General features: G+C 43.2%; 19 protein-coding genes across 28 annotated transcripts; 11 read left to right on the forward strand and 8 right to left on the reverse strand.

Moving 5' to 3' along the window:
* The first annotated feature begins 996 nt into the window (after positions 1 to 996).
* LOC107304923 (protein ROOT PRIMORDIUM DEFECTIVE 1) lies at positions 997 to 6,293 on the forward strand. Of its 4 annotated transcripts, none has more exons than XM_040527273.1 (5): positions 997 to 2,788; positions 3,530 to 3,699; positions 4,339 to 4,539; positions 4,717 to 4,850; positions 5,861 to 6,293. In XM_040527273.1, exon 1 carries the CDS (start codon positions 1,010 to 1,012, stop codon positions 2,369 to 2,371), a length of 1,362 nt encoding a protein of 453 aa, XP_040383207.1. In that variant the 5' UTR covers positions 997 to 1,009; the 3' UTR covers positions 2,372 to 2,788; positions 3,530 to 3,699; positions 4,339 to 4,539; positions 4,717 to 4,850; positions 5,861 to 6,293. The 4 variants fall into 4 exon arrangements, with proteins under 4 accessions (XP_040383207.1, XP_040383210.1, XP_040383209.1 ...); XM_040527276.1 differs by having other exon boundaries at positions 6,149 to 6,293; XM_040527275.1 differs by having other exon boundaries at positions 4,727 to 4,850.
* A 6,074-nt stretch (positions 6,294 to 12,367) lies between these two features.
* On the reverse strand, positions 12,368 to 19,291 carry LOC102716345 (homeobox-leucine zipper protein ROC6). The gene is made up of 9 exons (XM_015841316.2): positions 18,504 to 19,291; positions 18,146 to 18,399; positions 17,939 to 18,056; positions 17,116 to 17,838; positions 16,924 to 17,025; positions 16,584 to 16,826; positions 15,274 to 15,448; positions 14,773 to 15,173; positions 12,368 to 13,460 (listed from the first exon to the last, which is right to left on the reverse strand). The coding sequence occupies exons 1-9, from the start codon at positions 18,675 to 18,677 to the stop codon at positions 13,035 to 13,037; spliced, it is 2,616 nt and encodes an 871-aa protein (XP_015696802.2). The 5' UTR covers positions 18,678 to 19,291; the 3' UTR covers positions 12,368 to 13,034.
* A 3,792-nt stretch (positions 19,292 to 23,083) lies between these two features.
* LOC107304958 lies at positions 23,084 to 27,258 on the forward strand. Its single transcript, XM_015841148.1, has 4 exons — positions 23,084 to 23,327; positions 23,941 to 23,975; positions 26,246 to 26,361; positions 26,771 to 27,258. The coding sequence occupies exons 1-4, from the start codon at positions 23,318 to 23,320 to the stop codon at positions 26,919 to 26,921; spliced, it is 312 nt and encodes a 103-aa protein (XP_015696634.1). The 5' UTR covers positions 23,084 to 23,317; the 3' UTR covers positions 26,922 to 27,258.
* Positions 27,259 to 27,680: 422 nt separating this feature from the next.
* Positions 27,681 to 28,736, reverse strand: LOC102706967 (BON1-associated protein 2). Its single transcript, XM_040527842.1, has one exon. It carries the CDS (start codon positions 28,483 to 28,485, stop codon positions 27,904 to 27,906), a length of 582 nt encoding a protein of 193 aa, XP_040383776.1. The 5' UTR covers positions 28,486 to 28,736; the 3' UTR covers positions 27,681 to 27,903.
* A 1,087-nt stretch (positions 28,737 to 29,823) lies between these two features.
* LOC107305018 (heat stress transcription factor B-2c-like) lies at positions 29,824 to 36,370 on the reverse strand. 5 transcript variants are annotated; one of them, XR_005812476.1, is made up of 4 exons: positions 35,598 to 36,370; positions 34,544 to 35,478; positions 32,895 to 33,050; positions 29,824 to 30,199 (listed from the first exon to the last, which is right to left on the reverse strand). XR_005812476.1 is itself a non-coding variant. In XM_040527679.1 (3 exons), exons 1-3 carry the CDS (start codon positions 35,883 to 35,885, stop codon positions 33,026 to 33,028), a joined length of 1,248 nt encoding a protein of 415 aa, XP_040383613.1. In that variant the 5' UTR covers positions 35,886 to 36,370; the 3' UTR covers positions 32,587 to 33,025. The 5 variants fall into 5 exon arrangements, 3 of the variants coding, with proteins under 3 accessions (XP_040383613.1, XP_040383612.1, XP_040383614.1); XR_005812477.1 differs by lacking the exon at positions 29,824 to 30,199 and adding an exon at positions 31,499 to 32,223; XM_040527679.1 differs by lacking the exon at positions 29,824 to 30,199 and having other exon boundaries at positions 32,587 to 33,050.
* Positions 36,371 to 39,465: 3,095 nt separating this feature from the next.
* LOC102707243 (UDP-glucose 4-epimerase 3) lies at positions 39,466 to 41,910 on the reverse strand. The gene is made up of 9 exons (XM_006661397.3): positions 41,643 to 41,910; positions 41,459 to 41,508; positions 41,222 to 41,357; positions 41,027 to 41,128; positions 40,589 to 40,816; positions 40,412 to 40,493; positions 40,214 to 40,296; positions 40,009 to 40,100; positions 39,466 to 39,866 (listed from the first exon to the last, which is right to left on the reverse strand). The coding sequence occupies exons 1-9, from the start codon at positions 41,877 to 41,879 to the stop codon at positions 39,770 to 39,772; spliced, it is 1,107 nt and encodes a 368-aa protein (XP_006661460.1). The 5' UTR covers positions 41,880 to 41,910; the 3' UTR covers positions 39,466 to 39,769.
* A 3,261-nt stretch (positions 41,911 to 45,171) lies between these two features.
* Positions 45,172 to 48,003, reverse strand: LOC102716623 (NC domain-containing protein). Its single transcript, XM_006660803.3, has 2 exons — positions 47,766 to 48,003; positions 45,172 to 46,110 (listed from the first exon to the last, which is right to left on the reverse strand). The coding sequence occupies exons 1-2, from the start codon at positions 47,857 to 47,859 to the stop codon at positions 45,395 to 45,397; spliced, it is 810 nt and encodes a 269-aa protein (XP_006660866.1). The 5' UTR covers positions 47,860 to 48,003; the 3' UTR covers positions 45,172 to 45,394.
* A 7,312-nt stretch (positions 48,004 to 55,315) lies between these two features.
* On the forward strand, positions 55,316 to 58,895 carry LOC102707521 (RNA-binding protein 2). Its single transcript, XM_006661398.3, has 6 exons — positions 55,316 to 55,758; positions 56,902 to 56,990; positions 57,101 to 57,308; positions 57,576 to 57,637; positions 57,722 to 57,800; positions 57,901 to 58,895. The coding sequence occupies exons 1-6, from the start codon at positions 55,530 to 55,532 to the stop codon at positions 57,999 to 58,001; spliced, it is 768 nt and encodes a 255-aa protein (XP_006661461.2). The 5' UTR covers positions 55,316 to 55,529; the 3' UTR covers positions 58,002 to 58,895.
* Positions 58,896 to 62,322: 3,427 nt separating this feature from the next.
* LOC102707803 (ras-related protein RABA3) lies at positions 62,323 to 64,723 on the forward strand. Its single transcript, XM_015840988.2, has 2 exons — positions 62,323 to 62,950; positions 63,972 to 64,723. Exons 1-2 carry the CDS (start codon positions 62,679 to 62,681, stop codon positions 64,444 to 64,446), a joined length of 747 nt encoding a protein of 248 aa, XP_015696474.1. The 5' UTR covers positions 62,323 to 62,678; the 3' UTR covers positions 64,447 to 64,723.
* A 740-nt stretch (positions 64,724 to 65,463) lies between these two features.
* Positions 65,464 to 66,643, forward strand: LOC102708089. Its single transcript, XM_040527816.1, has 3 exons — positions 65,464 to 65,493; positions 65,598 to 65,803; positions 65,949 to 66,643. The coding sequence occupies exons 2-3, from the start codon at positions 65,601 to 65,603 to the stop codon at positions 66,073 to 66,075; spliced, it is 330 nt and encodes a 109-aa protein (XP_040383750.1). The 5' UTR covers positions 65,464 to 65,493; positions 65,598 to 65,600; the 3' UTR covers positions 66,076 to 66,643.
* A 953-nt stretch (positions 66,644 to 67,596) lies between these two features.
* Positions 67,597 to 69,990, reverse strand: LOC102716899 (rhodanese-like domain-containing protein 14, chloroplastic). Of its 2 annotated transcripts, XM_006660805.3 has the most exons (6): positions 69,653 to 69,990; positions 69,513 to 69,559; positions 69,172 to 69,264; positions 68,637 to 68,775; positions 68,442 to 68,544; positions 67,597 to 67,892 (listed from the first exon to the last, which is right to left on the reverse strand). In XM_006660805.3, exons 1-6 carry the CDS (start codon positions 69,840 to 69,842, stop codon positions 67,775 to 67,777), a joined length of 690 nt encoding a protein of 229 aa, XP_006660868.1. In that variant the 5' UTR covers positions 69,843 to 69,990; the 3' UTR covers positions 67,597 to 67,774. The 2 variants fall into 2 exon arrangements, with proteins under 2 accessions (XP_006660868.1, XP_006660867.1); XM_006660804.3 differs by having other exon boundaries at positions 69,513 to 69,943.
* A 101-nt stretch (positions 69,991 to 70,091) lies between these two features.
* On the reverse strand, positions 70,092 to 71,592 carry LOC102708367 (4-hydroxy-2-oxovalerate aldolase). Its single transcript, XM_015840944.2, has one exon. It carries the CDS (start codon positions 71,542 to 71,544, stop codon positions 70,501 to 70,503), a length of 1,044 nt encoding a protein of 347 aa, XP_015696430.2. The 5' UTR covers positions 71,545 to 71,592; the 3' UTR covers positions 70,092 to 70,500.
* A 150-nt stretch (positions 71,593 to 71,742) lies between these two features.
* On the forward strand, positions 71,743 to 74,691 carry LOC102717369 (vacuolar protein sorting-associated protein 22 homolog 1). 2 transcript variants are annotated; one of them, XM_015841209.2, is made up of 8 exons: positions 71,743 to 72,121; positions 72,274 to 72,350; positions 72,432 to 72,542; positions 73,067 to 73,202; positions 73,289 to 73,443; positions 73,573 to 73,680; positions 73,970 to 74,059; positions 74,392 to 74,691. In XM_015841209.2, exons 2-8 carry the CDS (start codon positions 72,300 to 72,302, stop codon positions 74,497 to 74,499), a joined length of 759 nt encoding a protein of 252 aa, XP_015696695.1. In that variant the 5' UTR covers positions 71,743 to 72,121; positions 72,274 to 72,299; the 3' UTR covers positions 74,500 to 74,691. The 2 variants fall into 2 exon arrangements, with proteins under 2 accessions (XP_015696695.1, XP_006660869.1); XM_006660806.3 differs by having other exon boundaries at positions 71,744 to 72,116.
* Positions 74,692 to 74,764: 73 nt separating this feature from the next.
* LOC102717647 lies at positions 74,765 to 76,386 on the forward strand. The gene has a single exon (XM_006660807.3). It carries the CDS (start codon positions 74,936 to 74,938, stop codon positions 76,073 to 76,075), a length of 1,140 nt encoding a protein of 379 aa, XP_006660870.1. The 5' UTR covers positions 74,765 to 74,935; the 3' UTR covers positions 76,076 to 76,386.
* Positions 76,387 to 79,467: 3,081 nt separating this feature from the next.
* LOC102708648 lies at positions 79,468 to 81,976 on the forward strand. Its single transcript, XM_015841278.2, has 3 exons — positions 79,468 to 79,885; positions 81,259 to 81,619; positions 81,708 to 81,976. Exons 1-3 carry the CDS (start codon positions 79,526 to 79,528, stop codon positions 81,887 to 81,889), a joined length of 903 nt encoding a protein of 300 aa, XP_015696764.2. The 5' UTR covers positions 79,468 to 79,525; the 3' UTR covers positions 81,890 to 81,976.
* A 79-nt stretch (positions 81,977 to 82,055) lies between these two features.
* LOC102717925 (protein TILLER ANGLE CONTROL 1) lies at positions 82,056 to 87,893 on the forward strand. Its single transcript, XM_015841279.2, has 7 exons — positions 82,056 to 82,421; positions 82,555 to 82,769; positions 83,624 to 84,427; positions 84,595 to 84,661; positions 84,762 to 85,375; positions 85,601 to 85,690; positions 87,598 to 87,893. Exons 3-6 carry the CDS (start codon positions 84,320 to 84,322, stop codon positions 85,682 to 85,684), a joined length of 873 nt encoding a protein of 290 aa, XP_015696765.1. The 5' UTR covers positions 82,056 to 82,421; positions 82,555 to 82,769; positions 83,624 to 84,319; the 3' UTR covers positions 85,685 to 85,690; positions 87,598 to 87,893.
* A 3,045-nt stretch (positions 87,894 to 90,938) lies between these two features.
* Positions 90,939 to 93,014, forward strand: LOC102718387 (probable 6-phosphogluconolactonase 4, chloroplastic). Its single transcript, XM_006660810.3, has 3 exons — positions 90,939 to 91,299; positions 91,388 to 91,523; positions 92,205 to 93,014. Exons 1-3 carry the CDS (start codon positions 90,950 to 90,952, stop codon positions 92,682 to 92,684), a joined length of 966 nt encoding a protein of 321 aa, XP_006660873.3. The 5' UTR covers positions 90,939 to 90,949; the 3' UTR covers positions 92,685 to 93,014.
* A 4,708-nt stretch (positions 93,015 to 97,722) lies between these two features.
* Positions 97,723 to 103,367, forward strand: LOC102718673 (rab GTPase-activating protein 22-like). The gene is made up of 5 exons (XM_006660811.3): positions 97,723 to 98,053; positions 99,753 to 99,888; positions 100,050 to 100,099; positions 101,056 to 101,109; positions 101,758 to 103,367. Exons 1-5 carry the CDS (start codon positions 97,791 to 97,793, stop codon positions 102,992 to 102,994), a joined length of 1,740 nt encoding a protein of 579 aa, XP_006660874.2. The 5' UTR covers positions 97,723 to 97,790; the 3' UTR covers positions 102,995 to 103,367.
* A 7,305-nt stretch (positions 103,368 to 110,672) lies between these two features.
* LOC102718949 (cytochrome P450 78A9-like) lies at positions 110,673 to 112,958 on the reverse strand. The gene is made up of 2 exons (XM_006660812.3): positions 111,808 to 112,958; positions 110,673 to 111,729 (listed from the first exon to the last, which is right to left on the reverse strand). The coding sequence occupies exons 1-2, from the start codon at positions 112,828 to 112,830 to the stop codon at positions 111,112 to 111,114; spliced, it is 1,641 nt and encodes a 546-aa protein (XP_006660875.2). The 5' UTR covers positions 112,831 to 112,958; the 3' UTR covers positions 110,673 to 111,111.
* Positions 112,959 to 118,050: the final 5,092 nt, after the last annotated feature.

The raw sequence follows: 118,050 nt of genomic DNA on the forward strand, positions 1-118,050 counted from the left end.
TTCGTACCGTTTTCACCCAACCTAACCCAAGTGGAGTGGCTAGCTAGCTTCCATAAGGCAGATCGCAATTCCTCTGCCTTACTTTTTTTCTTTCAAAAATAAAAAATGCATGACGCAATTGTAAAAAGCTTCCACGCAAGTTAAGTGGCCAAAGTAGAATAGAAGCTGTGGAGTGACGTTGTCTCGATGGCACACAATTATTTTGTTCGTCCGGGCAGCTGTACTGACCCCAGTCTGTTGCCTCTCTCAGCCCTAGCGGTGGTACCGGCTACCGACGGCGAAACAGCATTTGCTGCTGGAAATCATTGGGTTGTCAGGTTTAGTAGTAACAGTAGTATAATTTTTGTCCTAACAAGAGGGATTATGCTACCTGGTTATCTAAAGAGTTCACTCCTAAACAATCTGAGCTCAGTTCCTACACGCCAAAGATAAGTAGATAGATTATGGTTGAGATTGGATTACACAAAGCTAAACAATGTTGGATCACGCAAAGCTGAACTATGCTAATCTTTTTATTTCCCTGACAGGACTGAAAACTATGCTGATATAAGAGCGTTGCATACTTGCATTGTTCATCACTCCATCATTTTTTTTTTCTAAGCAAGGTGTGATCCATTTGCTGCCATTTGATTTTGGGTTGGGGTGGTAATGTAACTACCAGTTTTGCCAATAAAACGTAAGGGTTCAGTTCAAAATAGGATGGATTAAAATTATCTAGATTTTTTTACCTAAAAATTGTTAAAGTTAAATAAGGCAGTAAAAGGACACAAGTGCCTTGGCCCATTAGTACCCCTACATTTAGGCCATGATCTGAATATCTGTAAAACGTAAGTTTCTTAATAGGCCTGGTTGAAGTGGGCTTTCTGCGGCAGGGAGCCCACTTAGAACGGGCCGTGAGGCCCAGCCCATCAGAGCAAAAGATTCTCATGGCACTTCGGCCCATACAAACAATTCGATCCAACCGAAGAAGAGAGACATCACGCCCTCTCCAAACCTCCCCCAAACCTCGATGCTCCGCCGTGTCGCCGCGCTCCGGCCGGCGCCGCCACCTTGGCTGGCGGCGGCGGCGGGATATGCATCCAAGTCCACCTCCCTCCCGCAGAAGCAGCAGCGGGTGCGGGACCACGCGTTCGACGGCATCATGGAGGTGCAGAAGCGGGTGCGCCGCTTCGTCGCCCTCCACTCCCTCATCCTCTACGCGGCCTCCCCAACCGCGCTCGCCGGCGGAGGGGCCGGGGCCGTGTCCGTGCCGTTCTCCCGCCTCGGCGCGCTCGCGCGGCGCCAGCTCCGCCTCGCGCCCCTCGACGCCGGGCGGTTCCTCCTGCGCCACCCGCACGCGTTCCACCTCTTCCTCCACCCCGTCCACCGCGTCCTCCACGCCCGCCTCACCCCGCGCGCCGCCTCGGCGCTCCGCCTCGAGGCCGACGCCATCGCCGCCTCGCTGCCGGGTTCCGTCCTCCGCCTCCGCAAGCTGCTGCTCCTCGCGCCCCCGGACCACCGCCTCCGCCTCGAGCACATCCGCCTCCTCCGCCGGGATCTCGGCCTTCCCGACGACTTCGCTGAATCGATCATCCAATCCCATCCTGACCTCTTCCGCCTCACCCCCGACCACTTCGTCGAGTTCGTTCCCTCCCCCTCCGACCCACCCGACCTGTCCGTCGCCGCCGTCGAGCGCGCGCGGGAGCAGCACTACCGCGAGCACCGCAACCCTGGCGCCGGGGAGGAGGACGCGCGCTTCGCGTTCCCCACTCGCTTCCCGCCAGGTTTCAAGATCGGCAAGTACTTCCGCATCGCGGTCTGGAAATGGCAGCGACTTCCGTACGCGTCGCCGTATGCTGACGTCTCCGGCCACGACCTGCGTTCGCTTGAGGCGCGGCACCGCATGGAGAAGCGCGCTGTCGCCGCAGTCCATGAGCTGCTATCCCTTACCGTTGAGAAGCGAACCACACTGGAGCGTCTCGCATTGTTCCGTGATGCTCTCGGCGTGCCCAAGAAGATCAAAGAGTTTTTGCTGAAGTATCAGGGCATATTTTACATATCCACGAGGGGGAACCAAGGGAAGCTGCACACCGTGTTCCTCCGGGAGGCGTACTACAAAGGCGAACTCGTGGATCCTAATGAGATATATGTCGCAAGGCGGAGACTGGAAGAGCTGCTTATGTTGAATCCACAGAAGGCAAATTTGGACCGGATGTTCACCAGCATGGGCCGTGGATGGGATGAGCTTGGTGGTGGTCGCCGCGGTGGAGCAGAATTGAGGGAGGAGTTCCTTGGTGATGCAGGTGGCAGGAGAGGAAATGCTAAGACTGATGGTGATTATGGTGGAGATAGTGGCGATGACTCAGGAGTTGAGTCACTCTATATTGAGTGAGGAGCAGAATTATACTGACCGTACATCAGCTAGGGAAGCTTTTTCTAGAGTAAGCATCAGCACCATCTGTAAGCTCACTTTCTTCTGCTGGTCACTTAACATTGGGGTGTAGTAATGTTGATTTATGGGGAGATATTACATCCTGAGGTTAAATTTAGAGATATGTCTTCTGCTAAAACTGTTGATATTGTCAAATGAAGACTCTGGGTGCTATCATGCAACTAACTGTTGATATCTTCAAATGAAGACTCTGGGTGCAATCATGCAACTAACTGTTGATATCTTCAAATGAAGACTCTGGGTGCTATCATGCAACTGCACTGCAATGGTTGGATGGCTTCTTTGTTTGTAATCCGTTGTATGAAAAAGGAACAAAGAGAGATGCGTGGGAGCTGAAACCCCCTTTTATTATTTTGAGTACGTATTCTTTGGACTACTTTTTACTGAGTGTTGTGAGTACTCTCACTATGAGGATTGAGCTTATATCTCCACTTTATAGTTTATTTTCTCAGACATTGACATTACCATATCAAAATTCTGTGACTATGTTACTTATTATTTCTTATATGTTGTACAGACACGATTGGACTTTTGTTTGAGTGTGATAAATGTTACACACAAGGTCCAGCTAAAACTGAATTGAACATCAGTATTATTGTTACCTTTCATTGAACTGGTATTTGTTAACATCAAATTTAATCCTATTGATTGTTTGATGTCTGCCTTGCTATTTCTTGACTGAGAAATATGGACATACAATGGTCCAACAGAATTTATTTGCAGTGTTGATGTCAAAGAAAATTAAGACTGGCCTTCTGGTTCGTTTTGTCTTATCTACTCATGGGCTGCTTGGCTTTTGAGGGACTGTGCTGGGAATTTAGTCTAGGCACTAATCTTACCCTTGCTACTTAGTCAACTAAGGCCATTTCATCTGAGTTTTGACTTCTGATACGCCTTCAATCTTTATGAACTTGTATACATTGCAGACATGTTGTGTTCTCTTGGGTTAACTGCACTAATCTGCTTGACTGTTCTTCCAAACATTGTTCAAGTTCGGAACTTCTGCAATCCCTTGATTTATAACGATCCTACTATGCAACACAACGATTGTTGTCATGTGATAATGTAGTCTAACTGGCTTTCACGTCTGCAATGAAGGAAGGCGGTACAGATTGAAAGGGCAATCAATGTACAGTGCAAAAGATAGTGATGAAAATTCAGAAAACAAATACTACAGGAGAAGTCCATTCATTTTGGAACAGAATGATGAAGGTTCATGTAGCACTGCAGCTTGCTCGTTGTTGGTATGCTTTCCGGAGGGTATGCTGGTATGTCCTGTAGTCCTGTATTGTGGCTGTTGTGTTCTGTTCCATTTTCTCTCGATATGCACTGAAATGATGAACACAATGAATTGGCAGCTTATATTATTTGAAATCCTTTTATGCCAAGTTAACACTATTTTCAAGCCACTAGTTTGCAAATAATGTTGTGTATGGTTAATTGGTTATAATGTTTGATGTTATCTAACAAAGATGCTGCCATCATTGTTTACTCCTTTTTCCTGCTGTGCAGACGGCTTGACTTTCTAGTGGCATTCTGTTTTGGCCTCTTTTGTCATTCACAGAGCGTACACTTGAATTTTGCTTATTTGTTAACGAAACCCAGTTAGGCTTTAGTTTGATCTGAATTGTCAGCTGGTTTCTTGTCATCTTGCCACCTAAAAATTGCAAGCTCTCCCTTCAAAACAGTAATGCTGTGACTCTCAAGTAATAATAATGCCATTATCTGCCCATACCAGATAACCGTTTTTGTCATTTTTCTTTTGGCCTTCTTATGTGATGAAACTTTGTTCTGATTGTGCTTTGCTACTATCTAACTCTATCCTTTTCTGAAAATCTGTATGCTTGACAGTATCATTAGATGCTTGTAGTAAATGATCTATTTCTTGTAACATGTATTGATGACAGCATGGGTTAAAGGACAGTGTCTTATTCATTAATCGAGCAGAAACGTCATGCATGATGTTAACTGCTGCTGAAGATTGAAATGTACAAAAACAAGCTACGCTGTCCTCAATCCTACAGACATATTAAGCAAGTCGCTCTCGCTCGATTTAAATCCCTTGATAGTAAGATTTTCTCAGTTTTTTGCTACTCCGTCATTTTCAGGTATCTCTTTTGTTCTCTATGTTCTTTTGCGCCTTGTTTACTTCTTTTGAGGATGATATCCATGATTGTTTCTGTGCGCCGATTCCATATTTCCTATTACTTAATACAATCGTGCAGAGTGCCGTTATTTGTACTCTACAGCCTGGTAGGCCCGGAATGAGCTAACTATTTTTCTAGGATAATCCAGAGCAAAGAGGAAGTGATATATGCTCTACAATCTACATTGCACTTGTTATATATGGACTTCTGGAGATATCATCATGTATCATTTATCTCGCCTACATAATAGCTGGATTCTTTTTGGCCCCCAGGTATGTTGACATCACATAAACTTCTTATTCGTAATTAATTGTGCAGATTGGAATTAAGAGCGTATGGACGTTTTAGGTAAGTTCGTTTGGTATGACGAGATTAATTGCCATTGTTGTCAAGCCTTTCCAGTTAGGTGTGTTGGGTTGATCCATGGCCGTATTTGGATCATTACTAAATTGCCATCGCCGCCGCGCACGCTGTACCCATTCACTCATCGGCCGCGTTTTTTCAAGCCGGTTAACTTCCCTCGTTTTCGCGCGTACGCTTCCCAAACTATTAAACGGCGTATTTTTTACAAAAAATTTTTATAGAAAAATTGTTTTAAAAATTCATATTAATCTATTTTATATTTTTTAATAATTAATTAATCATGTATTAATCTATTACTACGTTTTCCGTACGAGGATAAGTTAACTTACACTCGCACCAACCGAACGCGGACATGGTCAGATGAGAGTTTTAGCCTACGGCCTTCCCTTTTCAGCGTTCAGCCCACAGAAAAAGGGCCGTACTACTAGTTACAAACAGTTTTTCTGACTAATCAGTGAAGGAATAATCATGAGGGTAATAGTAACAGTTCTGGGAACAACTCCACGTGAAAATTACTATTGCCCAGCTTTGTAGCCACAGCTAACACATGCTGACATGCATGCTACTGCTGCTGCTGCTTCTCTCCCTCTCTCTCCTTGGGTTAAACAGGACGTACACATATAAAGTCAATTAGTATATCTGCACTGAACTCAGTAAAACATGCTATATATATGTTCGTGCCAAATGCCATAGGTCAGGTAGGCTGTTTCAACCAACATTCACTGTACGATTACCAAAATGCAGCAGACGGTGAACCCCCTTTTTTATCTCCCATGATATCCATGCATGAACATGATCTCTGTACTCAACTGAAAACGCTGCAGTATAACCACCACCGAGCCTCGTGATTCAGACGAGCCGGTATGACTGTCAGCAGCCTTTTCACCGGCTAACCTTTCTTGCTCTTCGAGAGCTGCAGATGGACGGAAGATGTGACGAGCCTGAAAAGCCCTGGTCGTTGGAGCCAATTATTAGCTTCAATTTATTTATTTATAGTCAATCTAATAGCCAATTCATACAATAGTCAATTCATACAATAGTTACTTATAAAATATTAATACATGGTCTCACATATCATACACATTGTGCCTTGGAGTCCATATTGTAGCTGCTATAAATTAGTAGTATATCTCTATTTCTCTTATCTTTTTAAAATGTGCTTGTAGCTAGCTTATAGCCTGCTGTTGTATCTGTGCTGCACAAACAGCTAGTTGCAGGAAATATTTGGATGCTACAGTAACTACCAATCAATCAATCTAATCTTTGCAAGGAGGACTAGAGGTATCAACTCAAGTTCTTTACAGAGAACTGGACTGGTTGCACAGCTAGAACTATTTGCAATGACGACCGTGTTTGCAATACCTATCGAAACCGCCTGTGTTTTACTATTAGGGTAATTCGTCTTTTTGGAAAAAACGAGTTTTTTTTTCATACTGAGTTAACCAATAGTTGTCGGATTTACATGGTTTCACTTTAATGTAAAAACTTGATAAAAAAGTTATTTTTATTGCTCTCCCGTTTCATATTATAAGTCTTTCTGAATTTTTCTATATTTATACATGTATTAATATATATATTTCATACTTGTCTAGATTTAAATGTAAAAGGAACGGAGAGAATACAACAGCAAAACCTCTCTCTCCCAAACCAACGGGAAAAGCTGTCCATTTTTCTTCCCAAAAACTTTTACCCAAAAACATCACATCGAATCTTTAAGCATCCAAATAGAGTATTAAATATAGATGAAACGAAAAAATAATTGCACAGTTATATGAAAAATCGTGAGACGAATCTTTTTTAAGCCTAATTACTCGATGATTAATCATAAGTGCTATAGTAATCTATATACGTTAATGGTGGATTAATTAGACGCAGAAGATTCGTCTCGTGATTTGTAGGTAAGCCATGAAATTTGTTTTTTCATTCGTATTCAAAAATACTTTTCAGATGTAAAACCAACACCCCAAAACCAACGGGTACGGGTTCTCCACGTCGAAAAATGATATTTAAGCCCTGCTGGTGACGCCGTCCGGGTCGCTCCCAGTGTCACATCAGTGGCTGACATCCCCGTCGCTAGAGGGCAGCCTGTTTGCAGCATCTTCGGGGCGAACCCAAACAGTCAACAGTGGCCGCCGTACCGTACGTATAACAAGTTGGAAAGAAAAGATGGTATGCGTGTGCTCGCCGTCGCACATGCCGTCTTTGCTGCTACAAAAGTCGCTAGATCCACCGCGAAATCTTTCCGCTATGGCCAGCGCAGCGTTAGGCGCTTTTTTGGCACCGGCGTTGAAACAGGAGAACACTCTTTAGAGCCAGTTTAATAATATAGTCAACTACTAGCTTCAATTAATCTATAGTTAATCTAATAATCAATTTATATAATAATTACCTATAAAACATTAATATATAATCCCACATGTCATACACACATTTTGTGTTATAGCTCGTGGGCAGCTTGCTACAAATTAGTAGCCCTACTTTTCTTCTCTCTTTTCTTGTCTCTTTAAAATATGTTTATAGTTGGCTTATAGCCTGCTATTGTACCTACTCTTAGATAACTCTACGAACTGTACATGTCAGCATGTCTATTGGCTCGTTCGCATTACGATCATCATAGGATAGTACGATAATGATTGTTTGATTTTGTATAAACAATAAAATTAAGAGTAGTTCTACGGTCCTTAAAGAAGGTACTATCCAAATTTTAGTGTAAAATTTAGTAACTCTACTAAAATTTTAGTATCTCTCAGTATCTACTCAATGACTGTAAAATTGCTCTAAAATTAATCATGGTAAAGTTAAAATTAACTGATAAACTTTTATATAATCTTTTTTAATAAAAAAAAGCACACCATTGAGCAGCTTTGGAGAATATGTTTTTAAAAGCCAAGAAAAAATTAATAAAAATTATAGGGGACGAACACATCCTAAGAATAGGAAGTGTGGGGTTCTGGCTTGGAAGAAGAGAGAAGTAGTATTGGGGACTTCGACTAAATGATGTTCTCTGAGCACCGGTTTCTTTGGTAGTACATGGCAATTAGTTTTGTTTACTTGTTAATGGCATTGTCTTGAACAAAGTTTTATCTCTATGGGGAGAACTTATGGTCTAGTCTTTACTAATTTGGATCATGGCAATGGCAGCGCGCATACATGCCGTTCCTATTTTGAGGCATTATTTTACGATACTTTTGTAAAGTTTGAGGGTTGTTCGGGTGGAGTTTTTGAGGATAGTGATCACTTTGGTTATAGTTTGATGTGATATGATACATGTTGTGATATGGCCCTTTTTTATATAATAATGATAGTTATGTGTGCATTATAGCTATGTAGATATTGACATTAGTCATAAAGTAATTGTATTATCTTGATGTATCGTATAACATTAATAAACCTTATCATCTTAGAAAATAATATTTATGTGCTTTTTGAAATTTTTTCTTGGTTGTTTGCCATATGTAACCTCCCTAGGTTATTTGTCAATGGCAGGAATCGTGTATTGCAAAAATTTTGGTCGGAGGGCATGTTTGACTGCTGCCAAAGTTTTGGGAAAAATGGTTGGGCTATTATTTGGTATGCTATCTTGAGTGTTCTCCATGGGTTTGGTAAAACCAGCTGCGCTAAATTTTTTGATACAAAGTAAATAAGTTACTTCTTTTATTCCAAAACATGTTCATCTTTCCAATTTAAATTGAACTAAAAAGTTTGAGCTAAACTACAAATATAAACTTATTTTGGTACATAGGAAATATACAAAATTTGGTACCATCAATGACAATATGGCATGGTATAGTTGAGTTTGGCAAACAACAAAGGGCGGAGATAGAAAATTAGTTCATCGGAGTCACCAAGATCAGAATACACTAATCTTACTTAATTTTTACTATTATCTTAGCTGGCTAAACAATATAACAATGGATTTCATCGAAGGTCATCAGGGTCGGCTGACCCCAATGGTTATACTGTAGCTCCGCCCCTGAAACAACTAAACATACGCTAAATCTCATATAATCCTGTTATGCATGGTACTGTTTTTTTTCTTTTTAAGGCTCTCATTGTATACTCGTAGACTTACTCATCATAGCCAAAATTAATTTAAAAATTATTTTATAATTTGATTTTGGATTCCTTATCATGGTTTATTTTCTAGTATTGACAACTAGTAAAAATTTTACTCATGAATTACTTTCGATTGCCGCATCATTTTGTTGAGGGGCAGGAGGCAGCAGCAGATCTGGGGTGGGGTTAGGTTGGGGGTTGGGTTGTGGGGGTGCGTTGCAAGGCAAAGGATATGAATCCTGTTACCTTGTTGATCACAAGTTCACAACTAGCAGTGGCCGTCTGTGAGCTTGCGCAGGATGGGCAGCAAAGCACAATTTATTGCCTGGTCCGGGCCGGCACAGAGGGACCCTCCTCTCACCGATGCAGTTAACCGATGCGGATGCATTGGTAGCAGCTGGTAGGGCACGCCGAGAGGAGTCATCTGCTACATCAGGCTACCGGCCAAATTGAAGATCAATCCCAATGTGTCCATTGCTGTTGCTGCCTCATGAAAATTTATAGTAGTATTTGAAACCGGAAGGCGCAAATGATATGCAGGTATAAGGTATTACTTTGGTGTATATACCACTAGCAAAATATTAGTACTTACCAGACAAACTAGCACATAATTTTGAGAAAATCTCATAAGGCTACACACCTTCGACCAAACTATCATAAAATTATAGAGTGTCAAAAACCTATTGATTTACCATCCATTTTACTAAGAAAATGTATATTTATTACATAGTATCGCAAAATTACAAGTTTAATATTCAAATTTTTCACAAAAGTTTTAGGTCCTTAGGATTACCATTGTACTTCATTCCTGGAAGTGTTTACAGATTATTTAGCAAACACTAAGGTTTAGACAAAATATTTTCTCTCAATCTCTTCAGTGATCAAAATTTGAATTTTAAATTGCATAAATTCCCTTTCCATATAACTGATTTTTTGTAGAATCATTGGAATAAGAAGAATCGTAGAAGTCAGCACTAGAATGTTTGTATTATGATATACAATTTAAATGCTAGAAATGATCATATATTAGAACTAATGTAGTATTATATTATGGTTATAAACACATTGTGGTAATTCTATTTCGACAAACATGTAGATTGGGGATAATTATATTACTAACCTATAGTTTTTGTGATAGCCTATCTTAAATCTAGTGCTAGTTTCGTGATACACCGTACATTGATATGTTGTTTTACATGAGCTTTAGTGAAAGTATTTCGATTTTACTCTTTAGTTTTGTTCAGAAGGCATAATTAAATATAACAATGCGGAGAGTATGATATGGCAGTCATGCTAGAGAGTAGAGGCCAGGAGTGGTTGTTTAGTGTTAGAAAAAAAACTCTAACAGCCTTGTAAAATGGCTCTTTATACCAGATCTTGGTAAACTTGACGAATAATAAGCCTCCTATCCTATTTTATCAAACGGACTAGCTTATCAAAATCTTCTCTCCTCCCTTGCCAAACTTAGCATCTCCAAAAACATGGCTAAAATTTCTCTCTCTAGATCTCAACTTAGTCATTTATCTAAAAAGTTCTATCATCAAATTGATGTACATTCTAACAGATTCTTCATCCTCACTCTCCAAATCCTAACCGCTAGTTACCACAATTAAAATTTTAGAAACTCCAACACCTCCAGTAGACTCTTCATATCCATTCATTCTTCATATCCACTCTCTATTAAGTGTGGGTCCATCCTTGTGAGATACACGGATAGCCATCAAGCTTTGTGGGAAGGAGACTTGTCAAATTTGATCATTGAGGAACTAGTTTAGCCACTTAGATAACATGATAAGTCATATGAGTAGTTTCTTAGTGCATCTCTAAGAGAATGGTTAATTTTGACTCTTCAAATCGAAATTTAGCCATTTATTTTAGTTTTGTCAACTCGAATTCTGAGAGCATCTCCAAGAGACTCTCCATCCCCACTCTCCAAATCATGGCAATATGAGGATGACAAGGGGATCCCACCCATGTGGGACCCACAGATAGCAATTTTGCTAGTGGAGGAATGAGTTGCCAAATTTGGTAATTGAGGACTCAAGTTTAGCCATTGAAATGATATGGAAAGTTAAATAGCCACTCTCTTGGAGGACACTTTTTATGCAAAATTGCTAAATTTAAATATGAAAAGTGAAATGGTCATTCACTTGGAGATGTTCTTAGAGGTTATTTTTTCAACATATATTACTAGAGTTTAGTGTAGAAAGTCATTTGATCATTTTCTTGAAGATGTTCTTAGTAGACCAAACCCAGTTACCAATTGTGGGACCCACACCCTCTCTCCTCGGTCAACCTAAAGCACCGCCTATCGCGTCATGTGCTTTAACAATATAGCGACAGTCACTCCCCTTGGCGTCGCCGGTCCCTTTGGCCCAACACCGTGACTTCTCCGCTTCAACATTGTTCACTCCTCACAATGACATCCTCTCCTCCTGGCGGCATCCGCTCTTCTACTCGATATCCTCCCTACATGACCACCATCACCCATCGCTAACGTGTCCTTGTGCTCCTCCCTGTGTAGCCACCATCACACCGTCCAACTCCTTGCACCATTGTCAACACGACCGAGAAAGGATATTGGTTCCTCCACGCGAGTGTTGTCGATGGGAGAGGATAGTGGTGGAGAGACGGTGACACTAGTGGGTCCCACTACCGGTCTTTTAGACTGTACAAATTGATATACTATTGGAGTAAATAAAAAATATGGAGAGGAAATTTCTTGATAGCTTGCCAAATGGACAAATAGAGTGCAATCTGCTACGGCGGTTGGAGTTGCTCTTATCAAAAAAAAAAGATAGGGATGAACGATCGAACAACAAAGTAACTGTCACACCAAATGTGGGTACCTAAGTACTATGTTTCTGTCACGAACAATGGACAAACTGTTGACACTAACTGTGGATACACACGTAGCTCGATCGACATCATTAATGTCAGTGTACATAAAGAGCCATATGGGACAACCGATCTACATTAATCAGCTTGACACTACAAAGTACGCAAAACCACAGTACTTAACTGACGGAGAAATATACAACAATAGGCATTACGGCATGTCTATTAACTTATGTTTATCGTACAAATATATATGCTTAGAGAGGAAAAGTGATGCTACAATTAATTAACCTGCTCCAACAAAGAAGTAGCTAAATAACCAGAAATTTACGGTTGTACCCATCTTATGCTTTCAGCATAGCATTTTATTAGATCCATTAAGATATGAGGTGTCAAAGTAAATTTTATTAGTTACTTTAAAAACAAGACCAAGTGGTCGTAAGTATAATATAAATTGATCAGATCAATACAGAAAAAAATGCTTTCAAACACAGCATAAACAAAAAAGGAGAAAATTTTAAATATACCTGCAAGCTTTTGCTGATATTCTAAATTAATCCCATCCAGAGCATTATGATTAGACATATGTTACAAAAAAAACCGTTTATAGGATTGTCACTTCAGAACACAACATGTTTATAGATCAATTAACTCATTCCATAATTATGCAAACTAGACAAACACCAACGATCTTGGGGTTCTGATCAGTATTGTTTCTCTATATTTCCCCCATTTTGGAGAATTAAAAAACCTTCACAAAATGGTTAAAGCAAACTGCTAGATATATAGGAGATCAAAGCCCTAGGGGTTTCCTTTTACCAGAGACTAAGTCAATACCCGAACCACCACATCAGCTTAGCAGCAGAAGATGTTCTTGCTCAGCCAAGCCTAGCGCAAGGTTCGTTCTTGACTTGATCCCTCTGCAACTCACCCCATTTGCTCATCTATGCAAATATACTCCACACACTATATATATAACTTAATTTTATTTTTTAATCCTCGCTCGCATCCCGTCACCTCGCAAACGCCTACCTCCGATGATTGAGTTGTCTGCACCAACCAGTTTCTATGTTTCCGCTGCCGCATGCACCACGAAAAATTTCCTGATATCTAGCCTCTCAAGTTAGACATTTGAGGTGGCATCCGAATCGACCCTTTTGTGACGGGTCGACTCGGAATCCACGTCAAATGTCCACTATCTATGGCGAGATGATGTTGGCCTGCAGAGCGGACTTGATCTTCTGGATGGTGCAAGAGAGGAGGTTGCTGACGGTGTCGACCGACTCGACGGTGAGCTTCGCGGTGGGCAGATTGTTGACGAGGATCTGGAACGCCACCGTCACCAGCGAGCCGGTGTTGTTGCTGCCGCCGCCGGTGGCTCCGGCGCCCGCGGTGGAGCTCGGCGAGGCGCTGCCGACATCGACCGGGGACGGCGAGGCGCTGTTGTGGCCGTCCGGGAGGATGGCGAAGCCGGACGGCAGGAGGGAGACGTAGGCGGAGTCGCCGCCGTTCATGACGACGTGCATGGATTGCACGTCCACCGGTGCGTAGACGACGAGGGAGCCCGATGAATCGGTGCACGTCTCCTGGAGGATCAGCATGTTGTTCTGGTTCCCGCTCGTAGCCTGAAAGAGAGACATTGTGATTTTCGTACATCTATATACTCCTATAAATATAAAGATGAGTAGTATTGGTGGACGGGAGTAAATCTGTCACATACCCCAACAATAACTTCTTCCTATTTTTTAAAAGAAAAAATAACTAAGAGATATATATCAAACATTTTTTATTAGTTCTACTCTAATAACATGCTAATGATATTTTTTTAATATAATACTGTTGCAACACAAGGACGGTATGATAGTAAAAAAAGGATTGAAAGAGGAAAACAGGGGTGTGTGTAAAAGAAAATTGAAATTACTAGACAATGAAAAATGACTGAAAATACAAAGTTGAAAATGATTTAAAACATAGTATTGGCTTCTTAGATGTGACCAGAATTTAAATTTACAAGTTAATTTCAAGGTTGAATTTAGGGTTTTTCATAGTCCATTTTTTGATATTGGCTTTAACCACTAATAAAACAGATATAAAAAATGCATGTACCAATAAACTATTTGTGGTTCCTTTATTAATTTGTCAATGGCTTTTCAGACATAGCCCAAACAACCTCTGTAAAAAAAAACAGTTCTGGAGACAAATTTGTACCAACAACTGCCATTGTGCTTTCAACAACTAGCAGAATCAATCCAGTCAGCAATCAGGAGTTTCAAGTAACAGAATAAAAAGATGTCATCCTCCAAAGTAAAAAGGAAAAAAGAAAAAGAGAGTGAGGGTAAAAGACTGGCAGGCTTTCTGAACCAGGACAAGGGCAGCAACTCTGCAAGGCTAGGCTGCAAGCAAGCTTCCAAAACATGGAGAAAGTTAACAGCTAGCTTTCTCTCACAAATGTCAACCCTACCCCCCAGTTTCCAGCCCGGTGTTTTTATCATTTTCCCAATTGTCTTCTTCCTTCTGTCACTCACTCTGAGCTCATCAGGATGAGACCCATGCATTACATACCCATACAGCCAGCACCATGGTAGTACAGTACTAGGGACTAATTGAAATGTTGAAAAGCTGTAGCAACAACTGCCAAGTGCTGTACTGATCATACCTCCTAGGCTGGCCTCATTCAGTGTAATGTTAATTAGGTGAATGTTTTCTGGTTAATTACAGTGTCTCAGATCTCTTTTAGCATCTAGCTAGGGTTCATCACTTTTGCAGGGCCCTGTTCAACAAGCTTTTATTTTTATGTTGATATCCTTGAAGAATTAAACAATTGCAGCCCAAAGAATATAATGACTAGTTTACTAAAAATTTGGATATAATTTCTGCTGGTTTATGTGTACTGATTTCATTGTCGTAGAAGTATTTTTATGTGTAAAAAAACCTTACATTTGGACGGAGGAGGGAGACGGCATTGCCGTGATGCTGGCCCTTGGCGATGTGGTCCATCTCCTGCATGGCCTCGCCGTTGGCCAGGATGTCCCAGTCGCCGCGCCGCTGCTCGTCGCGGAGGTAGTCGAACACGCGCTGCGGGAGCGTGCCGGGGAGGCGCACCGACGTGGTGGCGCTCAGCACGACGCCGGGGGGCTCCCCGGGCGCGCCCACGCTGTGCCGCGCCATCATGCGCACCTTGTCCTCCCCGTCGCCGGCGCCGCCGCCCCCCTCGCCGCCGCGCCACTCGTCCAGGCGCCGCCACTTCTGCGCCGCCGACGCGCACACCCCGGCGCAGAAGTTGTCCGTCATCCGCTGCGCCAACTTCAGCATGCTCCTCCTCCCCACCGGCGTTATCGCTGCAAATTCAAACCAAGAACCACCATTAGTAATTAACCAGCTAACAACTCCGGCCACCGGCCACAGGCCACAGCTAGCGCGGGGGGGCGAGGAGCTCACCGGCGTGGTCGCGGGCGGGGAGGGAGTTGGAACAGAGGATGGCCAGGTACTGGCACTGGCGCTGGAGCGAGGCGAGCCAGCGGCGGGCGCCGAGGGCCTGGCCGGAGCGGAGCAGCGGCCGGTAGAGCTGGTGCACCGCCGTCTCGTCGTACGCCGCGTGAACCACCCACGTGACCTGCTCCGAACACGAACACACACACACACACACACACACACATCAAATTAGCTACCGGCAGGTGAATCAGTTACTGCCGTCACGGCCGGCCGGCCACCACAACTTGCCAGCCTCGACAATGCAGTAATGGCGGAGCCAGGTGAAAAGGCTGCTCATCACGTAGTAATAATACGTAGACTTGCAGCTGCAAAATGCAGGCATGCAAAGAAACCCCAAGAACAAAATGACCATGGTAAAACTGGGGCTGGAACCAGCCATCACACAAGAGGACGACAGACTACTGTGTTATATTATCAGTTGATGAATACTCCAACTTGCATAGTGGAATCTCACCAGAAATTCAGGATACTCCCAGAAGAAACCCCCAGTGGTAGCATGATCAGTTGACCACTGCAAAAACCCTAGCTAGCCCTACTGCACTAAAGTAGCATCGCAGAGAAGAGAAATAAAAATGTGCCAAAGAAACAAAAGATAAACAACAGTAACACAGTACAGTAGTAGGAGTACTACACCAAGATGGGGGGTCGTATAATACAGTGACGAACACCCTATGAGAGCACAAAGAAACACTAAAAAACTGGATCTTGGCGCGCACGGGGCAGCAGCGCATGCACGGCGCGATAATATGGGGGTAGCGGAAGCATCGAAACATTTTCAAAAAAATCGGTGCGACGACCTAGGTCAAGCTCGATCTGGGTCGTCGCCGGCGCGGTCGTCGCCGGCGAAGCCGCGGGCGTTCGGCACGGAAACCGGGCTCGTCGTTGTTTTACGCACGCCTCGGCGCGCGCGCGGCCGCGCGTACGTACGCACGCATTGACTTGGCGACGCCACGCCGCAGCATCGGTTGGCGCGCGCGTCCGTCGTCGCGGCGCGCGGCTGCTTTGGATCCATTCGGGATTCATTCGTCCGCGCGCGCGCGCACTGCGTCGCGTCGTCGTACGTACGTACGTACGCACTCACCACGCGCTTGCACGTCGTAGTAGTAGCTTAGCAGCATAAAATACTGAGCTGTACACGCACTTAATGGCGGTGTCTCTCTCTGGCCAGGCCACCACTGTAGCCGCCACATGCCTGCTGCTCCGTGCAACCAATCGATGGAAGGAAGGAGAGGATCGGTTTCGCTTGCTTGGTTTACCTTGGAGTAGCCATTGTTCATGTCCTGCACGATGCAGCCGGTGGGGAGGAGGCGGCAGCCCATGTACGACGACGAGGAGGAAACGCCGCCGCCGCCGCCGCCGTTCTGGTCGGGGCGGAGGACGGCGTCGACCGACACGTCGACGACGGCCCAGAGGCCCTCGGCGTGCTGCTTGCAGAAACGGAGGAAGACCACCTCCCGGATCGGCACCAGCGGCGACAGCACCTGCAGCTCCGCGTGCATCTGCACGAGCGCCGGGAGTATTAGCAATGGACGCCATGGACGAACACCACGCACGCGCACCGTGCAAGTGTGTGTACGAGTGAGAGAGATGGCTCACCAGTTGAATTGACCCGCTGCGCGTGCCGCCCATGCCGCTGGAGATGATGTCCGTCGTGCTCGCCCTCGCCACGATGCACGGGAACATCTCCGACCAGCGAGGCTGCCATGGATTGCATTGCGTCAGTACAGTGGTTAAAAAAATGCATAACTTTCGGCGTCATGGTTGTGGAAACCGTGCGTGCGTACGTACCGCGTCCATGAGGCTGTCGACGAGGTCGACGCTGCTGATGATGGCGATGCCGGACTCGCGGGTGGCCTCGGAGACGTAGCTGCCGGGGCTCTGGCCGAGCACCCTGGCGAACGCGCGGTGGTACTCGTCGTAGTTTAGCGCCTCGAACCCGCCGTCGAGGCTGGGGAGCCAGAGCGGCTCGTCCATCTGCGCAACCTTGACGAGCTCGTCCATGGCCGCGAGGGCGAGCTCGAGGAGCACGGCGCGGTCGATGGCGCCGCCGTCGGCCGCCGCGGCGTGCATGGCGCCGTCGAGGCCGCCAATGCCCGCGGGGAGGCGCATGGCAGCAGAGCCCACGGGCAGGCCGGCGGAGCCACCCATCAGGTCGGGGATGGACTGCAACCCCGAGGCCCCGAGGGCGCCGAGCCCGAACCCATTGCTTCCGACGCCGAGCTCGAGGCCGGAGCACGCCTGCAGCGACGGCGGACTGGGCGAGGAGATGCTCGAGATTGGCCGGCCGAGGAACTTGCCTGCGAGCGCGCAGACGCGGTCGAGCTCGTCCTTCAGCCGTGCGTTCTCGATGCGCAGGTGCTGCTCCTCCAGCGACACCTCGCCGAGCACCGCCGCGCCGCCGCAGCTGGCGCACATGGGGTTCCGCATCGCCTCGCGGATCGTCATGTTCTCCGCCCTCAGCTTGTCGTTCTCCTGCCGCAGCAGCGCGTTCTCGTGCCGCTCGATCTGCGTCTGCTCGTCGCCACCACACATCGAACATAAATCGAAATCATGATCAGACCAACACGGAAAGTAGTAAATTTCATGGATTAATTGATCTGTGCAAGCGAACCTTCATCTGGGTGCGGCGATTCTGGAACCAGAACTTGACCTGCCGGCTCTCGAGGTTGAGCCGCCGGCTGAGCTCCATCCTTTGCTTCTCGTCGGGGTGGGGGCACTCCTTGAACACACTGCTCGCACGTAGAAAACTCGTAAAAGGTTTAGATTTTTCTTTGTTTTTATTCCACTGAGAGTAATTCGTAGTATCATTGAGGCTTACGCTTCGAGTTCTTGGATTTGCTGCGGGGTGTGGCGGTGATAACGCTTCTTCTTCTTGCGTGGGTTGCTGTTGTCCGGGTCGAGGTCGTCGCCGGAGGCGCCGTCCAAGTTGTCGCTGCCGGAGCGGCTGTCGTTCTCGTCCTCCCGGCCGCGGCCCAGCGAGTCACCGTCGCCGCCGCTGCCGCTGCCGCCGTTACCCATCATGGCGAGGGACCGGTTCATGTCGCCGAGGTGGCCGCCGTCCATGTTGGTTTGCTAAACCGACAAGATAAAAGAAAAAAAAAATCAAAAGTTGAGCATGTCAAGGAATCGTAATAAACAAGTGGAAAGCTCGCACGAACGGCTGGAGGAGAATCTACCAGGCCGAGAGAGAGGCCGGGAGCGGCGTAGCCACCGCCGGGTTTGGGGACAGGCGGCGCGGGGAGGAGGCGAGAGTTGTGAACTCCTCCTCCTCCTCCTCCTCCTCCGCCGCCGCCGGCGTCGTAGGAGAAGACGCCGGAGCCGGCGCCATCGAACATGCCACCGAAGCTCATCAAGAGCCCACTACAAATGACAAACAAACAACAATCTTTTCCCTCTTCCTCCGGCCAAAATCACTCCCCGTGACCGATCCTACCAACTCCAGCGGATCCCCTCAGATCCCAACAATTTAATAATTTTTATGAGCCGGATAGAGAGGATTGGGCGTGCATTAAAATAGCAGCGCCGCAGCAACGGAGCTATACAAGGCATAGCGGCAGCAAATATGGAAGCGAATTACACCGCCCCCACACCGCGAACATGGAAAGCGAAGCCGGCCACGCCGGAGCCGGACAGAACAGCTCCTCCCAACCCCGAACCCTACAATTATAACGCACACCAAGCTCCGCTGCCGCCGGCGATGGCCGACCGCCGCCGCCGATCCCTACCTAAAACCAAGAAGCTGCTGCTACTGCCGCTTCCGCCGCACCAAGCACGCGCGGCGGCGACCAGCTAGCCAGCAGCATGAGCTGAGAGAGGAGGCGAGTAACAGTATGAACGGGAGGAGGAGGAATGGGAGATGAGGGAGGCGAGAGGGTGGCTGGCGATGGCTAGATAAAGCGGGACGGACATGTGGAGAGTCTACGAGCGCGCACATAAAACAGAGGCCGCTACCGCTGCTGCTGCTGCTGCTGCTTTGCTGATGCTGTTATTACGGCCCAAAGAAAAGAAAAAACTGCAGCCATCGCCATGCATCGTTCATGCATGCGGTGAAATCGGAGGAGGTGAAAAGAAAAAACGATCACAGGTGGGGCTGACTCGCACGCGTCGTCGACGGATAACGAGAGTCAAATGGCCTGGCCCCCCCACACCTCGATGATGAACCACGGGGCAACGTAAGCAGACGCAGCTCCATGCATATTACTCCTATTTTATACTACCTCCGTTACATAATAATATTATTTTTCATATTTTATACTACCTCCGTTCCATAATAATATTATTTTTCGTTTTTCCGTGTTCGACGTTTGACTATTTATGATTAATATTTTTATTATTACTAGATGATAAAATATAAATAATACTTTATACTGACTAATTTTTTTAAATTTTAGTATAAATTTTTTAAATAAGACGAGGTATTACTACCCTAGTCTCAGAGGATCCCGGCGAATAACGACGATGGATTATCATCTCAGCTTCGGATTTCGTGTGCAGAGTAGCAGTGTAGTACTACCACCAGACGGTAGCGGGCGGTGAAAAGTTGTTACCGCGACCACCTTGATTGGTGGCGACACCGCGCGGCTCGCTGTCAACCGTGCTAGCTGTGGTGGGGAAGACGGTGACTTCTCACGGGCGCGGCTTTGAAAAACCCGGCGCCCCGCCCCGCGTACGTACGGGCAGAGGCAGGCGGAGCGCGCGTGCACGGTCCCCCTCCCCTCCCCTCCCCTCCCTTCTCCACCCACACCGAATTGGCCCAAACGAACGCCCCCCCGCGCCGGGCAGAGATAACGAGCGGAAGCCGTGCGATCGATCGCGCGCGCGGAGTAAATGGGCGCGCGGTGCGGCGCGGCGCGGCGCGGGGTGGGGGTGGGGTTGCACTGGTGTAACGTCCGCGGGAGGGAGGCAGAGGCGGCGCGGTTGGGGTTGGGTTGGGTTCGTGGGCTAGTCTGGCGGTGGTGCTGGCAACCGGGGGGGTGGCCGTGGCGTGGTGTTTAATGCCCGCGCGCGGGAGCCGGCAGCAGCACGGTCACGCGGCCCCGCGCGCGCCGCGTTGGCGTTGGCGTTGCGCTTGCGGCCACCAACCAACCACCGTGCCGATGCGGACGACGACGGGGTGTGCGATCGGTCGATCCAACGAGCGAGGTGGTGGTGGCACGGCACGGGCAGCGCTCCGCTCACACGGCTTAGCTTGGCTTGGCTGGAGGTGGCAACAGTAGTACGCAGGAGTACTACGGGCGCGTTCGTTCGATCGGTGCGTCGCGCGGTTGCTGGAGTTTCACGGGACGCGGTGTTATACGGCGTGTGTATGCGTTGCTTCCACGTTCACTTCCAACTCTTTTTATTCATGGAGCTCAGACAAACAGGGCTACATAAAAAGGACAGGACCGACTAAAGTGGTCTGAGAAAATGAAATAGAGGAGTGAAATGTTGTTTTGACCGCTCCACGATTTTATTTCACTGGTATATATTGGGAGTTGGAGAACTATGATGTTCTTTTGTCAGACAAAGAAAATACTATCTAGTTTTTCTGATAGCTATTTTACAGTATAAATAATAAAAATAGTTATTATAAAGTTAAAAATCTATTATAAAAATAATTTATTAATTTTATATAAATTATTTTATAAAAAATATATCATTTAGCCCGTTTAGAAACGTACTTACGGAATCCGGACTCAAGAAGAACGCCCTATCTAACCCGGTGCGTGCCGAGCCCGAGCAACGTAACATGGGCCGCCGGATTAATGCTAGGATGCTATTTTCTTAACTTTTCTCCCAATCAAGCTAGCTAGCATGGCATGTACGTCGTCTCTATATATGCGTCGACGTCATGCACATAGTGTGTTTTATGTAGTCAGAGTGAGACGTATAGTAGTAATACAAGAGACGGACGACGGTGATGATGTATGGACGTGATGCACACAGTGTGTTTTATGCAGTCAGAGCGACACGAGCGTGCGTATGAAGCAGCTGACGACTGTTCCCACCTAGAGTACTCCAGCTATTATATCAGGCGTTGATTGTATCGTTACATTTTAAAGATTCTTTCTCCATTATCGTGACTAAATTTTCCACTCCTATTTCAAAGTTATTTCATAACTACGAAGACTAAACGACATTCATATTTTTTTTCAAATTTCAACGCAATTTTTTCTACTTTTTTGAACCACAAGGGCATATGTCCCACATTTTATTAAACTATTATATAATAATTATTGAAAAATAAAGTATTTGTATGGCAAATAACAGATAAAAATAAAGTCGTGAGACGAAAGGAGTATTGCAATTCATACTAGACGATTATGTACGAGCAACACGCACATCATCCTTAATTTGATCGCCTTGTCTCGTCCCAATTAATCAACGGTATTGGCCCTTTCAATGGAGCTTTACAACGGTGAAGACTGAAGAGACCGGTAGCAAGTACAAGTTGGTTCGCCCTGTGAACGCAGATATCAATATGTTTTTAATTATAAGATGACCATATTGTTTGGAGTGGATCCTTTACAGGACTGTATGAGCAATATTACGGAAGATCTCAATTAACTATTTTTTTAGAAAATAAAACTCACGATGATCACTAAAGTAGATTTAGGGCTCCTTTGGTTCGATGATTTTTGAGGGATTTTTGGATGATGCAAGGTTCAAGTTCCTTGGAAAATTTCCCTGCGAGGCCCTTTGGAAAATAAAATAGTGCCAAAATTCGTATGGATTGGTCTCAATTTCCCATAATTTTATAAAAAAAATAAACATAAACACAAACCAAATATCTTATTTTCCTTCGAAGTCCAATACACTTTCCCCGTATCTATCTCTACGCATAAAAGCAAGCTAATGAAATCATGTGAATTTGTGGTTATCAATTAATTTGTACATCATCCCCATCGTTTCTATTTGAACAGATCGATGAACCTGGCAAGCTAACGAGATCATGTGGCCTGGCCTGCGAGTTAAACGGCCCCTTTTTTCCTGCGTGATGCTATTATGCCTTTGCAAAGTTGCCGCGTTTATTTCATGGTTTTCTATATATTTATTTCATGGCGGTAATGACTGAAGCAGCAACATATATGCCGTACAGTAGTACTGAGGTCACTTTGCTTTGAACAACTGAACAAACAGTGTGCACAGATGAGTCTCTGATCGATGCTAGCAATAACTAACTATAAGTTTGATAACAATTTACTGCAAGCATCTACCGCATATTAAGTGTGCAGCACTGCTGAAATTGACCCTACGTGTGTATTTATGCACCATGTAGCTGAAATTGATATTGCAGTCACTCGATCCTGTGTTCTTCAATGACTAGTAACTCTAAGGCATTTTTTTTCAGAGAATCAATGCGTGTGATCTCACGTTCTGACCGTAGATCAATGATCCAACGACTTTCATCCGTTTTTTTTTTTTGCTTATTTATGTTTTATAAGCTAAAATCTGAGTTTTTAATCTTAAATTTAGAGTTGATGTTAGAGTTTTTTTATTAAAGTTTATTTTAGATCGCTAAAAATATATTTATAAAAAATATGTAGTTTGGCACGGCCACCATCTTTGTTGGTTTTGGCATAGAGATTGTCGCCGACGGCTGATTCCTATCAGAGCATCCGAATTCAGCAGCCGATCACGTACACACACCATAGCCTCCACTTTTCTCGGCCGCAGCCGGCGGCGGCGGCGGCGCCCGCCCGACCGCGCTGTCGATCGACTTTCTCGGCGCGACCGGCACCGCTGAATTGGTCAGGGAGATCCGTCGCTGAATGCATCGGTCGACGCGTGATGCGCGTGCTCATCACGCGGCGCCTGTGCATGGTCGAGGACGAACGAACGAAGCGACGTCGGCGGCGGCGGCGGTGGCGGTTGCGCCATAATAATGGGCATGGGCAACGGTGAGCGGACGCGCCGCCGCCTAGCTATATGAGTACTTGGCTACTTGCGTCGATGCTAAACCCGACCACGAACTAGCTTGATCGTCGCCGTGCTGCATGCCCATGGACTGATGGACCGACGTAATGTTCCTCGTCTTTTGGATTCTGATTAGATTTTCAAGTTAAAATTTAAAATTTCAGTTTTAAACATGAAGTTGATTTTAGGATATTTTTATCATAGTTTATTTTTAACTTTTATTTTTAGATCTTTAATAGCATATTTTTATTTATAAATATGTTGTTTTATTTTTTCTCCAATGTGGGATGAGATTTAGAGGGACCTACTTCGAATCGGATGGGTTATTTATTTACTCGGATGGAGGGTTGTAAACTGTTAACTAGTGAGCGTCTTCGAGCTACAGCTTTCAGTTAGGATTTAACTTTGCTACTGAGAGTGCAAGATTTTAACCCACAATGGTACAACTTTTTTGAAATCTTGATAAATTCTGATCAAAATTTACTATTTTGAATTCGGGTTCTCTAAAACCATTTGGAACCTACTTTCATCCTCCATTGAAACCCCATAATTTTACAGTATTTTAATTTTATTTTTATAAACGTAAATTCAGCGTACAAGACTATTCAACTCAACTCCTAGAAAGGAGCAAGACCTGTCATAAAAATGGAAGTACATTTAAGGTAAATTTTGCTATAAGACATTGCCCACTATATAATAGTTTTAGCTCCTGGACAGGGCGGATGTTGATCGCGACGGTAGCTCGGTTACAGGTATTTTTGACCATCCACATTGTTTTACTCTCCTGCTCTACCAACAACCATAATTTGAGAGTGTCTTACTGAAAGATTGGTTTTTGCCATGCGAGGAGCTAAAACCACACCATGCCGTGATGTCCTGTAGCGAAATTTGCCTATATTTAAAGTTGTAACGGATTTGGTTGGCCACCATGAATGTTTGTTTCCGATTTTGCCAGCTACTGCATCACCCGATTCATGCGTGTTGGAGTGCGGAAACTCACATTTATGCCACATTGCCAAGCAACGCAACGCAAAGCAAAGCATGCCGGTTCGTTGCAGGCTTGGCAGTCGGCACAGCCACAGCCAGCGCTGGCACATCTTTTTCCTTTCCTTCGTCGCAACCGTTTCTGCAGTTTTCGCCTAGGTCAGTGTGTGTATGTATGTACATGGCACATATTGCTAGTCAAATTGGGTGACCAAAATGGGGGCAATGAACAGAATTTCTGTACAGACAAAACGCCTATTTAGAGGAGCTTCTTTTCTCAAAAACTGTTTTTTTCAGAAGCTAACTTAAATGGTCCATAGCTTTTGATAATCCGTAACTATAGATTCTGAAAAATGAACTATGAAGCCATAAGCTGGAGAAGCTAGTTTTTAAAATTTTTTCAAATTCTCAGAAACTGATTAACAAATAGTGGTTTCTCAGAATTAAAGTTTCCTCCGGATAGACCAAGTCCCAAACGATTCCCATGTCGTTTCGTCAGAGTGTGTGGACTGCAAAGATTATTGGCAGCTCGTGGTGGCACGCAGTCAAGACTGAAGGAAACAAGCCTGCGTCTGAAAGCGAAATTAGCCTATGGCAATCAGTCAGCTGACCATGACTACAATTCTCTCCCGTCCTTGGGTGATAGGAGTACGCATAGAGGGCACATGGCTCGGCCCCCCTAGAACTCGGAAGAACAGGAACGAGACCAGAGTACCTGACTTGGGCGAAGCTAAAGCACAGAAGAGCAGAATAGGCTTCTGTCCCCGGCGTGTACTTGTGCACATTTCAGCACGGGTTTTTGATCATTGGTGAGAGAGCACTCAGTGAGAAGTGTAATCTTCAGTATTTGCCTCTGCTTATGACACTGATATGTGACAGCTACTACGGTGAGGGCTGTTTGGAAGGGCTCCATGACCCCTCAGAGCGCAGGTGAGGAGCAATAGAAATGTTGCTCCATCTTCTCAATGTATTTTTTCAGAGTGATTTGGAAGCTTCACTCTCTGTTATTACCTTCATTTCAGGTTACACTATGTTTTAATTTTTTTCTAGATTCATATGAATTCAAATATATCTTTATATATATATACAAAAGATATATATTAGTATAGATAAATCAAGAGAACCAAAACATCATGTAAGATGAAAAAGAGGGAGTATCTGGGAACTGAAAGTGTTTGGTACAACTTCAGCTCCACATGGATTGAGGGAAGATCTCGGAGAAGAAGGTGTGTCAAACGGGGCGGACATGTCATGGTAGGTTTAGCGTGACTGGCAGCATGCCGGACAGTGTTAAAATGTTGGAGTTCACCGCGCGAGTGATCCCAGGAAAGGCAGCTGCTTTCTGCCTCGTACAGTCGTACTAGGCACCGCCGCCGATCGGCTCCGTCGGCGTCAGGCACGATGCCGCCGGTGTCGGTGGCGCGGCGGAGTTCGAAGCCCGCCGTCGCCAAACCACGGCAATCCTCTGGAACGCGGCGCCGTCGCCTGCGCGCCGACGCCGCTCTGGAAGGCGACGACGACGACGACGCTGCGATCAGGTAGGGTAGTTGTTCTTGAATCTTTGATCCATCTGCTGTCAAAGTTGATTTCTCTCAATCTAGATCGCAGCAAAGACCGATTCTTTGTGATCTCAATCTCCTGATAAGTGCATTGCTGTCAACTTGTGACTGGCCTTCTGCATCTTGTAGTCTTGCGTTATAAGGGGGTGTTTAGTTTGCAAAATTTTTTTCAAAAACATCACATCAAATTTTTTAACACATATTTAAAGTGTTAAACGTTGTCTAATTACAAAATAAATTTCAGATTCTGTCTGAAAACTGCGAGACGAATCTTTTGAGTCTAATTAATCATGCACTAATTAGTCTTAAAAAATTCGTCTCGCGATTTCTTACATAACTGTGCAATTAGTTTTTTAATTCATCTATATTTAATGCTTTATTTAGATGTCCAAAGATTCGATATGATGTTTTTAAAGAAATTTTTGGGGACTAAACCAAGCCTAAGCTCTTCCGTCCCTTGCTTTTACCTTCATCATCAGCTTAACAGATCGTCTGGACTCTGGAGCCTGCTACATTTCTATGGTGGATCATTGGATTCTACAGGGTCATTGTTGAAGGTTAAGGTTTCCTTAAAAGATGACCCACATATCTACTGGTAATGTTCCTGGTGCATATCACATAGCTTTATGCTCAAACGGAATTACTTCTTCTGTTCCATATTATCTACTGCCACAGCCATGACTTTTTGAGTTTGCCTAGATTCATCCATATATCAACATATATGTTTTGTATATATGCCTAGATTCATTAGCACATAAATAAATCTAGGTAATACTAGAAAATCTTATAATATAAAATGGGGGCAGTCACAGGCGTCGCAAAGTCCTGCTGGATTTTGAGTTCCTTGCTGCGGTTGTTCTGCATCGTTACTTCTGGCCTGTATACGGTGTGCTGAATCATGGCAATTCTGAGTGCTTTGCAGGATCAAGGAAAAGAAATCTTCTGAATTTCTGTATTTTTACCCTGCTAAGACCGTGACAACTATGACGTTGAATTAATTTCAGGAACATAGCATCTGACGAAGGCATTCTCCTGCTCCCAAAGCACAAAAATATCATGAGCATCTGCACTCAAATCGATCTCTGCGTCGGTGCCTGCACAGAGCGCGAAACCGACCGGTTTCATGACTTTCATCCGAAATGCATTGCTGTCTGAATATTGAACACCCGGAACCTTCAGAGTTCAGACTTCAGCATCCATTATTCATTGATTCTTTCCCAAAAACAACAAGCGTTTTACATGCTTCAGTTCAGGTTTGAATAACGAGGACGAACTGAAGCAGAGCTGTGGCCTGTGTGAGCTTTCCCTGCAGACACCATTTCACTAAACCTGAAATCTACAGAGAGCAGTTGTGAAATGTGTGATCGGACAGAGAGAGACGAGATCTTCATGTAGAAGTTCTTGCTGCAACGCAACTCACCGCGTTGTGGCTTGTAAACGCGTTTGTTTGGACTCTGCTATGCTGGAGATGAAGCGTTTGCTTGGAGTCTGCTGTGCTGGAGATGTCTTGATCTTTACCAAGCAATCTTATGTACCTACAAGAGAAATTTCAGGCCAATTTTTCTGATCTGACTATAGTAGAAGACTAATAACACGGTTCTAATAAGACTAACGTGTGTTTGTCATTGACTTGGATTTAGGTGTTGAACTGTTGACATAAAGAGTTCAACGAAAAACTGGTCAGAGTCTAACAGAGTAACAGGAGGGAACAACGAAACCACTGAATAACTTTCTACTCAATTTAAAAGGTTCTCAGACCGGTCAAACGGGATAATTTAAACAATGAAATCACAGGTCAATTTCTATGTCAAACCACACGTGGTTTAAACTTAAAACAATCAAACAAATGAAATACTAGTAGGAAAAAAATTGCCACGTTATCCTTGTTACATTTTTTTTCAAGCACATGGAGCATAAGAAAAACATTAACAAAACATAATATTTCCTTTCATGGATTTTTACAATTTGCTCGCCCATTCGTTTATTTCTTATATACCACTAAAACAGCAACAAAATAATTATAAAAAAATCATGATGAATTGGATGAATCAGGATGATTATATTTACAGCCTTTATCAAGAATATATGAAAAATGCAATGTGCCAATGTGGAGACAAAAATCAATGACATCATCATCCTATACGCAGGCCCTGCCATCGGCCGGGAATCCGACAGGGTAGCCCATGGCCGCGCCCGCCGGCGGCACGCCGTAGCAGGAGCCACCGCTCGCGCTGGCCCGGGCGTTCGTGGCCTTTACCGGCGGCGGCGGCGGCGGCGCGGTGTGCTTGACGTCCGTCCTCCTGACGGTGATGTTCACGATGCCGTTGCGGCGGCTCGACCTGCCCCCGGCGGCGTCGAACAGGCGGTAGCTGAGGCAATGCAGGTGCCCCGGCGGGCCGACCATGAAGTCGTCGGCGGGGACGCGCGCCGCCGCCACCGTCTCCACCCGGCCGTTCGACCTCCTCCGGCAGATCTCGACGGCCAGGCCGCCCGCCCCGGCCGGCACGGCCACCCGCACCGCCTCGCTCCAGTACGGGTACCCGTTGCAGTCGCCGTACGAGTCCTCGTCGACGTGGGTGCACGCGGCCGCCGACGCCGTGCGCACCACGGCGTACGCGCCGCCGCCCAGCGCCCGCCCCGTCGGGAGCACCACCTCCTCCGCGGACACCACCGTCACCTCCAGCGCCATCATCCCCGCCGCCGTTGCGCGAGCCATCATCGATGAGGCCGGCGAGATGCGTCCACCGCGATCCAGCTCAGCTCGTGATCGGTGACACAACAACACGGCGTGTTTATATCGAGCTCGAGATCTCTCAAAAAAAACTCAGCAAGCCTTCTTCTTCATCGTCGGGGTGGCAATAAAATCGGCGTTAATTCGCGATTCGTTTCATGGAAGCTTCGCCATGGTGGTTTGGAAATTGTTGGAGCGCGCATTTCTCGGGTAAAAACGTGCAAGGAAGCAGCACCACGCACGAGTTATTCGGATTCGGTCGTGTAAATTATAAATATAAACAAACACGGGTGAAATTTGGGGGGAATTTGAAGGGAAGATGCGTTGATGCGGCGCACGCGCTGGAGTCGCCGGTTTTCGGCATATCCGATGACCGAGGTCGCTACGACGTTCTTTGCCTGTCTTTTTACGTTACGAAGCGGTGGGTCAACGTTCTACCCGTCTTCACCGGCATGTATTATGTCCCTTTCACCTGTTGGATCATACTCCCTCCCTAACTTAATAAACCAAAACTTTCGGTATCTTGTCCCACGTTTACCATTCGTTTTATTTAAAAAAATTTAAAAAATTCTTAAAAATTAGTCACACGTAAAGTATTATTCATGATTTATTATCTAATAAAAACAAAAATGTTAATTGTAAAAAAATTTAAATTAGATGAAGAGTCAAATATTATAGGTAAAAGTGAAAGATTGGTTTATTTTGGAACGGTGTGGTAGGTTTTAGGGGTTTTACCATCGATCTACGTAGGGTATTAGTGACAGAAATAGTTTACGAAAAAGTTGATGTATATGTATCGATTTAAAAAGGATCACATGATGCGTTCGGTCAACATTCATTAGACGCGGTTTATATTGGACTTAGAGAAACTGAAATAGCTAAACCAATCAAACAGAGGCTTTAAGCTGACGAGGCCCAAGGCCCAAGGCCCAACTTATATTTTGGATGTGGTGATTTTGTTTGCTCGAAACGATGATATGATTGACGAGTTTAGGATGGTATTGTTTTAAAGCATTTTTCTCAAAAAGTTATCATGAGATAGGTCTATGTAAAATTTATGTAAAATTTAGTACATCACAGTATCTAAGATACCAAAAGATATCAAATTCTACATACAAAACAATGATATCTCCTTACCTTCTTGAGAATAGCAAAATTGCTCATTATTTTAACGCCTAAGGAAAAACAACTAAGGTTACCATAAACGTTGTCTTCCATGGTTATTGCCACTGGATTTCAGAACTGAAACTGGTGATGCAGTCTACCATCGAGTATCCAGCTGTTGTTTGCAAAAATTTATCGATGATGCACAAAACCAAACACCACTAATTAAAATACCAAAGTTTTTTTTCTCATTACAAAGAAACCGCAAATGTGTACACATCATCATACACTGCCCAACTCCGCATGCACACATAACAAGTGCAGAGTGGAGTTTACACCACCACACAACGAAAGTCCCCTTAATCTAACCATACATATTTGGTTAAATACACACACCAAAATTTGAATTTGTTTGTTGATGATATACTGGGTAGTACAAGGATGGTTTTATAAATGGCCTAATGGGCCGTTTCCTACGGTTCTCCACTTCTCCTGTTTACTTTGTGTGAATTTCTTGATGTTTCCTTAAAAGAATGCCAAACAAATTATTTTCTCTCGTCATTTCAGAACAGGCCATTCTCTATTTCATCACACTTATCTGTGCACAGACCAATAGGCTATCAGCAAAGGGAATTGTTAACTTACAAATTACAATCCATTTTTAGAATATTCAACAACTTTGATTTTTGCTGTGAAAACGTTGACTGCTATCAACAAAAATGTAAATAAATAGCAAAAGCATATATTTGGAGATTATCAACGATAAAAAAATTTGAATAGAAAGGTTTAATTTTAAGCTAATGAAACAGGGGAGGAATCTTATAAGTGCTCAATTTGATACAAGCAGCATGCCAAAATGGTTTCTGTGGACGAGGTTGACGTAAGTTCTCGGCTCCTACGTCTATTGGGGATACACTCAACCATTGCAGATTATTAGCTAAACTAAAAAAATTCGGTTTGAAGGAACAACGAAATATTTGGTTCTGTCAAAATTTATTCTAACAAGATACTTAAGTAGTAAAGAAATATATAAATACCAAACAAAAATTTCCTTCATATAAGCTATACTAGAGAGCAAGCACAGCTTTGCCGCGCATAAATATGTGAACTATGTTCGATCCATATATATAGATCCAGTGTATTAAACCTGACTTTTTTTTCTAGTTCGTATCCTTGCCACGGATGCTCTCATTTGACTATAATTGATTATTTAGAGTAAATGCTAAGACTTTGTATATACCATTAGATATATTAGAGCATCTTGAACAGTTCATCTATCTTATTTATTATTATAAAAATAGAGGATAAAAAATAAAGATTGAACTATAGTATAATTGTTTATTAGTGTGATTGTTTGTTACGACTTGTATATCTATATATTATAAATCTGTAAAACAATGTCGATGGTACCCTATTACTAAAATGAGAAATTATGAGAAAAAGTAAATGACGCCGTTGAGGGGTTAATGACAAAACCAACGCAATTAATCACGCTCGTGAACCGAGTACGGAGTTCGCGACTCACACGTGGAGGGTGGAAAACCGGAAACCGAACCGTCTCGGCCTCTCTGGACTCATCGGCGACTCGTCTTCCTCCTCGGCGAGCTAACCGACGACACCAGCTGGCGGATCGGGAAACGGTGGCTGAGCAGCGCCCGGCGCCCAGCGGACCGCGGCGCGGACGACAGCATAGCCCAGCAGGCCAACTGGGCAGGGCGGCAGTGGGCACCAGCCGGCAAGCGCCAGGCAGAGGTGGCAGACGCAGACGCAGACCGACAGTCCGCTTTCTGTGCCGCGCGACATCGCCGCTGGCAGGCACCCGATCGCCGCGCCGTCGTGTCTGTGCGACGGCGCGAGTCACGACCACGCTCGCCACGCGCCGGCCGGCAGCCCGGCCACCTGATGCCGTCCGGTCGTCATCACTCGTTGGTGATCTACATGCATGCTACCTGCCTACCAGTCCGGCCGTCCAAGATCCGCCACTGGCCGGCCCTGGTAATAGGGTGAAGAATCTCCGGTGACCGGTGGTCCTTGCATGAGCAGGCAGACATCACATTCGTCGCAGCGAATAATCCACTCCATGTTGGCCATCATGTCCCTGCTGCCAGAGATTCCACGGCGGACCATCTCGCCGGCGTCGCTAGGAGCTGCCACCAGGCGTAGGGGCACCATGACGCTGGCGAGCATTTCTTCGTTGTCGGCGACAAGCTTCCGAGGAGACGCAGGCCAGCCGCGGCCACGTCTTGCAAAAAATCGAATACAGTGTCCTTGTCATCGCCGGGGGCCCGAACCAGCGAGGCGACGCAGGGGAACAGGTCGCTCCCATGCGGGAGCTGGAGCTGCTCCGGCGGAGGTCGCCGGCGAGGTGCGCTATGACCCACACGCCGTACGTATATCCCGGGCACCCACGCCCGGGATCAGACAGCTTCACTGGCTTCCGGAGTAGGTACGGCGACTGGATCAGCTGCTCCTTGATGAGCGTGTGTTGTTTCACGAGCTCCGGGTTCGCCAGGAGTGCGTCCAGGATGCTCGCCCCGTGGTTCACAATCCGGTGGATGTGGGAAGGCAGTGAATGAATGATGGATTTTGGCTGCGCCACGTGGCAGTTTCTCTGGCCGAGAACTTGCACGAAATTCATATATAGAGATAAAGAAAACATGAAATTTTTGCATACGCTAAAAACTATTAGAAAATAAAAAATTATTGACTTACGTGTGCATCTATGCATCTATTTCTTCTCCTTATCTGTTTCTGTTCGTTGAATTTTTTTCAAACCAACAAGTTCTATAGAAAAGAATTCTCTGTGTTACCATTCCTAACAACTGAATCCTCAAACCTAACCGGACCTAATCAAGCGTCATAGGAACCCACAACAAGTTCTGTGATTTTCTTAAAAAAAAAAGTTAAACGACATATCTACGAAAAAAAATAATTTATAAATAACAATTTTATATACGCGCTTATAACGATTTAAAAGAAAATACTGAAAACTAAACTTCCATAAGATAAAAAAATAAAAAAAAAAGATATGAGAGGTAGGCTAGGTGGCAACGGACAGCTTAGAACAGAACAAGTTTCGTGCTGGGATGTGCTGAGCCACATGGAAGACAAGGCAAACGTGATGTGGGCAAACCCCCCAAAAGAATTCAACCAGTTAACGCAACATCTGTGAAGACCTCGACGTGGGCATATTGTCGTCGACAAAAATTATACCGACTACTAGTGCTACTCATCGAAAAAACGCAGCAAGAAAAAGAGGAAGAAGAAAACGAGGCCGTGCAAACCATGCTTACCTGACCCACTGCAGCCATTCGACGACGCGTCGCTGTCTGATGCCATGTCGCGTACGAGTGGAAAAAATACGAGTAGCTTGGGAGAAGAAAAATTCGGGAACAAAAAGGGCACCGTCGGCGTCCAGTGCCTTCTAGCGGCGATGACGTCTGGGCCAACTTCGCCAAGAAAAAGAAGAGAAAAAACAAAGACAAATGCTGAGTAATCGCCTACTGAATTGACCACCTCGGAGCGACGTATAAGAATGGCATAGATGGGTCTCCAAATATTGCTTTTAGCACATAATCATTAAATGAACTAGAGTCGAACGTCACAAACTCACAATGGTGTATATATGAGACCATATCCTCTAACACGTAAAACAAAACATATATTAATATATGATGATTAATTAAATATAACTAAAATAAATAAAAAACAACTAATATATAAATGTTATTAAAAAATCATCATTTAATAATTTACAAAACGTAAACTCTGAAAATGTGGCTGAAAATGAGGATAAAGATGGCTCCAACGTGTAAACCATGCTCGTCGTTCGACGATCTGGGATCGATGAACGTGTCAAACCGTAGGGATTGACTCAACTTCCACACGCGGCATTGCATAAGATATCTTATAAGCATATATTGTTTTATTTTAATTTGTGTAAATATGTAAAATAGGAGTATAAGTAATGATTAAGTTTCATTAATAATAAAATAAACTGCAATAAATAAATAAAACATGTAATTCTTTTAAAAAGATTAAGACCTAAGAGTCAAGCATCAAACTAGAAAAATCATAGTAAAAGAGGATAGCATGAATAAGGAATCTACGAGAACCACCCATAGAAATCATAGCAGGAATTTAACCTTTTAGCACCCAACTAGTTTAATCCTTCTCACAACATCTACCCTCTTTGGATTCTCCAACGTAGTGATTAAACACCAAATCAGAGAAAAATTATATCAGAGCCTAAACATTCGGTCTTTTAATCAAGCTTTCCAGGAGACATTTTTATATACGATTTTCTATAAAACTATTATAGATTCAATTGAAACTTAACCTGTTTATAACATTAAACAACCATCACAAACTCATCACGCCATTCAGCAGTTTTAAAGAGGAAAACATGCCAATACAACCATACAACATGCCAGCGCCTTCCGCCCCCAGCATTCCTCACTTTTTTTTAAATTTTTTTGGGCATCAACACCTACCGGTTGAAAGCTCACCAAATCGTGCACCTACAAAACAAGAGTTTGAGATGGGGAGCAGCTTAACACCATCATCCAGCGAAAACTGCACTTGGTTCATTTCCGCAGCCAATACGCTGATAAAACCAGGTGCAACTACCGGCATCCTGATGGTCTTACGCTGTTGATTACAGACAAGCATGAGCTGGGCAAAACAAAAGAGGAAGATCGGATTACAAGGCGATCGAGAGAGGATGAGCTCTGATCTGTGTTGCCCCACAACAAGCAAGCAAGCAAACCCAAAAGGGCATCATTCATTCATTCATCTAAGTACTAAGTATTATTATAATTATTATTTCGCCGCTAATTACGTACTAATCGTCATAATTAGTAGTTGCTTAGAATATAGTGTAGGGGGGTGATTAAGAAATAGGTGCTAGAAGCTTCTACAGGTTTTGGTGGGGCCCACTCACCTGGAGCTGGATCCGTCTTGGTCGGACCCGGCCCTGTCACAGGCGGGCCTAACGGAGTGGTACACGGGGGTGGGCCGGTATATGGGCCACGTGTTCTGGTCCGGCGACGCCTCCTTGCTGCTGCTGCCGCCGCCGGGATGCGGATCCGCCGCCTCCGGCTTCACGTCCGCGCCGTGCTCGGGCCAATCCTCGCCGCCGCCGCCGCCGCCGCCTGCGGCAGGGCCGCTGTCGTCGTCGGCGTCGTCTCGCGCCCGCTTCAGGCCGATGGAGACGCCGAACAGCCGCGCGCTCGCGTCGGGATCGACGTCTATGGCGAGGCCCGCGGCGGCGGCGGTGGCGGCTAGACCAGGGCAGGAGGGCATTAGGTCGAGTATCGCGGGGGGGAGAGGCGGGGGCGGGGGGACGGCCTCCGACGACTCGCCGGAGCAGTTCACGACGGAGGATATCCCGGCGGAGCCATCCTGATGCTGGGTGGCGGCGTACTTGGACATGAGGAGGAGGATGTTGTTGCAGAGCTTCTTCATGTGGCCGAGCTCCCGCGTCAGCCGCGCATTCTCCCGGCGGAGCCGCTCGTTCTCCTCGCCCATATCGCCGGACGCCGAGACAGCGCCGCCGCCTCCGACGCCAGGGGCAGAGCCAGACCCGGACGCCTGCCGGTGCTCCTCCCCTGACCCGGAGTTGGACGAGAGCACCTGCTCCTCCGAGGAGTGCGCCGGCGAGCCCTGCCGCGTCACCGGCAGCGCCATAGGTATCGGCGCCGCGGCGACTGTCACAGCTCCGGACGCCACCGCGGCAGCTGCCGTCGCCATCCCCGGCGACGGCGGCGCCGCCGCCACCACCTTCCGGCGGTGTATATCACATAACAGACGCTTCTCCCCTCGCCGGAAGCAGTCGTTGGCGAACTCCCACCGGTCCGGCACGATCTTCCTAAATCCCTACGTCCACAGCAAGCAAATCCAGACACATCACCGACATGGGCAACGCAAACCAAGCCCCAACCCCAACCCCCAAATCCCCAACCAAACGAGGAATCCCGGCGGGGCGGGTCGCGTACATAGGTGTTGAGCTGCCGCACGAAGCTCGAGAAGTTGTTGTGCTTGAAATACTTGGGGAGGAGGTCCCGCGCGAACTCCGCCGGCCGCCACACCACGAACGTCGACCCGTCCTCGTTCCACGAGATCACGTCGTCCACCGCCGGGTCGTCCACCAGCTGGTACGTCTTCGTCAGGAACGGCGTCGGCAGCGACCTCTGCCCAGCCAACGCCTCCGCCGCCGCCGTCACAGGCGGCGGAGGCTCTCCGCCGCCGGCAGCATCCGCCTCGGCCGCCCCCTGCTCCGCCATCCCCCCGGGCCCCCCCGCCCGGCCGGATCTGATCCGGTGCGGCAGACCACCGTAGTAGTAGCTTCCAGACACCGGAAAGGCAGTTTCGCGTGTGAACGAGAAGGTACGGACGGAAGTCTTCTGGAAACTTCGTTTGCGGATTAGGAAATTTATACTCAAACGGGAGGAGGAGAACCAAAGCAAGACAGATTATTAAAAACAAAACGAGAAATTTCTCCAAAAAACAAAAAGAAAAATCAGAAATCAGGAAAGAAAAGACGCACTGTGCGAATTCGAATGCGACGCACCACTTGTACCGAGAAAAGAAGAATTCGAAAGCCGATCCAAGCTGGCGCGGGGGGGCGCAGGTGGGGCCCAGCCGCTAGCGATATCTCCACGGCGGCGGGCCCATCGCCGTCCGTCGGATCAGAACCCGGCGCGGCATCCAATGGCCAGGGCGACGGGGATGGGTCCGAAGGCGCGAGAAGGTTCGATCCTTTTTCCGCGGCTTCGGCCTTCTGGAAGGTTCTGGTAGAGAGCGGGTTGGGGGTGGATTGGATGGAGAGCCAGGGCGGACGAGACACGTGTCGACCGCAATGGCCACGGAGCGGCCGAGTGGGATAAGATTTTATTTCGTCTACGACTGCAGTACGACGTGGATTTATACGCTTGGAATAATATATACTACTCTTTTTCTTCTTTTCTTTTCTGTTCCAAAAGACTAATTTTATTTATTTTTAACTACTGTATATATCACCGTAAGCTATGCTTTTAGTCTTTTCGAACCCAGTATACTTATTCTTTATCTTAATTCTCAATGTATTTGTCATCTGCTTACCAAACTGAAACACAAATATAATAATCACTAAAAATAAAGTTTTCTAGGAAATGCTAAAAAAAAGTAGTGCTTTGGTATTTGTGCCTTCTCTTTTCTTTTTTTTTCTTTCTTCCTGTTATCCTATTGGAAGGTTCTTTCAGTCGGCTTCTAGAGAGTAAATGCATATCTGTCATAAAATTGTCCGGTTTTCCATTTCTTTTTCTTTTCTTGGAGAAGGTTCTTGAGATGCACAAGGCTTGATGGGAATGGACTTCAAGAAGTGGGGACCAGTGCTGACTAAACTGAAGGGATTATTTAACTCAGGTCAGGCGAAGTACTAGTTAAGCATAATCGTGGACGCAAATTATTGAGTGGGAGCTGGAGCTCGTTTTTGGTTCAACGAAAGCTCCTACTGAATCGAAGTATATAGTGCTGAATTACCTACTCTTGTGTTCCAAGAATAAGATATACAAGATATACATATGTTTAGATTTACAGTACTCTCATATCTTATATCCAATACTACTTTGCTATACAAAGTATTTTAGAATAAGATTAATTTATGTTTAAATCTGGTTTGAGCATATAAAACATCAGAGTGTTTTCTTTTTCCTTAAAACCACGTCGGATGCAAAACAACTGGGAGCAAATAATTGCAACACTGTAGATGTGCGTGTCCAAATAAGCCGGTAGTTCAGGATAAAAACGGTGCCGAAATCCCAAACCACCTACCACCATTTTCACTTTTTACTAGCCGTTTTACTCCAAAATACTGTATTTATTTGAAATGGGAGGGAAACTATCCTTATGTGTATAGCTATAACTGGGTTGTATGTATGTTGACAATTTTATATACGATATTTTAGATGTTTCGATTTTTTAATTATTATTATCTCTTTTAACTATACTATTCGGATATCATATAATAATGGCAAAGTTTTCGATAAGTTACCATATAATACCAGCAACCCATTAAATTATAGAAAACATAATAAAATCCTTATGTATATCTATAACTTACTTGTATGCATGATACGTTGTTTTTGAGGTTCTATGCCGATAATTTTGTATCCGATATTTTTAGATGTTCGAATTATACAATTATCATTATCTTTTTAACTATACTACTGTGGTCCTGTTTTAAGAAAATAATAGAGTACACAATGTAAAACTATAGTTAATTTGATCCAACTATTTCAAAATTATATATTTAAGACCGTCTATCATAAACGATTTAGTGGCAAAATTATCCAATAAATACAGAATTGAGATTGAGTATTGCAAAACTACATATTTACTAGTAAAACTATCATAAAATCATATGCTTGGTGGTAGCTTAATCACAAAACCACAATATTTATAACTCCAACATAATAGTAGCGTTAGTGAATTAAAGTTCTATGATAACCTCATTATTTAATATGTAGATTTATGATAAATTTAGTGTTAAATCGGTAGGTTTGTGATACAACGCCTTAAATATGTTATTTTGTGATAGTTTAGTCAAAATACTTGCATATTTGTGAATTTTACTATGAGAAAAGTAACCGAATATTTTAAGCAATTTCCATCATTTCATTACAACTAAACCAGTGGTAATGGCAAAAGTAATGATTTAGTTTTTTTTTTAGACATGAGGGCTTTAGTCCTGATATGTTTTTTTTATTTAGTCTTGATTTTGTTTTTTTAGTGAGGCGGGGGGACTGTACCATAAAAAGTACTAGGGGCCCTGTTAAGAAAGGAGAAAGTTGTCCAGAGGGAAAGCAAGCGAGCTGGTGTTTTCCAAAATAGTGCCCCCCAATACACGAGTTAATTTTCGTAAAGCACCTTATCTTTTGCGTCTCACTTGTGTATGAATGATACTACTCCTTAATTAAGACACTAATATTCTATGTTTGTGTAATTTTGTATATGTGGTGACATTAGGGGTCAGTTATAGCTGTAGTACCGAGAGGAGGTGTAGTAACAATGAATGGTGATGTTGGTAGAAAAAGTCTTAGAGAGAATCATCAACAAATATGTGTCGATGGGTTCTGTGGTGAAAATAACATAGTGTTAATATGCTAGGTATGCTAAGGAAGTAGCATAGTGGCCATGCATTGTGCTAGCTAGTGTTTAAAGACAAAAATGTTGTTGGAAAATAGGAGTAGCGTAGAGACAAAATGCCCCCTCGAGAGATCGATGACAAAAGTTGTTTGGTTGCTTATATCCATTCCGCCCTTTTTTTAGATACATCTACATCTATTTCCTAAAGAAGCTGCAAGTGATCTGTGGGTAGAAAACTAACAATGGAGGAACAACGTTTCCCGTTTATTAGTACTCTTTTGATTGTTTGCCAGTGATGCCTACATTAGTGGCTGAGATTGTCTTTGTTAATACACACTAACCAAATGTTGTATGAGAACCATATTCCTTTGCGCTGGTTGAATGGATTGGCGTGAGGTCAATACTGTACTTTTATTTTAAAAAATCTATACGAGAGGTGCTTTAAAAATTGTATTGATTTAGTTTTTAATTTTTTTAGCTAATACTTGGTCATTAGGTGCTAATCCACCACTCTGATTTGTATGCAGTAGGGAGAAGTTTCTTAACCCCTATAGCCTAGGTGATTACATTAGGCTGCATAAATTTTGTAGAATAGATATAGCACCCCATTGTTAACTTTAAAACTTTATAGTTACCAACTTATAAACCATAGCCATATTAGTCGAAAAGTTGCTTAAAAGCTTATGCCAATAAGTCTAAAAGCCTAAATAAAGCGAGCCTCCAACATATCGTGACCCATGGGCCAAACTCATTAAACAGCCCAGCTTGAGGGTGCATGCAATCCAACCAGAACCAAAAAAATAAGCCAGTGGAGGATATTGTTCTATTCATTTGCTAGTATATCTTTCGCTAAAAGAGATTAATATTCGCTAATATCTGAAATTACAGGTATGATGACTCGACCAGAAACAATGATGTAATAGTATACTAAACTTAGGAAGCACACGTCTTATTGAGATCTTCTAGCCACATCTCATGCGACCATGGACAATTTGATACTCTATAAGTTATATGTATAAGTTGTGTAATATGATCAATCATCCTAATTCTTCTCATCAGCATCGCCGCTGTATCCGTACGGATTTTTCCTGGCCCAATTCCACTGGTCCCTGCACATGTCCTCTATCCCAAACCGAGCACTGCAACCAGAACAATTCAGCATAAAACAATCGGAATAAATTTCCATCACACGCACAATCTTTGAAGTGTCAGTTAAAGAGTGAGCTGAAAAAAAAGGGTCGAACAGATTTTGTGATGGTTCTGTAGCGAATCATAGATTACCTCCATCCGAGCTCTTTCTTGGCCTTCTCAGTGGAAGCATAGACCTCAGTGCAATCTCCAGGCCTTCTGGGGCAAATCTTGATAGGAATTTTCTGTGGTTTCACAGCCAGAAACGTCAGTTTCGAGCGCATTTCAGATTGGGATTTCAGATGAGGCAAATATCATCCATGCACGCATGGATTTAATGCAATATAAAAATTATCACCTTTCCGGATGCCTCCTCGAACGCCTTCACCACCTCGAGCACGGTTGTTCCACATCCTGTGCCTAGATTGTAAGCCACACAACCTGACAGAAAAATCAATCAAGATTAAAACAGAGATAAAATATTGATTCGATAAACATCGACCGGTTTATGGAGTAAAGAACATTCATATAAGTTTGGGGGCATCGATTGATGTACCAATGTCAGGAGTAGCGAAGAGCTTCTCTAGTGCAGCAATGTGGCCATCAGCAAGGTCCACTACATGTATGTAATCCCTGATCTGGGGATGATAGATATCAAACTGTTAAAATTTTGCTTCACTCCATTGATGCCGGAAAGAAGATTCATCCGTAGTGTTGGGATCATGGTGCTCACCGCGGTGCCATCCCTGGTGGGGTAGTCGTCGCCGTAGACGTTAAGCTCGGGGCGCCGGCCGACGGCGACCTGCTGGATGTACGGCAGCAGGTTGTTGGGGATGCCCCTGGGGTCCTCGCCGATGTCGCCGCTCCGGTGAGCGCCGATGGGGTTGAAGTACCTGAGCAGGATCACCCTCAGCTCCGGGTCGGCGGCCTGCACCTGCCGGAAGTAGTTCTCGAGGACGAGCTGGTGGCACGCGCGCGCGCGCGCGAGAGAGAGAATCAATGCCGTTAGAAAGGAAAGCTGCGACGGCAAAAGCAATGGTGTCCAGGCCATCGCTCGATCGCCGTCGCCCTTGGGCATCGGAATCACCGAATCGGCCCAGCGAATCGTGCGTGACGACGGGAGCAATGCTTGCTTATCACAATGGATATGGCATATGCAATATTGTATTACCTTGGTGGTGCCGTATGGGTTGAGAGCGCTCAGCTTGGAGTCCTCGACGCAGGGGGTCTTCTCCGGCTGGCCGTACACCGTCGCCGACGACGAGAACACAATCTGCGTAGCAGCATGTCCATGTAAGTTTTTGAGTGATGGAAACACGCATTTGGAACCAATCACTCAATCAGGCGGGCATGTAGAGTACAGTACCTTGTTGCATCCGTACTTGGTCATGGCGGCGTAGAGGTTCATGGTGCCGGCGACGTTGTTCTCGTAGTACATCTGCGGGTGCGCCACGCTCTCCCCCACCGCCTTCAGCCCGGCGAAGTGGATGACGGCGTCGTACCTGAACGTACAAAACCGTAGCGATCAATGGAGTGATGGACGACGACGCGTTCGATTACGTGCGGAAATGAAATCGAGGAACAAAGACGATCCAGTCCCAACCTCTTGGCGGCGAACACCTTCTCCATGTCGTCCTTGCTCTTGAGATCCCCCTGAACCAAAAAAAAAAAAAACGAACACGAACAGAAGCAATCTCAATCTCAACCTCGCTCAGGATGGGCGCGCGGGTGCACAAGTCCAAGGCACACGTCGTGGGTTGAGCGAGCTAGCGCGCGAGTACACGTACGGGGATGAAGACGAGGCGGGCGGAGAGGGCGGGGCCGGCGATGAGGCGGACGCGGTCGAGCGCCTCCGGGACGGAGTTGTGGAAGTTGTCGACGACGGCGACGGCGTACCCCTTCTCCAGCAGCCGCAGCACCGTGTGCGTCCCGATGTACCCGGCTCCCCCGGTCACCAGCACGCTCGCCCCGGCACCCGCCTTCCTCGCCTCCCCGTTCCCCGCTCCCCCGCCGCCGTTCGCCATCGCCGGTGGTGGTGGTGGTGCTGCTGCTGGTGGTGATCCCGTGCGGCGGACGCGCGGGTTTGCCGAGATTTTATATGGCGGGGAGGGGGGAGGGTCACGCGCGGCACGCCGTGCGGTGCGGTGCGGTGGCGGCGTCCGTTTTCTCGTGTGTGTGTGTGTCGCCGGGTCGATCGCGTGCTTGTTGGAAAAGAGAACGGCGGGGATCGCGGCGAGTTCTCGTGTCATATGCAGTCGTGCCGTTTTCTTGTTTTGACCCGTATCAACGCCGGTGGAATATCCTTCGACGAAAACGGTTGGAAGCGATATCATATCATTTTTGCGTCATAAATGGTTTTTGATATGGTTTGTAATTTTTCACATTTATATAGTTTTCGGTTTCTGCATACGCGTATTAGTACATGATTAATTAATTAATTATAATTATAAATAAATTATAAAATAGATTAATATGATTTTTAAAACAATTTTTGAAAGAAAATTTTTATAAAAATATAATGTTTAGCAGTTTAGAAAGCGCACGCGTAAAAACGAAAATCTCGTTTAGTAATGAAGTTAGAACGCAGCCTAACCGATGAGTTTTTATAAAACATTTTATTATATAAAAGTTTATCATCTCAACTTAACCACGTATCCAACCACGGTCCTAATGAACATGTAAAAATGGGATAAGTGAGAATCCACGGCCTAACCGGTGATGAGCTAACAAATCTCTTTATATCTCGTGTGTGCTCACGGAAACGCCATTCTGCTAGTTATCCTGGAGGCGGAATCATGGAAGGCCAGGATAACTGCGTGTGCATGTCAATATCATGTGTTTGGATAAGTTATTTATCCATCCATGGTATAGTACGTAGCATGATGACGTCATTGGGGTTTAGGATACGTGTTCCGATTGGTCTGCTCGCTTATCTAAGCTGTGGGCTCAAACGGGAACCAAAAATTTTTATCGTACAATTTGACTATCCAATTTATTTTTGGACAAACTTCTATCGCTTTCGATACCCAGCTTTAGGCCGGTTTGAAACTATTTCGGTCACGCGCCTATAAGCAAGGTTATCGAGACTGATGCAAGCTGGTTCAAACTTCCCGGATTAGTCCGATATTACTCGGATGGTGATCATTTGGCGTTTTCACAACATATTTGTAAATATAAAATAATTTATAAGTAAAACCTTTATACATGTATTCTTAACAATCTAAAATAGAGCTAAAAATAAAACACGATAAAAAACTCTAAATTTAACGTTAAAATTTAATTTTATTTTATAAATGTAAGTAGAAGCGAAAAGATGAGGGCATGGATTTTCCCGGTGAATCTTTTTTAAAAAAGGTCCCATCGGTTTACTAGTGGTTTTTATGCGTTATTCCCTCCATTAAAAAAACCAATTTTTTGGTTTTCGTGTTCAGCGTTTGACCATCTGTATTATTTAAAAAATTTCAATTTTTTTTAAAAAATTAGTCACACCTAATTTATCACCTAATAAAAAATATTAATCATAATTTTTTCAAATAAAACGGAGAGTCAAACATATTTTGGAATGAAGGGAGTACATGAATCCTGGAGCAAAAGGAAGACGGGCTTTACTCCGCACTACCGCAGAATTCAGAAAGCAGTGGAGTAGAAGAAACAACCACGGCGGATAGTTTAATGCTTGGCATCACATTCTTAGCTTCTTTTCCTCTCATCCTCTATAATGGCTGGCTACTTGTTGACCATTCCAAGACTTAATCACAGAGAAGCAACGGTACGACGAAAGCTACCCAACCAAATTCAAGGTGACGGTTTCTGTTGTCCTGCAATAATTGGATAGACATGAAAACCGATTCTCTTTGATTGCAGAAAGATATGCAAAATCGGAACAAATTAAGAACGAACTCGATGCCTTTAACGGGGATAATTCTCTCTGATGCTGAATGGGCCGTGAGATCTATCTCCGGTGAGATGATGTGGGCCGTCATGACAACTTACACACGTTAGCCTATTATTGTTTGGCCCATTTCGTAGCCGTCCGTTACGCCTGCGTAGTGACCGGCACACCAGACTACCGGAGGCTAGCTAGGGAGTACAAGTTTTATCCACTGCTGAGTACTGTAAAAATCACAGCAAATTGAGCTTAGCTCGACTAGTTAGGTTTCTTACGGTGAAACAAGCCTACCCGAGTTAAATTCAGATTTAGGATGAGTGGCTCGTATTTACGCCTATTTATTCTTTTGATAATAGGCATACCTTACAGACTGTACAGCGGTGACTTTATCGATCTTAAAGATATGGGCTGGTCCAATCTTTAAAATTACTTATAAGTTATGATATGCATGTGTAAGTTCATGGGACAAGTATACACGTGTTATACTGTGTTTTTTGTTTAAAAAAAAAGGCCTACAAACGGTTTCATTAGCCTCATAAATTTCCGGCCGATCAAGCATTGTCGTCAAATCTGTTATTTCTTATGATCTCTATTTTATGAAACAGTATCGCCTAGATTTATATGGATGTTAATGAATCTATACACACATATATAAATAATATATATTGATCAATAGATAAATCTAATCATAGCCAAAAAAATCTTATAATATGAATTAAAGATAATACTGTTTACAATTCTGGCCATATATAGGATTCAAATTTGTTCTAGTTTTCAGTATCGTATTGGAATGGTAGCTCAGTTCAGCTGTTTTCAGATGATGACGTACCAGAAATTAAGCTATTACAAGAACGGTCCCAGCACTGGCCACGTCTCAGTCCATACCACAGATCTGAATACACAATGTGGCCAGCCTCTTTTCAATCAATCCAGCCATCCAGGACAATGTCAAATGGAAAACAAAGGGGAAAAGTAACTGATCAGGGGGGGTCTACCAGATCAATCGAATGATTAAAGGCTAGGCACAAAGAGAATGGTAAAGGCTATGAAGGTGTGGTAATTCCCATAGGAAAAAAGCAGGCATCTTTGCCCTGTTCTTGTAGATCTCCCCAACATGCAGAAAGTACTGAAGTTTCCTATGTGGTGGAGTCATGACAAGCTGTCATTTTACAATGATCAGGTCTGGGGAAAAGATATACTGGTACATAATACCTGATGAAAGTGAAAGCAAACAATGTCATGCTTCCATTGTTTGCCTTCTCTGTCTGGACTCTTTAGTGCTTGAATTTTATCTAGTTAACATAACCCCATACAATGAGTCCTCAACAATACTTTTAACTATATTAGTATATTACTCCCATGCCAGGTAAGAAAAAATTCTGTTAAATAGCAGAACATGAAAAGCCCCAGAATGTGAGTTGCATATTCATAGAACGGTAAATAACTCCTTTTACTTCAATGATTCAACTGTCCAATTTCCATCACATGTTCTGTTTCGAATGTAGTTTCAATTGATCATGTGAAGTGTGGCTTTTAACTGAACCACTTCACAGGTACATATCTATATCGAACTTATTATAGCGAATAATAAATTTTGAAATATGCACAGTTCTGCACCAATTATGAACGATAGGCAGTATATAGTCATCATCACCTCTCACGTTTTCTCTTCATAGGCAGCAGAGTTTTTGGTTTCTCTGACCGTATGTTCACTGATCCTTCATCCTCAATCAGGTGTCTACCAAGGTGTGATGATAAATTTTCCACTTCAATTTTTGCCACATCCTTTCTCACTCCTATGTCAGTGATGTATCTACCAGCACAGTACATCCCAGCTGTGACAGTGGCCATTCCAAGTGGACCAGCAGCAAAAAGCTTAAGTGGAGTGGACAGAAGAGCTGCCAATGGCACACCAATCGCCGAAGATGCTTGCCCACTTGTCCCAATGCCAGGTTCCTCAGCAGGTAGAAGCCCAGTTTTGCAGTAGAGTGCGAAGTCCTCACAATTATTCTCAAATATGTCATAATTTCCAAAGCCATTCTGAAGTAAGTACATGGCTCTGTGTACGACAACCTCTGGCGGGTCTGACTGTGCAATTGTACAGGTTCCTCCACGCAGCTTAGCAAGGAAAACGGCTGATGGCACTCCGTATTCGAAGCAGTATAGAGAGCCATTCCGAAGGAAGCAATCCAAGCAGGTGAGGACGACACCACTATCAGGCAGCTGAAACCCACAATCTGGGAATGTTGGGCACTCTGATGAAGACTCTAATAATAGGCTGGAGGTCGAATTGGATGAATCTGAGCCAGATTCTGCTTCTTTCTTTCGAGTAAAATGAACCACTTTGCTTCCTCCAACATAAATACCTGTTGTGCCAGTTGAACAAGAACATGGCCAGAGTAAGTTCTTGAAAAATATCTTAAGAAATATACAACTAAGGAACATTTGAGGCTATAAAACTGAGGGTGAGAACTTAGTTTCAGTGGATAGTTATCATTCCAACAGAAACACACACACTAGCTGATGGCTGAAGGAATCGGCATGTTGGTAACATGTCTATCCCTTTGCCAATACAAATATACCCTTGACAGTCAAAATATTTCTTAAAGAGCAGAATGCAGGCAAAACAGTTTTTTGCATATATTGCAGGCCTTTCATCCAGGTTGTCATGTGTAAAAGCAGCAAAACCCACACCATGTCCTCTCTAGATGTGGCCTTGATTAAATGTGCATAAAGGTCCACTACAATAGAAAAAGCACTACATCCGCCAATGAAATGCACTTGATGCAGAACAGTCTCCATTTAGGGGAACAATGTAGCGCATAGTGTCACAATGTAGAACTGTAGAAGCGTCCTTACGCTTCGTAAATGGAGAAGAAAATACTATGCTGTGTAAATTCAAGAGATGCACAGCAAAACAGCTCCGGTAAATACACAGGTAAGGATCGAAGATCAACATGGTAACATGACATCAAGATCTCAATTAATCAAAGTAGCCATCATAGGATACTAAGGTGACTTGAGTTTTCGGCTACGAAATCACTGGTACTAGTACTATTAAACAAGTCACCTGTCAGGTTCAGTACAGTATAGGGCCAGCCTTAAGGTATTTTTTTTGTTGCCAGCAACCTCGAATTAACAAGAAGAAGGTTTACCCTAAAAAAAAGAAGGCTATTTTCCACACAGAGAAGCGAAGCACAGATGCAGACAGACAAGTTGGTCAGCAGTAGGTGAGCAGCCACAAGTGTCATTTGTTCTATATGGGAAGCACCAGACACAGCATGTGGCATCCGATCCATCTGGAAGGATTTACGATAGAGTTTGGGCAATTCAGTTGAACCCTCAATTCTACGCATAACAAGCACAAAAAAGAAGCAGAAACATGGCATCAACCCTACACAATGATTGGTGCGCCACTATTGAGAGTTCTACGAATTTGCAAGCAGTAACTGTGCCTTGCAAGCCTGGACAATCAGAGACTTGGATCGCTGACGCAATTCTCCTACCAACCACGTGATCGGGTGCTTCAAGCAGAGGGGTTTGCTCGAGAGTTGTACATCACGCAGGAAGCATGAGGCGAAAGAAACCCCAAATTTGACAGGACGGCAACACCGGGACGAAGATATGCTCTTCAGTTACCGATGAACTACGCAAGAGACAGCCGCAACCCGAAAATTTCAGATCGCAAAATATTGAGCCCTTCTGATGGCCGACACTAGCGCCCACCAAGTGATAGCGCCGGAAAAGCAGTCGGATTTGTTCCCAACCCAGCGGGCGGAGAGAGGAAAAAAAATTCCCCCATTGACTCGAGTGAGCCAGAATTCCCCCGGTCAAGTCAACAGCATTCGATCACACGTCAACCGCACGAGACAATTCGAAGCGCCGCCGGCCGGAGGAGCCACAGAACCGCCGGATTTGCTCCCAAACTCAGCGCCGAAAACAGCCGCCGCCGCCGACATCGCCATTGGCGAAAATTCAAGCATCCGAGGAGGAGGGAGGGAGGGAATGGGCGTGCATGTACCGTGGTGGGAGTAGGCGTAGACGGCCCTCCAGGTGTAGATGTGGTCCCCCGGCCTGATCTCCGACCGCTCCACCCGGTTCGACAGCAGCCCCATCTCCGCCGCCGCCCTCTCCTCCTCCTCCCTCCTCCCTCCCACCGCGCGTCGGCACCGCCACTCTGGCCTCCTTCCTACCCGTCCATGGCAGCAAAAGCGAGCGGAAGTGAGGGGGATGGCGAATGGCGCGGGGCCTTTATAAGAAGAGGAAGAGGAGGAGGAGGCGAGGGGTTGGGGCGAATGTCGCTGCACTAGTAGTAGAAAGCAGGCACGGCCGCACCGCGGCGCTGCGTCGAGCCGAGCGCCTCCTCGGCTTCGGTCGCTGTGCTCCCACCGGCCCAACCCGGCTGCCGCGTCGAGACGACCACGAAAATATGGGGGAAAATCACGGTGGAAAGATGCACATATTTTTCGAACGGAACGATATATATTTTAAATAAATTATATAAAGATTATTTTAATAAATCAAATTAATCTATTAAATTTGTAATGGCTAGATACTTAATTAATTATACTATGATGGCTTTCTATTTTCGTGCCCTGATTAGTCTTTTGTGGAGGAGACCATATGTGTAGCGCGTAAAAACGGTATGAGATTATATGAGTAGTATTTTTTGTGAAAATGGTTAATTATTTATTATTTTATGATTTTTTATTAAAACTTCACTAATATTAAAAACAAAACTAGTCAAACAACATGTATTATCTTTATATTGTTTTTTAAAACATTATCGGTATTGAGAAAGTTTTCGTACCATTTAAATCCAAATCTACAGTACACGAGGTCGGGAAGGAAAATCATATGAGAAAATCCTTTTTTCCCACGAATCGAAAAGCTCCATAGGAAAAACTAATCAGCGAGATAAAATCCTCCAAAATTGTTGTAACAATCCTTTGTATTTCAACTGATCTTTTTAATTGTTTCCGTTTTTTACCGACCTTGACGGCCCATTCAAAGAAATGAAAAAAACGGAGGAATAGAAAAAATCATAGCATTCTGATAAGAATGCAAGTATAAAACAAAATTTTGTAAAACATAGGAAAAACGTACGAATGATCGTTTGATTGAACCACAGAAAAAACACCGGAATTTGAGGAGAGACAAAAAGACTCAAACGATTTTTTTCCGCGAGGTTCTACCTCTTGTTAAATTTCTTTCAAAACTTGTATGAGATTGTATGAGAAGAGACATTCCAATGAATTTTATAGGATTTTACATGGTTCATTCCTTTGATTTAAAGGGTTTTGTAGAAAAAAATTTCTATAAAAATAAAATTCTCTAAAATTTTTATAAATTTTTAATGAATTAAAGGGGCCCTAAACTGCGAGGCGAGGTGGCCAAGAACCACAGAGGCGAGACTCTCGTGTCGTGCAGGTTGGCCAGCAACTCCGGTCGCGCACCTAACCCGTGGGCGGCATGGACAACAGGACAAGTAGTGTGCAGCGAGTGATGACGAGCTCCGAGCATATCGCCATTGCCGGAGTTACCGGTCACCTGGACACCTGCTGCCTGTCATGGGCACTCCGATGAACTCAGCTGATGGGGATGCCACTGATTGTTTCTTAAATCTGAGAAAAAAGAGATGTTCTTGGTCATGATCGTCGCAAAATGGGCTGAGATTTGTTTACAGACAGAAGGAAAGTGACGCTAAACTTTAGCCAACTGAACAATGATGGTGCCATTGGGACTTTTGGCAAAGCTGAAGTGACCACCGATCAAACTCTTCTGTGTCATGGATGCGAGCACTTGGAAACGGAACTGCAGCATCGGTAGCCTTTTGTTTAATAAAGAGGAGGAGATTATAGCTAAACTAAAAACAATCGAGCGTTGTCACGTGTCACCACCACTGCCCTGCTTACCTAATTTTGTGACTTGATGTGACACTGAAAAGAAGTAATGTGCACCAACTAATTAAGGTGGATCAAATGAATATCATTTATATCATTTAAGTCTATAAAGTTGCAAATACTATATTTATTATCAAAATATAAATATTTCATTCCAAGTTGTAAATATAAATATTTCAGGTGTAGCGACTAGATTACATTTCTCAAGCAACCAGAAGAAACTCGATTGCATTCGATGATGAGAGTTTGGAGCTAAACTAACTAATAATCAGATGTACGTCTGATCCGATCGAGGCGGCGGCCGTCGTCGTCCGGCGCCGGCGTCTGGAACGAAGAATCGGCCGCTCCGTCGAACAAAAATGATGCAGCTAGCTTGTAAGCTGTAACAGCGGCGGAGCCGGCGAGCCTCGCCGCCGCCATGCCGCGAATAAATTGGTGGGCCCTTTTTTTGGGATCCGGCCCACCAATAACAACTTGGACCGGATAGGGAATCCTGCAAACGTGACAATGCCACGTATCTCAGTTTAGGTCTATGTTCGAAGCCCATCAACTCCCCTGAATACTCCATCTGCCTTGCGCTTAGCCATCGCCACCGCGTCTCGCCACTACCACCCTTCCACGGAGACCGGAGGCTCCGGAGGTAAAGCTGATGATCGGCGCGGGCCCGCCAACCTTTGGGAACTCGCCTCTGTATGCCATGCACGTTCCTCCACCTGCATTCCTCGGTTCTCCAAACCCTAGCCCGTTCCTCTAGCGTTGGGGTAGAGTTAGACTCGACAGGTATGCCCGGCGGCTAGATGCGAGAGAAGGCCATCCACAACTATATATGATGCTTGCCACCAGAGCCTCTGTTTACCGGTGTAACCAAACTAGCGCTAATGCGTCGATGGGAGGGTGGCTGAGAGCGACGATGGTGGCATTGATGCCCCACCCCTATGAGGTGGATTTGTGAATTGTGATAACGATACAACCTCCACATGCTGGAGCTATGATGATGGCACCACCATCGACAAGTGCAAGATAGTGGCTATGATCCACCAAATATGTTGTTGAAGCCCCAACAAGCTGAGCCTAGGATGCTATTGAGGCACAACTGCATTTGCTCACTAGTTCTCCTCTATTCCAATTGTCACCATCTAGACTATGGTTCGTGCTAGCACTTTACTCCTGTTTTTTCTACCTTAAATTGGCACATATGAAATAGAATGCTAGAGGATCCCCTCTTTGTTTTCTTAAACATATATTTCAATGCAGGCGATCGATATATTTGATGTGAGACATATGGTATTTTTTTTCTATTAATATTGTTAGTTGCAGCTATTATTATTGTCAGGTTGATATAAGCTTCTAGTGTTTAAAATAGAAAAAAAATGCTACTTGTATAAATTAAACAAGAAGCATACACATCGTCGAGTAGCCTCATGTTTTCCTGGTGATGTTAAGAGGTAACCAAGTTATTGGATGTAGTTTAATATGGAGGTACGCAATGTTTTGTTCATTATTTTGATTGTGACTTTTTAAAGCATCAGTGCAACTGCTAGTTGTTATCTAGATACCTGGTTTTGTTAATGGGGTTTAAAATAGAAGTGATCACTTATCATCATTGATTTGTGATCTTTAATCTAGGTTTTCCTGTTAAGTTTCAAGAAGATTGGGCTGCTGCTTTAAAATGGAGGTTATGCTTCTTTAATTATGGTTTGACTTGTAGAGTGTTGAAGCATTGGTTCAACATAGCGTACCTTTTCAGTTTGTTAAGCAAATTTGCACATGAGTTTTTTTTCCTGTAGAGTTACAATTTTGGGGTAGGAAGATGATCTCAACCTCTCTTATCAAGAAATTCGCAATGTTTGTTTTATGACAAAAAAGATGATGAAATTTATAATTGATTGACAATGACTTCACGTAGATCTAATCGGTAGGCTTAGGATTTTCATGATACTACATTCTTTCGTGTCCTTCATGCAACTATTGAAAGTGCAGTAATGCTACCTCCTATTTCCGTTTAATAGCATTTATCAATAGGTTGTTTTCTTGTTACACTACCTATCCTGAACCGAGCAATAATATTATTAGTTACCATTTGGGCAATTGTTTGGAAATTTGTGTGTACACAGTTATAGTGCTGTTGATGGTATGATGGGTCAAATAACTTGTCATTCTCGGATGGCGTTGTTAGTTCTTCAACTCAATGACCATATTTGAATAAATGATTTTGTTTTTCCCCACTATATATACCCTACACATTCTTATAGTGATTTTAGAGAACCCCCACATGAATGAACATGCAATTATGCATTACGAATGTTTATACAATAATCATGCATTGCCGCGATGCATTATGTAAACATCTCCATTATGATGAACATGCACTAATGTCCATGTCATGCAACATCACATGGCACATGTCACCAACAAACTACACACAAACAGTAAGTACCAATAAATCACCATGTGTTTTGCACAATTTAGCCCATTTAATCCACACCAATACACCTCAATTATTCATCCAAGAAACACATGGCACTAAATACGAATATGGTTTAAAAAACATATACAATTGGTTGGCAACATGGTGACTCACCTTATGCCTCCACCATCCCCACCGCATTCTCATCTCATTGTTGCCTTTTTATGTGTGCATTCGATAGTCGTGCTCTGCTTCATCAGCACTCACCATTTCATCCACCAAGTAGGCCTTGTTGAGCTAGGTGGTTGGTTGGGCTTGGCCCAAATGATACCTTGTTGTCATATTTATATTATTTTATGTGGTATTACAAAATACTATCATTCCCTAAGTTGTGTCCTTTACATTTGATTTAAGTACCAATGTAATTATGTCTTTTACATTTTTTACATGGTTATGTGCTCATTATGAACATAATTATGGAGGAGAAGAAGCTTCCGGTCCATGGTTCTTGGCATTTGATTTTTCACTATGGGTGGAGTAGAAATGAGGTGACAGAATATAACTGAAATTCTTGGATTTGAATTTTGCCTTCTCTATTTGCATTATTAGCACTATGATTCTAGGCTATGACCGCACATTTTTTCCGTCGTCCGCCATTGCTTCTACCATAGCGTCAGTTTGGTGTCTGCATTTGGTCACCACTCACCACTTTTTACCACATTTATCGATTTTTATCCTTTTCTCTTTAATTTTAGTGTAAATGTTGTCTTTAGATTGCGATAATTGGTTAAGCCTATATTGCTTTCCGTAATTATTCTTATTTTGATATGGAGGGAATAACTTTCTTTAAAGTTATCTATTCACATATATGTTCTATTGCACCCCATTTTATCATAACTTGCTTCTTAAATGGAAATGAAGAAATATCGACGATAGTGTACACAAATTATGCATGATGTATTTTCTTCTAGTGGAACGTGCTTTTAAATATTTTATCACTTTACACTCTTATTTGTAGACATGCCTTCTGGTCAGGAAAATGGTGCCTTCCTTGAAGCAATGAGCCCCATATGCCATCACTTCAGCAATAAGGTATCATATCGATTACAGGTTTGTTATTTTGAGCCTAGCAAAATTCTTACCAAAATATGCCATCACTTCAATAATAATGTTATAGATGCCTTATGTTGGTGCCAACCAAAGTGCTATGCTACTTGGTGGGATGGTCGAATATCCAATTCACAATAACTACATGATGGACGCTACAAGGCTAGGCAGTAGAAACATTGGCACTACATGGACTAATGCCACTAGCCCTCGTGATGCATCAAGTACATCATATGTCGAAGGACTTCCCTTCAAACTGCACAAAGAGGGAGGTTTCGTGTATCCTTTCATCTAAAACATTTCAATTATTGTTTTTCGGTATATTTCATGCACCTTGATACTTTAGAAATGCTTTTCAATTCACATGGATAACTTTGAACACATAAATCACGCACCATCTTCTCCTACTATAGGAAAAATGAATTTTGTTGGTTTTGTAACTCTTGGAATCTGAAGCTCTTGTTGTTGTCAAGTTTCAACGAGGTAACTATAACAACATTTGTGCAAACAAATTTTATGGATGTTAGTTTCATGAGGTGAGGGAGGTCAACAAGAATATACCACATCTTTAAATTATGTAAGTGTCCCTAAACTATGCCTTTTACATTTTATCGAAGTGTTTATCTAATTGTGTTGCAGACACTTGTTTATTATTAACTTGTTCGTTTTCACATATTTTCTTTTTGTGTCGATTAAGCACACTAGAGCAGCATGCAAACTGATTTACTTGAGCATCATGTAATCCGACCTCTACCAAATTTCTTAGAAATAAGTGCACTTTAAATCTCTCATCTTGTCATTGAGTTCCAAGAACGCCCTTAAAACACAAAATGAGATATACCACATCACTAATCTGCAAAACCCGTTTAAAATACGTCCCTTGGAAGTATAGATGAGTGGTTTTGCTGACGTGACATCTACATAATTCTCTCTCCTATCTACACCCTCCTTTCCGCTTTGCCCCTCTCCCACATTGCACATACAACCACCCACTAAAGAACATGGAGGACGGCCTAGGGCAACGCTTTGCACCCCCTCTCTCTTTTCCCCTTCTCTTTGTCGACGATTGAAGAAGGGGAGCAATGACTGACGAGACTAGGGAGTGGAGAGTTCGCTGATGCATCTTGAGCTTTGCGATGACGCTGCTTAGCTCGAGCTCGAAGACAAGGCAGCCCAACCCACAGGCTTACTAGAGCTCATAGATCTAAAGCAACCATCACCGGTTGTTGTGTTGAGTTCGTCTCCTCTTGTTAGCCTTTTCTCAGTGGCATCTCGCATCCCTTCTTGTCGCCTAGGAGGGAAGCACCAACTAGTCGAGCTTGTCCCCCCGTCCTCTTTTTCTTAGCATCCTTCTCTTCCTGTGATCCTATCACTAACAGTGCATGAGCCCTAGCACCCGAAGCATCCACGAATCCACGAGTTGTGGTGCCGACGCTCTCTCCCATGATCCTTTGTCGCGACATCACGGGGCCACCAACGGCCACCACCGGTCACGTTGTACCATTTGGGATGTGGATGATGTGACGCCCTCCTCCTCCTTGTCAAAGACATCAACCCCTTGCTCTTTAGCGACAATGACGATGGGTGCCTCAGGCAACCGTCACCGGTAGCGTCACCACACTCACAGGCTGACACACACCACTGACCATCCCACACCTCACCACTGGTCTCATCAGCCTGAGAGGAGTGAGGGAGAGGGGACGGAGCAAAGAAGAGAGGAGGGAGAGAATAGGGGAGAGGCATGAGAATGACACGTGAGACCCGCTTTTGTTTTTTGCCACATGAGCATCTAGTCAGTATAAGTAGATCCAGGTTAACTTGCCACATCAATAAAATCACCCCTCGATACAAAATCGAGGACACAATATATCTAGTTTTGCGGTTTAAGAACGTTTTTATAAACTCGATGACAACACGAGGGATTTAAAGTGGACTCGTACCATTTGCACACGAAATACCGGCCCAAAATTAAGTGAATCCCCACACACAAAAATCACGGCCCACCTCTCCCTCGAGGCGTCACGCGCGCGGCGCCGCTCTCACCCTCGCCGCGGCCACACCAGCGCGCGGCGCGGTGCTCACCGCGCGCCGCTTGCTTCCTCCCCTCCCCTCCTCGCGCTCCACGCGCGGGCGCTCGCCGCCACCGGTGGTCCGGAGCGCGGCGACAGCTGGTGGAGTGCTGTCGCTGCCTGCGTTCGTCAGCACTCAGCACCAGTAACTGATGAAGGGCGCGCGGCGCGCTCGATGGCTACAAAACAAGCCGCCCCCGGGTCGCACATTCCCCACCCCTCCTCCCGAACCCTAGCCCCCTCTCCTCTCTCCACTTCCCCTCCCCTCCCCGCCGCCGCAGCCCCCCGGATCGATCGCGATGGCCGCCCAGAGCTACTGGACGCAGCAGTACGTCGTCGACCCGCGCCAGCAGGCGCCGGCTGTGGGGATGGCCGCGCCGGCTCCGGCTCCGGCTCCGGCTCCAGCGCCTGCGGCTATGTGGCAGCAGGGGTATCAGCCCGCCGTGGCGCCGGCCGCGTTCCCGGTGGCTGCGCCGACGCCCTCCGGCCCCGTGCCGTCGTTCAAGAGACAGCGCCCGGAGTACTTTGGTTCGTGCCCACGCATCCCGATTCCTCCGGATTGTTGATATATTATTGTTTTTTTTCGTGCTTGTTAATTATGTGATGGAAAAGCTTATAGTAGATGATCATAAGAGGTTCATTAGTAGCTTGATGTGTATGTCTATGGGTTTTGTTATGGTTTAGGCTGTACATAGATGAGGTTTTACTACCCCTGGATGGAAATATTTGATGCTTCGGACACTGAAAATGTCCTGCGCTTAATAGATTTTGGCGGTTGGAAACGCCAATTTTTCCTGAACCAAGTGAGTAGCTTTTAGTGAAAGCTAGTCCTCTTATTAAATAAGCAGATCATATGCTTCCCCTGCAACGTTGTACAATTAAATATGTCCTAGGAAATGGTACAGCAAGTTGTAGTTTTGAGATGGTTTATATTGTACCAAGATGTTTGTTTGAATACATCAAAATGAAATCATATTTTCCTGATAAAGCCTCAAGGCTGTGACATGGAAACTAGTAGTAGTTTACATATGTAATCTACAAGATTATATTAATTCTTTACCTTGAAGCTTTCCTTGAAGTTAGTTGGTGTAGCATGGTTTATATAATACATGTTAGATCAAATGCAGGATGACCTTTCATTATATTTTATAGGTGCTAGGCAAAACTCTGGAATGACTATTGTGATGACCAAACTGTTTGCAAATCTGAAATCTAAAACCAGCAATGAAACAAAGGAATTTGTTGTGTGAAAAGGTTATATAATCTTCACATGGATCTATGGTGTTTGGCTTAGGGCTCTGCATGTCGTTACGTAGTTTACCGCCATTTTTGCATGCATCTATTATCACACCTATAAAGTTGACTCCCTTTTTAGTACAATTGTATTGGCGAATTATTGCTTGCTATGCACAGCTACCTGAAAATTTGTACGAGCATTAGGATTACCACCTGCACATAGATTTGGCGGTTTTTAGTTGGTAGATAATGTTATAGTTGTCATGTCTCATTTATTGTTCACATGCTTGTTACTATCACACCCCATTTTTATCATAACTTGTTTCTTAAATAGAACAGGAAAAGAAATTGATAGACTCTACTAATGTCGGCCTACTTTACTTTCTCCTAGTGGGATTTGCATCTAAATACTTCACTTTACACCCTTGTTTGCAGGCATGCCTTCTGGTCAGGAAAATGGTGCTTGTCTTGAAAAAATGAGCCAAAGTTCCAGTCCTATATATGGTCATCACTTAAACAATAAGGTAGCATATCGATTAGAAGTTTGTTGATTTGATTTGTTTGAAAGGAAGTTTTTTTTTAATTTGAAGCTAGCAACTTTCTTATCGAAATGGTATTTGTGTGCTGGTTGCAGATTCCTTATGCTGGTGCTAACCAAAGTGCTATGCCACTTGGTGGGATGGTCGGGCATCCAATGCACAATAACCACATGATGGGCACTACGGGGCTGGACAATAGAAATATTGGCGCTACAAGGACCAATGCCACTAGCCCTCGTGATGCATCAAGTACGTTATATGTCGAAGGACTTCCTTCGAACTGCACGAAGAGGGAGGTTTCACGTATCCTTTCATCTAAAATATTTCAACTACTGTTTTTCTGCATATTTCATGCACCTTGATACCTTGGAAATGCTTTTCAATTCACATGAATGTCTTCTGCTACTGTAGGAAAACTAGATGCAATGTTAAGTTCTGCTCTTGTCTTTCTATGTTTGTAAACTAAGATCATACTTTTATATAATTAATCAAAGTATGAATGCATCTTCTGCAAAGTACTTCAAATTGTACCTTGTAGGTGCTTTTGCCCCTTAACTCTTGCTTCTGCAGATATCTTTCGCCCCTTTTCTGGTTTCCGTGAGGTTAGACTGGTCAACAAGGAATCTAGACATGTAAGTTAAATGCTACTCCATACCTATCAACCAAATTCTCCCTCTATTTCAAGCAAGATATGTCAAATTGCCTCTCTTTTGCAGGCTGGAAGGTATAATCTCTTATGTTTTGTTGATTTTGCAACTCCTTCTGAAGCTCGTTCTGCCCTGGAGACTCTGCAAGGTAATTATAACATCATATTCTCCCTGTTGAGAATAAACTTCAGACTTCTAATGCTAGTTTAAGCTTGACTTTGGCTAAACTATGGTGTTTTACCTTGCAGGCTATAAGTTTGATGAACATGACCATCAGTCTTCCAATCTGCGCATAGAATTGTCCCTCTCTCGCACGAGGCCAATTGGTGGGCCTCGTGGTAGAAAATAAGTTTCTTGGGCTTGCTTAAATTAATAACGCAGAGCAAAATTTGTAGAAGAGGTCTCTCGGGAGAAATCATGTACAATGCTAGTCCAAACTTGACTCTGATGCACTGCTAGTGTTGAATGTTGTTGCTTTGCAAGATTCTGCCATGTAGGTTGGGATGGATGCGTTGCTAACAATTGGTTGGGTGTGTAGATTGGGTTGAAAGACTGTAATCATGTGCTGTGTGATCTGAATGGTATCTATTCTGCTGTGGATGATTGCAATGAGTATATGCATGGTGCATCGGCACATACATTATACTAAGTTATGCATGTGTTATCTGGCTTTAAATGTTTGCGACTTGATTTCATGTTGCAAAACTGCTGCAGGAATATTTCTTATACAAAAACTTTGGTGAGTTTCCTTGGCTATTCATAGTAGTTTTTCTTGCCTTAAATAGGCTTACAGTGGTTCCTGTGGACTGAAATATCTCAGTAGCTATTTCATTGGTATTTGACAAAAGCAAATTGGAATATGTCCACTAAGCTGATATCTGGTTGAAGGCTCTTTCTTTATGTTATTTTGCAGAAGGCAAAGGTTGGCTGAAGTATATGTGTTGGGCCTGGAAGATGCTATGTGACTGAATCCCCACCAACAAACAGGATCACACACCTGCAGGCTTGTAGCATGACTTGAGACAACAATATGCATTGTGTTTTCTTGAGAAGGATAAGCTGCTGTATATGGGTATTTCAGCATGTACTCAGCAATGATTCAATACTTGTTTCTAGGCCCCTTTTTTCTTTTCTGTAGATATTGCTGTGCACAGAATGATATGCATTTTTTTTGCATCTGCAAGTCGTGTAAACCAACTCCATGTGCTCCTTGACATTGAAGTTGTAATGACTTACCCCCTCTGTCCAGAAAAAACCAATTTTTCGGTTTTTGTGTCCAACGTTTGATCATCCGTCTTATTTGAAAAATTTTCAAAAAATTAGAAAAAAGTTAATCACACATAAAGTACTATTCATGATTTATCATCTAATAAAAAACAAAAATATCAATCGCAAAAAAAATTTAAATAAGACGAAAAGTTAAAAATTGTAGGTAAAAAATGAAAAATTGGTTTATTTTGGTACGGAGGGAGTAACATAAAGAGTGGGGAGCAATGGTTGATTGTCCTTGGAATATGTCAGTACTTTGAAAATTCTGGTGTACTCCGTATGATGGTTACATTATTTTTTTAAAATGCAGGCATATGGTACGTAGGAATTGACGTGTGCCGTCAACGGTAAGCATACTTCTCATCATGTGAAGAAAGCTAAAGTGCATAGCATAACTGTCCTGGTTGTTATCGAGTGAAGAAATGTTCTCCAAGGACACTATGCAATAATGCAAATGCTCTCACGTACTTACATGGCTGTTGATTGTAAAGAGAACCCTTTTTAACATATTGCACGATCTATCTTGTTTGTTCAAGGTGAGCTTGGTAAATTTCATGTCCTTATTGGTGATCAGAAGAGGTTCAGAGTCCAAAACATGTATCTAAAGATAAATTGTTGTTCTGGTAATGTCAGCTTGATAGCTTATCTAGGCTGTCAAGCATATGGGGTGATTGTTAATAGCATATTTATAAATTAAAAATAATTTATGAATAATATTTTTATATACGTATTCTTAGCGAGCAAAGCTAAGGTTGAAAAATAATTTTCAATAAAAAACTTTAATATTAATTCAAAATTTAATGTGAAAATTTTAAAATTTGGTTTATAAGTATAAGTATAAGCGAAAAGGTGAGGTTGTTAATTGGTATTAATTTGTTTGGACATTTAACATACACGTACTTCGTATGATAAATTGATGATGGATGAACTCGCCCGTGTCTTTGAATAATGCAACTTCGCTGGTCCTAACACTCTCTCTTCTACAGCGACAGCATCCAACTAGTCCTGACACCTGCTTGTACATCAAGGACCTGATCAGTTACTGAGTTTTCACCTTAATTAAGTCTGACACTGAAATTTCCAATCAGTTCCAATCACCGGCTAAGGGTGTAAGTGGGTAAGACTGCGAATCTGCTTATAGGTCAATTAAGCGGGTAATCTGATGGACTATCCGTTTAATTGGCTTATAAGCGGGTTGACGGGTCGGCCCACTTACACCCCTAATCACTACACATTGGCCATTACCCTCAAAATTTCCAGAAAAGAATAGTAGCAAACAAAAAATCAACCTAGCTGCTAATACTAATATTCACCACAGAAAATCTTCAGAGTTTTCACCCCAGTTGCAACCAGCTGCCACCTTCGACACGATGAGAAACTTGCCAGGAAATCACCAGATTTTCCAGTGCGATCACGTAGCCAGCAGCAGCTCAGTTGGTCCCGTCTCTTTCTTTTGCTTGCGAATACGGGAAGAAATACCGTATGGCACGCATGGTTTACTGCTGCAATTGCGTAAGAATACTGCTGTGAGCTAAAGGCGACGACAGTGACGGCACGCTTGAAAGGCTTGCAAGCAATTGCAAAGAGGATTTGATTTTTCTTTTTTCTTTTTTTTTTGGGGTTTTGCCTGCATGACCGAATCAGAGGAAAAAACCTTGGCCCTGACGCAATTCCAACCGTGATGCATGGATCAGTTTATCCAGGAAGATGATAATATGTTTGGACCTGGATTTTTCTTGGTATTTTCTGTTCTTCAGAAGCCTGGAATTGAAGGCAGCCACGGCACACATACAGTTCAGGTCTTCATGGACCACTTCTGATTGAAGAAACAAAAATAAAATTCCCTAGAATAAAATTGTACTGCATTGTTTAAACCACTTGTTATAAGTTAGTGCTTGTTAATTCCATTTCTGAAAAATATGCATTGTACACTTGTGATGAAATTGATAATTTACGATAAAAATCCAATCAATAAACTCTCTCAAAATGTATCATTGTCAGTCACCGTTCCTTTTTTGGTCATCAACAAATCCGTGTAACATACAATTTTGACATCTAATTTATGTGACAGCGAAACCACAAGACTATTATGTTAGGCGGGTATATTCGGAGGAAAATAAGGTATTTGTAAATGGATTATATACAAAATGACGTTTCTTAAACTGCAGAGAGTAGCATGGTACAATATTATCTTGGATTACATTTCGGAATGACATTTCTTAAACTGGAATTGTGAAGTGACGACTGACAAAAGCCGAGTTGGTCAACCACTACTATAATAATTCAGCTCTGGTCGCGAACAATTAATTCTCGTCTTTTCCGTTCGGACTATGATTATAAGGTAAATTCTCGGCCTTAAATTTAAAGTTAAGTTTGAGAGTTTTAGCTTTTAACTCGTTATTTTTAGTCTTAGCTTTTAACTCGTTAAGAATATAAATATAAAATTTTTATTCATAAATTATTTTTAATTTACAAATATACTGTTTGAAAAAGCCAAACATCACCCGCTTATTTAATCGCAACAGAAACTATTCATGCATGTTGTCCTGCCCCTTCCTTTTTCTTTTTGAAAAAAAAAAGCAAAGCAAAGCAAATATAGTCTCCCAGCACTATTTTAGCTTAATAATATATGTACTCCGGGTAGCTGCTTAATTTCCTAGACAGAAAAGATAGTCTTGAACTCCATCAGCTTTCTGCTGAACAAGTCAAAGGTAAATTAAGCACAGTACAAGCTACAGAGATTCTGGTTTTTCTCTCATGCATGGCTACCTAATGCATCCCATATCATATGCTTATATTGTTAACCCCTATATTTATCTCTTCTATACGCTTATTAAGCTTTACTGAATTTATGGCGAGTGTCTTGAACCAAAACTGAAATATTAGGATATGTGCCTAAATTAAATTCGTTTTTGCAATACATCAGTTTGAAAAGCTGTGTACAGTAGAATAAATGTATAAAAGCAAAGGTTCGCATCACTTTCAAACCCTGCAAATGTTAAAGCAAAAGGCAACATACAGGTACCCCTATGTTTCTTGAACCAAAATTAAAAGAAAATTGGGAGAAAACAAAAGGAAGTGCTTGCTAGCTACTGCTCCTAAAAAAAACAGAATTTCTGTTTCCTTGTTTAGCTTTTGACCATTCATCTTATTTAAAAATTTATAAACTAATTAAAAAATATTCATACATAAAATACTATTCATGTTTTATTATGTAATAACAATAAAAAATTAATTAAAAAATTTAAATAAGACAAAATGTCAAATATTCTATCTAAAAATTGAAAAATTAACTTTTTTTTTTTTCAAGTTGTAGGTGGTCTTCGGAATGGACAGCAAAAAAAAAAAAGGGAAAAGAAAAAAAAAAGGCAAGGATGATAGATGCAGCCTCCCTTTGTGCAGCACACTGCGCATTGCACAGCAACAGTCAGGCACCAAGCAAACCCTTCTCTCCAAAAGCAGGACACCATCACTAGGCAGGCATGCAAGTAGAGTAGACCACCAGCACACTACTACGTACAATTGAATCCTCAAAAGCACTGCATGCTTTGCCCCTGTCCCGTCCTCTCCTCCTCTTTCTTGCAGCATCTCTAGCTAGCTCTCGATAATCTTGCACAGTTCATAGTAGCCGAAGCAACAAGAAAGAATCAAGAAGCTAGAGAGGAAGGTGATCACAGAGCTTAATTGCAAGCAGCAAGAAATCAAGAAGAGGTAGGTGATCGAGGAGGAAGAAAGGTAGCAGTAGCAGCTAGCAAGGATGGTGGCGAGGAGAGGAGGGGAGGCGGCGGCGGCGGAGGAGGAGGCGGCGGGGTGGGAGGGGGAGAAGGAGGCGGAGATCGACTACGTGTTCAAGGTGGTGGTGGTGGGCGACTCGGCGGTGGGGAAGACGCAGCTGCTGGGGCGCTTCACCAAGGACGAGTTCTTCCTCGACTCCAAGTCCACAATCGGCGTCGAGTTCCAGACCCGCACCCTCACCCTCCACCGCAAGCGCGTCAAGGCCCAGATCTGGGACACCGCCGGCCAAGAAAGGTAACCCCGCCATTCCGCCATTGTTGCCGCACTTGAGCTTCTTCGCAGACGATTCATAACTGGCCTGGCTACTGTCCTAACCTGTTATCGTTGCGATATTGTGATCGTTGATGTCTTTTTGTTAGCGTTACGTGTTGGGTTCCCGGATGATTTGGCTGTTCTTGCATTTGATTGGTAATAATCTGGTGGTATTTGGGTTAATAATGTGTTCTGTTGCTTGCTGGGGAGGGAGATGGTGTCATCGCTTGTGAAGCAAGAACCAGCACCATTTTGCTTTCCTTGTACTTAATTAAGCTGGGCTCCAATTGGATATTTGGATCGATGCAGAAAGATTGGATTGCGTTGGTTGGAAAGATAAGGATGCATGTATAGTGGCTGTCAGTTTTCATGAAGCCAGCTGATGAATTTTAAAGCTTTGAATGCGCAATGCGACATGTCGATGCTTCTGCTAAAGACAACGCGTCAGACCACCAGAGCACGCCGGCCAGCGAAAGTGATCCCTGCAAGAAAAGAAACAACCACTACTGTCTCCTTTTTGCAGGAGAAGATTTGACAGAAACTGTCACGCAGCAAATCAGTCATTACGTGCCTAGTCTATCTAACCTGCCCTTGGATTAGGCAGTTGTCGCTTAATGAAGTGGTAGTAAAAAAAATTAATTCTTCGAATTTTGTGCTCAGCGTTTGACCATCCGTCTTATTTGAAAGATTTTCAGGAAATTAAAAAAAAATTAATCACACATAAAGTATTATTCATGATTTATCATCTAATAAAATAAAAATATCAATCGCAAATTTTTTTAATAAGACGAAAGTCAAACATTATAGTTAAAAAGTGAAAAATTAGTTTATTTTGGGACGGAGGGAGTATGCTGTTAGAGTGTTAATGCATCGATTATGGTACAGAGCGGAGATTTTGCGTGGAATTCGTGTGTTCCCGAGGGAGGCTGATGTGTTCGCGGTGGAAAGATTTGATTTTCGAGGAAATTTGAGCGGATTTTGGCGGTGGTTGTTGTTTTCGCAGGTACAGGGCGGTGACGAGCGCGTACTACCGCGGCGCGCTGGGCGCCATGGTGGTGTACGACATCACGCGGCGGCGGACGTTCGAGAACGTGGCGCGGTGGGTGGAGGAGCTGCGGGCGCACGCCGACGGCTCCACCGTCGTGGCGCTCATCGGGAACAAGGCCGACATGCCGGCGAGCCGCCGCGAGGTGGCCGCCGACGAGGCCGCGCGGTTCGCGGAGGAGCAAGGGCTCTTCTTCTCCGAGGCGTCCGCGCTGTCGGGCGACAACGTGGAGCGCGCCTTCCTCACGCTCCTCGAGGAGATCTTCGCCGTCGTGTCCCGCAGGGCGCTGGAGCTCGACGAGGCACGGCGGATGCGCAACGGCGGCGCCGGCGCCGGCGGCGAGGTGCTGTCGCTGAAGGGGACCACGCTGGACGTCGGCTCCATCATGGAGACCAGCGCCATGAAGAAGAGCTCGCAGTGCTCCTGCTCGTGAGCGACAGACACTCGGATTGGATGTTCCTTTCGTGTAATGTTTTTGTTTCAACAAATCAATTACACCACACCACCATTGCACCTTGCAATCTCGATCATAGAGAAGGATTAGGTTTGTAAAGCATTTGTAAATTCCACAATTGACAAGAAAATGGATGGATTCCTCACCTGCCATTACCGAGCTAAGTTTTTCACGAGCTATGCACGATGATGCCATCGAAATGAACGAACCTATTATTGGTTCCCATTGCTTTTTAAAAGAAAACACCAGAAAATAATTCATTTGTAAAACGTTAATTTATGGGCAAAAGTTATACATATGTGTTTATCGATATTTAAAACAAATATTGTAAAATAAACCATGATAAAAAACATGAAATAAAATAAGCGTCGCAGTAGTGAAAATTGAGCCCGAAGAACGGACAAAAACTGCACGTTGCAGGGTATAAATACGGCCCCAAAAAATATGGGCTTTCTCACCGCGTAATAATTGGAAAAAGTCCACTAGAAATCCCTAAACTTAAAGATGGGTTTGTTTTTCGTTTTTTAACCGCAATACCAGAATATGTACCCCTAAACTCACATAATCCGTTTAGAAAAGATCCCTCGACAGTATTGGCCCACCTTTTGACCGGTTTTGCTCTGGTGGGTCCCACATGTCAGTTTTTTTTTAAAAAAAATTCCTTATTTCTTTTCTACCGAGCTCTCCTCTCTCTCTCTTCTCTCACCGGTTGTGGCGCGGGCGACGGTAGGCTGGAAGGCAGAGCGTGGCGGTGGCTGGGGCGCAGGCTTGCGGCGGAGTTATGTATGTGTGTGTTCATTATAGTTCGGCTGATGATGAACCATTCGCTGACTAGAGAGGAGGTGGACGCATTTTGGAGGCGCCAGCAGTAGCAGTGGAAGCCACCGCCGGTCGCCGGACGATCACGACACCGCCGGCAGCAGCTCGCCGCTCTCCTCTCCTCGTGCCGACGCCGGCAACGTCTCGCCGCTGTCCTCGCCCCGCGTCGGCGACATGTCACCGCTTGCCTCTCCCGGCGGCCGCGCGGTAATTAAACTAAACAATTTTTTCGGAGTGAAATCAATCAATTCGATCTCATCTCATGCATGGTTCGTCGATCATCGTTGTTTGTGTTTATGCGGCAGCAGCAGGAGATGAGCCGGTGCCCGTTGAGGAGGCTGGAGAGGCTGAGCTCGATGCCGTCTCCGCTGGCTCACACCGTGATGACGAGGGACAACGACCGTCCGTACCAGTCCTATTCCCACAGCGAGCCGCCGTCGTCGTCGGCTCCTCACCATGATCGTCAGCTGTCGTTCGCCGACCAGCACGACGACGACGCCACTAGCAACAAGTGCTTGTACGAACTGTGTACTAATTAATTAGATCTAATAATTATAAAATAATTAGTACGTAGCTAGCTGATCGATCGATGGAATAATAACTACTCCAGCAATTTGTATGCGCATGCACATATGCATGCTGAATTGATGATATGTACGTAGGTGGACGCGGAGCAGCCGGGCGTTCCTGGACGAGACGCCGTCGCCGGAGCAGCAGATGCTCGGCAAGTCGCGGACGTACGCCTGCGTTCAGCTCCACGTCTCCCAGGTCGTCGCTAGCAAGGCCTAGACAGAGCGCGGCGGTGGCTGGGGCGTAGGCTTGCGGCGACGGCCGAGGTGACCGGCAACTCCCTGTTCGATGGGGGCGATGTACAACATCAGGTTCGCCCAGAAGGCGGTGAGTACCCTCCACCGCTCCCCGTCGTCGTCGATCCGGCCAGGTAGGTGGCGTCGTGCACCGTGTCGGTGCGGATCGAGCGGCGGTCGGCATAGGCGGGTGGTAGAGCCGCGCGGCTGGAGGGCAGAGCACCGACGACGGCCGATGCGGGCATGCGACGGGGGCGTTGGCGGCCAGGCCGACGGCGATGACGCGGGCGGCTAGCGGTCGACGAAGTTGGAGCGTCGCCAACTCGGCTGGACCCGGCATCCCTGTCGTTCGTGGAGAGAAAGCTGGAACAGTGACCAACTGAAGAGAAAAAAAAAGAAAAAAAACTAAAATGTGGGACCTCATGGGACCCATAGCATGCTACATCAGCAAAACTAGGTAAAAGTTAGGTTAATACTGCTGAGGGACCTATTTTGAATGATTTATGTAAGTTTAAGGATAAATATTTCCGATTTTGATGTTAAAGGACCTCTGATAGACTCGACATCAAGTTAAAGGATCTATTGTGAACTTATTTAAAACAAATATTGTAAAATAAAGCATAATAAAAAACATAAAATAAAATAAGCGTTGCAGTAGTGAAAATTGAGCCCGAAGAACGGACGAGAACTGCACATTGCGGGGTATAAATACGGCCCAAAAAATATGGGCTTTCTCAGCGCGTAATAATTTTATACAGGCCAGATACCTCGTGTGGACCTACCAGGCTAACAGGCATGGGCCACATGGCCAGGTGAGGATCCAATCAAAGCCTTCATGATGTGCACACATATGTTTTTACCACGCAAACACCTATCCATCTTATTTAAAGTTTTTTAAAATTAAAAAATAATTACACGTAAAGTTTAATAAAAATAAAATATTAATTATATTTTAAAATAAGATAAATATTCAAACACTATATCTAAAAACTGAAAAATAGCGTCATTCTAGGATGGAGAGAGTAGCCATTACGGGTGGCAAATGTGTAATAGCTATTATAAAGATGATATTTAGAAAGGTGCTATTAGGTAACGGCAAATAGTTAAATTCCCTGGAAAGCCATGAACATTAGCTGTTTAGCTAGTCGATGATTGGAAATGAAAGCTACCATTTGAAGCTGATCTTTAATCCGGAAGCTTCGATAATTGAACTCTTTGATCTTTAATCAGTACTGAGTAATTCTCTTGGGCCAGATTGTTTTTATTTTTCGCACATGTTTTCCGAATTATTACACAATATATATTTATAAAAAATTCTATATAGAAGTTCATCATCTCAAAGTAAATAGATTTTCGTAGTTATTATTATCCGACGCAATTCTTCTGCACCGACTAAAATAAGTGGACGCATAGCAATTGAATTATTCATCTTGACTTAATTTTACTGGCTGACATCACCGGTGAGTCGGTGACTGAATTCCAGAGTCACACTGTGAAGCTCGTATATCATAATGCTTGTTATCAAACACAACCACACGCTTAGGACATCTAGGTCGGGAAAGGAAGAAGAAAGGATCAAACTAATGCACTATTTATCCGTGAAGATGCCTCGTCACAACTCATCACATCTCCTTGTTTATGAATAGTGATATGCACAGTAACAAGCAACATATTCCACATGCTTACTCTTCTCCTTCAACTGCCGGCAGGCCTTCCTTGAACCATGTGTAGAGTCCTCCATCTAGATGGAACACATTCTTGTAACCATTCAGGACCAACAAATATGCTGCAATCAGAGACCTGCCAAGTTCAAAAACAGATGAGATAACTAAAAACAACATAAAATTCAGCACTAGATGATGAGGTTAGTCTTTCAGGTCACAAGATGTTGCGTCATGAAATGAAAAAAAAAATATGAGGAAACGGGATAAATTGGCAACTTACATGAAACTCCACAAATCCAGTGACATACTAATTTGCGCATATGCATGTGCAACATGGTAGAAATTTCAAATTGTTTCTCTCATTCAGCTAGCGAAGTATGATATCCAACAATGGTGACAAAAGAAATTTGAAGCAAATCACCCAGTGGAAAGAAACAAAAGATAAGACATAGTACAAAATACATTTCCACCAATTCACAGATGATCCTGATACTGCAGAACTACTTTATGCAAAGATTAGGAATAATAACAGTGCTGCAATGTGACACTAATACAGTAAAAAAAACTCATTTATAAAAGGAGGATCAAGAAATTGAATCAGAACTTTCATGTCAGAAGATGAACATTTATTTGTCAAAGGAGGATCAAGTTTACTGATAAATAATACAAAGGCAACATAGCATACCTGGATTGCTTCCCATCAGGAAAATTCTGTGTTGGTTTCAATGTTCCTCCTGTCGAACATGCCACGATAATCTTTGCATCTTTACCAAGTTTCTCGTCAACACCTTCATAAAGATAAATAATATGTCACTGACTGCAAACACACAGATATAAAATGATGTAATAATGAAGCAAGAAACAGAACAAACAACCATACTTTGTATGAACTCAGGATTCTCTTCCGTTCCAGAAAATATGCCAAAGAATGCAAATGCAGCACGTCTAGCAATATCCCATGCCGTCCATTCCTTTATCAATCTATAAATTTGCACATTAACAGCACCAGGTGGATGTGCCTGCGTTGAAATCCAAATGATGCATTTGCCACAAAATCTTATAAATATAGGTATTGAACATTATATAGTATGACAGCAACAAAGTTTCGTTTTCATTACTGTCAGGTCATTGTATCCTGAACAAAAAATTATATCCATTGTTCAGCTATTGCAAGCCTTTATTTTTCCACAAACAAAATTATCTCACTGATTCTAAAATTGTGTGAAATCAGTTTTGTTTCCATATACGATCTCACAAAATTTGCTAAGTTGATATTTCAGAGGAAAGCAATGTCACAAAATATTATAGATACATATTGCTGTAAAGTGTAACCTCAAGCCATTGCCTTAAACCTAAGAGCTATATTATGGTGCAAAAACCAACATTAAGTCGACAACAACTACAATATACAGTACCTCTTTAAATTCTGCTTCTGGCCTGACATCAAGAATTGCAAAATTGTTTTCCTTTTGAAGACGCAATGCTTCCTTCACATCAACACTTCGGACCTGCAAAAACAAACAACAGAAGGAACTCAGAACTCTAATGTAAATAGAAGCAGGTTCATGGAGAACGGGAGAGGTTCCCTACAATGAATTAACATATGAATAAAAAAGGTACAAAACCATGTCTCTATAATCCCAAAACAGGGCAATTTACATGGAATCGATGGCTTATCTACCCATACACGTGCAACACATGCTCTTTGCAGAACTAAAAAGCTATCAGTTAGAAGTAGTAGGAAATCAGGAATTACCCGCTTTTCTACTAGCACTTGCCTCTTGATCTTCCATTCTTCTTCAGCTGTATATGAGAAAAACAGAAAAAAAACAATATCTTGCACTTGCAGAAGTTCAACAGAACTACCCAAGAAAATGAAGAGCCTATTCACAGTACCTGGAGACTTTGCAGGCTTTGTGGCAGTGCAGGTTATCTGCAGCGAGCGCGAAGTGCGTGTCTGGCGGAGTCTTGCAGCCTCTATAGGACGCCAGGAGTAGCCAGATGTGAAGTCTGAGCAGGATGATATCCTTGATGAGCAAGGAAGGTTGCTGTTCACTACAGAGCTAGCTGCAAGCATTGTGGTCATGAGAAAAAGAAAAGAGCAGAAAGAACTACGGAGGACTCTGAGAGAATTAGAAGAGAGGTTTGCCTCTAACTCCTAAGACTGGATCCTGTAAGGCTGTAATTGAGGAGATTTTTTTCTGGATGGGGAAACGTCCAAAGAACACAACGGTTTTGGATGGGATGTACTAGCATATCTGAACTAGTGGTGGAGGTTGAGCAAGTGTTGTGATAGACAATCTGGATTCTGAACTTGTAGCTTACCCTGACCCCACAACACCAACAATCCAGAGAGAAGTACTTAAGAGCTGCACCTTTTTTCCCATGACATAATTTATGATGCTTGACAAAAAAAGAAATTTAGTTTCACTGGATGTGCAAATAAAAGGAAAATATAGGATACTACAGCAACAGTTCTGGAAAATCCAATGTTTTTTGAATGGATGAGATAAAATCTGACTTTTATTGGTACTCAGATGTTACCACCTACAAATGGGAAGATGCCCAAACATGTTCTCCTAAAAATCAACCCAAGAACCAATAACTAAATAAGAGTACACTATGGGCCTGGAAAATAGGATTGGAATCCCATAAAAGAACACTTGGACCAATTCAATCTCAATTCAGAAGATAAACAGAAGACACCATCACCAGTTCCTTGCTCTTCTTCAGCTCAGCTAAGCTTACTCACTCCAGTACCCGTCATCCTCCTTGTCCTTCTTTTCATCCCCATATTCATCTCCCTCCTCACCAATTTCCATCACTGCCTCCTTGAACCGCTTAACATCCTCCAATGCCGCCTTTCGGAACATCCCAATGTCCGCTGCACCAGCCACCATATGGTACCCCCTCAACTTGAGCTGCTCAGCTGGGTCATTCGGCATCGCAAATCCGCCTAAATATGCCACGTTGCCATCTGAAGCAGTCACCTTCTTCTTCCTGGCATCCAACACCTTCTTCTCGGCCTCCCTCAGCCTGGCTCGCACCTTCCTGTTCCCTGGGTCCCACAGGTACCCCATGCTGGCTGACAAGTCGAGTGGCCCCATTTGGACGACGTCGACGCCATCAACGGCGGCAATGGCGTCGACCTCTGCAATGCCAGCGGCAGTCTCGACTTGGCAAATGATCAGGGTGTCGTCCTCGCAGCGGGAGAGGTAGGAGTCGTCGAGGCCATACACGGAGGCGCGGACGATGGGGTGGGCGGCGCCACGAACCCCACGGGGCGGGTATCGGCAGTGCGACACGGCGGCGGCCGCAGCAGCGGGGGACTCGACGGCGGGAAGCATGAGACCCGCGGGGCCGAGGTCGAGCGCCTTCTTGGCCCAGATGGAGCAGGCCTCGGGGAGGCGGAGGATCGCGGGGGTGCGGGCAGCGTCGAGGGCGCGGAGACAGGCGAGCGCCTCGGGAATGCCGCCGGGGCCGTGCTCCATGTCGACGACGACGTAGTCGTAGCCGGCGAGCGCGGCGAGCTCGGCGAGGGTGGGGGAGAAGGAGAGGAGGAACAAGCCATACAGGGTCTTCCCGGCGGCGAGGCGTGACTTGAGTGAAGGGGCAGCGGAGAGGAGCTCGGAGGTGGCGGCGGAGACGGCAGAGGCTGAGCGCCGCCCGCGTCGCGGCAGGGGGAGCAGGGCGGGGGCGCGGCGGGATGGAGGAGGCGACGAGGGGCTTGGCTTGCGCGCGCGGAGGAGGCGGGAGAGCGAGGCCGAGGACGAGGCGAAGGCGGCCATGGCGGGCGAGCCGGAGCGGCCGATCGGCGGCGGAGAGGTTTGGGGATCTGGGGCCACCGAAGTCGGCGTGGTAGTGACGTGGCATGGATTCACGTGCCATATTGGACCGTACTGGAACAGCGCTTGTGGGCTAAGGCCCATGTATTTTCCGAGGCCTAAAATTTGGTGGGCCCACGAGTGCGGAGACCTTGGCCCAAAACATCTTTGTCTCCTCTCACTGTCGCCGTCTCTTCCTCTGCTCGCTGATCCAGGCGGCGGCGTCGTCCTCCGCCGCTCGCGCCGTCTCCGGGATCCCGCCGCCGCTCACCGCTGGTCCGCTCCTCTGCCTCCACCTCCGCCGAGCGCTTTACTTCCCTGTACACCAGTCGTCCCCCTACTCTCCACGAGCCAAGATAGCCCAGCGCGCTTCCCATCTGTTGCTTGCCGCCGGCCTCCCCCTGGGGTGGCTAGCTCCCTGGTGGAGGTGAGGGGGAAAGAGAGTACTCGGATCCTTCGTTTCTGACGGAGCCCGCACCGTCCTGATCCGGAGACGGTCAGCTCCCCCGTCGCCGGAGGCCGTCGCACATCCACAGGTAAGGTATCCGACTATCCGCCCTAACTTCTTCTACCTGCGCCTCTTGTGGATTCAACCAATGACACACGTAGAACGTTGGGCACGTGAATCGATCGCCGGTCCGGAAGAGGCGCCTTGCTAATTGATTTTTTTTTTTCGGATTCCTGTGACTGCAGCCTGTGTGTAATTTAGACGAGGAAGCATGAGGAGGCGACCAGGAATCGCGGGCTTACAAAACGCGGCGGCGACTCGCGTATGTGCACTTCCTTGCAGGGTATCTTGATGGTTTATCTTTCATGTGGATCCTGAGATGAGTGCTCTTGGAAACTTTTAGGACCAATTCCGGCTGGTCGGGGAAAATGTGGCCAAGGTCAGGACGGATGTCATGAAGGAGCAGCTTGCCACATTCAGGACACAGCTTGAAGATTTTGCACGCAAGCACAAGGTGATTCCTGATCCCGTGTTATGATCGAATTTGATGACACTATCCATATGCCCCAAAACAATGATGGCACGATCATATTAAATCTTATGACACTAGTCTTGCTTGTATCTTTTCTCGACTGAATTTACAATCTTCATAAGGCTACACACAAATGAAATGAACGCTTCAACGAACATGAAAACAGTGAAGTTACTGCTATTCTCTTGATTAAAGTTGTCTATCAAACTGGGATATAGGGAAACCTAAATAGCATATACTAAATGGGCAACTGCTCAACATATACTAAAACTGCACAATAGTGATTGTCTGAAAATAGAGCAAAGAAAATAAATATTGGTATTACTTAGATGCCAATCAATTATTTATTCATGTGATAATTCTAGATTTCACTCATCCCGTGACATCTAATTCTAGCTGGGGTGGCATTTGCATCGTTATACTGATGTGCTACAGTGACCGCAATAGAGCTCAAATGGCATATTTCAACTCTTCAGTAACCTTGTGTATATGTTGTGCTGCTGCAGAATGATATTCGTAAAAATCCATTATTTAGACAGCAATTCCATGAGATGTGCGCAAAAGTTGGAGTAGACCCACTGGCATCAAATAAAGGAGCTTGGGCAGAACTTCTAGGGATTGGTGACTTCTACTATGAACTGGGTTGGTATACTTAATTTAAGCTACATTCTATGGTGTTTTATCCTGAAAGTTTCTTTGTTTATTGGTGTCCATGTCTATTGCATTAGGAGTTCAGATCGTTGACATATGTATAGCAACCAGATCGACCAACGGTGGCTTGATTGACTTGTTAGATCTCCGCAAACTCCTTTGTCAGAAGAGGAAAGTTGATCTTGGATCATTAACGGCAGATGATTGTTTACGTGCAATTAGTAAGCTAAAGGCAAGTATTTAAGCTCCAATTCTCCAGCTACAGTTTCTTTGGGAATCTTATAACTGCATTTATGTTGTTTTTACAAGTTTTGAAGATAAATTTGGTAAGTCTTCTGATCCTTTGGTTTTGAACTCTCAGGTCCTTGGTAGTGGTTTTGAAGTAATTTCTGTTGGGAAGAAGAAGCTTGTACGTTCTGTTCCTACAGAACTGAATAAAGATCACAATGGGATACTTGAGCTAGCTCAGGTTTGTAATCAGCTTTTATTGGTTTACTATACTGCAGTCAACTGAATAAGTATGTGGATGCTGTCATAACTTCGTATACACGGTTTTATCTTAGGCTGATAATCAAAAAAACTTTATATATTCCAAATAAAAAACTTCCTTTTCAATAAAGCTTTATATATGCGACAAACACTTTCTTTATCATGCTTCTTTGAGTCAACATCCAGACATACAAAACAAAGTCAAAACTTAGAAGCTTTCAAATCGTTGCTTTCTATCACCGTACCATAATAACATCATTCACATGCAGGCTGAAGGTTTTGTCACGATAGAACAAGTTGAGAGAAAGTTCTCGTGGTCAACTGGCCGTGCCATCGACGTCCTTGAAACTTTGCTCAAGGTAAATTCAGCATCTGCATTTCCACTCCTAAGCAACCTCTGTGCTCCATTTCTGTGCTCAAAGAAAAGAAAAGTGATTTCCTTTGATGCAAGTTATGTGTTGTTGATTGGAACTCTGATGAATTTATGCTTAAGCCATAGTGCAGCATTGCCCAAATAAGTAATTTTCATATCCGCATCTCAGTTGGCACTTCTTATGACTAGACCAGAATGGAACTTCAAATTTTCATATCCGCATCTCAGTTGGCACTTCTTATGACTAGACCAGAATGGAACTTCAAATTCTTTGGCATCTATGTCCAACTCTGATATCTATTACACAAACACAAACAGGAAGGGCTTGCGATGATCGACGATGGGCACAGGGACGGCAAGCGGAGATACTGGTTCCCGTGCGTCACCCTCAGTTCTGACTCGACTGGTGCCGATTCCAAGTCATGACCTGTGCCATGGCGGTTCCACTCCATTGTTGTTACATGTACCTGTTTCCATCTGTTCATTTCATCGTGCACTGTCTGAAGCATGGAGTTTTTGCCACTGCCTCCTGCAGTACCATATGTGGCAAGGTATAAACCAATACAGCACGACGCTTTCAGTCTTTGCAGAATCTTCACTTTGTTTCGTGCATCAGAATTTTTTTTTTGTTCTGAAATTCCATTCTTATTTCCTGGGTGGCCAATGCTATAAAGAACAAGAGAAATGCTCGAATAGAAAAAGAAAAGGTTAATAGAACTAACTCTTTCGGCCCATGGGCCATCGGCCCAGAACGACCTGACACGCAGACAGCGTGGGCCGTTGACTAGTCTCCGGCTCGCCGCCTTACCATGGAGCAATTTGTCAAGAGGAAAATAAAAGGATTAAAAAAAGAGAGAGAATAATGCGAAAATATTTGGGAGGAGAAATGACCACCACGGACGGGAAGCGCCGGCGCCACCGCTCACCGCCGGCCTCCACCTCCTCCGGCGGCGGCGGCGGCTCCTCCTCATCTTCTACCCCATCGGACTCGTCGTCCCCGTCGCTGGATCTCATCCCGGACATTGCCCGCCGCCTCACGTCCCTGGAGGATTTCTTCTCCCTCCGCGCCTCCTGCCACGCCTACCGCGCCCTCCTCCCGGCGTCGCGCCCGCTCCTGGCCTCCCAGGCCCCGCTCCTCCTCGTCGCCCTGTACCCCTCCTTGGCCGAGGCGCTCTTCCACCCCCGCCTCCGCCGCCTCCACCGCTTCCGCCTCCCCTGGGGCCACCACCTGCCGCCTTCACGGCACACCCTCTTCTACGCCCACGGCTTCCTCGTCACCGCCACCACCGCGGCGAGCAACTACCCGCCGAGGCTGCTCCTCCTCCACCTCTTCACCGGGGAGCAGCTCCGCCTCCCCAAGGTCCCCGCACCCTTCTCTCGCGTCATCCTCACGGCCGACCTCCTCGTCGTCATCTTCTTGCCTGGCCGGGCGACCGTGCAGCACTGCCACCCAGGGGATGCGCTCTGGCGCGTGGCCTCCGCCGCTGCACCCCACGTGTTCGACGATTTGATCTTCGTCAACCGCACCCTCTACGCGCTGGTTGGACTCCGTCTTGCCACGCTCGCGCTATCAGAAAATTCGTTGGAGCTGTCATTTCTGGGAGGAGAGTATGATGACGCGAACAGGCCGGCGGGGGACCGATTCATGCTCGGGGAGTGTGGAGGCGAGGTATTGCTCATCAGCGTGGAGAGCGAGGACAGGATTGTGTACCGCGTTTTCCGTTGGGTGTCTGAGGAAACGAAATGGGAGATGATCACCAAATTGGGCGGGCGATCTCTGTTTGTTGGTTTAGATGGATTTGCAGCTTGCATTGATCAAGGTTATCCAGGGATTCGAGGGGATTGCTTATATGCAGCTGGGCTGCGCTTAGGTGAATGGCATGAGTATTCCTTGGTTGATGGAACCTGTGATGTCTGCTATGCTGACTATCCAGGTGCGCCACCCCTGAACAACAGTTCACTGATCAGGCCCTCAGTTTGGATCTTCCCTAACTTATGTTGAGGCAAGCATGAGAAGTGTTCATCTTGGATCAATGTTGAACCCCTCGGGCTCACTTGGGCAAAAAGAATGGTAATGCTTGATTATTAGCTTGCTTACCAGATCATTACTGTAACCAATCTATTCATGCAACAATCAGTACTTGAATCTTATTAGACTAGTCAATTGTTGTTTTGGTTGATGTAGTTAATACTTTTGCTGAATTTGACCACGGAAGCAATATAGTTTAATCCCCTAAAAGCTTAATACTTTGCTTTATGTGCTATGCAACTTGTGGAGATATGTATGAAGCCTCTTTTGCATTTATTTTGTCGTATTCCTTTGATACTGTAGTAACAGTGAGTAAATCAAATAGCACTCGAGTATTCAGAATGCGCCCCCTATGCAGAATCTGGAAGTTGCATGGTGGTGTGGGATAGGGAGCTAGCAGAATTCTTAAATTGTTTGTTTTATCTGCATCCTGCAAAGTTGTTGCCGTTCTGTGATAATGAGAAATAAGACCAGGAAACTCACATGTCCAATGGGCAATGTCATAAATTATAGTGGACCATGTTTATGATTTGTATTCCTAAAAATATGACTTATATTTATGCCAGATATTAGAACTAATTATTTATAGGATTTTGCACTTATAAAACTGCAACCTTCGTTCCTAATCCAACCTGTTGTGTCTGACTTCCAAATAGTCCACCCAATCAGTACTTGGTAGCAATCAGGTGTGAAGGGGTTGAGCTTTTTTTTGGTCCATTAGTTTAGGCTTTATGTCTATAGCGTTCTTCAACTGTGTTTGAGGACTGCCCTTCAGTTTGTATTTCCTTCAGGGTTTCCTGTCTCTTCCTTCCTTGTCTTGCTGTTCCTGACACAACTTGATTCTCTTGGGGTTGTCTGTCTTGCTGCCTTGCTGGGTATGTTGTCGTTTCTCTATCTTAATGCAAACGTATGCAATGCTTTTGTGTGCTCCCTTACATATTGTCCTCAAACTTATGTTTGTATGTGCAAAAGTCATGTGGAATGTCATTTTGTTAGCACTTGTAGGACATGAAGTCTGCCTACAGCTATTCTGAAGAACTGTTTTATAACCTGAGTTTTGCAGATTTTTCATGTTTGGACCTTTGGGTCGTATTCACAATGAGTTTATACTTGTTCAGCTGCTTGGATTCATATTTGTATTTCATGCATGTCCTTCAAGTGCAGTTCAATCTGTGCTAGGCAGCCAGCTTAGCAAATGCATGTTTGTGATTTGAAGTCTGTCGACAAGATATGCACACTATCCACTTTGGATGCAAAACTACTGACCCATACATTCTGTAACCTTAAATGCAACCTCATGTTGCCTCATCGGCTTTCATGTGTTTTTTTCTAAACATGTTTGCAAATGATCGCTGAATCCCAACTGAAGTTCTTGCTGATAGCCTTGCCAGTTCCTTTTCTGTGTAAACATGTGGCTCGCTAACTCGCTGGGCTCAACTTATTGGGATTTGTTAACGAGCTGAGCTAAAGATTTAGCTCGTTAGGTATAACGAGCTGTTCGAGTTGGCTCATGAGTTGATTGTGAGCCAAATGAGCTGGAGTGGACAATAGTAGCACAACCAATCCTAAGGGCCTGTTTAGGGGAGCTTTGTAGCTTTTTTCAGAAGTTGTCCTAAACGGTTCACAACTTCTAAGAATATGTAGTTACAGATTCTGGAAAATGAACTAAGAATCCAGAATCAGGAGAAGCTGGGTTTAGGAGTTTTTTCAGATTCTTAGAAACTGACTACCAAATTGCTGTTTTTCAGAATCTAAAGCTCCACAAACAACCTCTAAGCCTAACATGTGCAAGCGCTTCACCTCTTAGCTGGCCTGTTCAAACAGGGTCCGGTTTGATTGGCCTGGCCTGAAAAAACCTGACCTCGGCCTCATCATGCACTTGGTCGGGCCTGGGTCTAGCTATCGAAGCCCCAAAAAAGCCTAAAAATCTGAGAAATCCCAGGGTTGGGCGAGGCCTAGGCTTTTTTTTTTTTAATCGTCAGGCTTGGCCCTAGGATTTTTGGCTTGGCTTTTTCCAGGGCCGGCTCGAAGCCCACACGCTCTAGTGTTTGAACATGCCTACCTGTGTGCAACCGTCACGATGCTCTCTCTTGTTTTACATAGCATTTAATTGTTTATCACTATTGTATTAATATGTTTAAGGATTTGTCATTGACACGGAGTAATTGCCATATAAGAGTGGCAAAACCTCAAATATTTCACTATCATGAGCAATGACCATGTGCCTTTCGGCTCTAAGTGTGAGTGTCCTTGGTGGCACGGTTACGTGCTGCGCTAGTGTCCATCCTTATTATTTGTCATGCCATAGATCTTTTGTGACTTTATAGCTCTGCATCACCACCTGCTATCTTTTGCTCCTCAAGCATGGTTTTAGGGAGAAGAAGAACAAGGAATATAGGTAAGCACCTCATCCACTCCAAGTTCCAAATCGAAGAGCAAACACATAAGGACCCCAAGCCTCCGACCGCCCCTGGTTTGAATACAATGGCTCGCAGACACATAAGGAATCAGCTTGAGCAGACAAACAAGCAAAGTCTAGGCTTCTAGATCATTTAGTACTTATTTACTTTCTAAATTTTTTTTTCTAAAAACATCATATCGAATTTTTGGATATCTAAATAAAGCATTAAACATAAATAAACCAAAAAACTAATTGCATAGTTATGAAAGAAATCTTGAGACGAATCTTTTGAGTCTAATTAGATCATGATTAGCCATAAGTGCTACAGTGACCAATATGTGCTAATGACGGATTAATTAGGCTCAAAAGATTCGTCTCGCGGTTTTTAGGCTAGCCGTGAAATTCGTTTTTTCATTTGTGTCCGAAAACCCCTTCCGACATCCGGTCAAACATTTAACATGACAAACATGACACTTTTCCTAAAAATTTTCTCAATCTAAACACTACCTTACTATAACACGATGAGCCGACTTGGCTTGATATCCAACTCTATATGAGTTGGCATTTGAATTTTAATCCTCTATAAACTCATTCAGAAAAGTGCAGCTTAAATGGTCGTTCAAAACGAAGGAATTCCATAGTTCATTTTTTCGAAAAAATCTTAGAGAAGGTACAATCATATTTTAAAGAGACCAGAGAAGAGAGAAGAACAGTGAGTTCTAGCTGTAACATAGACTCTAAGACACAATGTGTGTATGACATGTGAGACATAGTGATATATGTTTTATAAATAACTATTATATAAATTAGCTATTAAATTGACTATAGATAAATTGAAGCCAGTAGTTAACCAGTGCCTAATACTTTAGTGACAACTGCAACGGATGTCCACAAGCAGAGACGTGGGTGGCGGTCCGTGGGGTCCACCTGCAGTGAATCAAACTGGCGCTCGCGAACTCCTCGCCGTCCTCTTCCCATCCAAACCGCAGCAGAGCTCGCAAACGCACACAGGAGACAGGACAATGCAGCAGCTCGCCCTCCTCCGCCCGCTCACCCTCCCCGCCGCGGGTCCCCTCGCCGCGCGATGCCGCGGTGGCCGGGGGCGAGGCGTCCGCTGGAGATGCGCGACGGGGGGAGGCGCGGGTAGCGTGGGGGAGGAGGAGGAGAAGAGCGCCGCGGCGGCGTGGCTGAGCTCCGCGGTGGGGGAGAAGGTGGACGAGCTGCTGCAGCGCGAGGAGAACCGGGCGCTGCTGGAGGGGGTCGAGGCCGCCGAGCGGCGGGTGGAGCGCGCGCGCGCCGCGCTCGCCGACATCGAGCGCCAGGAGGCTGCCGCCCGCCTCGCCAGGGAGGAGGTCCGCCGCCTCGAGAGGCGCCGCGACGAGGTATGAGTACATCAACGCGGCGTTCCGCTGCCGCCTTGAATCTGTTTGATGCTTTGCCAGCTCTGCTCGCCTCAATCACCGAGCGAATGCCGCCGGCCAGTGGGTCACTCGCGGCCTCATGGGAGAGCGACGTGCCCCTCACCTAGCTGTACTGTGCAGTGTACTCACGCGAGGCACAGGCCCACCCCGACGCTTTGATACACTCATCTGGTGGCCAGGCATAGCATGACTGCATGACCCGGATCGAATTCCGGCACCACCAGAGTGTTGTTGTTTGGTACAATGCCGTGCTAGGTGGTACTGTGGTTGTGGTAGTACTGTGTCGGTGTGGCCCTAGATGTTTGGTGACCGCCGCTCTTGTGTTTGAGTTAATGTGGTGCCGACGAGCTTGAGGAATGCTCTTAAATTAGCCGAACAATGGTAGTATGGTACCTCACCATGGGTGCATGTGATTTACAAAATGTAATGCACGCAAACGAAAAGATGCCTATTGGAAGACTAGTGGCAGAGAATATGAAAGGCTCTAGTTATATTCTCCTATCTATATACTGCCAAACCTATTACTCCTCGAGCGTTATCTACTAGCAGGCAAAAAAATGTTATTTCTGAAATGGAACTCTGATACGCATCGCATTGCCATACATTGAACTGACTTTTCCATGCCCCTATAGTCGGCAAATAGGAATTTACATATGCTTGCTTCATCATGGGTTCTTATGCATATCCAGTTGGAGATGCACTATAGAAATTGGCTCATTTATTTGATCTATACTGATTAGTTTGGTTTTAGAAAAAATAGGGGAATGTTCCCTACAAACCCTTAGTTGGATGCTAGAATGCATATCCGTATCTTTTATACTGGTTGGGGCACTGGTAATTTAATCGTATTTGTATACAACTGTAGTCTGTAAACTGTAATAACCGTCCATAGTTTGTCTAATTTTTTGCCATTACAATATGACCTTGCCAAGTATAGTTTCCTTCAATTTTTCTCTAGATTAACAATATGCTTTATAAGTTTCCCTCATTTTACAAACTAATAATTGAGTTTCTTGCCTTCGTAGCATATCAGATGCCTTGAATCCTACCAATTGTTCATATTCACAACACCTATATATGAGTTGGTTCCATGTCTTTTGAGCAAACATAAAGTACTAGTATCACGTGCCAGATTCATGTGGTCCCATGATGATAAAGGCAGCTTGATTACTAGTTGTGAATATCAAATTTGTATGAAAAATTATTTCAGTAATCATCAAATATCTTTCCTTCAATAGACATGGGAAGGATGTGAGTTATTTGTAGCTTGATGCATCCTGTTGGTTTTATTTCTCTTAATAAAGTTATTTATGATTCTGCATTACATAAAAAAGATTGCAGAGTCCCAGCGTGAATTGCTACAGGCAAGAGAAATGATTGATGAAGCAGAACGTTCCTTGTCTTCTAGTCTTGAGGATCAAAGCTTTGGAGATGTACCAAGTGGTGATATTGATGAAGATAGTGAAAGATTGGAATCTGTAAAAGCTGCAGCAGTTTCCTCTGTAGTTGGTGTTCTAGCTAGTTTACCCATATCTTTCTATGAATTCCACGATTTGCCGCAATTATTTGTTCAGTTGTCAGTTATTTTCATAAGCTGTGCTTTGTTTGGAGTTACATTCCGGTATGCCATTAGAAGAGACCTGGATAATGTCCAACTAAAAACAGGGGTTGCTGCTGCATTCGCGTTTGTAAGAGGTAAAACTAGATGATGCTATTTCGTGAAGTTCTCAGCACATAGTCAAGTGGCTTGTCATTTTGTTTATTGGAACTAAATTATTTGCAGGACTTGCTATGGTGGAATCTGGGAGCCCCTTTGAGATGAGCACTGATGCCTTGATATCGCTCATCCTTGATGGTGCAGTTAGTGTGGCTGAGAATATTTTGACATTTCTACCTGCTGCAATTGCACTGGACTATTGTTTTAAGATGGGATTTTTTAGTCCATTCCCTACAAGAAGAAAATAGTAGTTTCTGCGAATAATCTGTAGGATCCATAATGGCATTTGTTGGTCGAATTACTTTATGTGAATATACCATACTGCTTATGTCTTACATTCATTATGCCAAATCCTTACTCGCGGAATCAAAATTTCCAGAGATTTATCAAATAATTGCTTTAATGAACAGCTGGATCTTGTCCTATTTCTCAGATATTCCGAGATCGATAGCTCATAACCCCACTATGTGCTTGAATAGACTTCCTTCTTAAAGTACCCTACGCTTTGCCAGGACTGAGGCATATGGACTTATCTGTTTGTGTTTCTCATGTACCATTGATGTTCACTCCCAAGAATTCTTTATGCCCACTTGAATCAATGCTTCAGACTGTCTGTTTCATATGGGGTCTCATATCAACTTTTGGTGAAATGCTGCAATTTGCATAAATGCCGGTCTATGGTTCATCACTCCTTGCCCTTATGCAGAGAGAATTTTTTACTCTTCATGATCATCTATTATTTCTAATGCACAAGAACAACATGGTACACATCTTTCTTCGGTATGTTGTATCTGTCATCTACATTGATTAATGCTTGTTGTACCATACCATGCTTGTCTGTTAGTGTTCTTCCATTCATTTCATAATTGCTGTGAAGCAACTAGCTGCTGAACTGTGCTGTAACCTGATACAGTATTATTCTGGTCCTTCATAATGCGCCAAGATGGATAGAACTGGACGACATATCATTGCATCACAAATATGGGTCCGCTGGAAGGTCGATACCATAGACAGGTGGATGTGGAATATGTATTTCTGTTCTTATGAGCCTCAGCAGCATTACATACTGAATAATGGTGGTAGGGAATTGTGCAGTGAAAGACCCTCATGAACCATCACCTGGACAAGGTTACCTTCTCAATATTCTCTTTTAGTATTCTGATCATTACATGATCAGCTAAGTATTATTTTGATCATCCCCACTCTTTTGTTGGTGTTGACTGGTACTTTAGTTTTTGGCACAAACAACTGCACGAGGTCTGTCATAGGAACATCTTTGGATACATTGTATGTGGGGGAGCTAATCAAAGATGAGAGAACTAATGAAAACCACATCTATGTTTGCATCCTTTTATTTTATCTAAAACATATTTTGTTCTAAAGCTGGCCGCTAGAATTTTCCAACCTATTCCAGCCAGCTCTTAATTGATGTGTTGAAGCCGGTCTTCTGGAATTGCTTACTTGAATAAGAAAGAATTTAGTTTAGAACATCTTAGTCCATAAACAATATTGTGAACAGATTGTGAGTTTGTGATAATTGATAAGGGCCTAAATCATTTACATATTCTTGTGAGCCTAGAGGCAGGGATTAGTGTCATCCAGTTGACCTACAATATTGATACGAAGTAATAAAAGAGAAACTTTTAAAAATAAAATAAGATTGAATTATTGATCTTTGGTCTGGACAACATGATCTAATGACATTGCCATCTAAAAGTTTGAATATTACTACCTCCGTCTCAAAATACTTCTATCGTTGTAGTTCAATTTCTATCATTGTAGTTCAAATTGAACTACAACAATAGAAGTATTTTGGGATGGAGGTAGTAGTAAGCAGATACAGGGAACATGCAACTGAACTTTTGCTACTGTAAATTGCATGCCTGTGTTCTGCCAGCCAGTAGTTACTCTGTACACCTTTAGTCACACTTGCTGATGGCATTGGATACCATAATAAGTTGCTGTTAATTGCCTTCTTGCAGTTTTTTGCCTGTTGCCAGCTGCTACTGGCCTATGACGTCGCAGCCCATTGTCAGTGGCTAGTGTGCTATGGACAACTCGCAATATCACTAGGCACCAAGAACAAATTACAAACATGTGCAACTTACTGTTGAATGATAAACTTGGTGCTGCACTGCTCAAGAATCTTGAGGACAAGAACAGATTGAAAAACAAATTGCAGCAAGATAAGAATTTCATCTCTTTGGAAAGCTGGAATAATAACCATGTTTGTATAGATGGCAAGTATCTAATAAAGTAATGGCTTTCAATTTAAGCCTGACTCTTGACACTTGCTTAATCTGGAACAGTTCTCGACGACCAGTCTAATCCTGTCTATATGTGAGGGAGTGCACCTACTCTTCCATGCTATGATCCAGAGTCCTGCAATGGCTACTTTGTTATAGTTTACCCAATATTACGCTGCAATTTGACCTGATCCATTCTGTTAGTGGGGCCCAACTTGCACATGCAATGGGCAACATTTTGGTGGTTGGAATTTTTCTGGAGCATTCCTTACCTTTTGTGATTAGAGACTGATCTTTGCTGATTCTGAACAGAATGTAGCATGAGACTGTCGAAGTGTGCTTATCTACCTTGGTGAAAGAATTTACTTTGTGAGTCAGGCCAAGCCAGTTGCAACCAAAAGTCCATTCTTCTGTCTCCTGGACCATTCAATCATGAGACTAGTGTCTTTTTATAAAACCATGCCATGCATTAGAGGATCTGAGCTACTGTCTGGCTATCTCATCTGGTTTCAGTTTGCTTCTAGAGAGATGGCTCTAAAGGTATACAGTTAGTTCATGCTGGTACACCATTTGTCAGTGTATAGTGTATGTTGTAAAGTACAGATCTTTGCCGTTTCTGTCTCTCTTAATCTAGTGTGTTGGATTCAACTCACTGTTCTTATATCTGATGCCATTGCTAGTGATTTATGTTCTTATGGCACTACCAGGTGTTCAACTGGCTGAATCGGAAGAAGCATTCTAATGTTTCGTACTGCACCATCGATGAGAATAGGGGTAAGCATAGCAGGATATCTCTTTTTTAAGTATCATACATTCTGTTGTTTTTGTATTGCCAACTCTTGTTTCATTTTCTTCTATTTTCCTGGTGGAGAAGCCATGGAAGAGAAGGAAGACTCTGTGCGTGCAAGCGTGACTGATCAAGACACTGAAGCCCTGCTGCTCCGTGATGTGCTTATTAACGGTATACTTGCAATTGGCACGCTGGGCCACAATGTAAACTCACTCTGTCCTGAGTCCTGTATTGAGCAAGATGAGCCCATCATCATGAGTGATGAGAAAGTGGAGGAAGAGGAGTGCAAAGAAGAAAAGATTGAGGCTAAAGAGGACATGCCAGTTATAGCACCAAGTGAACCTGTGTCCACTCTTGAGCCTGCCAAGATGCATTCATCATCGATGAAAGAAGACAACTTCACATGTTTTGTGAAGGAAGAAATCCCAATGCACGGCATGGAAATGGAGGATGTTGCTAACATCCAGGAACAACCACTTCTGATGTTAGAGAAGGTGGAGAAAGTGAGAACTACACTCGCTGATCTATTTGCTGCAGAAGCATTCTCATCAAGTGATACAGAGAAGTGTTGTCAAAATATCATCACTGTTGCTGGGGCATCCACTTCAAAGCCTACATCGTGCATGGAAAAGATGCATCACAAGAAGCCAACAAAGCCAACATCAAAGCCACTGAAAGCTACAAGAAAATTGAGTCGAGTATGGCTTTCTTCATCTCTGCCCTTGCCTGTTATAGCCTTATAGCCCTCATGTTACATTATATCTTACTAGTGTAGAATTCATCGTGTTTAGTTCCATATCTTATTAATATGTTTTACTATATGGCTACTCTAGGAGTAAGCATTATGCATCACCTGTCTCAATAGTAAACGATTACTGACCTGGAATGCGCCTTTTTGGTTTTGGTCATCTATAAATAAGTAGGTGATGAAGAAGATGTTGGGGAAGAAGATCCACCCAGAGCAGCTCAATGGACGTAGCAATGCAGAGGGCACTGTGACTGCATGATGCTAGGTTTGTGGACATGTTTGCTTTCTCTATCCAGTAATCCACTACCTGAAGTTTTTTAACTGTTCATTGAACTATTTAGGGCTCAAGGCCCTTGTGTCTTGCACTTGATTTTGCACCATTCCAAAAAAAATCTTGATTTTTACTTGGATTACATTGTTCCTAATAAGATTAGGTTAATTTCTTGGTAATATTTTTCATAGAATAGTTACCTTTTGCCAAATATATATTTGTTTGTGGATCCTACAGCCAGCATGATCCATGAATCACATTTGCAATCAAGAAACTGGTCATTCATTCAGGCTACGTCTAACTAGGAATAGAACACAGTTTATTTTTTCAGGTTTAGTAAGGTGAATGCAAAAAAGAAGGGAATGGCACAGTAAATTAATTGTCCATTTTTGAGTTTCTCACACCGTCAAAGGAAATGTTTGTCTTAAAATTGAAGATTGTATCGCCTGTTGCCTCAATTTGTTTGGAACTCACGCGAGAGTTTAGGTGTCTAACTGCTGTTTAACACTTAGCTATTGCCTCTACTTATTATTGGGATATCAAAGAAAATCATGTTACTGCTTATGCCTCAGTTTGGTTTAGAATCTTAGTGCTCCCTTATTCTTCACTTTGTCTCGGAAAGCCATGAGGGGACTGATAACAGTTTAAATACTAGAAAGAATGGTGTTGTTTTTAATGCAGTGGCCATGGAGACTGTTCTTCATAATATTATTATTAGGAAATAGTGTATCGATGGATCATACTCCATTTGTTTTATATTATAAGTCATTTTAGGTTTGTCTAGTCAAACTCATTTAAGTTTGCCCAAGTTTATAAAAAACATAGAAGCATTTTTAACGCAAAACAAATATACTACAACAATATATTTGATGGTGGATTTAATAAAACATTTTGATCTTATAGATGTTGCTATATTTTTGTATAAACTTGATCAAACTTAAACATGATTGACTTAAGATAAACCTAAAACATCTTGTAATATAAAATGGATGAAGTATTATGAGATTGATCGACACTAGTTGAAACACACAGTGACTAGGAAGCATGGGATCGAACTAAAAGGCATCCTTCTCTGCCATGATGCAAAGCACATGGCATGGTACAGTAGCAACGAGCATTGCAATTACATGTTTGCAACACGACGTGCATGTGCTGAAAAAGGCTAGCAGACACTAGACATGCAGCCAATCCTCTTTTAATGAATCTATCCTGAACAAGTTGTTGGATTCGGCCCCAGCTATAGAAAGGTTTAGCAAGCTGTTCTCGCTGTTGTATTATTGTGGGCTGGGACTATATATGATACACCAAAGCAACTTTCATCATATATAAGCATCTATTTTATCTTTTTTTCCTCTATATAAATATATCATCAGTGAATTTTATCCATAATATGTATCACACTCCATATTGGAGTGTTCTGAACCAAATCCAATTCATTGATGCCATTTTCTTTTGAGTTGAAAACAATTACTGCCTTGGTGCTACACAATTCTGGCCGACAATACGTCTTGATCAGGAACTGACTAAGGTGGTGTTTAGATTGAGAAAATTTTTAGAAAGGTGTCACGTCAAATGTTTGACCGGATGTCGGAAGTGGTTCTCAGACACGAATGAAAAAACGAATTTCACGGCTAGCCTAGAAACCGCGAGACGAATCTTTTGAGCCTAATTAATCCGTCATTAGCACATGTTGGTTACTGTAACACTTATGGCTAATCATGGACTAATTAGGCTCAAAAGATTCGTCTCAAGATTTCTTACATAACTGTGTAATTAGTTTTTTGATTCATCTATGTTTAATATGTTTTATTTAGGTGTCCAAAAATTCGATGTGATGTTTTTGGAAAAAAAAATTGGTAACTAAACAAGGCCTAAAATTAATTTCCCTTTCGCCTTTGCAGGGTTTGTTGGATATCATCATGCTTCGGATTCCTTGCTCGAGAGAAGCATCCATGCACATCGTCGATCGACAGCGTTCGTTCAGTCCTCCTTTTCTTCTCGTTGTTGCTATTTGTTGCAGTTGTTTGCTCGCCAGTGATGAAGAAATAGCCTGCCATATATATATATATATATATATATATATATATATACAGTGTAAAGCTACAGTTGATGTGTCTTGTAAGACGTTACCACTATTATTGTCCATACCGTGATGTCTCATCACCATTGTTCCTGTCGAGATTACTAATTAAGCCTTCCATTCTATCCGTTCTGCTACCTCCCCTACGCCCATCTGTTGCCAGCAACTGTCCATTCGTTTACTAATCAACCCATGTCCTGTCCGAGTGTCCGGTCCATGGCTGTGGCCATCCTAGCTTAGCACAGCTGCGCACGAACTGGCCATGGCAGCTTCCGCTGCTGCATCAAATGTGAATGATTAAAACTGATGGGGGTACAGTGACGCTCTGCACCCAAGCAGATTAGGAGCAGTTCAGGGTGCAACACAACAAGGCGAAACTGCCAAGGCAGCAGCTTAGCAGAATCGCAGGCAGCTGATGATTGTAATCGTAAAGGTAAGCATCGGCGCGTGAAGCCTAATAGCTCGTTCCCCTCTCGCCATCGGGTCGATCGAGATGCCTAGGCGATCGATACCACCACCAACGATAGCGGTGGTGGCTGATCCGAAAAATTTAGACTGAAGGTAAAATACTAGATAGATACGATAGAATATTCGGCATATACTCTAAGTCACTTTCGCCTATTATATATATGTAATCAGGTCGGTGTAATATACAACAGATTATAAAATTTCTGTCCCATTCAATATTTTTCACGAGAGCGGAGAATTTCACATGAAACACTCCAGTTTTCGTAGAGATTGAAAGTTACCTATGTTGCTAACTTGCTAATGAGACTTCTCAGTTATATGTTCGAGTGCCGCAGTGATCGACGGGCACTGGCACAGTGGCACTATCAGAGGTCTGGGCTGGGGTTGTGCTCACTTGCAGACTTTGCAACGCACTGATGGATTCTGCTTCTTTGGTAACAGAGATGTGACGACGATGCAGCACTGCTTCGGTGCGCTTCTCTAAAGCAAAGATGCCTTCTGTCGCGAGGCAAAATATCTGTGTGTTCATCAATCTATCTTACGTGCAGATCGAGACATTGAGGTGGTTTTTGGTTGGGCTTCGTACAAGCCCAGTTGCATCGACCAATTGTTGGGCTGGGCCAATCATAAATTGGACAGAAAAATGAACCTTAGCCTGAATGAATGTACGGTCAGGAGGCGAGAAATGCACAATCAGATTTTCCGTCTGTTTAACCCCTTCAAACATCTTCCTCCTCCAATAGATATCTATAAACTATTTACTCCAATAGATATCTATAAGCTATTTATAAGATATACTGTATAATTTTTTAATACAAGAGAGATAAAAACTATTTAGGATAGTTTCTTCACATATTTTAATGTAAGTGAGAATGAATTATAGGATTATTTGTATTAAGAGTTAAAGCTAGACCATTGAAGAAGTTATCTTTTAGAATACTTAAAGATAGTATGCTATCTCTATTATTGGAGGTGGCCTAGCAAAACACGCAATGCACTGTTTAATAATAAACAATCGTACTTTTCCTTACCTTCACTTTTTCTCGTTTATGGTTTTCTGCTCCCGACTACCGTACAAGTAAAAGAATTATACCTATGTATCATCCTCTTCCTAATTGCATACAGAAAATTTACTATCCTACTCAGCTCCTACCCACCCTCCTGTTTCTTTCTTTGCAGTTAAGTTGGATTAAAAAAAATACTATTATTATCTCCACAAAGTTAGGTAATGAAATTGACGTCGACGTCATGGTGACCCAACTACTTAAGTTGAGCACAGAGAAAATAACAAACCCTTAGAGCATCTCCAAGAGACTAGCTAAAATTTACCTCTTCAAATCAAATCATAATTTAGTTATTCATGTCAAAAGATTTTATAGCCAAATTGATATGCACTTCAACAAACTAGCCATCTTCACTAGCTAAATCCTAACAAACATATGGGCCTAACTAGGTTTGGCTATTGGGATGAGGTGGAAGATGCTAGCCAGATTTGGCTACCGAGGGAAAAAAAATTAGCTATTCCAACAACCTACCGGTTAAATAACTCTTCTCTTGAAGATTGTTTTTTCACACAATAGCTAAAATTTAGCTTAACTAGTCATATATCTAGTCTATTGGAGATGCCCTTAGTAAGCTGAGGTAGGAAGAATGCGGTGACAACCGGACCCAACGAGCATCACCTTTACCTACCCACCCCTACCTCTTCTCATGGCTGGAGGCAATGGTGGCACACACTTGAAAGTTGCACATTAGATGCGGAGGCGACTTTGTTAGGCAAAATCAGTGACAAAAATTATGAAGGCTCCCTAAGTTTGATAGAGGACGGAGGACAACCAGTGCATAGAGGACAATTGATGAACGATGGTTGTTGCATGATGACGTATATTTATCTCTAGAGTTTCTATTGGAATTTGTTATCTCTAACCATATGCATATATATCTTTAACATTCTCCATCAGTCGTGACAGAAGCAACGCAAACGATTGCAACTGAATTTGAAATCTTGTATTTTACTATCTTTTCTTCTTTGTTTCTCCGTTATCAATTACATTTATGATGGATAGTTCTCCATCTCGGTGACTGCGTCCCCTATTGTGTCGTCTGGGTCCTCCACCTTGGTTTGTGACGTCCCCTATCTATCTCGCTCATCACCAACTCATGTCTCCTTACCACTGCATCAGTGTTGTCCGGATCCGACACCTGTCGTGGGGTAAGCTATTTGATACATGACACCTCTATATTTTAATACATGTCATCATTAATTTTATATCAAATGCTCGGCAATTCATCTTATTCAAAAAATTATGTTAATATTATAAAATTTAATTTATGATTAAAATACGTTTAGTAATAAATCCAGTCTTAACAAAAATAATTAAAAATTACACGAGATTTTCTTTAGTTAGACGAACGGTGAAACGTGTGCTAAAATTCAATGACACCATTCGAGGGATTAGAAAAATTCGTAGGGAGTATTTAATCGAACCCTTTTATTGTTCCGCTAAATATTTACTCCGTATTTCATTTTTGAATCTTATATTAGTAGTCCATATTCTTAGAGTTTTGGTACTTTCTCGAGATCTCCGCATCCAGGCCGTCCATCTCGATCTGGACGGAGCAAAACGCGGCACGCCTCTCCATCCACCTGTCGCTCGCGCCACTAGCCCACGCTCCCCTCTTATAACGGCATCGTCTCCTTCGCCATGTCCGTCCCCGTCGCCGCCGCCGCCTCCCCCTCCCGTCCCCTCCTCGCCCACCGCCGCTCGCCGCCGCCGCCGCCGTCTAGGGTCGCGGCGACAAGCCGCAGGCCTCTCCGCTCCGTCCCCCGCCTCCTCGTATCTTCCCCCACTCCCCACGCCGCCGCGATGGCCACCGACGGCGCCGCCCCCGAGGGCGAGGCCGGGTCGAAGAGGAAGCTGCTCGTCTTCGACTCCAAGGAGGACCTCGCGGTGTCCCTGGCGAAGTACACGGCGGATCTGTCGGAGAAGTTCGCCGCCGAGAGGGGCGCCTTCACCGTCGTGCTCTCCGGCGGATCCCTCGTCAATTCCCTCAGGTGAGGTGAGATCGGGAGTTGTTTCTTGGTTTCTTTTTCCTCCGGTGTTCTCGGGTCGCGTAAGGAATCTCTTCGCCCTTTGGCGCAGGAAGCTCACGGAGCCGCCGTACCTGGATTCGGTGGACTGGAGCAAGTGGCATGTGTTCTGGGTGGACGAGAGGGTGGTTCCCAAGGACCACGAGGACAGCAACTACAAGCTCGCCTTGGATGGATTGCTCGCCAAGGTATTCTCCGCGAGCTCTGGATTTCTGGTTCCTTCTGTAATAGCTTGTTCTAGCTGTTCCATGATCTGTTCAGGCTATTTATTATTGGAAATCATAAACTTTGGTGGTTTAGAGTGATGAAAAGTCATTTGAGGGATTGAATAATGATACTGCTGGTTTAACTGAAGATGAAAACAAAGAATGTATTAGGGTGAAGAACATATTCGGGTTTTCAGGCTCATAGAAAGTGATTGCATCGATATATTTTTCTTCAGTGTAGAGTTTGCAGCTAAGACAGTGTAGAGTTTGCAGTTAAGACATATAGTGCTTTTCATCCAGTTTACAAGACCTCTACTGCTCTCTGTGATTTGTTAGGATAAGCGTTTTGATTCAGAAATGATGAAACACTTTATTCGACTGTGGGTTGTGGGCTTCTATCCATTCTCAATTGTTCTCAAACATGTACCGAGCTCTTGAAATATACCGTAAAAATGGACCATATTGGTTTTTGTGGAGAAATGGGCGATTTCATCACTAGTGTATGCAACTATGAATATTTAGGCCAGAAGTTGTTGAAGTGTGTGGTCCCAGATGCACTCTTATGTCTACTTATTGCATTTCCATCAGTTTTCTGGTTGTTCGTAAATCCTTTTGCTGTGTATTCAGAAGTTCTTAACTAGGTTCTGCCTTTCAAATTTCTAGGTCCCAATTCCTACTGGTCAAGTTTATGCTATAAATGATGCCCTGTCAGCTGAGGGAGCAGCAGATGACTATGAAACTTGCTTAAAGCAACTTGTCAAGAATGGCGTGATTGCAATGTCACAATCAACTGGGTTTCCTAGGTTTGATGTCATGCTCCTGGGAATGGGTCCTGATGGCCATATTGCATCTCTCTTCCCAGGCCATCCTCTTGTTAATGAGAACCAGAGGTGGGTCACCTACATCAAGGATTCTCCAAAGCCACCACCCGAGAGAATTACATTTACATTTCCTGTGATCAACTCGTCTGCATATGTTGCAATGGTGGTCACTGGAGCTGGGAAAGCTGGTGCAGTGCAGAAAGCACTTTCAGACAAGCAGACTTCCTCTGATTTGCTGCCAGTAGAAATGGCTGTACTTCAAGATGGGGAATTCACTTGGTTCACTGACAAGCCAGCAGTGTCAATGCTACAGAACAAGTGAAGTCCAGGATGCTCAAATCTTGCTGCTTTTTTATCTTAAATAAAGATCCAGGGACTAATCCCAGCCTGGATACTGTTTAAGCTTTTAACCAAAAGCTGGGTCGTAATGACCTTCTCGAAAAGAAAAAGATCCAGGGGTCTGCATAGTTGTATTCCTCCTTCATGGATCACTTGTATGGAAAATCTGAGCATTTATATTGTATGGTGTTCAGAGCAATGTGTCTGAGACACGCCTGGTTTCATCAGCTTAGTAAATAACCTTTCCTGGCCCTTGCTGAAGTGTCATATATTTGTTAAATTTGTGTTGTTAATCAACCGGTGATCAATATCTGCATATTTTGCATATTCAGACAGATAGTCATTTGGTGCATGCTCTTCCTTCATATTCATGGTTCCAATGCAAGACAGATAATTGGTTCACTGATCGAAGTAGCGATGCCAATGTTGCTGGACAAAGTGAGGTCATTGTGAATTTGTGATACAAGCTTTTGGAGTATCTATCTTGGATTCAGAGAACCTGCATAGTTCAGTTGTCTTACATGTATAATTTTTCTCTAAGGGGAACCTGGGCCTTTATTTCGTTCTACTTAAGTGCTTCTACTATTGAGAGTATGTATTACGAGCACCTTCAGTTTCTAGTTGAGTAAATATCCTCTTTTCGTTGTATTGGAATTGATCTGTTGCCACTTGTCAATACCCGTAATTGCCCATTTTATGCTCTTATGTTGTTCAATCCACAGCTAATGCTTATCATTTTACTGCATTTGAAGTTCAGATCGGCACGGATTATCAGATTTATATTTTTCAGCCCGTACGGCACAAGGATGAATTTACTCAGGCAGCAGCAGCATCCTAAAGAGCTCAAGTGATTAGCAGCATGTCCCTTCTACGGTTCTACCCAACATAAATCACGCATTAGTTATGCTGTCTGACACTGACCTTAGTACAATACTGGCAATTAAATTCTATCATTTCACTTCTGCTTATATTTATAAGCTAAAATTTAAATTTTCAATTTTAAATTTAGAGTTGATTTTAAGGTTTTTTTTATCGTAGATTATTTTCTAGCCTTATTTTTAGGTCGCTAAGAATATATATATATATATATATATATATATATATATATATATTATAAATTATTTTCAAGTCCATCGTTTGGCCTTATCCTAATAATGACCCCTCACGTTTTGAGCACTACTATTCTACTAATATCTTGATCCGTAACAAAGTTCGTTACGTGTCCATAGCAAATCCTGTAAATTCCATATGTTCCGAGGGAGCCATAACCAAATACCCATGGTTATTTTCTCGTGAGATTTTAGATTTTCTGGATTATCTATTTTTGCTAGCTATTTTAGGGTATAAATAATTGATTTAGTTTCTGCAAAGCTGAAAAATTCATTTAAAAGATAGCGAGCAATTTTTCAAAAGCGTGCTAACGAAAATCCAAAATCTACCGTCAGTCAATTTCCATACGTTCGAAAGATGCCATAACCAAATATACCCATAAACTTCATTCATTCCAAATGAGCCTGCGTTTTCGACAAGTTGCAGTCATGGTTTGGCAGGCCAAACCGGGTGGACACACGTTCAGAATGAATGCAAGGAGGGGAGACGATGGACCATACGATGAGATGCATACCCCCGTGCTGCCACGGGCTCTCGGCCACAGCCGCCGCACCGCCCATTTCGGCCATTTGCACCTGCATTTGCAGCCATGGTCCTCCTCCTCCTGCATCTGCCTTGCTGCCTGCCATGATCCCTGCAACAGCAAAAATCTCACTAGCAGCAGCAGCAGCAGCAAACACACATGATGCCATGAGCTGCTCCAGTAAAAAGCTTCTCTTCTGCCGACCCAGTTTGCTGCAAGTACTAGTACCTAACCTCGCCCAGGCTCATGTGACCCTCTTCTTCTCCTTCTTTCTTCTCATGCCTCACATGAGCATGGAGCAAAAGAGCATGGCCTAGAATCTAGGGCACTCCAAAAATCTAACCTTGCCATGTTATAATCTTAATGCATGTTTTATAAAGGTGTTATACACATCAAATAGGATATAACATTAGTAAAATTGCTGACTTGACAGTGTAATTAAATGAGGGAGTTTTATAAGATGAGAGAGGGGTTTTATCCTCATAAAACTCATTACCTAGTGTACAGTACAATCTTGTCATAAAGCACTGAGACATGGGTGTGGCCATAGAAGGCCTTTGTTCAGATAATAAAACTGAAGGTTTCAGATGCCTTATCTTGGCCTGGGTGACACGTTGCTCGTCACTATGAGGAGCTTTCAGCTTTGTCGTTGCTGCTGTTGGGATCCCAGAAAAAATTACTCCAACTTGTATTCTTTTGCCGCCATCTCTAGAACTCTAGATGATATTTTTTTTCTCTGATCTGCATGTTAAGTTGTTTCAATGTAAAATTATGGTAAAATTCTTGCACTAAAGTTAAATTGTGAGTTGGTGACTGAACCTAGCTACATGGAAGCAAATGATAGAGAATTGTTGAGAGATGGTAGTAGAAGAAATCATGTTAAGATCTTTCTTTCTTTTTTTTTTTTGCAGCCATCGATAAAGAGAAGAGAGGTAAAGGTGTTCGTCAAAGATCCGACCAGTGCAGGAAAAAAATGGGATGGTTATGATTGCCGGACAGACCTGATCGCTCGATTTGCTTTTCTCTTATAAGGTTTTTGTGCTTTTGGGGGCTTGCTTTATTCTAAACATGTGGGTTAAATAGCATTTCTCAGATAATCAAAAGTCCTTGCACTTCCGGCCTCTACATATGCCAAATTAAGGGCCCGCTCGTTTCCACTAATCGATTTTGGATTTTTTTTCCCCACATGCATGTTTTATAAGATTTAAAACCGTAGGTTTTGTGTAAAGATTTTCTATATAAAAATTTATCGTCTCAGCTTCCCTAAAGTAATATTTTTACATTGCATTAGTTAATTCAATTATTTATATTTTAAATAACTATAAAAAATAAATAATACTTTAGTATTAGCTTCTCAAACACCACCAAAATATAACACATAGATATTTTATATTGTGTGTATATATACACATACATACACACAAGGTCATACATAGGATTCCAATGAGAAATTGGAGATTAGTTGGAGACCTAGATCTCCAATTTTCTCGATGCGAATACTTGTTCCGCTTCTATTTTTTGGGCTTTTTTAATGCTTCTGAGTCCAAATTTAAATTTGGAGTTAGTTTTAATTTTTTTTATCATAGTTTATTCTTCGGTCTTGACTTTAGATCATTACGAACACTTATATAAAAATTTTATTCGCAAATTGTTTCATTATAAACTTGCAGCCATTGCACGAAAAACATATATCTCGTTAGCATATACCCCATCAGTTTCGTTTTAGATTGTAGTAAGATTTTCGATACTGATTTATTTATTGATAGTGATATTGTGTATGTATATAGATTAATTAGTATCTATAGAAATTCTAGATAACGTTAGGAATTGTTTCGTTACGAAATACATGTAGTAGCAAATTTGTCGTCTACCCAAATGATTGTGTCTTATTAATTTCCTCCATTAAGGATTTCGACGACTCGTTCAAAGAGTCGGTCCATGCGAAATATTCTCCAAAATTTTCTCTCTTTTTTCCGGATCATCTTTCATCCGTTGACAAGAAGGTGAGATACTCCATGAGCTAAACGTGTCATGTCACAAGTCAATCCGTCTTGATCACGCCCATGCCATTTTATTATAGTTCACACGCGCATTGACCTACATGAGATCAGTGCAGGATTAGGTTAGGAAAAAGTTAATTAGTGGTTGGGATTTTCGTAAGCTTCCTCTCCTGGATAGAATCGTGTGGATTTGGTCCACTCTAAAATCCAGCAAATTGCAAGAACACTACTTTTTTTAGCCAAAAATGCTCCATTTAGACCGCTAAATAGTGCTCCAGCGGTCTACCACATCTCGTATTTAAACGCTGCGAGTTGAGTTAAAATACACTCAACTCAGTCTCTGCACGGGAGGCAATGCAAAGAAAATTAAGAAAATACACGAGCAATTAAAGTATGAACAAATCTTCAGGTCAACCAACCCAGGTTCCTTTGTCCTTCCAAGCTAAGCTACATATTTAGAAAAACAAAAAAATGCAAAAAAAGTTGTAGGAATGTTGCATGGATTTTCGATTTTAATGAATGCATTTACCAAACTTCTAGATTTTTCTTCTCCTGAAAAAAAATGTATAACAGTTCCTCATCATCGTTTAAAATATACTAATCCTTTGATTTCATGTTTCTCACACATATTACAGAGTTCTTTTTTTTAAACCCTAATGAATTCAAATCCAAGAAATAGGATTCCCATTCCTACCGAAATACTACATCCGTTTCATAATGTTTGACTTATTTTTTACAACGTTTGATGATTCGTCTTATTCAAAAATTTAGTACAAATAAAAAAATAACAAGTCGTGCTTAAATTTCTTTTGATAATAAAGTAAGTCACAAACAAAATAAATAATATTTTTATTATTTTTAAATAAGACAAATAATCAAACATTATAAGTAAAAAAGTCAAACATTTGTTACGAAACGGAGATATACTTCGAACTACAAAGTTTCAAACGGATATGAATAGATCCACGAGTGGGCCCCACCGTCAGGTTCGGTCGCAGGCACCTGGGCCCCCACAGAGGGAACGGTCGGTGGGACCCACATGGCGGGTCGGAGTACACAAGACCCGTTTAAACGCGCACGGCACCCACCCACTTCTCTCTCTACTGTGGCTTTTATTGGCGTCACATGCGGCCTCTTTTCTCTCTCTCTCTTCGTCTCCTCTTCGCTACGGGCTTAAAGAAACGAGTTTTAGCCAAGAAGAGAGAAAAAAAAAACCGAATTTTTAACCGGCGCCCTACTAGCTCGGCGTTCGCCGGCGGCGGAGAGGAGGCGGTGGTGGAGGAGGAGGACTGGAGGAGAGGATGGAGTGGTGGGGGGAAGGGGAGTGGTGGCGCTGGTAGTGGCGGGGAGGGAGGGGGCGGGGGGACGGTGGTTGGGCTGTGGGGGAGTTTGGTGGGAGAGAGAGAGAGAGAGAGAGAGAGAGAGGGAGGGAGGGGGAGAGGGAGGGAGGGGGGACATGAAGGCGCTGCGGCGATCCAGCACCTCGTCCTCTCCGTCGTCGTCGTCCTCTTCGCCGACGGCCGCGTCCTCGCCGCCGTCCTCGTCGTGGATCCACCTCCGGTCGCTGCTCGTCGCCGCAGCGTCGTCGTCGTCGGCTTCGGCTTCATCTTCCTCGGCGGCGGCGGCGGGGAGCTCCGTGGCCCTGGTTCCTGCCTCGGCGGTTGCCGCCTCGTGGTCGTCCTCGCCCGCTCCCGCCCCATCCTCGCCGCACTCGGATCGGTGGGTTTCTCCTCCGGATTGGGGAAAGGAGGAGTAAAAAAATGCCTCCTTGTTTCAAGTTCTGACATACTGTAGCACTTTCCTTATGGGAACTTTTGATCTGATGCTGTGGAGTCTACGCTAACTTATTCTGATCTAATTGGTGGTCTGGAGGCTGCATAGGTGCTCAAGTTATGGTTTTTGTGCCATCCATTTTAGCTTAGAGTGCAGTAAAACGTTAGTGACAGCTTGTCTTATGGTGTGCGATAGCGATTCCTGCCTTATTCACAAAGGTTGCGGCCTGCAATCCAAACTGAGGATACCGGATTCTGCAGTGTGAATGGATTGCGTGTTTGACATGATAGTAAGGAAATTTTGGTTTGTTGATTCAGACACATCGCAGATTATGTTTGCAGACTGGTTTCCGTTCCTCTTTTTTTGGGGGTGAAGTAGCTAGCTTCGGGTCTGATAAGCTTGTGTCCCAAATTCCTAGTTCAGTGACAATTTTAGTGTTCAATGTGGCTTGCACAATTGCCTCAGGACATGTCCATGCTGTGATGCTGTTGGTGGTTTGAACAAGGGGCAGCTTGCTACTATCTTGAATTATATTCTTTATGTTATTACTGTTATTGTTTCTTGATTTTAGATGACATGGTATTTAGGATCCTTAGGTGACCCTTGTTTCCTAAGGTAGCAAATGTAGTTTCTAAGAATAATAGCAGGTGTGTTATGCTTTATATTGGCTTGGGACTGAAGCAGTCACACTGTGAATGTTACATAAAGTTTACTCATCTGAAGTTATAATATACTATCATTTTCATCTGAAGTTATATATCATTGTAGATCATAAAACTTTTGAGATGAGACTCTTCCAATTTTTCTATGAGTTGCACATGCTCCATTGATACTACAAACTTTGGCATTGTACCTCTTATTTCCTTTCAGCCTATTTGTTGCACTGATATATAGAGTTATAGACTGCATTTTCATGATAATTCTTGCTTTTCATGGCATCACATAGCTGTGAATCATTCCTAGAAAATCGTTTCTTATATGGTCACTTTCTTAGAAAATGCCTGCTCCAATTTTCAGTCTAAGATATTCACTGACAAATTGAAGTCAATTGCGAGGCATTGGTGACACCTTATCACTGCAGATTCTTTCCTTGAACTTGAATCCATATGTTACCATCTTGCTCAATACTGTCACAAAGGTTACTGGCTTGGAAAATACCATCAAATTTATCCTAAGTCCTAACATTGTGCTAGGAACCACATTTCATCCACAGATTGAATAGTATCATCTGGTTTATGCCTCTTGATCAATTTATGTATTATTCATCTATATATGGTTAGTTTAGAATATGGTAGAACATAAATGCTTGATTATAATCGGCTCATACAGTGGATAGCGAATGTGTCTTTGACACTGCAAATTTATGGCCTTAATAGTGTTTTGAAACAATAATTAGGAGGAAGTTTTTCTGTATTTTTGTAAACTAATCAATAACTTTTGTATGTCTTTTATATGAGCTTGTTCTCTCATGCATGTAATATTCAATCTTTTCTTATGCACTCAAATGATATGTGAAGTACATCATGACACCACATATGCTGGGCTTATATTTATTGTGTGTGTTGGTACGTAGCTGTATCTTTTATTAACCCAAATCTTTCTGGTTGCTCCATTTTCTAAAAATTACTCTCTAATCCTCTTCCAGGGGTGGAATTAAGTCTCCTTGGTCTCGAAGGAAAAGAAAACGAGTACTTTCTCGTCAACAATGGGAAGGTCTGTTTTCTGCTAATGGGAAGCTTCGTGATGGAGGAAAGAAGTTTCTGAAGAAAGTTCGCAGTGGGGTAAGCATGATTATTCATTGGCATAGATATCCAGCATGTGTATGTAGGTATACTTGCCTATTGTTTTGTTTGTTTAAATATTTAGGCATATATATTTGTGAGGAACATGTTCTGCATCTTACAATCTAATTAAGCCTACTGACCATTTTCTGTTGTGCCAGGGCATTGAACCAGGAATCAGAGCTGAAGTTTGGCCCTTCCTACTTGGAGTGTGAGTGTTTTATTTTTTATTTTTTTTACTATGCATAAGTAATATGTAAGTTTTCATATCTATGACTAAGTTTGGGGTTGCAGTTACTACATCCATTCTCAAATAGATGTCCTAGAATGCGACAATGTGTGCAGTCAGACCTTGATACCTTAAGTGGTTAATTAATGCAAAAATAGTAGGATTTGACATGAGAAAATGATATTGATAAATTTGTCATGAAAGCACTTTCATACAGTTATATTTTTGATAGTAGCTTTTATGAACACATAGTTAGTAAAAGTAATGAAAATGTGCATTGGAAACTGTCACAAAAAGACAAGTAAAAAAGACCAGAGGTAGTACATACACAAAGACTTACCATAGCAGCTATTTGGTAAATGAAACCAGATATGTTTTGGGCATTTTATTGTGGTTGTATGGCTGGGCTCTGAGTCATACACTAATCTTATGTTGGTTTGCATGTTTCAGTATGGTCCATCCTTGTCCTTACTGTTTCTCGTAAAGAAAAGGTTCAGGATTTTCAATGGGTTGAGATAGTTCATGACAATATAGTATTCTCTCCGTTCCGTATCATAAGACTTTCTGGTCTTACCTAGATTCATTTATGTACTAATGAATCTATGTACATATACAAAACATACACATTGATATCTGGATGAATCTAAGTAAACCCATAAAGTCTTATAATATGGAACAGAATAATTGATACTCCTTCCATTCCATATTATAAAACTTCTTAGCCTTGTTTAGATTTATCCATGGATTAATGTATATGTTTTGTCTATGCTCATTAGCATTCATATAAATCTAGGCAAGACTAAAAAGTCTTATAATGTGGAACAGGGGGATTATCTTCATAGTTCATAGTAATTTTGCTAATTTTATTTTGGTGGGTGTGTTTAATATGCTGTGTCTTCAAACCAAGAGGGGTTGACCTTGTCAATTCCTATGTGCAGATATGAATTAAATAGCTCCGAAGAGGAAAGGAATACCATCAAGATCAAGAAAAGGTAACATATTCATTACTCTGAAAGGCTGGTTAATTTTAAGTAGAGTTGAATAGCATTTTGCTCAATGTACTGTGTTTCATCCAGCAACACTAATAATCCAAGAGAAACACTACGATACTCTCTACTAGTAGTATTATACTACCAGTAGAATAGATCTGGACCCTTAGTTTATAAGGACATATCAGTGATTAGAGATAATGTTGGTATTTAGGATTTTATCAATTCTTTGTAAGAGGTTTTTATCCATTCATCAGGTCATATCGCAGCCTAGCACATACTTAACGATACATCCTTTTGTAGGGGGGAGTATGTAATTTTACCACTCTGTCCCATTATTTTTTTTGGATCATTATGCCCCTCAATGTTTCTACTAGCATGAAGGGGGGTGGTAGTAGAAATAGATATGAACCCTCCGATAAAATTAGATCAATGTTTTAGATTCATTTCTACTACCAGTAGGAGCACCATACCGTGACTCATAATCCAAACATTAAGATGTAACATAGCAGAAAAAGATCCCCTGGTCGCTTCAGAAGGTCTATATTGTTAAGTTGCAACTGCCTTAAGAAAATGAGACTGATGTATAAATGTGATTAATATTGTTTCTAATCTGATACAAATTTGTGATTGACATGGGTTTGGTTTCAGGAAAGAGTACGAAAAGCTGAGGCGACAGTGCCAGCAAATTCTGAATTGCTACAAGGGAAATGGGTTGAAAGTAATAAATGAAAATAACGAGGAGTGTTCTGGTATAGGGTGCAGTGCTGAAGGATCAGAATCACCTTGTTGCGAAGATGTCAATGTTGCAAGGGCTTCTGTGTCACTCGAGGAACTGAAGCCTGAAAACAGAGAACCTGAACAACCAGATAACTCAATGTGTGCTGCTATAGAATGTATGGAAGAAGACACGGTTGAATTAAATTGTTTAGATCCTTGCATAGCAGAGTCAGAATCTTCTGATTCTGAATCATCTGATGATGATGATCCTGGAAGGATATCTATGTCTGGTGAGGAAAATTGTGATCCAGATCCTAAGTTTACCAGGATTACTTCATTCAAGGCAGACTTTTTTAAGTCTAGCAAAACTTCAGAGGATTTTTCCATGTGGCAGCGCATTATAAGATTGGATGCTATCCGGGCAAACACAGAATGGATTTTGTTCTCTCGCAATCAGGCTGAAATATCGAAAGAGAGAGCATTGCAGTGTGCAGAATCTGTCGGTTTAAGAGATTATGACCATTTAGATCCCTGTATGATTTATCACGCTGCTCGGTTAGTGGGGCTTCTTGAAGCATATGCGGTTTATGATCCAGAAATTGGTTATTGTCAAGGTATGAGTGATCTTCTATCTCCAATAATTGCAGTGATGGAGGAGGACGATGAAGCATTTTGGTGCTTTGTGGGTTTCATGAGGAAAGCTAGGCACAACTTCAGGCTTGATGAGGTTGGAATAAGAGGGCAATTGAAGATCGTCTCTCAGATTATCAAGCGAAAAGATTCGCACCTATACAAGCACCTGCAGAAGTTGCAAGCTGAGGACTGCTTCTTTGTGTACAGAATGGTAGTGGTTCTCTTCAGGAGGGAGCTCACTTTTGAGCAGACCGTATGCCTCTGGGAGGTTATGTGGGCTGATCAGGCGGCGATTCGCGCTGGTATTGGGAGATCCACCTGGGCAAAGATAAGGTTGCGCGCCCCGCCAACCGATGACCTATTGCTTTATGCCATTGCAGCCTGTGTCCTCCAGAGGAGGAAGCTGATCATTGAGAAGTATAGTAGCATGGATGAGATACTGCGAGAATGCAATAGCATGGCTGGGCAACTGGATGTCTGGAGGCTACTGGACGATGCACACGACCTGGTTGTTAACTTCCACGACAAAATCTGATCTCAGGGATGCATTTCTCTTTGTTCTTGCGGTAGAACAAACATTGACCTCGACATTTTTTTGGGGGGGGTTTCTTTGCTGCTTGCTGGAAGTGTTATGTTCCCAGTAGTTCGTACCGGCATAGAACATTAGAACCCACTTCTAAGTATAGAGATTGTTGTAACTTAAAAAGAGCGAGGACTCTTGAGTGTCCTTACATACGAAAATCAGGAACATTGCTTGATGTCACTGAGGCTCTGCAGACTACATTGTTTAACCTGTTATAGGCACGGACAGATTTTTCATTGAAAAGTATATCTGTGTATGGTCTGTCATATTATTTCCTCCAATGATTTAGGCTTTGTTTGGGATGTGGGAAAAGCTTCTTTTTTATGTGGAAATTAATCGTTTCATGTCAAATCCCTTCTTTTCTAAACCATTGGCTTCAAAATGCAACAGCCTTAAGTTAAGATTAATTCACTGTACCAATTGTGAGTAGAACAGTAGCCTGGTTGCAAGAGAGCCTTGTAATTCTTTTAAGATAATGGCTAGAAACCTGCTTCAAAGAAAAAAACGTTGGACCATAGTTTTTCTTTGAAGATAATGGTTGTTCATCTTAATCTTTTAGCAGCCTACCTAAATCATCTGTTAGTGATCATGTATGTGCATCCATGGATACTGAGGAAGGGTGCTTTATACCATTATCTAAAAAAATACACCTGCTTGTTAAATTTATCTTGATCACCTTTCTATTAGAAAATACATGCTATTTACCCAAAATCTGCAATTGTTCCACTCCCATTCACAAATTAGACATTCATATTAGAAAATCAACTTCAAACATGTTTTGAGCTTTAGAATTTCCCATTCCCGCGATGATTAAATCTGCTCCATCTATATTTTTGAGAAATTCTTGATTTCAAATTGTGGCCATCGAGCATACCTATTCTTGATTTCTTAAGCCTATAGAACCCATACTCCGTAGATTCATAGGGGCTCTTACTACACACATGCGTGTTGACCAAATAAATCGAATGTGTCGGTGTTAAGAGTCGGACTCCCTTGACTCCTACACACAGGATGGTTGAAAGTTTTATAGGATCAATTGAAAGTTTCAGATTTTGAGTATAGTTTTAAAAGTTTGTAGTAGAAGTTTATTAATTTTTTTGAATTTGGATTGAAACATTCTATGTAAGAAATTACTACAAGATTATACAAAAAAATATGTCTAAGATGAACCAACGATAGATTTTTTTTACACTTTCGATTGGAATAGTGAAAAAATAATTTCTTATGTACACTATTTTAATTCAACTTAACTAGAATTGTGTACTTGTTGTGGGATTTAATTGAATTAGAATAGTGCATTTACTTAGAGATGGATGTAGTATCTAATTGAGATAATTCCTTACGCACCTATGAGTTTTCCCTGAATTTGCCCTTATACTTTATATACCTCGGAGTTTTCATTTTGAACCCTTCTCTACATATAATGTGATCTAACCATTATTTAATTATTATATTTTTCCAAATGACTATATTACCCCTCTTCAATACTTGTTTGCTAGCTTACTAAGAAAAAAATATGATTCTCAACGTGAATAATAGATTCATTTGCAAACCAGAAAAGGGTTTGAATTATTTGACCGTAAATTTGAGAAGTTCAATTAAAATATAAAAAAATTAATTTCGGATAGAATTCTTAGCCAGATTTAAACCCAAATAAAAATAACTTTGGTATTCAGTTTTTCGGGGGAAAAATCTTGTATGGGTTTAATCATTTTTAAAAACATGGTTGAAAATAAAATTTTATTTTTCATAGTTGGCATCAAATAATTTTGTGTTGTTTGATTTTATTATAAAATAATTTTTACACATTGTATTTTGAGATTTGCTCTGGTCCAACAAAAAGTACCTCGAGGTACAGGTGCCAAATTATTTCTCACTATTGTATCTAGCTGAGTAGGATGTGTGTTGTTAGATCCAACGATCAGGAACGATTTGGTACCGCGAGATACCGATACCTCGAGATATTTTTTGTTACTTTTTGTTGGACTGTAAAATTACTCTTGTATTTTTTATATATATCGCACATAGTTGCGATAGAGGGGCGGTATAATCATTTTAAAAGAATCTAACAGTAAACTAAGGGAATATGTAAAACTCAAGGATCATAAAGGATGAAATATAATTCATAGATATAGAAAGAAATGGGATAAAACTCATTGGCACATAAGAAATTGTCTCTATATGATTTAAGTCATTTGATTCAAGTGGATCCTTAATGGTTATTATAACTTATAAATGACTTTTCAAGACTTTGATAACAACCAAAAACCTCAATCTCGCTCTACTAGTGGAGAGAGAAAAATAAAAGCCGGCAGCTTTCTCCTAAAAGTCTACTGATTTATGATGGATCCTCCACGAGTTCTATACATGTTTCGGTTGTCTTCTTTCAGCCGCACGTTGGATTGTACATTTGTACCTAGAGTGACAGGACGAGCAACACATTAATTCGTACGATGAAGCATTCTTGGATGTGACTGATCATGCCTGTCTAAGATTAAAAAAAAAAAAAAGCTCTCCATGTTGGAGCAGCCACAAGTTGCCGTAGGGCATAGCTTTGTTGTCGGATTCATTTTCTAACTTTCAAATGTTAGGTTTTATCTTTTGCGATTTTGTTTATTAGCAGTCCGATCGACACAGAGCTTTATGGAGTACTTTTTTATAGGAAAATTTTCAAACGTTTAGAGATATATCATTGGTATATATCTCAATGACATGTAGGGGTAACCAGGTGGTTTACTTTTTAATAAACTAGTTATTTAAGATTATAATGTAAATAAAAAGATAAAAAATATTGAAAAATACATGCATAGTAGTGCGCATTGTCAAGAACTCGACCGCTGATTGCTTTGGAAGCAAGCTTACAATATCAAAGAGAAAAGGATTACCTTCTAGATGTCAATATCATCGAGAACCATGATAACCAACCATTATTAATAAAATAAATTTTGAACAAAATTTACCAAATAATATATTTTTGGTTAAATCGTTTTGAACTTGAGCGAGTTTACCGAGCGGTTTCTTCTTAATGCAGTCCCCATCAATCTTGTTAAGAAATATAACCAACTTCAAATCTTCGAGATGTCACTTGACTAATAATATTTATAACTACTACCGTCGTTCTTAAGGCCTTTTTTATTTTTTATTAATAGTCAAAATTTTAGAATGTTTGAATTAGCACTAACCCAAAAGCACTTTTGTTATTGATCTAACATTTGAATTTTTTTTCTGTCAAACACGCACGCAATGCATGGAGGGCTAGGGAGGGCATATATATGCTTTTTGACTTGCATGCACGCCTTCAGATTATCATCCAACAGCAGTGACCGGATTTGATTGATGAAATTAAAATTTTCAAACATTTAATCATTAGACAGACCCTTCCAAATGCAACTATATTTTAGGATAGATTAGTTAAGCACTTGCTTCCATCGTCAAATGTCGGCTCATGAAGCTAGCTTAGAGGCGATCGACACAGTCGAGTCAGCCAGCACTGGCCATGACCATCGATCTAAGCTCCACTAGCTGAAATATCTCGTGGTAACTAGCCAGCTAGCTAGATTTTTCATGCGTCAACTGATCAGCTCAACTCGACGTCGAGATGAGCTACCTTAGCTTAGCTAGGAGAGCTAGGAGTTAAGCTCGTCCGTGCGCATGGAGCTAGCTCCCACGACGGCGATGGCCGGACAGACAGACAGCCGGCAGGGCCACCGTGCGTCCGGCCTCCCTGCAGGTGAACTGTATCTGTATGACAGGGAACCCTCATCAACTCTCCCAACTCAGCCAGCCTGATGGATGATCGATCGATCGATCGATGCAAATGCTAGCTGCCGTTGCTATCGTTCTCGATCTCTTCATACTGTGTGCAAGTTGCTGCTGCCTGCCTGCATCTGCATGTCGATCGAGCGAGCTAGACAGACAGACACATGCATGGTGGAGATGATGAGTGATTCGATCACCGCCTCCTGCAATTTGCAGCAGGGCTGGATCGTTCAAATCAGAGGCTCGATCGGTTTCAGATGATACAGTGGCATATATCGTTTTGTCAGATTTCTGATGGATGATGATCTGTTGGATGGATTGGCATGCAGTGTCAGATTGATCGTATCTTGAGGGCTCATCTTTGCTGAGATCTATCATTGCTTCAACTGGCACGACGGTGGCTACCCTATACGCCCCTATGCGCCACTGGCTACCCGGCCTGGTCGATGATCTATCAGCTTCCATGCACGTTGGGATTGGGTTATCTGGGACTGCATTTTGATCGAGCTAGCTGCAATTGTAGTTGGGGACAGAGAGATCGGAGATGTCATTTGAGATCATGCAATTTAGAAACCCTTTTTGTGTGCATCACCCCTGTGCCATGCCAGTGCACACAGTGCATGTGCAGTAGGAACTAGCTAGCTGAAGCTTTAGTAGAGTTGTGAAAGCATATCCAACATATGCAGATTTGGGTTCGATTCTCTGTCTGTTTCCACCATGCATCAACATATATTCCGAGTGGAAACATGGTACTGCATGCTCGATCGTATGAGATAGGGCTCTAGCCCCATTCGTTGAGCTGACGCGTCACCGAAAAATATCTCTTCTGATGATCAAAGGGTTTCAAGTATCACACCTGCATTGGAGACATGAACTGTATTGTTTTTAGATAATGGAATTGGGAGATATGAAATATATCTGGACCCTGTTTGGATTGCAATACAGAATTTTAATAGTTCTGCTAAGTTGTTGTGAGACCTCCTGCATTTCAGACGGAATCTTGATTACTGTGGAGTTTCTGTTAACTCCTATGAACTTTCTGCGTCCCAAACAAACTCCCGAGTCCTGGCGGTGCAGCTGACCTCAGTCCACTACACTGTCAGAATGATGCATATGAGACTTGATAGAGTACTAGTGTGATAGTGTCCAAGCTCCAAATGGATAGGCTTGTCGACAATGCTTTCTCAACTGAAATAATGACTGATTTTATACAGGATAGAAAACCCCCCCAAAAAAAACCACTGAATTTCTACTGCTAATCTTGCACATACTAGTTGGTTGCACGGGTGAAAATTTAGCTTTGCAAAAACTTAAAAACATCTGAAAATTGAAGTTGGTCAGTGACCAATTTACACCAGTGAGTTTCAGTTTTAAAAGAACACAACTGTTTTGAGCTGTACTGCATTTTTCAGTGGCGAGAGTACTGCATGCACTGAACATAGTACAGGAAAGTGTGTGTCGATAGCTCGACATGAACCTCGAGACCTAGCGATAGCAACAGCTTCCGAGCGTTTGGATCTCCTTTTTCAGTCGCTGTGCCGAGGACGATCTGACACAGTTGCATATGTTGGCCATCAGCCATCTCTCCCATGTTGCCTTACGTTGGTGTTCCATCATTTCAGTCACTTCTCGACCATCTTCTTCAGAGTTTTTCCTAGTAGCTTTTTATTAACGTTCCTTGACCTTTGTTCAGATAAACGTTAGCTGGAGAAGCATAATCCCATTTGTTGTTCTGAAGTATTTGTACTGGCTATTCGAACGTGATTACACAGCTTTCTCTTCATGCATAACTTTTTTCCTGATAGTTGAACTATATGGTTTTTTTTTCATAAAAAGTCTAAGGGGTGATTGCATTTTTACAAATCATAAAAAAAATTATATATGTGTTCTTAACTATCTAAAAATCAAGACTGAAAAATAAACTACGATGAAAAATCCTAAAATCTACTTCAAATTTAAGATTAAAAATTTAAATTTTAACTTATAATCATAAGCAGAAGCGAAAAGATGAGGCTAAAGTTATATCCTTTACTGTAAAGCCATGTTCTTCGATCTTCATGTGTGCGAGGTATAATTTCACCAAATCGAAACAACTGCATACTGATGATGATATGCAAGTTGTGTAGCTTAGAGCAAGTTCAATCATATAGCCAACTAGTAGTTCTAATTCATCTATAGTCAATTTAATAGTCAACTCATACAATAGTTACCTACAAAACATTAATACATGGTCATATATGTCATACACAGTATGCGTCTTAAAGCATGTGCTGTAGCTAGCTATAAATTAGTAGTCCCATGTTCTCTCTTCTTTTTTTTCTCTTTAAAATATGTTTATAGCCAGCTTTACCTGCTCTTTATCTAGGGCCTGCATATATCAATCTGGAGTCGTTAGAGACTACAGTGAAACTGTCCAACTGCATACTGTCCAGTCTGACCACAAATTTGAACCGAGATACGACAAGGCGACACAGATCGTCTGACAATAGCAAAATTGCTGCAGTATGATGGTTCGTTCAGTTTAATCTCTGTACTAAAAGCTTGACTTATCCTTTTCCAGAATTATAGGTTTGTGACCCACTCAGAAGCTCTGTGCGTACACAGGATACACTTGCTGAAACCCTCTAATCAGAGTTGTTAAAGAATCATGAGCATGCCCTAGGTGCTTTTCATCAATAATATGCTGTACTTGTCATGTGATTTTCCTACCAATAGTGCCTCCTGTCTTGGTGATAAACTACTAGGAGCATGTCTAATGCATGAAGTGAAAAGTAAACTGACTTGTAGTAATTGGTTGCAACAATTTTAGCTAACTGAATAGAAAGAAAAAAAAAACATATGCTTGACATGATCTTGTCTGTTCCTGTGCAAGATTTGGCTGCTGCGACCCACCTGTCAGCCACAACAGGTAGTCAAACTGACTGCTACATTTAAGGATTAAGGACAGACTGCAATATCGCGGCAATTAGATCAGCTCGTTTATCCTGAAAAGAAACCAAACAATGAGGCAGGACAGTGATATACTGATATGTTTCTGCCGACTTAAACTGAACATTCTACTGAAAATTAAACATCACGCGTCAGATTCGCTCACCTTGGAACAATCTTTTCGCCCGGTTCAGATTTGTAGCATAGCGCTCAACTTGTGCTGCGAAGAGAACTAAAGCGACGCATTCGGAGCCTTGGCAACTTTCGGCAGTGCAGTGAAGGGGATAAGAGAGGCACACGCTTGGGTAGGAATGGTTGCCGAGTTGTTGTCCTCGGAATCATGGCAAGTAGCGCGGTTACAAGAAGCCGGGTGCTCAAAATTTAAACTTTTAACATTAAATTTATAGTTTATTTGTGAAGTTTTTTTTATCGTAGTTCATTTTTTAGCCTTAGCTTTTGAAACGCTAAGAACAGGTATATAAAACTTTTTATTCATAAATTATTTTTCGTTTGCAAATATATTGTTTGTTTTTTTCCCTTCAACGCCCAAAAGATAACCCCTGCTATCTGACAAGAACCCAAGCGGAAGCAATCCTCAGAAAACGAAGCTGGCGATAAATTCAGAGCTCAGTTCAATCTGAACCCAGAAGGAATAAAATCTAGTGTTCAGGTCTTCAGGATATGCTTTGGATCTAGCCATGTTACTCGTGTAGAGTCATTTATCAGCTTGTTTGATCATGAGAGGTTAATGCTTCTGTTTAACTCTGAACTTTGTTGTTGGGATATTTCGTCAGGGATTGTTCTCAATCCAGTGTGAGCAAAATCGAGTTAAGGAGGCTAATGCAATTCAGCTTAGTATTGCAAAGGAAATGGAGACATTAATTTGAGTCTTAGAGAAGTGAAATAGATGTACAATGTCCATTTTCCATACCATTGTGACTAATTTACAGAGCAAGCCGAGGGTAATATTTAGCCAAAACAGCAGTACAAACCAAAATATCACACTCAGTCACCTCATTCGCCAGCGCATATATTTGTATACCCTTGTGGCCTTTTGTGTTGTGCCGGTGCAGGCTGACCAGGCGTCCAAAAAGCATCAGCACTTTACAACCTATATTTGTAGTAGCAGCAGCAGCATCTCTTAAGTAAAGAAAAAAAAATATGCTACAAGGCACTAGGTACTGCTACCAAGTACTGGTCTTAGCCATGTGCATGGGTGAATCTAGAATCCGAAGGTCACCTTCTTCTTCCTATAATCCTCCTCTTTTTCTTCGTCCACATATTCTTTTCTCTTCCATCTCCACTGTTATGCATCTCCTCTGTTTTTCATAAGGATCTAGTATGTAAGCCCCCTAGACCCATCGTTGGATATGGACATGTTATTACGCCACGCGTCGAGCCTGTGCTGTCACCGCCAGCGGGACGGCCATCTCACAGGACAGCCTTAGCACCTCAGACAGGTTGACGCCACGTGCTGGGTCGGGCGAGGGGAGGAGAGTGAACTCGTGCAGCAGCGTGGCGAGCCAAAATGCCACGGTGGCCATGGCTAGGCTCTTCCCAGGGCAGCTTCGGCGACCCGACCCAAACGGCGCGAGCCTGAGATCTGAGCCCATTACTTGGAAACTTGTGTCATCGAGGAACCGCTCCGGTCGAAACTCCATCGGCTCGGGCCACACGTCGGGGTCATGCGTTATGGCCCACATGTTCACCATGGCGATGGTGCCAGCGGGGACGAGGAACCCGTCCACATGTATGTCTGACGTGGCCAGACGGGCCCACGAGAGGAGTGGGCCCGGTGGGTGCAGCCTTAGCACCTCCTTGATGACAGCGTGGAGGTAGACGAGCGAGGCCGAGTCGGACTCGGTCACGACCCGGTCGAGCCCAACCACGCGGTTCAGCTCGTCGTGCACCCGGGCCTGCACGTCCTGGTGCAGCACGAGCCGGGCTAGCACCCACTCGATCAGCACGGCCACCGTGTCCGTCCCGCGAAACACCATTTCCTGCAACAACAACAAAAAAGTGAGTCAGTCAGAGGTCGCCGGCGATGAGAGCGAGAGGTTGGGTTCGGTGTGACGCACCCAGAGAACGGCAACCATGTCGGAGTCGGCGAGCTTGTCACTGCCCTGCAGGGAGAGGAGGACGTCGGTGAAGTCTACGGCGGCGGCGGCGGCGGGGGGAGCCGAGCGGTGCTCGTCGATGATGCGGCCGACGAAGCGGTTGACGCGGGGGACGAGGCGGGAGCAGCGGGCGCGGGTGCCCTGCAGGTCGAAGCGAGCGAGCCACGGGAGGTGGTCCGACCAGTTGAGCAGGCCGAGCAGGTCGTAGCCTTCGTCGACGAGCGCTCCCAGCTCCCGGGTCTCGTCGCTCTCCTTGACGGGGTCCAGCTGCAGCTCGTACCGCCGGCCGAACACCGACCACATCACGTTGTGCAGGGACGCGCGGCGCAGGACGCGGCGGACCTCGACGCCGGCGGCGGAGGAGGCGCCGCTCTGCTGCAGCTGCTTCATGGCGGTGACCATCTGGCGCGCGATCACCGCGCGCTGGGGCGCCGACGCCGCGACCTGCCACGGGGAGAAGAGGTGCGTGGACGCCACGCGGCGCAGCGCGCGCCAGTAGCCGCCGTGGGGCGCGAACCCGATGGCGCGGTGGAACAGCAGCCCGTACGCCGACTCCTTCACGGGGCGGTCGGTGAACGCCGGGCTGTGCAGGATCTCCCTCGCCACGTCCGGGTGCCCCGCCACCACCGCCGGCGTCTCGCCGAGCGAGAACGCCATGAGTCGCCGCGCGCCCAGCCTCCCCGCCGCCGCGGCGAGCTTCCGGTGGGCAAGCCCAGTCATGAGCCACATGCTGCCGATCACCGGCAGCCCCCTCGGCCCAGGAACTGACGCCGCCGCGGCCCAACAGCCCCGGCGCCGCGTCCACCACCACCTCCCCCACGCCGGCCCTCCGGGGAAGGACCAGTGCAGCAGGCAGGTAAGCAGGCCGGCGACGGCGCAGACAACAAGAAACCCAACAAACCGGTGAGGCTGGCCGTCCCCGCCGCATTTAGCCGCCAGCGAGAGGTAGAGCAGCCAGCTGCCGGTGTCCTCCGGGGTCGCCATGACTCAGTATTGACCAGACCGCGCGTCTCCGTTAGTTTAATTTGCTCGACGCTTCAGTTCAGGCCTTCAGCTTGACAGGCAAAGGGTGGGGCGAGGGCGCGCTTTTTATAGGCGCGAAAAAGGCGGCAAACAACTCAACGCACCATGGACGACGAGACGACTACGGTCACAATGCCTGTTCAGTTGATAGTTAATCAGCCCGGGTATGACTGAAACTATGTGACGATATATAATAGGCAAAAGGAACGAAGTGAGTGATATAATAGCCGTTGATCAATTGAGTCATACGTAAGACGGATGGTTGAGTCATACGCATAGCAATTTTCATAGTTAATTTTGCCAAATTTTTATAATAGCTAAAGCATAGATTATTACAAGAGGTGGCTACCAGGTAAATGATGACCACACCTTAGTTTAAGATTAGCCAAAAAAAATTATGTCTAGCATATAGAATTACAGGGGTTAAAAGATATTGCTAATCATAACTATAACACCAATTAAACAGCTCATTTAAAAAACGTGTCATGTTTAAGGTTTTCCTCCATAGCTTAGGCCCTCGTCTTTTCGGTTTTCCTTATAAACCAATATTAATTAAACCTTTAACTTTAAAATTATAGTTGATTTTAAGTTTTTTAATTATAGTTTCTTTTTAGCCTAGGTTTTTAGATTGTTAAGAACATATACATAAAAATTTTATTTATAAATTAATTTCTGTCTAATTTTTTATTCTATCTCTTTCTCTCACATAGTATTTAATGTATCTATCTTATACATGTGTAGGGCTAGTTTTTTATATGGGCCGATCCTCTTTATTTTTCATTTTATATCTTCTCTACATAAGAGCAAGTGTAATAGTAGAGTAATCTACTAGCTATAAGCGGTAGATTAATTAATTAATGATTGAAATTAGTATACTAGAGTTATTATAGAGATGATATGTTGTACGTGTCTCCTCTTAATTAATGAGTTATTTACATAGATAAATTTAGAGAGGTCATCCACTTCTACTTTAAAACTTGCCCTTAGAGTTAACGTGTATAATAGGTTAGCTATACCATTGGCTCTAATATTTTTTTCTCCAATCTATTTCTGTGACGGATGTATCCAACACATGCTAGCCTTTATATGAGAGCCAACAACTTTTATATATGTTTCTCTTCTCTACATAGACTTATTTGTTAGCTTATAGTTTGTCAGCGGTGAAACTAGAAAACACTTAAGTCTAGGACTGAACTAACGTGACGTTAATCATTTCTAGAATTTTGTATAATAATTTTATATAATTTTCAGTGAGATTTTAAATCTTGTTCTCGAGCTAGCCCTAACTTACTCTAGACCTAGCTCCATCGCCACCACAGTTTGTTATTATACTTGAAAAAGTTCATGTAACCTGCTACTGTACCTACCGTACGTACTCGCTTAAGAACGGCGGCGGTGAGGGCGGGCACCCACAACGAGGTGGCCGGGAGACACGGACACGTACGTACGTACGGTGGCGATCGGTAGCCGACGGCGTGGGGGGCACGTGATCGTCATGCTCAGGTGCGGCAGGTTGGCCGCAGCGCCCATGCGGTACTGTGTCTATCGATCGATCGATCATGCATGCAACCAAAGCAGTAGCTAGGCGCGCGGGCGGCTGGTCGGCTAGCTCCGCTCCGCCCCGCCCCTCCGGTCGCCACGCGCCGGCCCGGCCGTCACGCTGGCCTCGTGCGGCTGCGCGCGCGCATCGCGCTGCTCACCAACCGGTCTCGATCAAACAGCAGCTTTGCGCACATCATCCCGCCGTTCTTTGGCCTGCCCTTGCCGGAGATGGATTTTCATCTCTCCCCCTCAGACACCCACTTCTTTAATTATTTTTGCGCTCTCTTTTTACATGCCACTTGAATAGTTACGAACATATTAATTATGCGGATTAATACGAGACATATTACTTTATAAATGTAAATATAAATTTAACTTCAACTAATTATAAGTAACACAAAATTATACTGACAATAAGATGCCGTATTCACAGTTGAATTATTTATTTTATTATAACTGGTATAATTAAAATTTAAATCTGCATATTTTGTAAGGTAATATATTTTATATTAATTTATCTTATCAATTATTTAAATTTTTAATTGACATATAAGATTAGAAAGCGATTCAAACTTTTGCATGTATATCGTGTACGATCAAGGTCACTCTAGGCTGAAATCTGAAGAGCAAGTTAAACAAACATGAAGCCTTGTACATGGCATGCAGCAGTTAACCATCTTCGGATTAAACTACGGATCAGGTCCTGGCAGGGACAGGGGAGGCCCAGATGATGCATGCACCCTAATGTCATTCTATATTACATGCTGCGTGGACGCAATTAAACAAACGTGTGGCTACTCCTATAACAAATACATTTCGAATGGTTAGGAATGCATGGCGCACCATGTCAGTACTCGGTACCAGTAACGCAAGATTAATTGCTGCATAAGCAACTCTCTGTCCAAGTCAAGTTACTCAAGTGTTCGCCTATCCTGTATACAAGCTTCTAATCCCCGTGTCGAAAAAAAAAACAATCTACGAGGACGTGACACTTCTATTACGACGAATTTGAGCAGAGAATTGTCAAATTTAGACAACTATCTGTCTAGATTCATGGTACTCGGAAGTGTCGGTTGTTCCTAGGTGAAGTTTTTTAGATTAAAGCAATAGAGTTTTATGGGTAATAAATATGATATCATGTAGATATTTTTGATGATGCGACAAAGTATTAATGAAGAGAGATAAAATGAGTTTCATGAAGATGAAACATTCTATGCACCGTTATCTAGACAGTTTGTGTTTTGCATGTAACCTAAAAAACAACAATAGATAAAACTATACATTGAGAGATGGATGTTTTATCCTAGTTTTAAACATTTTAGATAACACGTCACTTTAGATAATCGTGTACATGAAACTTTTACATTGAGAATGACGGGAATACTAGCTAGCTAGTCAGCACCTGCGATTGCAATCGTCGCTGACTCCAACGTGTGTGAAATTTACAGTCCAGGTTACTCAATTAATTACTTAGATTATTTATTCTTGCATACATATAGGGTTCAAGAAAACTACATCCCTTGAAACGTCATGTTGTACTACTACCAAATAATATATATTAGAGATCGATCCACATGCTTGTCGCTTGATTAACCCTGTTGTAATTAGTCAGCTCATGATCTCGATCGTAATGGTGACGAGGTTGTGAGGCAAGCAGCACTACAGTAGTAGTACTGTAAAATCCTGCTGCTTTTAGTGTGATTTGTTTTTCAGTTATGGCATAGCATGAACAGGCAAACACTGTGTTGTCTGTGGCTGTCGTCAGAGCTTTCGTTGTTTGCAAAGATAGAACTTTTCAAGCGTATATCACACACCAAAAGAACCGAGACAGATAGGGGTTAGTGATGCATTCACTTCGAGATTCACGATCCCTTTTTATCAGTTCTTGCAGCTGCCAAGAGAATAATCTGGGTGATGCAGTCGATCGACAATGCATGTGACGCAATGACATGCATGCTTTGATCAGATAAGAGCTGTTTCAACTAATATAGATAATATCTGATTTGTTGCTAGATACTGTCAGTCTCCTGTGGGCGCCAAAGGTGTTGCTTGTTACTACTATTATGCAGTGCAGATTACACGATTAGTTGCCATCTCTGAACCCCTAATTGTGTACCATTGATTATGTCAATTTATTAATCAAGCATGAAAATGACTTGTAGCAAGTCAACTAGGTGACTCACTTCCTTGATAACATAATGCCCCCTTGAAGTGTGTACATGTTTAACTGCAATTAATTAAGCAATGGTCACTAGTTTTTCTTCAGTTATATGTGGTCAAGACTCGAGAGAGATATCGTAAGCAGAACACAACAGCTCCAAGGCCTGTGGATATGGATGGAGCAGAGATCTATTTTTAAATCAGAAGAGGAGTGACTCAATCAAGATTCTTCCTTAGATATGCCCTTTCCTTTCCTGTCATTTTGCTCTGTCAATCTTGCTTGCTCGACACTGATTGCTTCCATTGCAGGAAAACATCCTTGTTACCATAAACAAATCAAGTGTTAAGCTATAATCTTATAAATTAGAAGCAATTATTGAGCCGATGAGCTGTGACAGTGGTTAGTCTTTTATGGTACAAATAAGCTTGGTCTGAAAAATCTGTGCATTCAGTCTATGTCATGAACAAGTTTTCATTATCATCATCAGAGATAGCCATCAACAATGTATATTATACTCTAAGCTCGAGGGAAGATAGCATGACTAATATATCTGAAACCCCAGTAGTGTTCACGAACGAATGAGCATTCTGTAGTCCTGTATATATACGAGGGGATGAAAAGAACAGTGAGATTCTTTAAGACGCTCACGATTAGTTTAGTGTTCGAGTCCTTATCGATTCCTATTGTTTTTCCTTTGTGTTGTACGTATTCACAGTTTCACAGAGCACCGATATTTATGGTGACTGGTTTTTGTTCATGTTAGCACGAAACAGCGATTGTGACAGCATGAGTAATGATCGATGACCCATCTCAGCTGATTAACCACGCGAGTTAATTAGTTAACTAACTTATTTGATTTGTCTTGATCATGTCTATTTATTATAAATTTTAACTATTGGTATTTAATGGCGGATACATGAATCTTTTTGAGCTAGGCAACTAACAAACATGCTTAAAATTTACTCCCTCCATTTTTAAATATTTGACACCATTTATTTTTCTATAAATATTTGTCTATTCGTCGTATTCAAAAATTTACATAATTATTAATTATTTTTATATCATTTTATTTATTGTTAAATATAATTTTAGACATAGCTTTACATTTTTTAAAAAAATAAATAAAACAAACGGTCAAACATGTGTTAAAAAGTCAACGACGTTAAATATTTAGGGACGGAGGGAGTATTTATGGAGTATTTATATAGGTGGCTTGCTAATATCTATAGTGTATCTATTTACTAGTAATTGCTGGACTGTCTTCTCTGTTCTGCCGTTTACTGTATCTATTGTTGCTTGTCCTGCCTATTGAAACAAGTAGTACCAAGTACTAATTGTCTATGTGCCAAACACGTGTGTTTCTATGCTGCCTCTTCTAGCCTTGGTGGAGGGTAGCTTTGCTTTGAACATCAACGAGCAGAGCAACAGGACATCTCCACACATACAACGTACGTACGTAAGACCAGCAGCTTCTAGAG

The sequence above is a fragment of the Oryza brachyantha genome, chromosome 9, assembly GCF_000231095.2.
Source record: "Oryza brachyantha chromosome 9, ObraRS2, whole genome shotgun sequence".
NCBI lineage: Eukaryota > Viridiplantae > Streptophyta > Magnoliopsida > Poales > Poaceae > Oryza > Oryza brachyantha.

What these genes read in the sequence shown, in the direction of transcription:
- LOC102716899 (XM_006660804.3), bottom strand. Translation starts at nt 69,842, where the DNA reads ATGACCACAATGCTTGCAGCTAGCTCTGTAGTGAACAGCAACCTTCCT. An exon ending in AAGTGCTAGTAGAAAAGCGG is followed by an intron (nt 69,265 to 69,512) that starts GTAATTCCTGAT and finishes TTGTTTTTGCAG; the next exon opens with GTCCGAAGTGTTGATGTGAA. An exon ending in CAGAAGCAGAATTTAAAGAG is followed by an intron (nt 68,776 to 69,171) that starts GTACTGTATATT and finishes ATTTCAACGCAG; the next exon opens with GCACATCCACCTGGTGCTGT.
- LOC102706967 (XM_040527842.1), bottom strand. Translation starts at nt 28,485, where the DNA reads ATGATGGCTCGCGCAACGGCGGCGGGGATGATGGCGCTGGAGGTGACG.
- LOC107304923 (XM_040527273.1), top strand. Translation starts at nt 1,010, where the DNA reads ATGCTCCGCCGTGTCGCCGCGCTCCGGCCGGCGCCGCCACCTTGGCTG.
- LOC102718387 (XM_006660810.3), top strand. Translation starts at nt 90,950, where the DNA reads ATGTCCGTCCCCGTCGCCGCCGCCGCCTCCCCCTCCCGTCCCCTCCTC. An exon ending in TCCCTCGTCAATTCCCTCAG is followed by an intron (nt 91,300 to 91,387) that starts GTGAGGTGAGAT and finishes CCTTTGGCGCAG; the next exon opens with GAAGCTCACGGAGCCGCCGT. An exon ending in TGGATGGATTGCTCGCCAAG is followed by an intron (nt 91,524 to 92,204) that starts GTATTCTCCGCG and finishes TCAAATTTCTAG; the next exon opens with GTCCCAATTCCTACTGGTCA.
- LOC102718673 (XM_006660811.3), top strand. Translation starts at nt 97,791, where the DNA reads ATGAAGGCGCTGCGGCGATCCAGCACCTCGTCCTCTCCGTCGTCGTCG. An exon ending in TCCTCGCCGCACTCGGATCG is followed by an intron (nt 98,054 to 99,752) that starts GTGGGTTTCTCC and finishes ATCCTCTTCCAG; the next exon opens with GGGTGGAATTAAGTCTCCTT. An exon ending in ACCATCAAGATCAAGAAAAG is followed by an intron (nt 101,110 to 101,757) that starts GTAACATATTCA and finishes GTTTGGTTTCAG; the next exon opens with GAAAGAGTACGAAAAGCTGA.
- LOC102717925 (XM_015841279.2), top strand. Translation starts at nt 84,320, where the DNA reads ATGAGACTAGTGTCTTTTTATAAAACCATGCCATGCATTAGAGGATCT. An exon ending in CTAGAGAGATGGCTCTAAAG is followed by an intron (nt 84,428 to 84,594) that starts GTATACAGTTAG and finishes TGGCACTACCAG; the next exon opens with GTGTTCAACTGGCTGAATCG. An exon ending in CTACAAGAAAATTGAGTCGA is followed by an intron (nt 85,376 to 85,600) that starts GTATGGCTTTCT and finishes ATAAATAAGTAG; the next exon opens with GTGATGAAGAAGATGTTGGG.
- LOC102716623 (XM_006660803.3), bottom strand. Translation starts at nt 47,859, where the DNA reads ATGGGGCTGCTGTCGAACCGGGTGGAGCGGTCGGAGATCAGGCCGGGG. An exon ending in CTACGCCTACTCCCACCACG is followed by an intron (nt 46,111 to 47,765) that starts GTACATGCACGC and finishes CTGGCACAACAG; the next exon opens with GTATTTATGTTGGAGGAAGC.
- LOC102717647 (XM_006660807.3), top strand. Translation starts at nt 74,936, where the DNA reads ATGCGAAAATATTTGGGAGGAGAAATGACCACCACGGACGGGAAGCGC.
- LOC102707803 (XM_015840988.2), top strand. Translation starts at nt 62,679, where the DNA reads ATGGTGGCGAGGAGAGGAGGGGAGGCGGCGGCGGCGGAGGAGGAGGCG. An exon ending in GACACCGCCGGCCAAGAAAG is followed by an intron (nt 62,951 to 63,971) that starts GTAACCCCGCCA and finishes TTGTTTTCGCAG; the next exon opens with GTACAGGGCGGTGACGAGCG.
- LOC102718949 (XM_006660812.3), bottom strand. Translation starts at nt 112,830, where the DNA reads ATGGCGACCCCGGAGGACACCGGCAGCTGGCTGCTCTACCTCTCGCTG. An exon ending in ACATGGTTGCCGTTCTCTGG is followed by an intron (nt 111,730 to 111,807) that starts GTGCGTCACACC and finishes TTGTTGTTGCAG; the next exon opens with GAAATGGTGTTTCGCGGGAC.
- LOC107304958 (XM_015841148.1), top strand. An exon ending in CGACGGTAGCTCGGTTACAG is followed by an intron (nt 23,976 to 26,245) that starts GTATTTTTGACC and finishes CTTCATCATCAG; the next exon opens with CTTAACAGATCGTCTGGACT. An exon ending in GATGACCCACATATCTACTG is followed by an intron (nt 26,362 to 26,770) that starts GTAATGTTCCTG and finishes AATTAATTTCAG; the next exon opens with GAACATAGCATCTGACGAAG.
- LOC102707243 (XM_006661397.3), bottom strand. Translation starts at nt 41,879, where the DNA reads ATGGCGAACGGCGGCGGGGGAGCGGGGAACGGGGAGGCGAGGAAGGCG. An exon ending in ACCCATACGGCACCACCAAG is followed by an intron (nt 40,817 to 41,026) that starts GTAATACAATAT and finishes GCGTGCCACCAG; the next exon opens with CTCGTCCTCGAGAACTACTT. An exon ending in TCGAGGAGGCATCCGGAAAG is followed by an intron (nt 40,101 to 40,213) that starts GTGATAATTTTT and finishes GTGAAACCACAG; the next exon opens with AAAATTCCTATCAAGATTTG.
- LOC102708648 (XM_015841278.2), top strand. Translation starts at nt 79,526, where the DNA reads ATGCAGCAGCTCGCCCTCCTCCGCCCGCTCACCCTCCCCGCCGCGGGT. An exon ending in TCGAGAGGCGCCGCGACGAG is followed by an intron (nt 79,886 to 81,258) that starts GTATGAGTACAT and finishes TACATAAAAAAG; the next exon opens with ATTGCAGAGTCCCAGCGTGA. An exon ending in TGCATTCGCGTTTGTAAGAG is followed by an intron (nt 81,620 to 81,707) that starts GTAAAACTAGAT and finishes AATTATTTGCAG; the next exon opens with GACTTGCTATGGTGGAATCT.
- LOC102717369 (XM_015841209.2), top strand. Translation starts at nt 72,300, where the DNA reads ATGAGGAGGCGACCAGGAATCGCGGGCTTACAAAACGCGGCGGCGACT. An exon ending in GTGCAATTAGTAAGCTAAAG is followed by an intron (nt 73,444 to 73,572) that starts GCAAGTATTTAA and finishes TTGAACTCTCAG; the next exon opens with GTCCTTGGTAGTGGTTTTGA. An exon ending in TCCTTGAAACTTTGCTCAAG is followed by an intron (nt 74,060 to 74,391) that starts GTAAATTCAGCA and finishes AAACACAAACAG; the next exon opens with GAAGGGCTTGCGATGATCGA.
- LOC107305018 (XM_040527678.1), bottom strand. Translation starts at nt 35,885, where the DNA reads ATGGCGGAGCAGGGGGCGGCCGAGGCGGATGCTGCCGGCGGCGGAGAG. An exon ending in TGCGGCAGCTCAACACCTAT is followed by an intron (nt 35,479 to 35,597) that starts GTACGCGACCCG and finishes CTGTGGACGTAG; the next exon opens with GGATTTAGGAAGATCGTGCC. An exon ending in CAAGACGGATCCAGCTCCAG is followed by an intron (nt 34,276 to 34,543) that starts GTGAGTGGGCCC and finishes TGTTTTGCCCAG; the next exon opens with CTCATGCTTGTCTGTAATCA.
- LOC102708367 (XM_015840944.2), bottom strand. Translation starts at nt 71,544, where the DNA reads ATGGCCGCCTTCGCCTCGTCCTCGGCCTCGCTCTCCCGCCTCCTCCGC.
- LOC102707521 (XM_006661398.3), top strand. Translation starts at nt 55,530, where the DNA reads ATGGCCGCCCAGAGCTACTGGACGCAGCAGTACGTCGTCGACCCGCGC. An exon ending in ACAGCGCCCGGAGTACTTTG is followed by an intron (nt 55,759 to 56,901) that starts GTTCGTGCCCAC and finishes CCTTGTTTGCAG; the next exon opens with GCATGCCTTCTGGTCAGGAA. An exon ending in CACGAAGAGGGAGGTTTCAC is followed by an intron (nt 57,309 to 57,575) that starts GTATCCTTTCAT and finishes TTGCTTCTGCAG; the next exon opens with ATATCTTTCGCCCCTTTTCT.
- LOC102716345 (XM_015841316.2), bottom strand. Translation starts at nt 18,677, where the DNA reads ATGAGCTTCGGTGGCATGTTCGATGGCGCCGGCTCCGGCGTCTTCTCC. An exon ending in ATCGCCGCACCCAGATGAAG is followed by an intron (nt 17,839 to 17,938) that starts GTTCGCTTGCAC and finishes GGCGACGAGCAG; the next exon opens with ACGCAGATCGAGCGGCACGA. An exon ending in TCGACAGCCTCATGGACGCG is followed by an intron (nt 17,026 to 17,115) that starts GTACGTACGCAC and finishes AATCCATGGCAG; the next exon opens with CCTCGCTGGTCGGAGATGTT.
- LOC102708089 (XM_040527816.1), top strand. Translation starts at nt 65,601, where the DNA reads ATGAGCCGGTGCCCGTTGAGGAGGCTGGAGAGGCTGAGCTCGATGCCG. An exon ending in GCCACTAGCAACAAGTGCTT is followed by an intron (nt 65,804 to 65,948) that starts GTACGAACTGTG and finishes ATATGTACGTAG; the next exon opens with GTGGACGCGGAGCAGCCGGG.